General features: G+C 45.5%; 2 protein-coding genes, 4 long non-coding RNA genes, 1 other non-coding gene and 1 pseudogene across 7 annotated transcripts; 2 read left to right on the forward strand and 6 right to left on the reverse strand.

The window, feature by feature from the left end:
* Nucleotides 1-27,539: 27,539 nt before the first annotated feature.
* On the reverse strand, nt 27,540-28,882 carry LOC147961336 (uncharacterized; annotated as a pseudogene).
* Nucleotides 28,883-31,337: 2,455 nt separating this feature from the next.
* Nucleotides 31,338-31,409, forward strand: TRNAP-AGG (transfer RNA proline (anticodon AGG)). The gene has a single exon. It is a non-coding gene; the product is annotated as a tRNA-Pro (tRNA).
* Nucleotides 31,410-35,380: 3,971 nt separating this feature from the next.
* LOC147961337 (uncharacterized) lies at nt 35,381-37,478 on the reverse strand. The gene is made up of 2 exons (XM_087533771.1): nt 36,300-37,478; nt 35,381-35,539 (listed from the first exon to the last, which is right to left on the reverse strand). The coding sequence occupies exons 1-2, from the start codon at nt 37,476-37,478 to the stop codon at nt 35,381-35,383; spliced, it is 1,338 nt and encodes a 445-aa protein (XP_087389897.1).
* A 5,361-nt stretch (nt 37,479-42,839) lies between these two features.
* LOC125523793 (uncharacterized) lies at nt 42,840-43,990 on the reverse strand. The gene is made up of 3 exons (XR_007290421.2): nt 43,944-43,990; nt 43,289-43,842; nt 42,840-43,137 (listed from the first exon to the last, which is right to left on the reverse strand). It is a non-coding gene; the product is annotated as an uncharacterized LOC125523793 (long non-coding RNA).
* Nucleotides 43,991-49,793: 5,803 nt separating this feature from the next.
* On the reverse strand, nt 49,794-54,071 carry LOC147961338 (uncharacterized). Its single transcript, XR_015612096.1, has 3 exons — nt 53,864-54,071; nt 53,261-53,766; nt 49,794-50,181 (listed from the first exon to the last, which is right to left on the reverse strand). It is a non-coding gene; the product is annotated as an uncharacterized LOC147961338 (long non-coding RNA).
* Nucleotides 54,072-55,407: 1,336 nt separating this feature from the next.
* LOC147961339 (uncharacterized) lies at nt 55,408-56,529 on the reverse strand. The gene is made up of 3 exons (XR_015611708.1): nt 56,388-56,529; nt 56,237-56,290; nt 55,408-55,905 (listed from the first exon to the last, which is right to left on the reverse strand). It is a non-coding gene; the product is annotated as an uncharacterized LOC147961339 (long non-coding RNA).
* A 694-nt stretch (nt 56,530-57,223) lies between these two features.
* On the reverse strand, nt 57,224-58,323 carry LOC125524702 (uncharacterized). The gene is made up of 2 exons (XR_007290920.2): nt 57,650-58,323; nt 57,224-57,552 (listed from the first exon to the last, which is right to left on the reverse strand). It is a non-coding gene; the product is annotated as an uncharacterized LOC125524702 (long non-coding RNA).
* Nucleotides 58,324-68,306: 9,983 nt separating this feature from the next.
* On the forward strand, nt 68,307-92,634 carry LOC125523923 (E3 ubiquitin-protein ligase SINA-like 10). The gene is made up of 3 exons (XM_048688997.2): nt 68,307-68,390; nt 68,473-68,741; nt 92,205-92,634. Exons 1-3 carry the CDS (start codon nt 68,307-68,309, stop codon nt 92,632-92,634), a joined length of 783 nt encoding a protein of 260 aa, XP_048544954.2.
* The last annotated feature ends 37,589 nt before the right edge of the window (nt 92,635-130,223 follow it).

Raw genomic sequence — 130,223 nt, forward strand, 5'->3', positions numbered from 1 at the left:
TATCATCACGGTTACACTTGTTACAAAACTACTGCTGTCACTGTTATTGTTACCGTTGCTGCTGTTACTACTATTAAAACAATCATATTACTTTGCTACTGATTGCTTGCTACAGATAATTAATCTCCAGGTGTGGTTGAATTGACAACTCAGCTGCTAATACCTTCAAATATTCTTTGGATTCCCTTGTGTCGAATCTATAAATTTGGGTTGAATACTCTACCCTCGAAAACTGATGCGATCCCCTATACTTGTGGGTTAGCAGTACCTTACACCCACCATATACCTTCCTCAAAACAGCCACCATACCTACCTATTATGGCATTTCCATAGCCATTCCAAGATATATTGCCATGCAACTTCCACCGTTCCGTTCATTATGACATGCTTCATCATTGTCATATTGTTGTGCATGTTCATGTAGTTGACATCGTATTTGTGGCAAAGCCACCATTAATCATTTTTTATACATGTCGCTCTTGAGTCATTGCACTTCCCGGTACACCGCCGGAGGCATTCATATAGAGTCATATTTTGTTCTAAGTATCGAGTTGTAATTCTTGAGTTGTAAGTAAATAAAAGTGTGATGATCATCATTATTAGAGCATTGTCCCATGTGAGGAACAAATAAAAGAGGCCAAAGAAGCCCACCAAAATGAGAGAAAAGAGAGAAGGGGCAATGTTACTATCCTTTTTCCACACTTGTGCTTCAAAGTAGCACCATGATCTTCATGATAGAGAGTCTCCTATGTTGTCACTTTCATATACTAGAGGGAATTTTTCATTATAGAACTTGGCTTGTATATTCCAAGGATAGGCTTCCGCAAATTGCCCTAGGTCTTCATGAGCAAGCAAGTTGGATGCACACCCACTTAGTTTCTTTTTGAGCTTTCATAAACTTATAGCTCTAGTGTATCCATTGCATGGCAATCCCTACTCACTCACATTGATATCTATTGATGGGCATCTCCATAGCACGTTGATACACCTATTTGATGTGAGACTATCTCCTTTTTTGTCTCCAGAGCCATCATATTATATTCCACCTATAGTGCTATGTCCATGGCTCACGCTCATGTATTGCGTGAAAGTTGAAAAGGTTTGAGAACATCAAAAGTATGAAACAATTGCTTGCCTTCTCATCGGGGTTGTGCATCATTTGAGTATTTTGTGTGATGAAGATGGAGCATAGCCAGATTTTGTGATTTTGTTGGGATAGCTTTATTTGGCCATGTTATTTTGAGAAGACATGATTGCTTTATTAGTATGCTTAGTATTACCCTTTTTATGTCAATATTAAACTTTTGTTTTGAATCTTATGGATCGGAACATGCCACAATAAAGAAAAATTACATGGATAAATATGTTCGGTAGCATTCCGCATCAAAAATTCTGTTTTTATCATTTACCTACTCGAGGACGAGCAGGAATTAAGCTTGGGGATGCTTGATACGTCTCCAACGTATCTATAATTTTTTATTGTTCCATGCTATTATATTATCTGTTTTGGATGTTTTATATGCATTAATATGCTATTTTATATTATTTTTGAGACTAACCTACCAATCTAGAGCCCACCAGGGCCAGTTTCTGTTTTTCCTTGTTTTTTAGCTTCACAAAAAAGGAATATCAAACAGAGTCCAAACGGAATAAAACTTTCGTGATAATTTTTCTTGGGCCAAAAGACACCCAGGAGACTTGGAGTGCAAGTCAGAAGAGCCCCATCCTACCTCCTCTACCTTTTTGACAGCCCATCTTTTTGTCTCAGTAGAGTCTTTCAGTGGCATGTTTTAGTCCTCTTCCCCATTACTTAGAAAAAGTGAGCCACCGGTTCAGGTACAAGATAGTATCATTACCGCCTGGACATTTAGACACGAGGCGGCGGCAAGGGTGGAGGGCGCGCCCTGGGGGGCGCTCCCGTACCTTGTGGGGATCAAAACCCGCATCCACCTAGCTGGTCAACGGACTAGGAGAGTACATCCTAACTACCCCCCAAAAGGCATATAAAGATAGCATTGAAACATAAGTCTCCCAGGTTTTATTACAGGAAATCAAAAAAATAAAATCACACACCATGAGTTGTGCACCTCCTCTTCCAACTGTGGCGTCTAGGTCGGCCAACTTTTTCCGCTTGAAACACCTCAACAGCGACTTGCTCCAGAAGTTTTGCACCTTGATGGAGTGCCTGCTTTTCTCCTTTTCGTCATCCTTCACCTGCAAAGAGCTCCAATAATTAATCCAATGTACACTACTGAACATTACAGCAGAAGGATCAGAGGGCCACTTATTCTCAAAACATGCCCGATTTCTTGCTTTCCAAATCCCCCACAGTACCGCAGCTACCCCAACTGAGTACATTTTCCTCTTATGTGGTGGTAAGTTTCTAAGTAGGACATCGAAACATAGATGTGTATCTAAGTATGAAAATTCCACTCTGAAACTACATTTTACCAACACCAAATATATCGGGCCAAAGGACAATTAAAAAATAAATGATCAATTGTCTCTTTTTGGCCAGAACATAGGCATTCGATCAGTCTCACATCCCCCCCCCCCCCCCCGTTTCCTCACCACTAGCCAGATAAAAATTCTAATTTTAAGTATAATTTTAACCTTCCACAGAAACCTATATGGCACCTTTCCCCCTATCTACATGGTAGAATAGAATGATTTAAGACTATATACTCCAGATTTGTCCAAAATCCAAGACAGCTTGTCCTCATTTCTGGATAAAGTAATAGGAGTACAGAGTTCCAACAAACTAGACCAGAGATCTTTCTTTCCCCAACCAAGGCTATCCTAAAAGAAAGATTTGTGAGAACTTCAGTCAAGACCTTATAGACATTAACATTGTGATCAAGAGAAATGACATAAAGCCTAGGAAATTTGTGAGCTAGTCTTTCTTTGCCAATCCATCTATCTTCCCATAACCTTGTTTTCTCTCCATTCCCAACACTACATCTACAAAAAGACAAGAATAAATCCTTTATTTTTAGCAGGCCGTGCCAAAAGTGAGAATCTCCTTGCCTATGTTGTACCTGACCAAGAGTGGTATTAGAAATATATTTATCCCACAAAAAATCATGCCACAAACCATGTTCATTGAATAATTTCCAAAGCCATTTAGCTAAGAGAACAATATTCATTATCTCCAAATCTTAAATCACAGGCCCTCCAAGGTCTTTGTGTAGACAAAAATAGGGCCAGGCCACTAGATGATATTTACTTTTCTCTTTCTCCCCACTTCACAGAAACCTAGATCTAGGCCTATCATATTTCTTCTTGGCCCCTTTAGGGAGACCATAAAAGGACATCATGTACAAAGGCAAGCTAGAGAGAGAGAGAGGAATTAGCCAAAGTGGAACGGCCAGTAATGTTTAACAACATCCCCAACTAGCATCCCATTATCTTTTCCATCTTAACCACTGAAGGATCCCAATAACTGGTTTTCAGTCTTATCTCATCAACAGGCATACCTAAGTATTTCAATGGTAATTGTGCCTTTGCACAAGTAAAAAGTTCCTCAAATAGTTTGACTCTTTGTTTTTCTATCCCAATCACAATAGCCTCACTTTTATGGAAGTTAATTCTTAACCCAGACATCAATTCGAAAAGAAACAGAAAGAACTTCAAATTCCTAGCTTGTTCAAGATCATCTTGTAGTAAGAGTATCATGTCATCTGCATATTGCAGAATTGCAATATCTCCCTCTTTGTTATGTGTCGCCAAACCAGTGATCAGACCCTGATCAACAGCTGTCCCCACCAATATTGACAGGGCATCAACTGCCAGGTCAAAGAGAAGGGGGGAAAGTGGGTCTCCTTGCCTTAGAGCAACTCCAATGTGCCGACCCAAACGGACGATGCTTTTGTCCACTTTTTGTCCGTTTGGGTTGGCCGCCCACCCGGCATCCGCCCTATTTTTTATTTGTGTCGGCAGTGCGCCCAACGCGCCGACCCATATGTGCCAGTTTGGCCGGCTGGCCGCCCTTTTTCAACATATAGCTCATTTTTTGCATTGTTTTCACACACAACTTTTGCATTCAAACATATAGTGAAGAACCAAAAATAACATAGTTTCAACCGAATAAAATAGCATAGTTTTACAAGCCGAATAAAAGTAAAAATGTCTCACATAGTTTTGCAAGCCGAATAAAGATACATCTATTGGTTTCCAACATGAGCCCGCATATGCTCAACCAAATCATTTTGCATTTGCATGTGAGTTCCCCAATCACGCATGTCATGATGAATTTGGGTGAACTGTTCAAACGTTGCCGCTCCTCCATGCTCAGGCACAACATTCTCACCCTGAAACTGAAACCCTTGATCGGATGGCGGCAGTGCATTTTTTATAAGAGGAGAAAGCAATTTTTCCAACGGCATCCTCTTTGCACTCAGAACAGTCATCATAGCCGACCACTCCCTCTCTAATACGGTTCAAAAGATCCCTACTCATATGGAAACGACGGCGGAATTTTTGATGTTTGAACAATGGGTTTGTTGTGTCAAAGTACTCCTTTCAAAGAAGGAAATGCCCGCTCTCTCGGTTGCGATTCAACGCCGTAAGGTGCCCTGGAATGGAGCCACATAACGATGGGCGCTGGCTATTGAGGTGGTGATGGACCAACATGCAGCCAAGATCTCCTCATCATCATCGGACGAGGAATCCTCGGAGTCGCAAAGGAAATTATGAAAAAGGAACTCGTCGGCGGAGTCCATTTTGTACCTTGGCAAACTGTCGAACAGCTTGCGAGCGAGATGGCCGGCGAAGGGAGTCGCGCCGCCCTCGGACCAGCTAGCTGCCATGGCAGCGTCCGACGAGCGTGCTGTATTCACTATGTGTTAATGCTTTGTTCTGGTTCTCTACTAAAAGGAGGCCGTAATACCCCTTAGTTTCCAATATGGACCCTGCTGCCACGGGAGGTTAGGACAAAATATGCCATGCAAGTTCCTTTAATAAAGCACGTACGACTATTTAAGGAAACATGCCTACATTATATCGATGAACTGGAGCTAGTGTCGTGTCGCCCTAGGTTATAACTGTCATATGATGAATATCATCCAACAAGTCACTGATCCAATGCCTACGAATTTATCCTTATTTATCTTGCTACGTTACTACTACTATCATCACTGTTACACTTGTTACAAAACTACTGTTGTCATAGTTACTGTTACAGTTGCTAATGTTACTACTATCAAAACTATCATATTACTTTTCTACTGATTACTTGATGTAGATAATTAATCTCCAGGTGTGGTTGAATTGACAACTCAGCTGCTAATACCTTGAAATATTCTCTGGCTCCCCTTGTGTCGAATCTATAAATTTGGGTTGAATATGCTACAATCGAAAATTGTTGCGATCCCCTATACTTGTGGGTTACCAAGACCTTTTTCTGGTGCCGTTGCCGGGGAGCATAGCTATATTTGTTGAGTCACTTGGGATTATTATCATATTACCACTATGAAGAATCTGAAGGATCCTAAGCCTTAGATGCTATGAATTCCAATATGTCGCAAGTTATTGATGATGCTACTTCTACTATGAATGGTGCTTATGATGATGCTAGTACCTTGCTTGATAATGATGATGTGTCACTTGGTGATTTTCTTGATGAACAAATTGCTAGAGTCATACAACATGATGTTGTTGAATCTGATGATGAGCTTGAAACTGAAACTCCTGAAACACCTGCTAGAACTAGCCTTCCTAGATATGAATTGCCTAAGGTACCAGAAGGTTATGTTATGAGTGAAGAAGCAACTAGAGATATTCTTGCTTGCAATGATAGAGATGATCTAGAGAAATTATTACAAAAGTATAAAGAAAAATCTCTGAATGCTAGAATGAAATGTGATCCTCAGTTTGCTACTTCACCTATCTTTATTGATGATAAGGACTATGAATTCTCTATCGACCCAGAGTTAATTACTTTGGTTGAATCTGATCCTTTCCATGGTTATGAAACTGAAACTATTGTGGCACATCTTACTAAGTTGAATGACATAGCCACCCTTTTTACTCATGATGAAAAAGCTCGCTATTACTTTACTCTCAAATTATTTACTTTCTCTTTAAAGGGTGATGCTAAAGCTTGGTACAATACTCTTGCTCCTGGTTGTGTGCGTAGTCCCCAGGATATGATTTACTACTTCTTTGGAAAATATTTTCCTGCTCATAAGAAACAAGCTACCTTACAGGAAATATTTAAGTTTGTGCAAACTAAAGAAGAGAGTCTCCCACAAGCTAGGGGGAGGCTTTGCCAGTTACTTAATGCTTTGCCTGATCATCCTCTTAAGAAAAATGAAATACTTGATATCTTCTATAATGGACTAACCGATGCTTCTAGGGACTTCCTAGATAGTTGTGCTGGTTGTGTTTTCAGGGAACGAACTGTTGGACAAGCTGAAGAATTATTGAAAAACATATTGAAAAATTATGATGATTGGACTCTTCCTAAACCACCGACTAAACCCACTCCGAAGAAGAGGGGTATATTATATCTCAGTCCTGAAGATATGCAAGAGGCAAAGAAATCTATGAAGGAAAAAGGTATTAAAGGTGAGGATGTTAAAAATTTACCTCCTAGTGAAGAAATACATGGGCTTAATACACCACCAATGCCTAAGGTGGTAGAGGTAAATTCTCTTATGAAGTTCAATGAAAATGACAATCCTCACAATATGCATCCCAGTCAATGCCTTTATGAGTTTGAAAACTACATTAGAAAACAAGATCACTTCAATGCAAATGTTATGAAACAATTGAAATACAATTCTGATATGATTGCTCACTTGAGTGACTTGTTATTTAGAATCTCAAATGATGTTAGAGGTGTTGGAAAACATGCTTCTATGGTTCAAACTCAGTTAGAACAAGTTGCTAAATCACAAATAGAATTACTAGATAAGATGAATCATAATATGCATGACTTTGCTGTTAGAGTTGCAACTAGAGGAGGTAAAATGACTCAGGAACCACTTTATCCTGAGGGACACCCTAAAAGAATTGAACAATATTCACAAAGATCCAACACTAGTGCACCTAGTCCTTCTAGAAAGAAAAAGATAAAGATAAATTATAGGACTTTGCATAGTTCTAGTGAACCTGAAATAGAAAAACCTCCTGATAATGAAAATGGAACTTCTATCTCTGATGCTGAAACTCAATTTGGTGATGCTTAATGCTTGTCACTTTGGGCCCGGGTGCCATGAACTCAGATCTGAACCGTTTATGAATTCATCATTATATCCATGTTTTAGATCCGATCTTGCAAGTTATAGTCACCTACTACGGTTATGATCCGACAACCTCGGAGTGATAACAACCGGGCCCACTCTCGGTGATGACCGTAGTTTGAGGAGTTCATGTATTCACTATGTGTTAATGCTTTGTTCTGGTTCTCTACTAAAAGGAGGCCTTAATACCCCTTAGTTTCCAATATGGACCCCGCTGCCACGGGAAGTTAGGACAAAAGATGCCATGCAAGTTCCTTTAATAAAGCACGTACGACTATTTAAGGAAACATTCCTACATTATATCGATGAACTGGAGCTAGTGCCGTGTCGCCCTAGGTTATAACTGTCATATGATGAATATCATCCAACAAGTCACTGATCCAATGCCTACGAATTTATCCTTATTGATCTTGCTACGTTACTACTACTATCATCACTGTTACACTTGTTACAAAACTACTGTTGTCACAGTTACAGTTACAGTTGCTATTGTTACTACTATCAAAACTATCATATTACTTTGCTACTGATTACTTGATGTAGATAATTAATCTCCAGGTGTGGTTGAATTGACAACTTAGCTGCTAATACCTTCAAATATTCTCTGGCTCCCCTTGTGTCGAATCTATAAATTTGGGTTGAATATGCTACCATCGAAAATTGTTGCGATCCCCTATACTTGTGGGTTACCAAGACCTTTTTCTGGTGCCGTTGCCGGGGAGCATAGCTATATTTGTTGAGTCACTTGGGATTATTATCATATTACCACTATGAAGAATCTGAAGGATCCTAAGCCTTAGATGCTATGAATTCCAATATGTCGCAAGTTATTGATGATGCTACTTCTACTATGAATGATGCTTATGATGATGCTAGTACCTTGCTTGATAATGATGATGTGTCACTTGGTGATTTTCTTGATGAACAAATTGCTAGAGTCATACAACATGATGTTGTTGAATCTGATGATGAGCTTGAAACTGAAACTCCTGAAACACCTGCTAGAACTAGCCTTCCTAGATATGAATTGCCTAAGGTACCAGAAGGTTATGTTATGAGTGAAGAAGCAACTAGAGATATTCTTGCTTGCAATGATAGAGATGATCTAGAGAAATTATTACAAAAGTATAAAGAAAAATCTCTGAATGCTAGAATGAAATGTGATCCTCAGTTTGCTACTTCACCTATCTTTATTGATGATAAGGACTATGAATTCTCTATCGACCCAGAGTTAATTACTTTGGTTGAATCTGATCCTTTCCATGGTTATGAAACTGAAACTATTGTGGCACATCTTACTAAGTTGAATGACATAGCCACCCTTTTTACTCATGATGAAAAAGCTCGCTATTACTTTACTCTCAAATTATTTCCTTTGTCTTTAAAGGGTGATGCTAAATCTTGGTACAATACTCTTGCTCCTGGTTGTGTGCGTAGTCCCCAGGATATGATTTACTACTTCTTTGGAAAATATTTTCCTGCTCATAAGAAACAAGCTACCTTACAGGAAATATTTAAGTTTGTGCAAACTAAAGAAGAGAGTCTCCCACAAGCTAGGGGGAGGCTTTGCCAGTTACTTAATGCTTTGCCTGATCATCCTCTTAAGAAAAATGAAATACTTGATATCTTCTATAATGCACTAACCGATGCTTCTAGGGACTTCCTAGATAGTTGTGCTGGTTGTGTTTTTAGGGAACGAACTGTTGGACAAGCTGAAGAATTATTGAATAACATATTGAAAAATTATGATGATTGGACTCTTCCTAAACCACCGACTAAACCCACTCCAAAGAAGAGGTGTATATTATATCTCAGTCCTAAAGATATGCAAGAGGCAAAGAAATCTATGAAGGAAAATGTATTAAAGCTGAGGATGTTAAAAATTTACCTCCTAGTGAAGAAATACATGGGCTTAATACACCACCAATGCCTAAGGTGGTAGAGGTAAATTCTCTTATGAAGTTCAATGAAAATGACAATCCTCACAATATGCATCCCAGTCAATGCCTTTATGAGTTTGAAAACTACATTAGAAAACAAGATCACTTCAATGCAAATGTTATGAAACAATTGAAATACAATTCTGATATGATTGCTCACTTGAGTGACTTGTTATTTAGAATCTCAAATGATGTTAGAGGTGTTGGAAAACATGCTTCTATGGTTCAAACTCAGTCAGAACAAGTTTCTAAATCACAAATAGAATTACTAGATAAAATGAATCATAATATGCATGACTTTGCTGTTAGAGTTGCAACTAGAGGAGGTAAAATGACTCAGGAACCACTTTATCCTGAGGGACACCCTAAAAGAATTGAACAAGATTCACAAAGAGCCAACACTAGTGCACCTAGTCCTTCTAGAAAGAAAAAGAAAAAGATAAATTATAGGACTTTGCATACTTCTAGTGAACCTGAAATAGAAAAACCTCCTGATAATGAAAATGAAACTTCTATCTCTGATGCTGAAACTCAATCTGCTGATGAACACTCACCTAGTGATAATGAAAAAGATAATGATGAGTTTCATGACGACACTCAACGAAATAATAATAAAGAACCAGATAATGATGTTGAGATAGAACCACCTATTGATCTTGATAAACCACAACCTAAGAATAAAAGGTATGATAAAAGAGACTTCATTTCTAGAAAACACGGTAAAGAAAGAGAACCATGGGTTCAAAAACCTATGTCTTTTCCCCTCAAGTCAACTAAAAAGAAAGATGATGAAGAATTTGAACGCTTTGCTGAAATGCTGAGGCCAGTCTTTTTGCGTACTCGCTTGACTGATATCTTGAAAATGCCTGCTTATGCAAAGTATATGAAAGACATCTTCACTAATAAGAGAAAAATACCATAAGCTAAAATCTCCAATATGCTTGCTAATTATACTTTCAAAGATGGAGTACCTAAAAAACTTGGAGATCCGGGAATACCAACTATACCTTGTTCCATCAAAAAGAATTATGTGAAAACTGCTTTGTGTGATTTAGGAGCTAGTGTTAGTGTTATGTCTTTCTCTTCATATAAAATACTTGACTTGAATAAACTCACACCTACTGAAATATCTTTGCAAATTGCTGACTAATCAACTGCCATACCTATCGGTATCTGTGAGGATGTGCCCGTTGTTGTTGCTAATGTTACTATTTTGACTGACTTTGTTATACTTGAGATGCCCGAGGACGACAACATGTCGATTATCCTTGGTAGACCCTTCTTGAATACTGCACGGGCTGTTATTGATTGCGATAAAAGCAAGATCACTTTTCATATTAATGGTAATGAGCATACGGTGCACTTTCCGAAGAAACAATTCCAAGTGAATGGTATTAATGTTATTGAAAAATCTCCGACAATCACTATTGGAAGTTTTCAAATACCTCTACCTACTGTAAAAAAGAAATATGAAATGCTTATTGTTGGGGAAATGCATATCCCCATTGAGGTAACTTAGTGATTTACGAAAGTTCTTCAGTTCATGCTAATCGAAAGTGGTTGTTAATAAGGTCTGATCAACCTTATTAATGGATCATTTTTGAACGGTATGAAGTTGATGAATTTAGTAAGCACTGCCTTCTGTCCCTACCTTTTGTTTTCTGTTTTTATTAGTTAAATAAAATAAAATGCCATGTTTTGTCTGTTTTCTGAATTTCCCGTGCAATAAAAAAATGACCCAAAAATAAAAGTTCTCAGAATGCCCTGAAAATTTTATATGATTTTTTATGAATATTTAAGAATTCTTTGTGCAAATAATACTAGAGGGAGGTGCACCAGGTGGGCACAACCCACCTGGGCGTGCCAGGACCCTCAGGCGCGCCCTGGTGGGTTGTGGTCCCCATGTGGGCCCCCTCACTTATCTCTTTAGCCCACATCATCACTTACCTCCAGAAAAAAAATCACCATTGCTCTCTCTCCCATGTTCTTGAGCTCAAGCCCGCGGATTTCGATTTCTTTGCTCGAAGCTCCGTTTCCGAAACTGTTTCAGGGGATTGTTGCTTGGTTTCTGACTCCAGCATTTGTCCAATTAGTTTTTGTTTTGGTGGTTTATACTTTGAATAATTAGCTACTCTTGGTGCTGCTGTAGATGTCCTTGCATGTTGAATTCTTAGTGTTCTAAGTAGTTTGAATGCTTGTTATGGCCTCTATGTATCCCTATGAGTAGTTGCTATCAATTTTGTGTAGTTTTGTTAAGAAAATTTTGTGAACTAAAAATTCATATTTTTGTTCATAGAAAAAATTGTATGCGGGCATGAATATCTTTAGGAAATTTGGCTCAAAGAAGAACTCCAAGGGTGTTATTGGGGAGTCTTCTGAGAATGATCTCCACCCTCGGAGGTTGGCGGAGGTACGGCCGTGCGAATGGCCGCACACCCCGTTCTTGCAAGAGGCTGGAATTCATGAGGAGTTCATGCAATTCATTGCCAATGCTGGTCTCACCGACTTCATCGCACATGAGTGTGACGAGAACCAAATCCTCACGAACATCTTTGTTCAAAGCTTTACTTTCTTTCCTAGAAATAATCCTCCTGAAGTGAGCTTTAATTTATATGCTGAAAACCATCAGATACCACTTACTGAATTTTGTGACATATGCATTATCCCGTCTGATGGGAGCTTGGCTGAGCCTAGGCCGGCCGAGTTTGAGGATTTTTGTCGCACTTTGACAGTGGGTGATGAAAGAAGAGTGTCGGCCATCACTGCCGCTGTCTTACATTTTCTAGTTGTTCGTTACTTTGCACTTTTTATTACCAAACGCTTGCTTGCTAGGGAGAAGGTGGGTGCGCTTAGTTCACCGAACCTTGCTGTTTTACATTGTGCACTAGAGGGCGACAACACGTATAGCTTGGGAGCTATCGTGGCACGTCACCTGCACCTTAATAAATCCCAGGGTAAAATACATGGTGGGATTTTTGCTACTCGTTTGGCGGCTCACTTCGAGGTTGAGATACACCCTCATGATTACCCTCTGACTACGGTTTACCTAGACCGAGCAGCCATGGATCACCATCACTTTCTTGCACATAATCGTCCTGATATTGCCATTCCTTATAACTTGGTCTATAGCGTTAGAACTCGTGATGTTATCCCCCTGCACCTGCTTTGTTTGATTTTGTTGCCGAGGGCGGATATAGGATTATGCTTGTAGACATCATCGCCTACTGGAATGCTCACGCTAATGCAGAGGCTGCACAGGTACCTCGGCAGTGGGATGAGTGGATGCCCGCTCCTCAGGATCCCTACTACACTCCAGGCTACTGATCGATTACCAACTTAGGCCAAAAGCCTAAGCTTGGGGGAGTACGTGTTTCTCACCGACATTACATTCATGTCTACATATCATTCTATTTGTCGGTGTTCACACTTTTTCATTGTATCATCCATGCTTAGACTTATTTTCTTGCTTTCTTCTTGTGTGTTTGAAAAACTTTAGAAAAACCAAAAAAATTAGTTGTAGTAATTTACTTTCTATGCATGCTTAGTAGTAATATTAAAAAGAAAACCCAAAAAGATTTCCTTGCTCTTCTTTTGCTTGTTGGGAGCTTTCCTGTGTAAATAGTTTTTCTCGTTTTTGCTTTATATTTTCTTGTTGAAGAAAACCAAAAACTCCAAAAATATTTCAGTGTGTTTCTCTGAATTTCTTTTCTTTTTATTCGAGTTGGACCGAGGAGAAAACCATGACGAAAATGTTGAGTGGCTCTCATATGAATAACTGTTGAACTAATAAAGAGCCCATTTTACCTTGTCTTCTCCTGTTGAATAAAATGTTTGCAGATTCCAGCTTAGTTCATGGCACTCTTGCACTATTATTATTTTCATATTATTCGGCCGTGCAAGTGAAAGGCAATAATGACGATATTCGATGAGCTGGCCGTGGCAAATAGAAACTGGTATGAACTCGACTTGTTCTGTTTGCGTAAATATGTTTAACCTAGTATCCAGGCTTCAGCCCATTATGATTAAACATGTTTGCAATGAAAATTAGAGATTATAGTTTCTCATGCTATGCATAAGTAGCTGGGAGTTAATAATGATTTATATTGGATATCAACATAGCGTTAAAATGATTGTGATGTAGTATGACGATATGGTATCCTTCTCTGAATCTTCGATTGTCTTGACTTGGTACATGTTCATGCATGTAGTTCAATCAAAACCAACATAGCCTCTATAATATTTATGTTCATGGTGTTCATATCCTACTCATGCTAGTGTCCAATGTTACTTATGCATAATGCATGGTTATGATCGTTGTTGCTCTCTAGCTGGCCACTTCCCAATCTTAATTGCTAGCCTTCGCCTGTACTAAGTGGGAATTCTGCTTGTACATCAAAAACCTTGAACCCAAAGTTATTCCAGATGAGTCCACCATACCTACCTATATACGGCATTATCCTGCCATCCTAAGTAAATTCGCATGTCCCACCTCTAAAAACTTCTAAAAATATCCTTTTTGTGTGCCTGGATCGTTCATGGAACGACAGGATGTGGTCGATATCTTCCGTGCTAAGCGAGTTATCCTCAGGTCGAGTGTTTATTCACTCGCCATCGCACGAGGAAATGGGCGGTAACAGGGATGCCCAGTCCTAAACTGCAAACATGAAAATAGTTCATCTCTAAAATAACCAAACAAAAACTCCCAATGGAGTCAAAACCTTTACTTTTATCACTTGGGAACCACCACTAGCATGCTTAGCATGGAAGATTTTGATAACTAATGGTCATGAAGTGAATGAGAAGGGTACATGTCTTAAAGTATCATTTATCTCTGTTTTAAAAACTGAGCTCTGGCACCTCTACAAATCACTGCTTCCCTCTGCGAAGGGACTTTCTATTTACTTTTATGTTGCGTCATCACCTTCTAAAAACAAGCTCCAGAAACTGAGTAGAGCACAACTGTCATGATTTATGCATTGTGTGTAGCTAATGTTGGGTGCATCATGACTGGATCTTTTCTACCATGAATTACAATGTTTAGTCGCTGCTTGAACTTTGGAGGTGCTCTACATTTATGTTTTGCGGTCTCGGAAAGGGCTAGCGAGATACCACTATTGTCATATTATATCATCATTGTTTTGACAACATGTTGCTATTTGAGATATCTTATTATTGCTCGCTAGCTGATTATGTCATTGATATGAGTCATTGTAATCTTTAAGAGTTATTGTCGACATGGTTAGTGATACGTCTCCAACGTATCTCTAATTTTTGATTGTTCCATGCTATTATATTATCTGTTTTGGATGTTTAATGGGCTTTAATATACCTTTTTATATTACTTTTGGGACTAACCTATTAACCAAAGGCCCAGTGCAAATTGTTGTTTTTTTGCCTATTTCAGTGTTTCGCAGAAAAGGAATATCAAACGGAATCCAAACGGAATGAAACCTTCGGGAGAGTTATTTTTGGAACAAACGTGATCCAGGAGACTTGGAGTGGACGTCAAGAAAGAATCGAGGAGGCCACGAGGCAGGAGGGTGCGCCTAAGGGGGTAGGCGCGCCCCCCACCCTCGTGGGCCCCTCGCAGCTCCACCGACATACTTCTTTCTCCTATATATACCCATATACCCTGAAAACATCCAGGAGCAACACGAAACCCTATTTCCACCGCCGCAAGCTTCTGTACCCATGAGATCCCATCTTGGGGCCTTTTCCGGCGCTCTGTCGGAGGGGGAATCGATCACGGAGGGCTTCTACATCAATACCATAGCCTCTCCAATGATGTGTGAGTAGTTTACCACAAACCTTCGGGTCCATAGTTATTAGCTAGATGGCTTATTCTCTCTCTTTGGATCTCAATACAAAGTTCTCCTCGATTCTCTTGGAGATCTATTCGATGTAATTCTTTTTGTGATGTGTTTGTCGAGATCCGATGAATTGTGGGTTTATGATCAAGATTATCTATGAACAATATTTTATTCTTATCTGAAATCTTTTATGCATGATTTAAATATCTTTGCAAGTCTCTTCGAATTATCAGTTTGGTTTGGCCTACTACATTGATCTTTCTTGCAATGGGAGAAGTGCTTAGCTTTGGGTTCAATCTTGCGGTGTCCTTTCCCAGTGACAGCAGGGGCATCAAGGCACGTATTGTATTGTTGCCATCGAGGATAAAAAGATGGGCTTTATATCATATTGCTTGAGTTTATCCCTCTACATCATGTCATCTTGCCTAATGCGTTACTCTGTTCTTATGAACTTAATACTCTAGATGCATGATGGATAGCGGTCGATGTGTGGAGTAATAGTAGTAGATGCAAAATTGTTTCGGTCTACTTGTCGCGGACGTCATGCCTATATACATGATCATGCCTAGATATTCTCATAACTATGCGCTTTTCTATCAGTTGCACGACAGTAATTTGTTCACCCACCGTAGAATTTGCTATGTTGAGAGAAGCCACTAGTGAAACCTATGGCCCCCGAGTCTATCTTCCATCATATTATTTTCCTATCAACTTGCTATTTCTATTTTGCCATCTTTATTTTCCAATCTATACAACAAAAATACCAAAAATATTTATCTTATTATTTTTATCAGATCTCACTTTCGTAAGTGATCGTGAAGGGATTGACAACCCCTTTATCGCGTTGGTTGGGAGGTTCTTATTTGTTTGTGTAGGTACGAGGGACTTGCATGTAGTCTCCTACTGTGCTTCATCATCCTTTCCTCTTCAAGGGAAAACCAACGCAAGCTCAAGAGGTAGCAGTTAGTTATAATGTTGGCTGAAAACTTGGGTGTTGTTTAAGCTTGTTTATGCAAACAAGAGCATAAGAGTTCGTAAAAGTTTTTCTTTCTCCCTTTTAGTTTATCAGCTGAATTGCTTGAGGACAAGCAAAGGTTTAAGCTTGGGGGAGTTGATACGTCTCCAACGTATCTACTTTTTCTCACGCTTTTCCTCTTGTTTTGGACTCTAATTTGCATGATTTGGATGAAACTAACCCCAGACTGACGTTGTTTTGAGCAAAACTACCATGGTGTTGTTTTTGTGCAGAAATGAAAGTTCTTGGAATGGAACGAAATTTTGCGAGGATTTTTTATATCAATAATAAGAATTTTTGGAGCCAAGACCCACCAGAGAGGGGCCCCTGGGTGGGCACAACCCACCAGGGCGCGCCCCCTCTCCTGGCGCGCCCAGGTGCGTTGTACCCACCTGGTGGCCCCGCTGACGACCCCCTGATACTATAAAATCACATATATTCAGAAAAAAATAGGGAAAAATTATCGTGATCCATGAGAAGGAGCCGCCGCCAAGCCCTGTTCTTCCTTGGGAGGGCAGATCTGGAGTCTATTTGGGGCTCCGGAGAGGGGGTTCTTCGTCATCACCAACCCATCTCCATCGCCAATTCCATGATGCTCCCCACCGGGAGCGAGTAATTCCTTTGTAGGCTCGCTGGTCGGTGAGGAGTTGGATGAGTTCATCATGTAATCGAGTTAGTTTTGTTAGGGCCCGATCCCTAGTATCCACTATGTATGTTGCTATGACTTTGCTATGCTTAATGCTTGTCACTTTGGGCCCGGGTGCCATGAACTTAGATCTGAACCGTTTATGAATTCATCATTATATCCATGTTTTAGATCCGATCTTGCATGTTATAGTCACCTACTACGGTTATGACCAGACAACCCCGGAGTGACAACAACCAGGCCCACTCTCGGTGATGACCGTAGTTTGAGGAGTTTATGTATTCACTATGTGTTAATGCTTTGTTTTGGTTCTCTATTAAAAGGAGGCCTTAATATCCCTTAGTTTCCAATATGGACCCCGCTGCCACGGGAGGGTAGGACAAAAGATGTCATGCAGGTTCTTTTAATAAAGCACGTATGACTATTTACGAAATACATGCCTACATTATATCGATGAACTGGAGCTAGTGTCGTATCGCCCTAGGTTATAACTGTCATATGATGAATATCATCCAACAAGTCACTGATCCAATGCCTACGAATTTATCCTTATTGATCTTGCTGTGTTACTACTACTATCATCACGGTTACACTTGTTACAAAACTACTGCTGTCACTGTTATTGTTACCGTTGCTGCTGTTACTACTATTAAAACAATCATATTACTTTGCTACTGATTGCTTGCTACAGATAATTAATCTCCAGGTGTGGTTGAATTGACAACTCAGCTGCTAATACCTTCAAATATTCTTTGGATTCCCTTGTGTCGAATCTATAAATTTGGGTTGAATACTCTACCCTCGAAAACTGATGCGATCCCCTATACTTGTGGGTTAGCAGTACCTTACACCCACCATATACCTTCCTCAAAACAGCCACCATACCTACCTATTATGGCATTTCCATAGCCATTCCAAGATATATTGCCATGCAACTTCCACCGTTCCGTTCATTATGACATGCTTCATCATTGTCATATTGTTGTGCATGTTCATGTAGTTGACATCGTATTTGTGGCAAAGCCACCATTAATCATTTTTTATACATGTCGCTCTTGAGTCATTGCACTTCCCGGTACACCGCCGGAGGCATTCATATAGAGTCATATTTTGTTCTAAGTATCGAGTTGTAATTCTTGAGTTGTAAGTAAATAAAAGTGTGATGATCATCATTATTAGAGCATTGTCCCATGTGAGGAACAAATAAAAGAGGCCAAAGAAGCCCACCAAAATGAGAGAAAAGAGAGAAGGGGCAATGTTACTATCCTTTTTCCACACTTGTGCTTCAAAGTAGCACCATGATCTTCATGATAGAGAGTCTCCTATGTTGTCACTTTCATATACTAGAGGGAATTTTTCATTATAGAACTTGGCTTGTATATTCCAAGGATAGGCTTCCGCAAATTGCCCTAGGTCTTCATGAGCAAGCAAGTTGGATGCACACCCACTTAGTTTCTTTTTGAGCTTTCATAAACTTATAGCTCTAGTGTATCCATTGCATGGCAATCCCTACTCACTCACATTGATATCTATTGATGGGCATCTCCATAGCACGTTGATACACCTATTTGATGTGAGACTATCTCCTTTTTTGTCTCCAGAGCCATCATATTATATTCCACCTATAGTGCTATGTCCATGGCTCACGCTCATGTATTGCGTGAAAGTTGAAAAGGTTTGAGAACATCAAAAGTATGAAACAATTGCTTGCCTTCTCATCGGGGTTGTGCATCATTTGAGTATTTTGTGTGATGAAGATGGAGCATAGCCAGATTTTGTGATTTTGTTGGGATAGCTTTATTTGGCCATGTTATTTTGAGAAGACATGATTGCTTTATTAGTATGCTTAGTATTACCCTTTTTATGTCAATATTAAACTTTTGTTTTGAATCTTATGGATCGGAACATGCCACAATAAAGAAAAATTACATGGATAAATATGTTCGGTAGCATTCCGCATCAAAAATTCTGTTTTTATCATTTACCTACTCGAGGACGAGCAGGAATTAAGCTTGGGGATGCTTGATACGTCTCCAACGTATCTATAATTTTTTATTGTTCCATGCTATTATATTATCTGTTTTGGATGTTTTATATGCATTAATATGCTATTTTATATTATTTTTGAGACTAACCTACCAATCTAGAGCCCACCAGGGCCAGTTTCTGTTTTTCCTTGTTTTTTAGCTTCACAAAAAAGGAATATCAAACAGAGTCCAAACGGAATAAAACTTTCGTGATAATTTTTCTTGGGCCAAAAGACACCCAGGAGACTTGGAGTGCAAGTCAGAAGAGCCCCATCCTACCTCCTCTACCTTTTTGACAGCCCATCTTTTTGTCTCAGTAGAGTCTTTCAGTGGCATGTTTTAGTCCTCTTCCCCATTACTTAGAAAAAGTGAGCCACCGGTTCAGGTACAAGATAGTATCATTACCGCCTGGACATTTAGACACGAGGCGGCGGCAAGGGTGGAGGGCGCGCCCTGGGGGGCGCTCCCGTACCTTGTGGGGATCAAAACCCGCATCCACCTAGCTGGTCAACGGACTAGGAGAGTACATCCTAACTACCCCCCAAAAGGCATATAAAGATAGCATTGAAACATAAGTCTCCCAGGTTTTATTACAGGAAATCAAAAAAATAAAATCACACACCATGAGTTGTGCACCTCCTCTTCCAACTGTGGCGTCTAGGTCGGCCAACTTTTTCCGCTTGAAACACCTCAACAGCGACTTGCTCCAGAAGTTTTGCACCTTGATGGAGTGCCTGCTTTTCTCCTTTTCGTCATCCTTCACCTGCAAAGAGCTCCAATAATTAATCCAATGTACACTACTGAACATTACAGCAGAAGGATCAGAGGGCCACTTATTCTCAAAACATGCCCGATTTCTTGCTTTCCAAATCCCCCACAGTACCGCAGCTACCCCAACTGAGTACATTTTCCTCTTATGTGGTGGTAAGTTTCTAAGTAGGACATCGAAACATAGATGTGTATCTAAGTATGAAAATTCCACTCTGAAACTACATTTTACCAACACCAAATATATCGGGCCAAAGGACAATTAAAAAATAAATGATCAATTGTCTCTTTTTGGCCAGAACATAGGCATTCGATCAGTCTCACATCCCCCCCCCCCCCGTTTCCTCACCACTAGCCAGATAAAAATTCTAATTTTAAGTATAATTTTAACCTTCCACAGAAACCTATATGGCACCTTTCCCCCTATCTACATGGTAGAATAGAATGATTTAAGACTATATACTCCAGATTTGTCCAAAATCCAAGACAGCTTGTCCTCATTTCTGGATAAAGTAATAGGAGTACAGAGTTCCAACAAACTAGACCAGAGATCTTTCTTTCCCCAACCAAGGCTATCCTAAAAGAAAGATTTGTGAGAACTTCAGTCAAGACCTTATAGACATTAACATTGTGATCAAGAGAAATGACATAAAGCCTAGGAAATTTGTGAGCTAGTCTTTCTTTGCCAATCCATCTATCTTCCCATAACCTTGTTTTCTCTCCATTCCCAACACTACATCTACAAAAAGACAAGAATAAATCCTTTATTTTTAGCAGGCCGTGCCAAAAGTGAGAATCTCCTTGCCTATGTTGTACCTGACCAAGAGTGGTATTAGAAATATATTTATCCCACAAAAAATCATGCCACAAACCATGTTCATTGAATAATTTCCAAAGCCATTTAGCTAAGAGAACAATATTCATTATCTCCAAATCTTAAATCACAGGCCCTCCAAGGTCTTTGTGTAGACAAAAATAGGGCCAGGCCACTAGATGATATTTACTTTTCTCTTTCTCCCCACTTCACAGAAACCTAGATCTAGGCCTATCATATTTCTTCTTGGCCCCTTTAGGGAGACCATAAAAGGACATCATGTACAAAGGCAAGCTAGAGAGAGAGAGAGGAATTAGCCAAAGTGGAACGGCCAGTAATGTTTAACAACATCCCCAACTAGCATCCCATTATCTTTTCCATCTTAACCACTGAAGGATCCCAATAACTGGTTTTCAGTCTTATCTCATCAACAGGCATACCTAAGTATTTCAATGGTAATTGTGCCTTTGCACAAGTAAAAAGTTCCTCAAATAGTTTGACTCTTTGTTTTTCTATCCCAATCACAATAGCCTCACTTTTATGGAAGTTAATTCTTAACCCAGACATCAATTCGAAAAGAAACAGAAAGAACTTCAAATTCCTAGCTTGTTCAAGATCATCTTGTAGTAAGAGTATCATGTCATCTGCATATTGCAGAATTGCAATATCTCCCTCTTTGTTATGTGTCGCCAAACCAGTGATCAGACCCTGATCAACAGCTGTCCCCACCAATATTGACAGGGCATCAACTGCCAGGTCAAAGAGAAGGGGGGAAAGTGGGTCTCCTTGCCTTAGAGCAACTCCAATGTGCCGACCCAAACGGACGATGCTTTTGTCCACTTTTTGTCCGTTTGGGTTGGCCGCCCACCCGGCATCCGCCCTATTTTTTATTTGTGTCGGCAGTGCGCCCAACGCGCCGACCCATATGTGCCAGTTTGGCCGGCTGGCCGCCCTTTTTCAACATATAGCTCATTTTTTGCATTGTTTTCACACACAACTTTTGCATTCAAACATATAGTGAAGAACCAAAAATAACATAGTTTCAACCGAATAAAATAGCATAGTTTTACAAGCCGAATAAAAGTAAAAATGTCTCACATAGTTTTGCAAGCCGAATAAAGATACATCTATTGGTTTCCAACATGAGCCCGCATATGCTCAACCAAATCATTTTGCATTTGCATGTGAGTTCCCCAATCACGCATGTCATGATGAATTTGGGTGAACTGTTCAAACGTTGCCGCTCCTCCATGCTCAGGCACAACATTCTCACCCTGAAACTGAAACCCTTGATCGGATGGCGGCAGTGCATTTTTTATAAGAGGAGAAAGCAATTTTTCCAACGGCATCCTCTTTGCACTCGGAACAGTCATCATAGCCGACCACTCCCTCTCTAATACGGTTCAAAAGATCCCTACTCATATGGAAACGACGGCGGAATTTTTGATGTTTGAACAATGGGTTTGTTGTGTCAAAGTACTCCTTTCAAAGAAGGAAATGCCCGCTCTCTCGGTTGCGATTCAACGCCGTAAGGTGCCCTGGAATGGAGCCACATAACGATGGGCGCTGGCTATTGAGGTGGTGATGGACCAACATGCAGCCAAGATCTCCTCATCATCATCGGACGAGGAATCCTCGGAGTCGCAAAGGAAATTATGAAAAAGGAACTCGTCGGCGGAGTCCATTTTGTACCTTGGCAAACTGTCGAACAGCTTGCGAGCGAGATGGCCGGCGAAGGGAGTCGCGCCGCCCTCGGACCAGCTAGCTGCCATGGCAGCGTCCGACGAGCGTGCTGGTGAGGATCTGGACGGGGCAGCGAGGCCGAATTGGTCGCGGTCGCGGCTGTGTCGGGGGGAGCGGGGGTAGGAAGCTTTCGGTTCCACGGCGGCAATATGGCAGTGGCGGGTGGCGTGGGAGGTGGCGGCGTGGCAGAGGGGATGTTGTGGCACCGGTAGCTGGCAGAGCCACCGGAGAAATGGGCGGTGTGGGCGGCGGCGGCGACGACGAAGGAGGCTGACGAGGGCTTGTTGAAATGGGAGAGGATGGCCAACGTGCCACCGACCAGCGAACCAGAGGGAAGAGAAGGCGAGCGCGCATATGTCCGTCTCGTGTCCGCGCCGACGCAAATCCGGCTCAAAAATGGGTCGGGAATGGGTCGGCAGGCAGACAAAAAGTGGACGGCGTCCATTTGGGTCGGCGCGTTGACGGACGACCACGGTCGAAATGGGTCGCCCCATTGGAGTTGCTCTTAGTCCCTGGTGAGTCTTGAAGAAAGGCCCCACCTCCCCATTCACTTTTAACACCCACACTCCCACCAGATATTATTTTCATGATCCATTCATTCCATTTATCAAGAATTTTTTTTCATTTCCAAGATTTGAAGTAGGAAAGGACATTTTACTTTATCAAAGGTTTTCTCTAAATCAATCTTGAAAAGAACCCCTGGTTTTTTTTCTTTATGTAGGGTATTCAAGGTTTCATGTAAAACAAATACCCCTTCCAAAATGTATCTCCGTTTCAAAATGGCAGATTGAGTGTTTCGAATTACATCTTTGATCACACAGATTAACCTATTAACAATAATTTGTGTGATGATTTTGAAAAGAACATTCCAAATTTCACCATGGCGGCAAATTTTGTAATGGGACCTTCCCCTTATGCTAGTTGCAACTTTAGAACATATACTAACTCATATCTCTTTCTCAACGATTTCAATTGTGATTATGATTCATTTGATAACCTTATTAGTTCGTAAACTTGGGGGATTACGTGATTGGTCACAAAAGGAATGCTAGTTACTTTTTTCTCTATAACAGAATTTTTAGTTTCTCGTTGGGCTTCTTCGGGACATTTTCTTTTTTTGCGGGATAAACTTCCAATCTATTCATCTTCAATCGTGGTAGTACAATGAACATTAGAAATAATAAAAATTACATCCAGATCTGTAGACCACCTAGCAACGACTACAAGCACTGAAGCGAGCCGAAGGCGCGCCGCTGTCATCGCCCCTTCATCGCCGGAGCCGGGTAAACCTTGTTGTAGTAGACAGTCGGGAAGTCGTCGTGCTAAAGCCCCATAGAACCAACGCACCAGAACAGCAACCGCCACCGATGAAGATTGTAGATAAAAAGGATCCAACCTGAAAACACACGAACAGAGACAAACGACGAACCGATCCGAGCAAATCCACCAAAGACAGATCCACCGGAGACACACCTCCATGCGCACACCGACGATGCTAGACGCATTATCGGAACGGAGACTAGACGGGGAGACCTTTATTCCATCTTCAAGGAGCCACCGCCGTCTCGTCTTCCTAAATAGGACACAAATCCTAACAAATCTCTAAAAAAATCTAAAAACGGAGCCCTCCCACCGGCAAGGGCCGGGATCCATTTCGCCCCCATGGCACTAAAGCCACGGGAGACGGGACGGACCGGCAACAGCGCCGGCGGGAGACAGAGAAACCTAGCTTTTTGGTAGGCGGCGGCTGGCTAGGGTGATCTCATGTGCCCAGCCCTGCGGCGGCCGTCACGTGCGCGGGTGTGCGTGAGATTTGAGGGCGGCCTGGCAGCCAGCCCCTTGTGTGCGTGCGCCCTTCTTCGGGACATTTTCTATTAAGTAATTTATATGAGAATTTGATCTTCCTTTCATGGACTTTGTATATTCTTCATACAGCACACTGGATGATTGAATCGCCCTGGCAAAGATGAACTAAGATTTGATGGACTATCGCCGGATGGAAAACGACGCATGTAGAAGCAACACACACACAACGAATCAATGATATTTGCAGCCGGCCTTGCCGGTGACGCTTGCGCATATGTTGCAGGCTAGGCGAAGCACTGCGGTGGTGACTGCCTCGGCGTCCCAGGCCTTGGCGAGGACGAAGGAGATGTACGAGGTGTCTCACGGCTGTTGTGGCTACCCCACAGTGTGGAGCAGTCGCCGAATGACGCGTACGGATTCAAATGTCTCATATTATTATCAAAACTCCTTTGAGATTGTGTTCTCTATTTGTGTATTTTTGTTGTATTTAGCAGGTCTGATGAAGCAAGGTGATGCACCTGACCTGAGGACGGGAGTCAAGTGCTGAAGGCAACGCGTCGAAGATGATGCGCATTTGCGCTGCTGTTCGAGATGGAGAGGGGCCCGAGTGATCTATGTTCGTTCGCTGCTGATCATTCTCCCACTCCCAGCCCAGAGCGACTCGGGCGCACGCCCTTGCCCTAGCGCCGCCACCCCTTCTACTCCCTCCTCCCGCCGCGCCGTCGGAGGACGACGCCGTCGCGGCGAAGCCCGCGCAGCCGACGGCGGCGGCGGGGTTACGTGGAGTTGCGTTGACGCGACCCGTCGATTGGCGATGGGACTTGGCGTCCGGTGGCGGGGCTCGGGCGGCGAATCCTGGTGGTGGGGTGGCGCGGCTCTATGCCGGTGGCGCAGGGCTGGCTGCAGGAAGCAGATCGTTTCATGGTCCTCCGTCATGGCTGGCTGGCTGCCGGCTGGTAGCGCCCAACATAGATGCGATCGGCTGGTTTGGCTGTTGCTTGTCGGGTGTCTCCTACATCGAGTCGCCGGCGTGGTCCGGCTTGCGTGGATCTGGCCATGGGGGGCTGGCTGCGCGAGGCCCTAACGTCCTAGTTGGATTGGGATTCTCTGCTGCGCATCCAAAGACGGCAGCACAAGTTGGATTGGGGCATTCATTGATGTTGGCAAATTGTTCCAGCAAGCAGCTACTCTACGTGCTTGGTGATCAAGCCCCTCTACCTTACACAAGCAACACATCCGAAGACACTACGTCACACGTCGTTCCCTCGCTTGTATCATCACCTGCCTGGCTGCTGCTGCCTGATGGTCAAATTCCATCGAATCAAATGAACAAACAAACTGATGATAAACCAACTTTATGACCTTTGACTAGCTCCTCTCTTACACCCACTTAACTGATGATAATACACCACAGCAGTATCTATGATGTAAACTCCATACATACTATCCGTAACTGCGTAGTAGTAGTAGTAGTAGTAAATAATAGAATCGATCCACCAAATATGTAAGTAGAGTTGGAGTGGATGAAGCCGTTGGAAGGACAGTTCGTCAGGTGTTATTAGAATCAAAAATAGCAAAGCAAATACAGGTGGATCTAGCTCTGTATTTTTGCATACCAAACTATAAGTATATGCAAAAATACATTGTTCATTTTCAGACAACCAATGATGGCATATCTCTGTAATTACTCCCTCCGATTCTTTTTTCTTTGCGTCTAAGGGCATCTTCAACAGTTTGTATGTTGGCTTGTTGGTAAAATATGTCATGTCATCAACCAACACCTTAACATACAACAACTCCAATGGGTTGTATCTAGTTTGCCCAATAGGATGTGAGATAATAAATAAGGTACTCTCTCATTCTACATTGGAGCTTGTGCAAGGGGTGTTGGTTCATGTACATACAACCTTCCTCTCTTTCTTCATTTATTGTATGACACATCATCAAAAATCCTATGTGGCAAAGTCTACCAACAACTATCTTACAACCATTGGAGATACCCTAAGACCTCTCCCAATGCATTGGTGCTAAAGTGGGGTGCTAAATGCATTAAAATGCTTCGCAACTAATGTCCTAATGCATTGGTGCTTAGGTTTTGTAGCTAAGCCTCCTCTATTTAATTGTTTAGCAATAAAACTTCTTCATGTATTGGTTGGTAGTCTTTTGTCTAGGTCCACGTGCAGAGCATTGGTTTTTATTGGGGTCACCATAATGCTCTCTCTCCTCTTTAAATGCTTTGCCACATCATATTTTTGCCTATGTGGCACGCTTAGCACCTGTACACTGTGGAGCACTGGAAGGGCCTAAGGTCGAGCCCGCATACCAAGGAGAGAAACTTTCTGTTAAATCTGGACCAAATTGCCCCTGGTTTGCCATAAATAAAACGCTGGGTAATTATGATCTGCATGCAATTGATTGGCTTGACTCCTTAATTCTTGTGCGCACTACTCTCTTTCTCTGTGCATACGTTTCTCTCTCTCCTTTCCCTCTGCATGCACCCACGGAGAGGAATTAATTATTAGGCATGCATGTGAACAACGGGAAGGGGGGGGGGTCCGCGGGGCAGTTTCGGAAACTGCGGCATAGAATGGGCATCGCGCAGACTATATAGGAAAAAATCAAAAAAAGTTATGCGCAGACTATTGAGGATCGGAAGGAGTACAAAAATGTATGCATAATTTGGCAGATAATTCAAGAGGATCTAGAACTAGATTTTCTTCTACAGAAAGAAAGTAGAAATGAAAGGCATGCTCAAAATTATACAAACAATGTTCCTTGTATGAACTTGGATCTCCTTTAGAATCCTTGCAATACTACCAAATCTGATCAACTTGGCAAAACCCTGTATTTATAAACCTCAATATGGAAGATGCATAGCATATGAACTAACAAAAAAGAAGAAATAGTTTCATCGATCTCTGGAAATGAATTAACAATCCACAAGGAGATGGCCAAGCATCATTCATTTCACTGCCACCCCCACCACTACAACATAAAATTGGCATATACCATATCCAAAAATTACTGCCATAAGGGCATGTACAATGGTGCTATCTTAGGAGTGCCACGTAGGATAAATGATGAGGTGGAGGAGAGGGAACTCATAAAAGAAGGCTTGTCTTCTCTTATTTAAGATAAGACAAGAGATGATCTCTTAGTACAATATGTCTCACCACATTTTTAGGAATTGCTAGTTATTGAAGATAAGGCTAAGAGATGATCCATTGTAGACATTTTTCTTTGTCATCTTTAAATTACATGCAAAACTTAAAATAAAACTATCTTATCAACCATTGTACATGCTCTAATATAACCAGGAACCAAACCAAGATCAGAAACTGCCATGTACAATTTTATATATGAAAATAATGGATGTTGATCCGTGTTCCACCTACCTCAAACCTCCATATTTCTTTCCCCCCATTTCAACCCTAAGAGCAGCATATCCCGGAGAGAAAAAGAGAGAACACATTGTATACTTCTCAGCTTTTTTACATGTGTTGGTAGGAAAAATCTTAACAGGGAGTTTCTCTTTTACTTCGGTGGTAAATCAATGCAAACATTGCTGGAGGTAGCTCAGTTTTACTGTAGCACTTTGGCAAAATGATATTCCACGTGAATAGCTAAAAAACGGCGCACACGCATCTGCGATGTTTGTAAAATTGTACCCTGCCAGTGATCATACGCAAAAACTTCGCTAATTCAAAACAGATCGACCTTGCTATATCATGAAATAGAAGGCGTGATCCACACCGGTGGTGCGGACAACGTACGGTAGTGGTGCCCGAGCGCCTCCATCTTCTTTACTGTGCCATCCTTGAGACGGTACACCCCAACATCCCGAGCGTCGGACTCGTCAGCCCATAAGTCCATGGGCTTGCCAAGCGCGGCGGCGACCCTCGGTTCGTCGTCAGTGAAGTAAATGCAGCCAGCCTTAATATCTGAGCGCCCACTCGTTGGCACGCACAACGAGTTGTTCACCCCGACGAACAACGCGAGGTTGCCAATGTCCCTCGTCTCCTTCCACTGCCCGTCATCGCCGATGACATGCACCTTGAAGGAGCACGTCCACCTATACCGGCCGTACAGATGCTTGCCCTTGGTCACCTGGGCGTACTTGAGCACCACCATCAACCGCCCACCCGGCGCCATCGCCAGGTACTTGCGATGGCACGGCGAGCCGCCTTCCTCAATGGCCAGCCTTGGCGTGACAGCCGTGCTCGTGTAACCGCCAGACTCAGTGTCACGTTGCCACGCCTCCACCACGCCGGAATAGGAGACGGAGAGGAACCAGCCGTTGTGGTGGATAGCGTCCTCCACGCCGTCGAGCGACGGCGCCAGCATCCAGGCAGCGTCCTCCGCCGTGGAGGAGGCCGGGGCGCCGAAATCCAGGTCCAGGATCAGCATGGCCGTACCATAGCTGCCGGGCCACGCGGGGAGGCCGGCGAGAGGACAACCTTCCGGTAGAACGACGTACGCATTTCGTCGGCGGTCAACACGTGCGCCCCGTACACCAGACGCCTCGACGAATCACTAATGAACGACGGCCCTAAGCTGAATCGAATGGCCATGAAGCGCCATATGTCCACCATGAACCCTTCGTAGGGCGTGCGGAGGAAGACGCCCATGGTGGTGATGTCCGGGAGCGCGTGCTGCTCGCCGGTGGCGGGGTTGACGAGGTAGATCTGGCCTTGGTCGTCGGCCGTGGCGAGCCATCCGCGGCAGGAGCGGAGGACTAGGTGGTCGCGCGGGTACGGTGCACGCACCGTCGCTGCGCACCGATCGACGAAGGAGAAGACCGTAGCGGCCGCTGGGTTCTCCTCGTTCTTGCCGGGGAGGAGGAGCCACGGGGCCGACCGAAAATAGTCGTCGCCGTCGCAGGATGCGGCGAAGACCGCGGCGAAGGCAATGCGGTCGAGGAATCTCAGGCGGTCGTGGATGTCCGCCAGCAGCTCTGAAGGAAGGCTGGGCCAGTGTCTGGGAACGTCGGCATCAACCTTGGGGGCGATCGCTTTCCTAGCGGCGGCGGCCTTCTTTCGCCTGGCGGCGGCGCCCTTGCTTCTGCCCATTGGCACGTACTCCTACAGATCGATCGGAGAAGGGATTGATTTGTTTTTTAATGAAAAGAAATAAAATACACCTCCTACGAGAGCGACGGGCTTTTTTCTCACAGGATTTCATCTTGAGAGAGAATGGGCCGGGGCCACCTGGTGAGATTAGCCCAGCTCCAATGGCATTTCGTTGGTCCATGTCCTTTTGAGTCAGTGTCTCAAAAAAAATGTCCTTTTAAGTCCAAACAAACAGAAAATACGGCCCAACGCGCAAACGCAAACGAATGGCTGTCTTTTCTTGTCTTATTGGACCCATATTCGGCCCAAATTTAGGTCTGAGTTACGTCGGTGCGGACACGATGCTCGCGCTGTCCTCCCCTGGTCAGCCAGTCTATGACATAACAAGCGGACGCCTTTCCCTCCCCCAAACCCTATATGGCGCCTTAAGCACCGGTTACAGTTCTTTCAGCAAACCGGACCCCCCCCCCCCCCGGTCTCTCCTATCTGAGCCGACTCATTCACCATTTTCTGTTTTAAAGTCCAGAAAACAAGCACTCGACGTGATTTCAATTGGGTAACTCCTAGTTTGAGGACCCAACCTCTTGTGCCTAGGTTTTTTTTTCTTTTTCTTTTCATTCAAAAAATACACAACGGTTTCCTGTTTGGTTTTGTTTTAATTTTGGTTTTTGTTTGCCCAGTTTTTCTTCTACTTTTTACTTTTCTACTTCTATTTATTTTTTCTTTTCCTTTTTAAATTTTGTGAACTTTTCTTCAACTAGTAAACCTTTTTTTCAAATTTGTGAACATTTTTCAAAATTGATGAGTAATCCATGAACTATTTTCAAATTTGTGACTTCTTTCAAAATTTATGAACTTTTAAAAAAATCGAACTTTTTCAAATACATGTTTTTTTTCATATTTTGGTTATTTCTCCTTCTTTTTTCCTATCATTTATTTTCCTGGTTTTTTCATTTCCTTGTTTTAAATTTTTTTATTTTCTTTTTTCACATTTTGGACATGAAAATTTGAACATTTTCTAAAATTCATTAATATTTTAAAATTTTATGAAAAATTTGAAGTCTGTGTTAAATTGTGAACCTTTTTTCCCCAATTTCGTGAACAATGTTTGGGATCCACAAATATTTTTAAATTCATGAACATTTGTAAAAATCCATTAAGATCTTTTGATTTAACAAAATTTCAACAATAAGAAAAATTATAGCTCACTTTTTCCTAAGCTTGCACTGGAGCGAGTGAAAGAAAAAACTAAGAGAGCAATGGGGCAGGAAGCCGAGCTAAGCGAGCGAGAGCTTCGTGGGCCGCACGGTATATAAGCAATTTCAAGGTTTCAGTGTGGAATAGGAACTCTGAATGGGTTCTCACACAACCAACACGAGCGGTCGAAACGTGTAAAGGACACCATAATCATGCAACGAGCAACTCCACTCTACTCAGAATAAATATCGTCTCCAACACCCGGTCAGAAAAAAAAAACATAAAATTCAAAAATAATGTTATACTCCAGCTTTTTCGTACACGTTGCACTCCCATCTATTATAGCTTCACTAATTTCCGAGTACAATCAACCCCTATAAGAAGCTTTTTCGTGGAGATGCAACATAGGGAGAGGGAGTTCGAGCGAGTCGGCACCGGGGCCGCGACACCATCACGACGTGAAAGGGTTGCTCGGGAGCTGGGCGACATTGGTATATTTAGTTGTAGGTGTACACGTCATATTTACTCCAGCAATTCACATTTTTTTCCAACACATCAACTATAATGTTATATAGAATAGAATAGCTAAAATATAACTATAAAGAGAAAAACCGACAAACGTATAGCTATATGATATTGAAAATGGTGATATTTTGTATGAATGTAATCAAAGTTAATTACGTTCCACCTAAATAAACATAAATATTACACGTGTGGCAAGGAAAGAAACTCAAGTAGTGGCATACTGGCGTGAGGTGATTGCCTGTATATATTGAGAGAGAAGTGTATGTCGTCGATATTTACCCCCAAGCCCCAACAGTCACTAAGTTGCATGCTATGCTTATCCTTTTTGTATTACAGTGATGGTTCCATTTAAAATTTGTTATTCCATGGCAACTCGCCATTGTATGTGTATATATAAGGACAAACTTGCTGATCGAGGGATACTTGTACAGATCGTTCCAATCGCAAGTAACGGATATTACACATGCACTCGGCTAGGTTTGTTAGGCTACGAAGCAACGGATATTACATACTCCCTCCACGCCAAACTGTAAGGCGTACTTTTCTGAACTGTTTGTCATTCACGGTGAGTGAAGCTCGCGTGATGGCCAGATGAGAGTTGACTCCCATCTCAGATTCAGGTCGTCGTGTTTTCTAGAAAAAGAAAAGATTCAAATCATCGTGTGGGTAGTAATGTAGTATATCATAGTAATAGATGGAATAAATAGTTACTTTCGGAAAACGGAGCATCAAAGGGCATTTGGTCTAGTGGTATGATTCTCGCTTAGGGTGCGAGAGGTCCCGAGTTCAATTCTCGGAATGCCCCTTTTATTCCTTTTTTTTTGTTCTTTTTACCGAAAAAATGAATTCCTTACAGATGCCATGAAAATCAATTTGTGCGAGGTAATATTTGCATTCAGAGATGCATTACGACCTGGGCAAGTGTGCATGTGCGGAGTAGTAGCTGGAGCGTTCTTGCGCGCACTTGCCGAATTCCTCTTTTTTTTGTTCTTTTTACCGAAAAAATGAATACCTTACAGATGCCATGAAAATCAATTTATGCGAGGTAATATTTGCATTCTGAGATGCATTACGACTTGGGCAAGTGTGCATGTGCGGAGTAGTAGCTGGAGCGTTCTTGCGCGCACCTGCCGACGCACACAGAAGGCAGAAGCCAAGCGAGACGACGAGGCAGTACAAATTATGATTCTTGCCACGACGAGAAAGAAACCCACAATTCTAGGTAAAAGAAAAAGGAAAAAGAAAGAAAAGGCCATTCAGTTTAATTGTGATTCTTCAATCACAGTGCGTCCACTCTTTCTTGCTTGGCAGGAAGTGTACACCACACATACCGATCGACATACATATGTGACTGGCATCGATCTTCTTTTCAAGAATGTCATACACCCACACAAAAAAGGATCTTCTTTTCAAGAGCCTTTCTCCCCTCAGTTATACGTAATACTTCATCGTTGTCTCATCAATTCACACCGGCGCACGGTGCCGTGTCCGTCCATATTTTGCAGCGGAATAATTGAGGGGCAAACTTGCCAACCGAGGGACATATGCACAAGTTGTTACAATCACAACTATTAGTGCTTATCTACACATGCATTTGGTTTGGTTTTTTAATAAAAGATGAGCTCTTGCATGCCTGACAAAGTCTATAAAAAACATATTTACGGCGTTGGAAATCTATTAATAAAGAGAGGGCATTTGCTCTAGTGGTATGATTCTCGCTTTGGGTGTGGGAGGTCCCGAGTTCGATTCTCGGAATGCCCCATTTTTCTCTTTATATTTTGTACAGTACCATTTTTACATATAGTAGATTTACAGTATAGTCCTAGTACAATTTCTTCAATTTAGCTAGCGAATTAGATGTCATGAATTTCACTGTGTGAAGTAGCATCGCATTCACAGATATATCCTGTCCTGTCCAATGCAGGCCTACGTAATCGTTTTCTTCGTTAGAGCTCAATTGATTTGCTAGCTGCAATGCAAATCAGACTTTTCACTTCGAATTGAGTTAAACTTCAGCCTGATATGCCCGCAAGGAAAAACTTCAGTCTGATATACCCGCAAGAAAAAACTTCAGTATGATAAATAAATGACCACATGATCTTCAAAAGCAGAGCTAACGACAGCAAATCACACTGAAGTTCAACTAATCGGGGTTTGATCCTCTGACAGTAATTAATCCATCCGGACAGCAAACCCAAAATGGGCAGCAATATTATTAATTTTCTAGTGCCAAAGTGTATTTTCTGAATCTAGGTGCATACTATGAGGCAACCTGGAAAATCAGTGTGGACGCCTTATGAATGAGAACTAATATATGTGCTCCCATGAGAAGGAAAAACGTAGCAATCATCAAGGAAAACCACTGCATCCTGGCAACCTGAAATAGCGAACCAGCCTAGATAAATATCCACACAGAGCATCAAAATTCTCCAGGAGACAATCTTTTATGCCACTGGTCTTTTCGGTGACCAGGGCGTAGCAACTAGCAATGTAAATCCCACCCCCCAAAAAAAAACATCTTATATATATCATCCAGTGCTTCACCTTCACCGTGCCCTTCACCAATGCCATTGCCTAGGGACAAACAATATAACTAGTCAGTAACCAATGCGTATTCTAATGGAAAACGACCAATACAAAAAGGAAGGGATTACAATAGGAGCACAGTTTAGATGAGCCGCAGCCGGTGCGTAGTTGTTTATCGACTTGGAAAAGTTATCACTCCGATACAATATTTTGGAATAGTTAAACAAATAAATTTGGCATGTGCATACATATAGTGCCCCAGCACAATTTATGAAAGACAAAAGTATGATCTGGAAATTATCTCAAGCAGACAAATTCCGTGTATGTCACAAAGCAAACAAAACTGGAACATGCCAGACCTCAAAAACATAAGTAGCTATAGGTAATTAGGCATTCAGATTTAAATAAGGCTGACAAGAGGCAAACTAAAGTGAATTTCATTTTCACTGGTACAAATGGAGCACTTGCAGCAGGGCTGTTCGACTTGTGAAAAAAAAAGGAACTACCATCTAAAAAGTTAAGGGCTCAAAGCAAGTACTTATTATCAGCTTAAGAGCTATAGCAATATCAAATGAGATTAAAGTACTGACGAGAGATTGTAACTAGCACCAAAGTACCCAATGTAACTACCAACCGAGCTACTTGTTTGACATTTAAATTGGTCCAAGGATAATTAAATGCTCTTACATTTCTTTACAGAGGGAGTACTGCTCATCAGTTTCAAACTATTAGCAAACCTGATCCTGAAAGGGAACATGGTGCAGCTATCCACATAAGAATACTTCTGTAACACAAACTTATGCACATGGCTAAATAGACAAGAACAATACCCACCCTTGAGTACTGTTGTTATTAAAGAAATTCATCCGGCAGAAAAAGAAACAACTGAAACAATATGTACTAAAATGATAATTACAGAACTCAAGCATTATGACAGACATTTCATCAAGCAATTACTGAATATATCAAAAGGCTATTTTGTTATGCTGGAAAGTGATTATATAAAGTAATGCTATTACAAACGAGTGCTATTATGCAGAATCAAGCGAGCTAGGAGCCACCACATCACTAGTGCAAATGGACAGATGTCAAAAATGACGAGACACTACAAACTGTCAAAATGAAAAGCAATTCAATTTGGTGTACGCTAAATAAACGCCCTCACGATCTTCATAAGCACGTTCGATTATGTAGCAGTAATTAATCTGGCCCACAATAACCCAAAATGACCAGCAGTATTATTAATGACTAATGCCAAAGTGTAGTTTCTGAATCTAGCTGTTCGAACAGGTGTATACAGTTACTACTATCAATCCGGAAAATTTGTGTGGACGCCTTACCAATCACAGTAAGAGCTAGTAATACTTCCATGAGAAGAAGAAAAAATGAATCCTCAAGGAAAAACAACGCAGCTTGCCAACCTGAAATAGCAAATGAACCTAGATAAATATCTGGAGAGCATCAAGATTCTTCAGGAGAAAATAATCTTATGCCCCTGGCCTTTCCACTCACCAGGGCATACCTACCACCAATGTATATAACACCAGAAAAAAACATTATTATATATCGTCCACCGCTTCACCTTCACCATGACCATCACCAATACCATTGCCTAGTCACGAACTTAAGTAGTCAGTAACCAATGTGTATTTTGACAAAAAGTAACCAATACAAGAAGGAAGAGATTATAGGACAGTTTAGATTCAGAAACTACACTTGGGAAACGTTACTTGCTTTGGCACCAGATTAGGAGTAGAAAAACAAAAATTGCACGAAGTTGCAAATACAGGGCATTCATATGTGCTCAGAAATTGACCAACTCATTTTGGTACTCCACATCCACCTCACAACAATACCCATGGAAATGTTGTTCATAGACTAACAATAGATCGATACAAGCAGTAGTTGTTCATTTGGATAAGCTTATAAAGGTGACAATTGAGTCTATCATCATTTAACGTTCAAATTGGTTCAAGCTCAGCTTTCCACCTCAATTAGTACTCTTCAATTTTCAACTGTTATGTCTCACGCACCAAAAAGATCTCTAGCTGTATTACTAATTTATTATGTGCATGTACATACAGATTGTTATGAGCGGCATATATTACAGCCAAGGCAGTTAGGGGCCTGGCCCAGTTATCTTATCGTGTTAGGGGCTTAGCACAATTATATCATTAGGAGGATTATATAAACTAATGTAAGGACCCATTTTGAGATTAAGCAAGAAGCAATCATAATTGCTCGACTTCCTTAGGGAGCCAGGAGACCTAACCCTAGCCTCCTCCTCCCCTGCGCCATCTCCTTCCTGTCACAGCCGCCGCCACCTCCACCGCGCAAGGACGGCTCCCAGCCGCCGTCCGTCGCGCCCTCAGCCTCGTCCTCCTCCGTCCTTCCACTACAATCTCCGCCCTAGAACCGGCAGAACCCTAGCTCCTAACACAGATAGTACCCGAGCACAATTTATGCAAGACAAAAGTATGTTTTGGAAATTATCTCAAACATACTATGTCAAAGTGAACAAAATTAGAACGTGGTCATATACAAAAAAAGTATCCATAGGTAAGGTAATTCGGTATTCAGATTGCATAGCCTGATAAGAGACATTATTTCATTTTATTTTTTCACTGGTACAAATGGAGCACTTGAAGCAGGGCTCTTCGACTTGCAAAAGAACAAGAACTATCTGTAAACATTTAAGGGCTCAAAGCAAGTACCTATTAGAGTTATAGCAATATCAAATGAGATTAAAGTACCGATGAGAAAATGTAACAAGCACTGAGGTTCCAAATGTGCCTGCCAACCGAGTTACTCGTACGACATTTAAGTTGGTCCATGGATAATTTCCATGTACCAATCATCGATTTCCAACTGTTACCAAATCTGATGCTGAAAAGGATTATACTGCAGCTATCCACATAAGAATACTTCCGTAACACATACTTATGTAGTTATGTGTATGGCTAAATAGACTACAACAACGCCCTTGAGTACTGTTGTTCTTAAAGAAAATCATCTGGCAGCAAAAGAAACAACTGAAACGACATGTACTAAAATAATCATTACAGAAATCAAGGATTATTACAGGCATTTCAGCAAGCAATCATTGAACATATGAAAAACTATAATCTTGTCATGCTGGAAGGTGATTGAACATATGAAAAACTAGTACCTTGTCATGTGTATTACCTGCATCATAGAAACTTGAGAATGCATTGTAGATATAGATATCCCTGGCGCTGCCACTGTTGCAGAGTCTCTTAAACGTCATTGACTGGAGATGGACCAGGAAGATGCCACAAGATGTCCTTACAAGGGTCACATTGTTTTCCTCGTCGAATCCCACTAAGGCGAGAGGCTTCCTCTTGCCTGCTGCTCCTAGAGGAAGAAGCTTGTCTAGTTCAACGATCCTTCCCAGAACCCATGTCGCATCATCATGACGAACACCAGCTTTCCACTTCCATAGTTGGGCACGGAAGTCCAACACAACGATTAAGCCAAGGCCACCATCTTCAGCCGGCATAACCGCAAAAACGGTATCGTCGTGGGCATATGCATCTGGCGGCGGCTCTATCAATGCCAGCCTCTGCGCGTCCAAATCAAACTCAATTATGCAAGCTCCACCAAGAACATACGACCAATAGACTGAATTCCCAATCAAGATAGTGGGAGTGATGACAGGTTGAAAATATTTCATAGCTGTAGATGCCTTGATCCTGGAATGTATGAACGGCATTGAGATAATTTCGCCCCATTTGCTGGTCGCCGACGAGTAAATGGTTGCGAAAAGATGAGAATGGCTTCTTCTGACAGTGGCTATCAGAGCCACTTGGAAATGGCCGGAGCGACGACAATCGCCGTGCGCGTGTCCCTGGTCGCCGGCAGAGCAAAGCAGCGCCCCGGTCAAGATGACGGTCCCGTCTCCGTAGAGCTCGGGGGGGACGGCCAGGCGGGTCTGGTCCCCGGTGACGGGGTCCCACAGCAGGAGGAAGGGCCGCGGATACATGTTGACGGCGAGGGCGCGGCCATGGCGGCAGCCGAGGAACTGGAAGTGGTCGCCTTCCTCGAGCCGCAGGGAGAAGCGCGCGGAGGGGATCCGGTCCGGCGGGTCGAGTGCGGGGGTGAAGGTGGGGTTCCCTAAGGTGGAGAGGAAGCCGAGGACGGGAGGCCTCCGGTGGTGGGCGCGGAAGCGGCGGAGGAACGCGGGGTCGGCGACGAGGCGGCGCCAACGCTTACAAACGAGGGAGGCACGAGGGAGCGCCGACGGCTGCGGGGGCAGGCGGAGCAGGATCTCCCCGAGGAGGTCGTCGTCGTCCATCAGGGCCGCCGGCGAGCGGCGGAGGCGGCTCATCGTGATCGCGCCAGGGTGAATGATCGCGGTTGCCAGGCCCATCAGTGGCCCATGGATACCCATTTGAGCCCAGAAAAGAGGAGACAAAGAAAGATGGCGCGAACCCACCTCGTCGTTCCCGCCAAAACTAAACCATTTCCGTTGTTACACATTTTGGTTGCAGTCTCCTGTTTCATCTGCTCGATTTTGGTCCTTGTTCTGTTCTTACTACAGTACTAATAGAACGCCCGTGCATTGCTACGGGCAAAAGCCGAATACCCATGCATTGCCACAGAATAATAAAAATATGAACACATTGATTAAATTATTCTTGTAATTTAAAAATACAGGTTAAGCATGGTTACATTCGGTTTTCATCATGCGACGAAGAATATAGATTCTCTTCCACTTTTCTCGGCAATCTTCATATCTCCTTAACCATCCTAATCGCTCGCCATCCAAGAACTCATAACTGCATATAGATTGTCTATTTTTTAATAGTATTAGTACTTCCTCTAAAGAAATATAAGTGATGTAAACGCTCTTATATTTCTTAACGGAGGGAGTATCACTCAACTTCATGCATCCATGTGTCACTATTACAAGGTACATAAAGATTGACAGGCACTATTACAAGGTACACAAAGATTACCAAATTCATAAGCCTCTTATTTCAGCAATAATAGCGCAATCAACGCAACCTTCAACAATAAGCTCATTGTGTATGGGAAAGGTTCCATTTATCTTGAATCAAAAGTTTTCAATAATAAGTTGGATATGTATCTAATGTTTGCGAAGCTCATTGTATATAGGAAAGGTTCCATTTATCTTGAATCAATATTTTTCAATAATAAGTTGGATATTTATCTAATGTTTCCGAAGTTGAGGGATATGTAAACAATTAGTATCTTTATTACCAACACAATGGTCATGATCATGATCGTGGTCGCGGCAGCAGGCGTCGAGCTCTTCACGACGCCACCGCTCTTCTTCCACGTCCCCACCAAGTTCAAAGAAGGAGCGACGGCGGCGAACCTGTCACCAGCCTTTAGGCCTTTAGGTCTGTCACCTTTCACACCGGCAACGGTGGCCAACCTCGCCTGGGGCTTCGACTTCTTTAGCTACGCGATGGCGGATGCCTCGCTCTTCCTCGGAAACATCATGATGGCCACGGTCAATCCTGCCCTACCCGCTGGCATGGTCGCCGTCGCACACATCACCTTCCCATCCAGCCTGCGCTCGCCGACCGTCTTTCGCACGACCCGCTCCACAACTACCCGGCTCCTGCTTGCATGAAAACGCCATATATTTCATATTCACCAAGAAGTAACAGAAGTAAGATCACTAATTAAATCCTACCAAGTAAACTTGGCACCGGAGTAAACCCCACATTAAACAATGTGGTAGATACTTTTTACCTGAACGCTGACAGAGGTATACCAAGTAACAAAGCTAGTTAGAGCCAAAGCTCAATGCCTCCAAGCCAAAGTTTAAGTCCTAACATGAAATGTATCCAAATCAAGCTAGCTACGGTCAAACTTTGGAACCTAAAAAAATGGAGGAGATAGCGAAATCATGAAAGGCAAGAGAAAGAAAGTCATATAGGAAAAAAATTTATCTTACTGCTCCAAACATATACAGTACTACTAAGAAATCTCCTTATTAGTTGTTCTATAGGATTAACCCACTAATGAGATAAGATACTAAATATAGTTATTTATTACAATAATCTCTGGAAGATTAGTATTACAACAAATTTTGCCGAGAAACATACACATCGAGAGTTGAAGTGGTTTTGTTTCAGAGAACTAACTGAACAAAGAAACTACAATTGATAAAGTAGCACATAGTTCGTGATGTAATTTGTAGCAGTCAGGTCCATTGATGTGATTGCATCAAGAAAGTGGTGCAATTGATTCTTACCACACGAATACAAATTACCTGAAGCCTGCCAATCAAATCGAGTATGATACATATTAAGAGAATTAATGTGTGAGTCAAGGAAGCAGCATCAAGGACACGCAAGGAAGTCACTTGTCAGTACATTCTCCTAGTCTCACCAATTATACTGCATGCTCATACACTCTGTTTTTGCGTCCTATATTATGTTTGATACATCAATTGATCATGAATTACACCAGATAGAATATCAATTCTTTTGGAAAGGTAGACATCCATATAAAAGAAATGATGTTTAAATACTTCTGAAAGCCATTACTTAACTTTGCATAAGCAATTGAAAAAATGATCTATGGTTTCCATGTGCTCTAGATTGTAGGTTTATCTCAGGTGCAACTGAGAAATTTAATTGCTTTGAAGAATCTAAAGATAGCAAATGAAGAAAAAGTTGAACTATGCACCATTGAAAGAAAAATTAGGAAGTCATTCAACATCTATTCACAGAAGACAAAAAAAGGTCAGTCGATTTGCAAAGCACATATATGCATGGATATGTCACAAGTTATATGTTTGTATTAAGGTTACAGAATGGTGACCAATTCTCAGGATAAAACTACCTGTAACATGCCTCTCATTCTTATTCTTGTTGCGAAATTTGGACAACCATGTAAGATCTCAATATTGTTCTTGATTAAAAGGACAAAAGATAAAGAAATGGAAAATCTCACCATCAGTACTCAATAATGTTTGCGCGCAATATTGGCGGCATAGTAGTACCCGGCCTTCAAACCTAAGGTATCAAATGGGCGTAATCTCTATCAGGATAACAGCGGTACATCTTATAAAGAAAATTATGTACAATACTAACTCTCAATAAAATCGATTATCAATTTGTATCGCTCCATCAACAACCTGACATTACCATGTTCACCGTGATGCTTCGGCGCACCATCGTGCACTTGTCCTTGCTGTCCTAACAGGTCTGGGAGATTCAAAAGGAGTTACCACAATAGATCACTTCAGCGATAGTCACACAAGCTTAGAGTTCAGAAACTGCTTTCGTAGATAAGTTCAGAGGGCCGTTGAACTTGGCATGAATAAACTACAAAAAGAAGACAATGTAAATTAATTAGTTCATCTTTGGAGGAGTGATTCTGCTTCATGGTGAACAACGCATTCACCTCCGTCACTTTGAGCTGAAGAGCAGAGAACTTATCTGTCATCTTGTTTATGTTAGTACGTACATGTCCTCCTGCATGAGGCTCAAGCGGGTCCTGGCGATGGCCACCTTCCTGTTGATCTCCGTGTACCGGCGCTGCAACTCCAGCAGTAGTGACAGCCGGACAGACCCACATTCGGCGACACTCTCCACACCGTCCTCCACCAGCCTTTCAGATTTCAATTTCAGTATCAATGAGTACATGCCTGAATTCTAAACACCAATACACACCACGTGACTGAACCGGACAATATATTTCTTACTCTCGGAGACTACACATACATAATGCTAAGATGTAGGCTACATAGATAGAAATCTAAAGCATCAAAATTGTGTACTACCTCAGTAGCTTGGGAGCCCTGGGAATCACCCCAAATGAAAAAAGCTGCTTAGTGCATCTACGCTAGTCAAGCAGAGCACATGTCAACAAGGAGAGGAGAACTCTGCAGAAGGAGAAGCTGTATACCGATGTACCCGACGACACGGCGACCGCCGTGGAGCACTTTCCACTGCTGCATGTGCTCGTCTGCGCACATCTTCACCAGTGCCTCGTGCCCGGCATTGTTGCTGTAGAACATGTGCTGTAGTGTGTCAAGGAACCTGAACGTCAGCAGAAAATGGTGATTTTCCTCTACAACTTGATTCAATCACACAACTTCTTATACGGTAGATGATATCAATTGTTGTCCAGATGTTAGTTTCTGGATCGAAATTGACAAGAATACAAAAGAACTCATTGAAGAAAAGAACAAAACTAAAAGGACATGTATCAAGCGAATTAAAATCAATTAGTTTTAGGGGTTATGCACAAACCTCCAGTCTAGCCCGGCTGCCCGCTTCAGGCGCTTGTTCTAGCGTATACTGTCGCCCAAAAAAGATACAGTTCCATTTTTTAAGATGACATTCCATATTGAGATGATGTACTGAATGATTCTTCGACATCTGGAAGTAGTTTTCGCTATACCATAAAAGCACAGCATTTCATTAGGAGGCAAACAGTTAGTTTTTCTTGTAGCATAAAGCACAACATTTCATCATGATTCACTAATCCTCGGACTGTATGAATTAAAGCTAATTAGCATTACCTTAGCATACCAAGTGTACCCATAAAAAAGCAAATGAAGTGGAAAATAAAGAGTCACTGCTCCATGCATACACATTGTTGGATCTGATCTGTACAAAAAGTACACCACCAGGAAATCATCAGGGCTTTATAAAAAGACCAAAACACATAAGTACATATTTTCTCTAGAAAACATCACGAGTCAAATTGAATGTTGCACAAAAATTTCAGAACACGATCTCCCAACAGTATTGACAAAAAAATTACATGTATACTGTTACATCAACAGGAAAGGCGAATGCACGCATCTATAGATGTACATAGAAGCAGTTGTGGAGCTAGACAAGTTTTTTTGTATTACCTGTTTCGAGGTTTCCATGCCTATGTGGCAATCCTTCCATCAATGGCGACAGTAGACCCTACTCGAGGAAGCAACATGCTTCTTCAATTTAAGAAAAACAATACAAAGAGTCATACCATTTCGAAATGCAACAGTATTGTATAATACCTCAAGCAAGCAGTTCACCATGCCCTGCGTCCATCCTTTTTTGAGCACTCACTCGCATAGTTGTTTCACTTGAAAATACCGCCTATTCCTTTCCATTTTTCTCAATATCACCAAGAAATAAAAAAATGGATAGGTTGTGCACCATTAAATTCCTGGTCATTGTACAGGTAGTAGGCCAGATTAAGATGTTAGTTCTAGGTTGCAGACTTAGAGTAGATAGATTCAGTTGCATAATTTGAGAAGGTACTCAAACTTGCAACCAGTAAGCACGTCGATCACGAGCAGCTACTTGATAGGACGGACAGTACAATAACAAATAAGAGGACATTCCAAAATATAAATACTGGAAAGATGACTTTTCCGTACACCATTCCATAGTTAGAAGAAAATAAAATAACCTCTTCCTTTAACCTCTTCCTATGCATGTTTTCTTTCTAGTTAGTGTCTTTCCAACTGATGTAGTTTATTCAGTAGCCATTAATTGGTACTTCTCCATTCATTTACAGATTGAAACAGAACACTTGCAAGAGGGACGGCAATTCCATATGCTCCAGCGGGCGGCACTAATTATTTCCATCAAGAAGGAGAGCTGCAAATGCCGCTTTGATACAACTAATGGCTACAAGCATAGATAACTGAAATTAGAAATCAGCATTGCCTTGTTACATGCTAAACAGGATACAACCTGTGATCTTGGGGAAAATGGATATGATTTTGTAGTACCATTTGCAATATCAATTTGAGACCATATGCTTTCGGTAGAAATAATTGTTATGATCAAGACATAAAGTAATAACTGGACGACTTCTTAAGTGTGAGCTAAAGCTCATTTATGATAGGACGCTACTCATTTTGAACTTTGAAGAGCAAACACCTCCCTTACTATCACAAACCTTAGAGCAAGTCGTGGATTCCCTTTGGCCAAAGACTGTAATGTAGGGAGCAATAACCTAACGTCTTGTCACCCTAGGCCAATGTTGTGAGCAATCACCTATATCCACAACCATTTATGTGATGTTTAGTTAGCCCAGCTAATTCACAGAAGATTTGGCACTGGTTTGATTTCAGTTTTGAATTTAGAACAGTGGCAAATAAATAAAAAACAGAGAAGAAAAGAAAAAGAAAGAAAACCAAAAACATACCTGAAGCCAAGCCAGCCCACGGCCAGGTCTTCTTGAACATATGCCTGTAGGCAGAGGCGTGTTGCGCGGGCTCACCCTGCTGCCACCTCCTGCTTAGCGCTGTCCCCCACGTCCTCGTCCCCATCCGCTCGTCTGGGAGATGCCCTGCACCCCCTCTCACTTTCCCGTTGCTCTGGAGCTCTCTCCCTCTCCTCTAGCGCTCGATCTCAAGCTCGCCCGAGTGCACAGCCGTAGCCGCCGTTGATCGTCCGTGTGAGCACCGCCGAAGAATTGCCGCGCCTTCGTGTCCACAAGCATCACCAGGCCTCGCAGTGTCTCTCCGCGGAAGCATTTGAGAAGAAGAGCGCCGAGATGACGCCATCGACCACAACTTCGCCCCTCTGCCCGACGATCGCCTCTGACTGATTCGGCCGCTGCAGAGCCTCCCCTAGCCCGATGGGCGCCTCTACATATTCCCCATTAGGTCCTCTTCGATTCCAATATAGCATATGCTCAATTACGTCCTGTAGTCGCGTCGCCCGCAAGTCCGATCGCCATGGTCCCTATCACAAAATCTGAATAAAAACTGAATACACTAGGATGGAGGTGCACAGGAGCACATGCGGTGGGAGGTACATGGCAAAGAGGTGGTGATTAAGAAGAAGAGGAGACTTACCATTGAGGAAGGAGTGGATGATGGAGGGCAAACGTCGGACGGAGCGCGGCCACCACGAAAGCAAGTCTTCTCCATCCCTCCTTCCGGCGTGCACCGCGAGAAGGGTAGAATTCATGCTTCTAGTATGTGCCCTAGATGTGATATATTCATCTGCTATGCTAGTTTGCATGATTAGTTTAATCTCTGCTGCTGTGGTCATGATTTATCTTCTGTTTATTCGGATTAAATCTCGTAGTAATTTGCTCATACTTCCAACAATCCAAAAACCTGATTATAGGCAATTTACTCCGAGTGGTTTTGCTGCGCATCTGAAGCCGCCTGCTTTTAAGGGGGCGCAATATAAGAGGTGGCGCACGAGAGCAGTCTACTGGTTTCAGACCATGGGCTGCTACGATGCCACCAAGGGCAAGCCTGAGGGCGATCTTAATTCAGCATAGCTGGAAGCTTTTGAGAAAATCGATACCCTCTTTAAAGGCGCTCTTCTGAGTGTTCTTGATGACTCCATTGTGGATTCGTATATATCGTTTGACAACGACAAGGACATGTGGGCTACGCTCGAGGCCAAGTTTGGTGCCTCGGACGCCGGCAGCGAGTTGTACGTCATGGAGCAATTCTATGACTACAAGATGACTGATGAGCGCCCTGTTGTACAGCAGGCTCATGAGATACAGTCGCTCGCAAAAGAACTTGAGTACTTCAAGTGTGTGTTGCTGGACAAATTTGTTGCCGGAGGCATCATTGCCAAGCTTCCACCTTCGTGGAACAATTTTGCTACTTCCCTGAAACACAAGAGACATGAGTTTTCCGTTGCGGATCTCATTGGTACTCTTGATGTTGAAGAGAAGGCGAGAGCAAAGGACACACGTGCTCGAGTTGCTAAGGGAGGTTCTAGTGCCCACATGGTACAGAAGAAGAACTCCCAGCCCAACAAGTTCAAAAACAATAAGAACAAAACTCAGGGCAAAGGCAAGTTTGATACAAAGAACAAGCCATCACATTCTACCAACTTCAAGAAGAATTCTCATAAGAAGGGGAAGGGACTTTGCCATGTCTGCGGTGATCCTAATCACTGGGCTCCGAAGTGTCCTAACCGCTTTGAGGAGCGCGAACATGAGAAGAGCGGCAAGTCCGCTAATGTTGTCATCGGTGATACTGATATGAAGGAATCAGGGTACGGTATTTTTCCTATCATCATTTCAGTATTTCAATCCCCTAATTGGTTAATTGACACCGGTGCCAATGTACATGTTTGTGCCGACGCCTCCATGTTTTCTTCTTACCAGGCAACAGGGACTTCACCCGTGCTGATGGGGAACGGGTCACATGCCATCGTTCGAGGTGTTGGTACGGTCGATCTGAAGTTTACTTCGGGGAAGACTGTGCGTCTGAAGAACGTTCATCATGTGCCATCCATCAATAAAAATCTCGTTAGCGGTTCCCGTTTATGTCGAGATGGTTTTAAGTTGGTTTTTGAATCCAATAAAGTTGTAATTTCTAAGTGTGGACAATTTGTTGGAAAGGGCTATGAGTGCGGAGGCTTGTTCCGCCTATCTTTGTCAGATATTTGCACTAAAATTATTAATAATGTTTGCCACAATAATGAGTCTGATATTTGGCATTCACGACTCTGTCATATTAACTTTGGTTGCATGACGCGGTTAGCCAATATGAATTTAATTCTGAAAATCTCTACTGTCAAAGGCTCCAAGTGCCAAGTATGTGTGCAAGCTAAGCAACCTCGCAAGTCCCATAAGACTGCAGAGGCAAGAGACTTGGCGCCACTAGAGCTTATACATTCTGATCTTTGTGAGATGAATGCCGTGTTGACAAAAGGTGGAAAGAGATACTTCATGACGTTGATTGATGACTCCACTAGATATTGTTATGTGTATCTTCTAAAATCAAAAGATGAGGCTTTGACTTTCTTTAAAAACTATAAAGCTGAGGCAGAGAACCAACTTGATCGAAAAATTAAACGGCTTAGGTCCGATCGTGGTGGAGAGTATTTTTCCAATGAATTTGATCTATTTTGTGCGGAACATGGTATAATCCATGAGAGGACGCCTCCCTACTCACCCCAGTAAAATGGGGTAGCCGAAAGAAAGAACCGAACTCTAACTGATATGGTTAACACCATGTTAGACACTTCGAGTATATCCAAGGAATGGTGGGGGGAGGCGCTAATGACTGCGTGTCATGTCCTAAGCCGAGTTCCCACAAAGCATAATACCATGACTCCATTTGAGGAATGGGAAAGGAAAAGGTTGAAACTCCCTTACCTACGTACTTGGGGTTGTTTGGCGAAAGTCAATATACCAATTCCCAAGAAGCGCAAGCTTGGACCAAAAACCGTGGATTGTGTTCTTCTGGGCTATGATTTTCATAGCATCGGCTATAGATTTTTGATAATAAAATCTGAGGTATCCGACATGCATGTTGGTACGATTATGGAATCAAATGATGCAACTTTCTTTGAGGACATATTTCCTATGAAGGATATGTCGAGTTCATCAAATCAGGAGATACCTACTCCATCTAGTGAGGAATTCACTGTAATTCCTGAACCCACCATTGCGATGGAACACGTTGAGAATCCTGTTGAGGGTAACAATGGAACTCCTGTGAGGAGTAAGAGACAGAGGACTGCAAAGTCTTTTGGTGATGATTTCATTGTGTACCTCGTGGATGACACACCCAGGAGTATTTCAGAAGCCTATGCATCTCCTGATGCTGACTACTGGAAGGAAGCTGTACGTAGCGAGATGGATTCCATCTTAGCTAACGGTACCTGGGAGATCACTGACCGTCCTTATGGGTGCAAACCTCTAGGATGTAAGTGGGTGTTCAAGAAGAAGCTTAGACCTGATGGTACGATTGAAAAGTACAAGGCACGGCTTGTGGCCAAGGGTTATACCCAGAAAGAAGGTGAAGACTTCTTTGATACTTACTCACCCGTGGCTAGACTGACCATAATTTGGGTTCTACTATCACTGGCTGCCTCACATGGTCTTCTCGTTCATCAAATGGACGTTAAGACGGCTTTCCTCAATGGAGAGTTGAAGGAGGAAATTTACATGGATCAGCCAGATGGTTTTGTAGTACCTGGTCAGGAAGGAAAGGTGTGCAAGTTATTAAAGTCTTTATATGGCCTTAAACAAGCTCCTAAGGAGTGGCATGAGAAGTTCGAAAGAACATTAACTGCTGCCGGCTTTGTAGTAAACGATGGTGACAAGTGCGTGTACTATCGCTATGGTGGGGGCGAAGGAGTTATTCTTTGTCTGTATGTCGATGACGTATTGATCTTTGGAACCAAACTTGATTTAATCAAGGAGGTTAAGGATTTCTTATCTCGCTGTTTTGAGATGAAGGATCTAGGAGTAGCTGATGTTATCTTAAACATCAAGCTGTTGAGAGATGAGAATGGTGGGATCACACTGCTTCAGTCTCATTATGTGGAAAAGGTCTTGAGTCGTTTTGGGTATAGCGACTGCACGCCTTCTCCAACTCCATATGATGCTAGTGTGTTGCTTCGAAAGAATCGACGGATTGCTAGAGATCAACTGAGGTATTCTCAGATTATTGGCTCGCTTATGTATTTGGCGAGTGCCACGAGGCCTGACATCTCTTTTGTTGTGAGCAAGCTGAGTCGGTTTGTGTCAAAACTGGGAGATGATCATTGGCATGCGCTTGAGAGAGTTATGCGCTATTTGAAAGGCACCGCGAGCTATGAGATTCACTACACCGGGTATTCAAGGGTACTGGAGGGTTATAGTGACTCAAACTGGATATCTGATGCTGATGAGATTAAGGCCACAAGTGGTTATGTTTTTACACTTGGTGGTGGCGCTGTTTCCTGGAAGTCTTGCATGCAAGCAGACCATCTTAACGAGGTCAACTATGAAAGCAGAACTCACAGCATTAGACACTGCCACTGTTGAAGCAGAGTGGCTTCGTGAACTCTTGATGGACTTACCTATGGTTGAAAAACCAATACTCCCTATCCTGATGAACTGTGATAATCAAACTGTGATCGTCAAGATAAACAGTTCTAAGGACAATATGAAGTCCTCAAGGTATGTGAAGAGAAGACTAAAATCTGTCAGAAAATTGAGGAACTCCGGAGTTATTATGTTGGATTATATCCAAATGTCGAAAAACTTGGCAGATCCCTTCACAAAGGGTCTATCACGTAATGTGATAGATAATGCATCGATGGAGATGGGTTTGAGACCCATCGCATGAGTTGTCCATAGTGGTAACCCACTCTATGTGATCGGAGATCCCGCGAAGTAGATGTGGGAGACAAACTGTTGGTCATCTGGGAGGAGAGTATCCCTATATTAATTATCCCACTCCGTGAAGATGCAATACTCTCCTGATCTGCATGGCAGGTTGATACTTATCTTAATGTGTTCCAAGTGGCTTATTCGGGTAACAGAGATGTTGTCATGCAGAACATCTTCTGAGGAACACACCTATATGAATTTGACTGTTAACGTCGCAGTCTGTGAGAATTGGGTGTTCTCTAATAAATTCATGAAAGGCCCTGGAGTATGACGTATACGCTCCACCCGCGGGGAAGCCTTGCGGCAGCCCAGTATCGGTCAAGAATTTGTGTGAAACTAGTTTCACAGAAAACTTGTAGTTCAAGGCATAGTCCACTATTCAAGTTGTGATCTAGTGTAGCATAAATTTCTAAGTGAAAGTTCAACTTCACAGTCTTCACTAAGCACCGATATATAAAACAATGTTTTGGAACTAAATGATGAGATGTGCCAATGAGACTTTGTGGGGGATTGTTGGAATTTTGCTAGTAGGCCTTTGGCCCAAAGCCCAACTAAAATTCTGAAATTCTCTTGGCCCATTCATGCACACATGTGAGTGGAGTGAGTGAGGCTAAAGTTTAGTCCCACCCCGGAAGTTGAGAGAGAGTTGCACCTCTTTATAAGGTGAGCTCTTCTACCACTTGTATGAGCATGAGAAGAGGAGACCTACACGCGCGCTCCTCCTCGCTCGCCATGCCACGCCTCGTCACGACGCGCCGCGGGTTGCGGGATTGAGCCGAGCCGAGGACAGAGCTATGCACGTTGTCTATATTTTTGTTGCATGGAAAAATTAATGAGTCATTAATTAATAATTAACGGACGCGTTAATTACTGAACCGTTTCCGATTCTTTTGGATCGTGACGACTCGGACGCGGGGTTTACTCCCACGACCTACCCGGCCCGCACTATATAGTCAGGCAGACGTCTACCCTAGCCACCGCCGCTTCGTATGGTTTCTCACCACCGTTCCAGATCATTGCGCCGCCAAGCAAGTCTTCTCCATCCCTCCTTCCGGCGTGCACCGCGAGAAGGGACAGCAGGCCTCCGGAATCCCGCCTCTCGTGATCCTGTATGGGAGAGGGGCAGTCAAGTTTTTGGGGAGCGCACTCGCGCGACTGCTGGCAGCGACGACTTCGCGATCCCTAAGTTTCCAATAGGACCCCGCTGCCACGGGAGGGTAGGACAAAAGATGTCATGCAAGTTCTTTTCCATAAATACGTATGACTATATACGGAATACATGCCTACATTACATTGATGAATTGGAACTACTTCTGTATCACCCTATGTTATGACTGTTACATGATGAACCGCATCCGGCATAATTATCTATCATTGATCCGGTGCCTACGAATTTTCCATATACTGGTTCTCGCTTATTTACTTTCCCGCTGCTACTGTTACAATCAATACAAAATACCAAAAATATTACTTTTGCTGTCTTTACTTTTGTTGCCGCTACCACCACTATCATATTACTTTGCTACTAAACACTTTGCTGCAGATACTAAGTTTCCAGGTGTGGTTGAATTGACAACTCAGCTGCTAATACTTGAGAATATTCTTTGGCTCCCCTTGTGTCGAATCAATAAATTTGGGTTTAATACTTTACCCTCAAAAGCTGTTGCGATCCCCTATACTTGTGGGTTATCATATGTCTGAAGACAGGTGCTGCTTGCCGATGTTCTTCGCATAACTATAGGCTGACCGTCAAGTTAGCATTACAGAAAGCGAAAAGGAATGTGGGAAAGACATGGCAGCCTATAGTTATGCTGAGAACATAGACAAGCAGCACCCGTCTTCAGATATTGTTGGCTTGCAGCCGCAGGTATCCTTGCTTCAAGTCAGGTCTAGGAACTCTTTGTGTGCAGATCAAGGCAGAATAGCAGCCTCAGTCGTCCAGCCGCACTTCGCTGCAGGAAAACAAATAAATGGCTGAATCATCTTGGTAGGAACATAGTAAAAAAACTGCTAAATGGACACTAGCAACAAAATGAATATTTTACAATCCAGTTTAGTGGAGTCCTTAAACAAGCAATGACATTTTATCAATGTTGAACAAGCAACTCCAATATAAATTTGAACAAGCAACTCCAGTATATATTTGAACAAGCAATGGTATTTGTCAATGCTGGAGATACAGTCAAACTGTAATCACAAAGAATGATTGAGTGCATTGGAGATACAGTCAAACTGTAATCACAAAGAATGATTGAGTCCATGGCCAGTCTGCTTCTGGTAATATATTGCGCTGCACATTTCAGTTTACATCAGCATGCAATATTTAAGAAGTTCTGCTTTACTGATTTTTTATAAATCAACATATTTTTAGTCACCGAGCATATGTCACAGTACTAGTCATGATCTTTCAATAAGCATCGATTGTGGAAACAGTAGCACTGGCTACTATGGCTACAGCAACACCAAGCAATTCAACGAAGCAACGACCACCATAAAGAGCTAAGCACTGGCTACTATGGCTAGGAAGTGAGTCGGTCAAATAGCCTACGTACTTCTTGTTGATATGCAGCAGTACTCCTTGACAAATAGCCGATCAGATTCTGAGCCATTCCTGCTTTTAGATAAACACGTATGTATTATATATTACTCCTAAATATAAGTCTTTTTAGAGATTCCAATGCAGACTACATACGAAGAAAAATGAGTAAACCTACACTCTTAAATACATCTATAGATACATGTGCAACACATATTGAAATCTCTAAGAAGTCTTATAACAAGTACAGAGCTGACCAACAGCGTACAGCAATAAAAAACCTGCAAGCCCTAACAATGTTTTCCAGCATACAGCAACGCTAGGGAAGAAACAAATCTACAAATCCTAAAACACAACCGCCCACGTCCCAGTATCAGTATTCAGTACCAAACACGAAATTCAAAGCCCCTAGGCACATGCAGGACCTGGCGTGCGTTTCAGCCATCTCAGAAAATGTGCACATGCAGAATTTGCATATGTGAAAGCAGTCATATAACAAGAATCATCTACCTAAACTGTCTCAGATCTTGTCCACAGGGTTCTGTGATGTCGCTACAAAACTCGGATGCAAAAAGGGTATATACAAAAACTTGTGTTCATATAGGTTCCTATCATGATAGCATTGGCCGATATAACATGCCACAGCTGTGAGCACAAAAAGCTGGGATAAAAGTGGAGGTGGCAGCACGTAGACATCTACAAGTGGTGACATGTTTTGAGACTTCAGTGCATACACAAGCTTTCTTCTATATGTCCACTCAATATTATTTGAAAATTCTATATTAGAGAAAACTTCAGTGCATACAGAAGTTCTCTCAAGTCTCATTGCAAATATCAAGTGCATACACCACTACTAGGAAAAGGGCTATAGATGGAAATGACACTAATGGCGCACCAGACATGTGGTGCACCATTAGTATATACTAATGGCGCACCATGTGTTGGTACGCCATTAGTGTCCAAATACTAATAGCGCACCACATCCACGGTGCGCCATTAGTAACAATTTTTTTAATTTTTTTTTCAAAACTACTAATGGCGCACCGTGGGAGTGTAAAAACTAGTAATGGTGCACCACTCCCACGGTGCACCATTAGTAACTTGGCCAGCACTTCGACCGAATGCACCCCCCCCCCCCCCCCCCGTGGACTGCCTTTTCAGTTTAAAAAAATAAATAAATGATGGAAATGTCAAAAAAAAAATAAGTTTTCCATATGATATGTGGTCTAGTTGTTGTGAAAATTTACTAATATGAATTCTGACTTTATTTGCGAAATCTCTCGAGAATTTGTAAAATGGGCATCACTTTTGCGTACGAACTCGGATGAAAAAGTTTTTTATATGAAAAATCATCTACTCGAAAAGTTACATCCGAATTTAACCGGGGGAGCCCCGTTAAACATTTTCAAAATCCCCAAAAACCTAACAGAAAAAAAGTTACGGGGCTTCTAAGATCCGGAGGCAAAAAAATTCAAACTTACTAGTGGCGCACCCTATGCTAGGTGCGCCACTAGTAACAGAAAAAAATTGGTTTTGAAAAAAATTTGAATTATTTTTCAAAATATGATACGTAATATGATCGGGAAGTTTGAAATATTTTTTTCAAAATTTCATCATACTCATGAACATGAACAAAGTCCTAGACATCAGCAAGGTTTAATAGGATTGATATGATAGATATATCAACAAGTGCCTGTGAACTGAGGTGGTGCTGGGGTTGGATAGAACTATGAAGTTAAGCGTGCTTGGGCTGGAGTAGTGTGAGGATGGGTGACCTTTCGGAAAATTTGACCACAGAGTGCGATTTGACCTGAGATTAAGCATATTGACTCGAGATTAAGCCATAGTGACATGAGATTAAGAAAAAAAATTGAATTTTTTTTAAAAAATGATTTTTTTAAAAAATGAAAAAAAGTTTGAATTTTTTTATTACTAATGGCGCACTTCTATGTGGTGCGCCATTACTAAGTCAGATAGTAATGGCGCACCTCTAGGCATACTAATGGCGCACTACTGGTGCGCCATTAGTATCTGGTATACTAATGGCGCACCAGTGATGCGCCATTAGTAAAAAATACTAGTGACGTGATACTAATGGCGCAAAACTGGTGCGCCATTAGTAGGCCTTTTCCTAGTAGTGCACAAGCTTTGATTTGAGTGGGAATGGTATGAAAGGGGCATATAAGGACAATATACTCAAGAGTTGCATATCTACATAGAAATGATGCTGATCACTTAATTAATTAAGTGAGCAGGCAACAAAGGCAATTGGAAATCTAGGGGCAGGAGGTAGTGAGAGCAACACATGAGGGATCGTCAAGATGTAGGGGATGGAGGTGTCTCACTTGGTTTCAAAATAAGATGTACACAAAGACAACCACATAATTATAGCAGTGCATAGTACTGAGGAAAATAGGGACATCTCTTTGCAAACATGTATAATTCGGAGCAGCAAGAGAGAGCAGAGGAAGATGAGAGGGAGATGGAGATGCTACCTGTCGTGGTGGGTCGGCGTGGACGTGCTTGAGCTCGGGGCAGGACCTCTTGGTCGCCCTAGGAGAAGAGCAGCAAACCCCTCATGGCCCTCCTGCTCGCGATGCCGTATAAGCCCGCCACCTAAGAATAGCAAAATATAAGTCTGAACCAGGATATGGATTCAGCAACAATAACCATCGTCAACAAGCACACTTCCTTTCATGTAGGTTTAAAATATGAAACAAACTCACGATTCAGTTATATATGATAAAACAGAACATATGGTTCAGTTATAGTCATACCACCTATACAAAGATCAGGCAAAGATATGGATTTTGTAGTCTAAGTGAGATCACTATATACTAATTGCACACAGTTGCAGCAGCGCCATCCAACCAACGGACGAACGAACCGACCCAGTCAGACCAAGAAGGAAAACAAGCAGATCAGATGGGAGGGGGCTGGTTACAACCCAGGTGCGTTCGCCCTTCTCCTGGATGGCATCATCCTTGAGCACCCTCTCCATCTGCCCAACCACAGAGAGGAGAGAAAAAATGTCAGGAACGCGTCATGCTGAACCAGCCACGGAGAAGAGAACTGACTGGGGTCGTCGGGCGGGGTACCTCGGGGACGGACGATGGGGCCGATGCAGGGGAGAGGGAGGAGGGACATCGGGGCGTGGTAGGCGCGGCGTCCCAAGCACGGGATGGCGTCAGCAGGGAGCAAGCAGGCAATCATCTGGTGACGCTGCCGGGTAGACGAGACGCGTTGGCGTCCCGTGACGGAGGTCCATGGCGTGTGCACGCGGGAAGCCCACCTCACTCTGCGTGTGCGCCTCTAGTGATGCGCCATTAGTAAAAAATACTAGTGGCGTGATACTAATGGCGCAAAACTGGTGCGCCATTAGTAGGCCTTTTCCTAGTAGTGCACAAGCTTTGATTTGAGTGGGAATGGTATGAAAGGGGCATATAAGGACAATATACTCAAGAGTTGCATATCTACATAGAAATGATGCTGATCACTTAATTAATTAAGTGAGCAGGCAACAAAGGCAATTGGAAATCTAGGGGCAGGAGGTAGTGAGAGCAACACATGAGGGATCGTCAAGATGTAGGGGATGGAGGTGTCTCACTTGGTTTCAAAATAAGATGTACACAAAGACAACCACATAATTATAGCAGTGCATAGTACTGAGGAAAATAGGGACATCTCTTTGCAAACATGTATAATTCGGAGCAGCAAGAGAGAGCAGAGGAAGATGAGAGGGAGATGGAGATGCTACCTGTCGTGGTGGGTCGGCGTGGACGTGCTTGAGCTCGGGGCAGGACCTCTTGGTCGCCCTAGGAGAAGAGCAGCAAACCCCTCATGGCCCTCCTGCTCGCGATGCCGTATAAGCCCGCCACCTAAGAATAGCAAAATATAAGTCTGAACCAGGATATGGATTCAGCAACAATAACCATCGTCAGCAAGCACACTTCCTTTCATGTAGGTTTAAAATATGAAACAAACTCACGATTCAGTTATATATGATAAAACAGAACATATGGTTCAGTTATAGTCATACCACCTATACAAAGATCAGGCAAAGATATGGATTTTGCAGTCTAAGTGAGATCACTATATACTAATTGCACACAGTTGCAGCAGCGCCATCCAACCAACGGACGAACGAACCGACCCAGTCAGACCAAGAAGGAAAACAAGCAGATCAGATGGGAGGGGGCTGGTTACAACCCAGGTGCGTTCGCCCTTCTCCTGGATGGCATCATCCTTGAGCACCCTCTCCATCTGCCCAACCACAGAGAGGAGAGAAAAAATGTCAGGAACGCGTCATGCTGAACCAGCCACGGAGAAGAGAACTGACTGGGGTCGTCGGGCGGGGTACCTCGGGGACGGACGATGGGGCCGATGCAGGGGAGAGGGAGGAGGGACGTCGGGGCGTGGTAGGCGCGGCGTCCCAAGCACGGGATGGCGTCAGCAGGGAGCAAGCAGGCAATCATCTGGTGACGCGGCCGGGCAGACGAGACGCGTTGGCGTCCTGTGACGGAGGTCCATGGCGTGTGCACGCGGGAAGCCCACCTCACTCTGCGTGTGCGCCTCTAGTGATGCGCCATTAGTAAAAAATACTAGTGGCGTGATACTAATGGCGCAAAACTGGTGCGCCATTAGTAGGCCTTTTCCTAGTAGTGCACAAGCTTTGATTTGAGTGGGAATGGTATGAAAGGGGCATATAAGGACAATATACTCAAGAGTTGCATATCTACATAGAAATGATGCTGATCACTTAATTAATTAAGTGAGCAGGCAACAAAGGCAATTGGAAATCTAGGGGCAGGAGGTAGTGAGAGCAACACATGAGGGATCGTCAAGATGTAGGGGATGGAGGTGTCTCACTTGGTTTCAAAATAAGATGTACACAAAGACAACCACATAATTATAGCAGTGCATAGTACTGAGGAAAATAGGGACATCTCTTTGCAAACATGTATAATTCGGAGCAGCAAGAGAGAGCAGAGGAAGATGAGAGGGAGATGGAGATGCTACCTGTCGTGGTGGGTCGGCGTGGACGTGCTTGAGCTCGGGGCAGGACCTCTTGGTCGCCCTAGGAGAAGAGCAGCAAACCCCTCATGGCCCTCCTGCTCGCGATGCCGTATAAGCCCGCCACCTAAGAATAGCAAAATATAAGTCTGAACCAGGATATGGATTCAGCAACAATAACCATCGTCAACAAGCACACTTCCTTTCATGTAGGTTTAAAATATGAAACAAACTCACGATTCAGTTATATATGATAAAACAGAACATATGGTTCAGTTATAGTCATACCACCTATACAAAGATCAGGCAAAGATATGGATTTTGCAGTCTAAGTGAGATCACTATATACTAATTGCACACAGTTGCAGCAGCGCCATCCAACCAACGGACGAACGAACCGACCCAGTCAGACCAAGAAGGAAAACAAGCAGATCCGATGGGAGGGGGCTGGTTACAACCCAGGTGCGTTCGCCCTTCTCCTGGATGGCATCATCCTTGAGCACCCTCTCCATCTGCCCAACCACAGAGAGGAGAGAAAAAATGTCAGGAACGCGTCATGCTGAACCAACCACGGAGAAGAGAACTGACTGGGGTCGTCGGGCGGGGTACCTCGGGGACGGACGATGGGGCCGATGCAGGGGAGAGGGAGGAGGGACGTCGGGGCGTGGTAGGCGCGGCGTCCCAAGCACGGGATGGCGTCAGCAGGGAGCAAGCAGGCAATCATCTGGTGACGCGGCCGGGCAGACGAGACGCGTTGGTGTCCCATGACGGAGGTCCATGGCGTGTGCATGCGGGAAGCCCACCTCACTCTGCGTGTGCGCCTCTAGTGATGCGCCATTAGTAAAAAATACTAGTGGCGTGATACTAATGGCGCAAAACTGGTGCGCCATTAGTAGGCCTTTTCCTAGTAGTGCACAAGCTTTGATTTGAGTGGGAATGGTATGAAAGGGGCATATAAGGACAATATACTCAAGAGTTGCATATCTACATAGAAATGATGCTGATCACTTAATTAATTAAGTGAGCAGGCAACAAAGGCAATTGGAAATCTAGGGGCAGGAGGTAGTGAGAGCAACACATGAGGGATCGTCAAGATGTAGGGGATGGAGGTGTCTCACTTGGTTTCAAAATAAGATGTACACAAAGACAACCACATAATTATAGCAGTGCATAGTACTGAGGAAAATAGGGACATCTCTTTGCAAACATGTATAATTCGGAGCAGCAAGAGAGAGCAGAGGAAGATGAGAGGGAGATGGAGATGCTACCTGTCGTGGTGGGTCGGCGTGGACGTGCTTGAGCTCGGGGCAGGACCTCTTGGTCGCCCTAGGAGAAGAGCAGCAAACCCCTCATGGCCCTCCTGCTCGCGATGCCGTATAAGCCCGCCACCTAAGAATAGCAAAATATAAGTCTGAACCAGGATATGGATTCAGCAACAATAACCATCGTCAACAAGCACACTTCCTTTCATGTAGGTTTAAAATATGAAACAAACTCACGATTCAGTTATATATGATAAAACAGAACATATGGTTCAGTTATAGTCATACCACCTATACAAAGATCAGGCAAAGATATGGATTTTGCAGTCTAAGTGAGATCACTATATACTAATTGCACACAGTTGCAGCAGCGCCATCCAACCAACGGACGAACGAACCGACCCAGTCAGACCAAGAAGGAAAACAAGCAGATCAGATGGGAGGGGGCTGGTTACAACCCAGGTGCGTTCGCCCTTCTCCTGGATGGCATCATCCTTGAGCACCCTCTCCATCTGCCCAACCACAGAGAGGAGAGAAAAAATGTCAGGAACGCGTCATGCTGAACCAGCCACGGAGAAGAGAACTGACTGGGGTCGTCGGGCGGGGTACCTCGGGGACGGACGATGGGGCCGATGCAGGGGAGAGGGAGGAGGGACGTCGGGGCGTGGTAGGCGCGGCGTCCCAAGCACGGGATGGCGTCAGCAGGGAGCAAGCAGGCAATCATCTGGTGACGCGGCCGGGCAGACGAGACGCGTTGGCGTCCCGTGACGGAGGTCCATGGCGTGTGCACGCGGGAAGCCCACCTCACTCTGCGTGTGCGCCTCTAGTGAGGCACAGGCTGGCTTGCTGGATCTTGGATCTGGCCGCCACATGTGCTGTTGGGCCTGGGTGCTACTAGGGGTAGGGGGAGAAGGGGAGGTGGAGAGGTTGGGGCGGCAGGCGTGTGGGAGGGGAGTGAGCGGAGGCCGGCGGCGATGCGTAAGGTCATCGGCAAGTTGGATGGCGGTGCCGATGCGGGTGGGTGGGAGGGGAGGAATGAATGAACCAGGGAGGCGGTCTGGTTTGGGAAATCGGCAATGGCGCGCGGGAGGCGTGGAGGGAGGAGGAGCGGGCGGAGCAGGAGGGCATGGGGGAGGCCATGGACGGCGGCGAGCTCCGCTAGAGGGAGGTGGCGGCGGCGATCTCTTTCTCGATCTGGAGGGAGCCAGAGGAAGGAAAGAGACGAGCTTTCTCTCGATCTAGAATAGATGGATGGATTGGGAAAAAGGAGGTGGGGGTGGATGCAAAATGACCACAAGAACGGAGCTAGGGTTGGTGTGGAAGGGTTGATGACTACCGTCGGATCCTCGAGCATCGACAGTGTATAATCCATGATCCGCGTGATATGCCCATGGACCAATTAGAACGCAACAAACAATTCGAAGACCTTATGACCATCTAAATTGGTCGACATCAAAGATAAGTTTTTTTAGAAAAAACCACTTTTCACTTTTCAGTGCTTAAAATGAGTTTTTTTGCAAAAGACCTACCAAATATTTGTTCAAATGATATCATACTTTTCACAAGTTTACATCTTAGATTGGCAAACAATGTTGCCTAAGAAAATTTTCATTTTCTTTGGACAAAAAAATCATTTTCCATTTTTCGAGTGCCCCAAATGAGGTTTTTTGTGAAGAACCTACCAAATAATTGTTGCAAAATTGGACCAAATCATTTTTCTAAAATACTAGGCCATATTTAATTCACAATTGACCAAATGGTTGGGTGTAAAAAGATTTCATCCACCGGTGGTGAAAAAGACAAATTTCCGCCGATTCAGGAGGAAGCGGGTCAAATTTGAACTGTAGCTGCCTCATAGTTTTCTCTTTACTTTTTCCAAAAATCATTTCTAGGTACATAACTATCTATTTAATCAGAGAAACATCAAAAGGTTTCCAAGATTCAACAACTAGCTAGGAACGGTCAAGCTCGCCGTTTTGACCGCATTTTGGAACGGGCATAAAAAATTCAAAAAAATAAAAAAAATGGAAAACCTTCGCATTGTGTCATCATATGTGACCAAGTTTTCAGTAAAAATAATAAACTTGTAATAAGCCAATTATTTTAAAAAGTGTTCTCAGAAATGAGCTATCATGCATGAAGATTCATGGCTTTCAAGCCAAATGATCAATCTTATGGCCACATTCATGGCATAGTTTGTTCAAATGATCTCATATTGTGCATAATGGTGCATCTTGGAATTCCAAACAATATTGCCTAAGGGAGTTTTCATTGTCTTTGCATGGAAAATTCATTTTCTATTTTTCGAGTGCCCGAAATGAGGTTTTTTGTGAAGGACCTACCATATATTTGTTGCAAAATTGTACCAAATCAATTTTCTAAAATACTAGAACATATTTGATGCACAATTGACCAAATGGCTGGGTGTAAAAAGTTTTGATCCACCTCTCGTGAAAAAGACAAATTCCCGCTGATTCAGTAGGAAGCGGGTCAAATTTGAATTGTAGCTACCTCGTAGTTTGCTCTTTATTTTTTCCAAAAATCATTTCTAGGTTCATAAGTATCTATTTAATCAGAGAAACACCAAAAAATTTCCATGATTCAACCACTAGCTAGGAACGCTTATTCCCGCCATTTTGACCGCATTTTGAAACGGGCATAAAAAATTCAAAAAAAATCAAAAAATTGGGAAACCTTCACATTGTGTCATTATATTTGACCAAGTTCCCAGGAAAAATAACAAACTTGTAATATGACAATTATTTTAAAAAAGTGTTCTCAGAAACGAGCTATCACGTGTGGAGATCAATGGCTTTCAAGCCAAATGATCAATCTTATGGCCACATTCATGGCATAGTTTGTTCAAATGATCTCATATTGTGCACAGGGGTGCATATTGGAATGGCAAACAATGTTGCCTAAGGAAGTTTTCATTTTCTTTGGACGAAAAAACCATTTTACATTTTTCGAGTGCCCAAAAGGAGTTTTTTTGTGAAGGACCTCCCAAATAATTGTTGCAAAATTGGACCAAATAAATTTTATAAAATACTAGGACATATTTAATGCACAATTGACAAAATGGTTGGGTGTAAAAAGTTTTGATCCACCTCTCGTGAAAAAGACAAATTTCCGCCGATTCAGGTGGAAGCGGGTCAAATTTGAACTGTGGCTGCCTCATAGTTTGCTATTTATTTTTTTTCCAAAAATTGTTTCTAGTTACATAAGTACCTATTTAACCATAAATACATGGTTTGGAGGCGATACGTCGAGGTTTGGGCGGTGGCCGAGGGACCCAACTCTAGAGCGCGTAAACTCGCATGCCCGCCTCGTGGTCACCGCGTGACCGTGGCGTTTCCATGTGTTCTGGGCGGCCTAGGCATGTCTAGTGGGTTGGGCACTCCCCAGGTAGGTGCTAGGAAGAAAATTACAACATAAGATTCTCACGAGGAGACCGATCGATACTCAAACATGAATTAGCCGCCAAGTGTTTGATTAGCGGTACGGGAAATGTACATGGCTAATGGGCGTGAGTTTTGGCTGAGGATGATCAATTACTAAGAAGACCGTCTTCACAAATTTTCAGATCAAAAGGAGGAGCCTAGGTGGTACTTGCCTTGCAAAGTACCACACTTGACATAAATACGAATGTTGAAGCTGGGCTCAAAATAATGAATGGATTGAGCTAGCATTTGGTGGAGGATGGTTATTTGGGCATAGGAAAGCACTGTAGAAAATGGATACTATTTGGACATGCCAAAGTGGTACTTCCTTCACAAAGTGTTGTTCTGAACAAAATAGGAAAATGAATACTATTGAATTATTTTTCAACTAGGCAAGGAAGATTTTTTTACATATTTGACGAAGATATGCCCCAAAGAATTTATGATATTTTTTTGGGCATTTTAGGAATGACAAAAATATATGTTTCTTCACAACCTGGGGCAAAAAAAGCCACATGGACATGACACATAGGCAAAACTGATGAGGTGGCGCCTAGTCATAACAACGCACCACAATTTACAAGGTTATGACCATCTATATTGGTCGTGATCAGCTAGAAATAAGGCAGTGGACCAGTGCTATCTGCTTTATGACCATTTCGTGTAAGGAAATTATGACCTTTCTAACCAAAATGGTCGTTATAGTTTAGGGTTTGGAGCCCCCCGAACAGCTTTTGACCAATTGGTCTGAAATGGTCATAGATCTATGACCAATTCTTCCAGGGTCACTGACAGAAGGTCACTAGTTGACATATTTCTTGTAGTGGCTGCTTTAGCTCTCGCTTGCGCTGCTGCTCTGCTCTTGCTTATGGTCCCCTGCCTGGTCTGCTCTTGCTATTGCTCTTGCTCGCGCTGCTGCTCTCGCTCTTGCTCTTGCTTGCGATGCTGCTCCAATTTAGCTACACTTCAGTCGACTGAATCGACTTTTGGGTCAGTCGATTTTCAGGTGGTGGGGGGGCTCGCCGGGGTGAAGGAAGAACCAGCCGCAGCGGGGAGGGGGGCTCGCCGGAGAGATACCCCACTATCTATCTTAGGGTTCAGGATGGGGGCGGTGGTCGTCGGCGGTGGCGGGGCGTTGGCGGGGCGGTGGCGTGGGGATCGCCGGAGAAAAAGCTCGGCATGGGGTGGCCTAGAGGGATGGCCGGGGCGGCGGTGGACCGGCGGTGGGGAGTGTTTTTGGGGCGGGCGGGGCGGTGCACCACCGGCCACCGGCGGTGGGGGGCTACTGTTTGGCCGGCTCAGGGGGGTGGAGGTTGAAGATGAACCGCAGGCCCTTGATTTCGTATCCAACGGCTGCAAAATCGACTGACCAGAGATGAAAAAGTCAGTCGACCGACGTGTAGCCTCACCTTGCTAGTGCGTTCAGTTTCGACAGCAAAATTCAGTTTCGACAGCAAAATTCAGTTTCGACAGTTAAGTTCAGTTTTGACAGTTAAGTTCAGTTTCGACAGTTAAGTTCAGAGATGAGCAGCTGATGTATTTTACATCTAGCACTTTGTGGTTATGTATTTTACGTCATGTATTGGAGATGCTATTAGAATTCCACTTAGGTTAACGTTGTTCGTTGTCTCTCTTGTCCTGCTTCAGCCTCGGCGTCGTACAACTCACCGAAGCTGATCCAACAACGAAACCCTCCATCACAGCGGAGCAGTACCTCGGGCTCCATCTCCAGACGCCTAAGATCTTCTTCCCCTCCTCCGTCAGCCAAGTCAGCCGGAGCATCCTCACCGGCCAACCCAATCACGCTGAGATCGACATGGCTTCGCCAAAGAGGTTCTACACTTGTTGCATTTCTTTTTTACTCTACATGTTATATATATTGTCCACTGAGCACACGGATTTGTGCCTTTAGTATCTCCTTGAAAGAAAAAACGTAGGAATTTTAATTTTCACTTGTCCTCCTTTTCAAATTCCTATTCATGAAGCACAAGACTAAGAGATAGTAGCATAATAGCATTATAACCGTACATTTTCTCGTGGTTTGACTTAATGTCACCATGCTTCTTTGCATCCTGTGATCTTCCAATTGTTGTGAATCAAATACCCAGATTGGTAGAAATCCTGTGTTTTTAAATTCTCTATTTTGCACGTGCATTCCTATCATATTCCTGTCTATTTCCTGTCCCTGCATTGTTGGAATCCTCCAATTCAAACGAGCCCTTACAGAATTACTTCTCTTATAGATAGTTGTCAAAGAAAACCTTGCGTGGTTTGTCCCTCTCCTGCTGCGTCGTCGTCCACCCCAGCTCAGCTGCTCCAACGACAGAAGGGTCCAGCACAGCAAGGATCTGGCCTCCAGACTGTCTTTCGCCGCCTCAGATCTTCTTACCCGCCACTGGCAGCCATGAAAACTGCACTACCATCATCAACCGAGCAGATGACCTCAAGGACTACACAGGTCCGCAAGAGAGGTCTCACTCTTTCGTGTCTGCTTACATTACGCATTGCTTAATATTACATGCTACTTTATCGTCCTGTTCACCGATTAGACTCTGAGTGAGCTCCAAACTAATGGTCAAACTTGAGTTTTTAAATGGTTGTGGGGTACATATCGGGGCCACTATCAATAGTATCTATCTACTATCTGGTTAATCTCCGGTGTCTACTATGAGTTTCATGTTCGGTGGGAAACAAACAGTAAAGAAGCCATTATCTGGATTTTTTAACTGAAGTCATTATCTGCCTGCTATTATTGGTTTTGGGTCTATCCACAGGTTGCTACCATCACTCTGGATTTCTGCATGCACCCCTTGCATAATCTCACTATGTTTTATTCCTATGCATGACAGTTATTGTAAACAATGGAACTGAACATGTAGAGCAAAAGAGACGAGCCTTGCGTGGCAATAAAATTTCATGCAGACGTCGCTCCATGGTAGGCGCAAAGACAGCCCCCCTCCACGCATTTCGTATTGTAATCGGGAGGAAGATATCTGTTCTGAGGGGGATTCAGAAGGAGAAGACAACTCCTATTTACCCCCTGAGTTCTTCGCTCTAACTTGGCATGCTGATGTTGGTTATATCATGCATATGGTGTCTTGCATTGCTTACTTTATACATCAAATATGTCATCTGCTTAGTTTAGACATCCTTTGTGTGAATGCCATCTCTTTAGTTTATTAATCGTTTATGTGAATTATGCAACGCCATCTTGTTTAGCCAGGCATCATATATGTGAATTTTGCAATGCCATCCTGCTGAGCCAGTCATCTTATATGTAAATTATATCAGGCCATCCTTTTTTTTGGTTACATATTACATTTGTCAAAAATGTTATTACATTCAACTGCTCTTCGTGTGCATCAGCCATTTGACACGGTGATGGCAAATTCTGGAGTGAAAACAAGGTCTTCAGAGCAGACTATGCTATCTGACGAAGCGCATATCTCGCTGGTTACGGATAGCTCCTCAGAAGAGGATTCAGAGACAGATGACCAGTCCTATTCCCCCCCGAGGTGTATGCTCTAACTTGGCAGGGTTATGTTGCTCGTATCATGCGTATGGTGTCTCGCATTGCTATGTCATTTGATTAGTTTAGACATGCTTTGTGTGAATGCCACCTGTTCAGTGTGTAATTACCATATATGTGAATTATGCATTGCCATCTTGTTGCAAGACATTATATATGTGAATTATACAATGCTATCTTGCTGCAAAGGCATTATATATGTGAATTATGCAATGCCATGCTGTTTAGCCAATCATCATGTATGTGAATTATATCATGCTATCATTTTTTTGTATTACATGTTCCATTTGTCGACAATGTTTGTATATTCAACTACTCTTCCTGTGCATCAGCCATTTGAAGCGGTGATGGAAGTATCTGGAGTGAAAACAAGGTATTCAGAGCAGACAATGCTACCTGCTGAAGCAGACATCTTGCTGGTTACAGAGAGCTCCTCAGAGGAGGATTCAGAGACTGATGACCAATCCTATTTTCCAACTGAGGTCTATGCTCAAACTTGGCAGGGTTATATTACCCATGTCATGCATGTTGTCTTGCATTGCTTAGTTTTCACATCATATATGGATTGCCATCAGCTTACTTGCTTACTATATAAATCATATATTTGAATTATATCATGCCATCATGTTTACATAGTATATACACATCATCTATCTGAATTATGGCACGGCAACCCATTTAATAAAGACATCATATAGTTATATCATCTCATCCTGTTTAGTGTTTACAGTCATCATATTTTGAATTATGGCATTCTATCCGTGAATGTATGTGAATTATGGCATGCCAACCTATTTAATAAACACATTATATAGTTATGTCATGTCATCCTGTTTACATAGTCTCATAGTTTGAACTATGTCTTTCCATATTTTTTAGTTAGCCATCATAATGTGAAACTGTGTCATGCTATCCTGTTTAGTTAGCCATCATATATGTGAAATTGTGTCATGCTATCCTGTTTTGTTAAACAACATAAATATGAATTATTTCATGCCCTCTTTTATTCCCCACTATCCATTGCACCTGTCTATCATACAATGTCTATACTTTCAATTACTTTTCTTGTTTATCAACCATTTGAATTGGAGAGCGTGATGGCAGTATCTAAGGGAGTAACAACACGGTCTTCAGAAAAGATAGTGCTACCAGTTGATGCAGATAGAACCACGGTTGTACTTGCCCAAGGACCAGATCCACCGCACATAACCCAGACTCTCGTAGATTGTACCCCTACCCAGTTGGACAGAGAACCAGCTACACCCCTTCTAACCCCAACCCCGGCAGATAGTAATCTAGTTCCAGTTGACACAGCACCGTCTCCACCACAGAGCACCCAAACACGAGCAGTTAGTAAGGGAACTGCAGTGCCCAAAGCACGAGGACCACCACTCCGAATCCCAACTCACCGCTTAAAGGAGAAGAAGATTTGTTCTCAGGTCAGGTTTTGTAGCTATGGTTCATACTCCTTTGCTCTTTCATGACTGTATTTACTCATACCAACTATTTTCAAATTTGAAGGATGGAATTGACACTCCAATGGCACAACAGGTATGTTTTAAACTTGTTTCTTTAACTGGTTTGCTGTTGTAACTTGCTCTATGTTGATTTCAGTTTCAATCGAATAAACAGTTATGTTCTCATGTCATGCACATTACAAGTGTTGTTATTTCTCTATAGTTACCCACACTTATATTCTGTCTATTATGCTTTGTCTTGAACAAATATTATTTGAACTATGTCTCTATCTTGATTTGGCAACAAAAACTAGAATGATATAGACCATAAAGTGACCATGATACATAGATATATGTTTGTTTCATGCTGTTATCCTGTCCACTTTACTACTGAACTCATTTACCAAAATGAGTTTCATATACAACATGGTAAACATGTGATGTGTTTGCTTGTTTCTCTTTTAGAATGCGGAAAAAATATTGGAGAACAGTACCGCGTTATCCAATGGTAAATGAAGTAATGCAGATAAGGTTCAAGATAGTGAGACATCCCTGTTGGTCTCCAAGAAAGCTGATATAAACTATCTTGACGACAGTGAGGGAACCCAAAAGTCCTGTCTTGATGTACTGTTTGAGTTACTGGCCACTACTGTTGGCACAAGCTCTTCGAACTCACTGCCTGAATCAGTTCGTCTTCTTGAGTCTCAACTTCAAGTTGAAAGACATTGATCAGATGTGCTACGATAGGAAGCTGAAGGACTGAGGAAGTCCTTGCAGAATTCAGATGCATATTTTCTGGTGCAACAGCAAGCGCTGGAGGATTTAAGCGCCAAACAAGAGAAAGTTAATAAGCTTGCTAAGCATCTTGCCAGCATTATGGGTACCCAGGATATTGTTTCTTGAGATCTTCTGAAGTGGTTTCAGTTCTGGATTTGTTTTGCTGCGGTGTTTATTTGCGCTGGTCGCCAACTTTGACAACCAGTGTATATGATATGCTGCTTTGTTCCCTATATTTGCACTGGTGGCACACTTTGATGCCCAGTGGATGTAATATGTGTAATAGCCATGATAGCCTAGCGTTAGTTGCTTGCGTATTTATTTCCTTGTTGTCTTGTTTATTTGTTTGCTTGTAGTCATTGCAGTTCTTTTTCCGCGGTTAGCTAGTGGCTGCAATAACCTATTTTTTAAAACTAGGCCACAATAACCATGGGCTAATATTTACTGTAGTGACACTCGGCCTCCTACTGGCCATAGAAACAGTGGGCCTTCTACGGGCCGTAGAAACAATGGGCCTTCTGCGGGCCGTATTATCAATGGGCCTTATACGGGCCGTATAATCGATTGGCCAAACATGGGCCAAACAGACCGCATTATGGCCGTAAACAGGCTAGAGTTGGAATCGTCCGTTCATGGGCCGACCATAACGGGCCATCATTAATAGGCCGTATTTGATGACGCTATGAAATCGGCCCAACGTATTAACGGACCACAAATGGGCCGACTGTAACCACGGCTGAATTTGGCCCACAAGCAGAAAATGACAGTAACGGGCCGTAAGTAAACGATTGCTGGAAATGAGCTCAAGAATAAATGGGCTCTGAGAAGGCCGAAAGATAATATGGGCTGGAAACGGCCCAACGGAATAACGGGCCGTTAATGGGTATAAAGTGATACACTGTTCATTACGGGCCAGTTTCACCATGGGCCGTTAATGGATGTAAAGTGATACACTGTTCATTACGGGCCAGTTTCACCACGGGCCGTTAGTAGGCCAAGAGTTACATAGGGCCTCATATGGGCCGAAAGACGTCATGGGCCATACATGGGCCAGAAGTGAAAACGGGCTGGAATCATATTGGATGGCCCAGATGACGCTACTGGGCCTAATTCGGATAGGGCGTAACGGGTCTTGGGTTAGCGGGCTGTAAATGGGCTATATTTGAACAGGCCGTTAACAGGCTTTCCATGGGCCGGCCCGCCAGCTTTTGACCAAGTCAAACGGGTCGGCCTTTTCACAGGAATGGGCCTCTGTTGGGCCGTGCCATGTGTCGACGTATCATAGGCGCCTATCTGACCCATTGACGAGCTGACACTTGTTTCGTCCGGCCAATAAGATATTTACACGTGGAAATTTCCCATTGGTTGGGGCTGTTAACGGGTTATCGGATCCAAAACCCGACCCGATAGCTTAATGGCGCTCCGTTACGGTGGATGCCACGTGTCGGTCACCCTTGACGAAAGCAGTTCAGTGACGCCCGATTTATCGTCATGGAAGTGGACACTTCCGTGATGATAATTTTGGTAATGTCATGGAACACTTCTACGACAGCACAGGTATGACTATCTTGATTCTGTCATAAATTTGTCATGGATGTACATGCATGACAAAAAAGCGACCTACTGTGACAAACACATATCATCACGGAAGTGTTTTTTTGTAGTGGATGCAGCTTCATTGACTTACTGCTCCTGCCTTTGCGTGTATGACAGGTGGGCCCAACAGGAGGGTGACCCACCTGTCATGCAACAAAAGGCAGGTGCGGTTAAGGCGATAGGGCGTTATAGTAATCAAACTTCTCGGTCTTGTACAAGTTGACGCGACACATCAAAGCACTGCACTTGATATATTTCAATAATTTGCGTTTACCGATGCATTAATAAAAACGCATGCATGCATGCCGTGACGCTCCTTTTGATACTTGCATGTGTTGATTTAATGCACCTTGAAGTAGTATGAATATGTGACGGTAAAGCTTTGTAATAAAGCGAGAGATGGTTGTGCACGAGGAGGGCGGAATTCCGAGGAGGGTGAGATCGTGCAAACGGAACAGGACCCGACGATGGAGCTCTCTATGGTCTCGATGGACCTCACCTTGCTCCACTACCCCTTGTGCCTCTGCCCCTTGAAGCCTCCAGTGTATGAGGTTCGAATAAACCTCCTCCGTTCGGTTGATCGAGCAAGGTGCAGGTTTCTTGATTGATGTGATGTTCGATTGATTTGTGCAGTGCAAGGGAGGGCACTTGGCCTACGCTGACTGCCGTGTCGAGCGCCCCGGGAACCAGCGACAGTGCCAGAAGTGCGAGCGCGGTGGTGGCTTCAATGTGCGGAACACGGTGGTGCACGCCGTCCTCTCCTCGGCGAGGGTTGAGTGCCCACACGATGGTTGTGGGCTCTACGTCACTTACCACAAGCTCGCCGATCACCGGAGCGTGTGTCCGCTAGCGCCCTTCAAATGCCACGTGCCCGTCTACGGCTATGAAGGCCCGCCGCCAGCGCTCTGATACGTCTCCAACATATCTATAATTTTTGATTGTTCCATGCTATTATATTATCTGTTTTGGATGTTTAATGGGCTTTAATTTACCTTTTTATATTATTTTTGGGACTAACCTACTAACCAAAGGCCCAGTGCAATTTTTTTTGCCTATTTCAGTGTTTCGCAGAAAAGGACTATCAAACGGAATCCAAACGGAATGAAACCTTCAGGAGAGTTATTTTTGGAACAAACGTGATCCAGGAAACTTGGAGTGGGCGTCAAGAAAGAAGGAGGAGGCCACGAGGCAGGGAGGCGCAGCTAGGGGGGTTGGCGCGCCCCCCACCCTCATGGGCCCCTCGTAGCTCCACCGACGTACTTCTTCCTCCTATATATATATACCCATATACCCCGAAAACAACCAGTAGCACCACGAAACCCTATTTCCACTGCCGCAACCTTCTGTACCCATGAGATCCCATCTTGGGGCCTTTTCCGGTGCTCTACCAGAGGGGGAATCGATCACGGAGGGCTTCTACATCAACACCATAGCCTCTCCGATGATGTGTGAGTAGTTTACCACAGACCTTCGGGTCCATAGCTATTAGCTAGATGGCTTCTTCTTTGTCTCTTTGGATCTCAATACAAAGTTCTCCTCGATTCTCTTGGAGATCTATTCAATGTAATTCTTTTTGCGGTATATTTGTCGAGATCCAATGAATTGTGGGTTTATGATTGGTTATACTTGCAAGTCTCTTTGAATTACCAGTTTGATTTGGCCTACTAGATTGATCGTTCTTGCAATGGGAGAAGTGATTAGCTTTGGGTTCAATCTTGCGGTGTCCTTTTCCAGTGACAGCAGGGGCAGCAAGGCAAGTATAGTATTGTTGTCATCGAGGATAAAAAGATGGGGTTTATATCATAATGCTTGAGTTTATCCCTCTACATCATGTCATCTTGCCTAATGTGTTACTCTGTTCTTATGAACTTAATACTCTAGATGCATGCTGGATAGCGGTCGATGTGGGGAGTAATAGTAGTAGATGCAGAATCGTTTTGGTCTACTTGTCGTGGACGTGATGCCTATATACAATGATCATGCCTAGATATTCTCATAATTATTCGCTTTTCTATCAATTGCTCGATAGTAATTTGTTCACCCACCGTAGAATTTGCTATCTTGAGAGAAGCCACTAGTGAAACCTATGGCCCCCGGGTCTATCTTCCATCATATTATTTCCATATCACTTTGCTATTTCTATTAGCGTTTATTTTGCAATCTTTATTTTCCAATCTATATCATAGAAACTAGCGTGGTGACCCGCGCATTTGCGCAGCTAGATAGTTTACATCTTATTATATGTATTTGGTATGCCTATCATGATAGAGGCTATTGTAAATGCGTTTCACATAAATGTTGTATTATTCACCAGTAGTATTTTTCAATATGTTTTGCCAGGGAAAGACTATATATATGTATAATAATTTCCACGTTCCATTTTCCACTCCTTCTCGTCAAACAATGTCGACTTTTCCCCAAATATTTTTTTAACATTTTTTATACTTTTTATATGCCTATCTACCCATACTTTTGGACCTCTACTGGCAGCCCATGTTTACAGTGGCAATGGCAATGTAGACATGGTCATCATTTTCAATCCCGCCACTGACTAAATATATCATATCCTAACATCATGTGTCTCCAAAGAATTTCTCCCACTTTTCCTATGAAATTATTAGTACTAAAAAGAACTATGTGGCCGTGGGAATCTGAATCTTATTCGAACATGGGCATCCTGCATTGTTAAATGTCAGAACTACCGTTAGAAGATGTGTAGCAAAACTTCTTTCAAGCCCAATTCTTTTCTACTCATTTTGTGAGGACTCACTTCTTGAGTTTTTGGATTTCCTTTATAAATCAACTTCTCCTTTATTAACTACTAATTTGGATATTTGGATAAGAAGAGGTCTATTTTCTACACATGTAACAGAAGTGTGTTGTTTATATCTCCATGAAATTAGCCAGACCTATGAATTTCTAAAATGGAGTGGTACCCCTTGTCCACATAATAAGAGCTGTATTTATTATTGATTTCTAAAATCAACCAATATGATCCAAGATGGAGATATTTTAGCATCTGTGAAGTAACATGGTTGCTTCATTAGTGTCATTATAAGTCGTATCCTACCTCATGATTGCAACACTTTTCCTTGCCAGTGTTAAATTTATATATTATTATTACTGTGTATTTGAGGTATTTGGGATCTACAAAAGATGACCGCTATATTGACAAAAATAACATTATATATCCATAGATAGTCGTCGTACTTATAGGAAAAATTCCATGTCTATATATGACGGAAGGCATAGTTAGAAGCTAATTTTTGAATTAGTGGTTTGGACATTATTGATAGAAATATTATAATTTCACGTATGTATTGACTTCCCAATTGATGCTATTCAACCAAGCATGCAACGTTAAGGCAAGAGCATGTCCGTATCTGTTTTTTTTTGTTTGAACATATGTACGTATCTGTTGGTTCATCTGCATCATCATTGCCCACGACCCCCGTGGGATGCCACTTTTAATTAGTAGTCTTTAGAATCCAGGAATATGTTCGAGTGACACATTCAAATGAAATTGTAATATTCCGTACATGAGGAAGCTGGCAAGTGTGTACGCATGGTATCTGTTGGTTCTTGCCTTTGATTGTTGTTGCCTGCCGTGCCTTCCATTATCTGGTCATCCGAGCGCCATGGCCGTATTGAGTATGCTCTGTTTAGTTTAGCGCATGCTTTGATCGGGCGAACACCATGGTTGCTGTCGTACAGTATATGCTTTCACGATCCTACTCAGACTATTTTTTAGTGAAAAAATGCTCAATATATAATACCAATGATTTTAATTAGCAACTCAAAAAATCATTGTAATTAGATCAGACGTCCTAATTATCTCTAAAAAAACTTGCGAGAATATAAATATTTTTTTGGCACTTAGATGTTCACGTATTTTGAGTATCAGTTGTCCAGTGATGATGTTTTGCCTCTAACATGCTATTGTATGCATACTTCTTATTAAGCAAAATTTTATTGCTAATTTTTAGGTCCCAGAATTTATGATATGTATGTACACATGTACTTTTTCACGTCGGTAGAGAAAGTTTCCTTTTCTTGTGGATAAAATATGTTTTTTTGTGGAACTGTGGTTAAAAGAAGTTTGTTATCCCAACGTGAACTGCTAATGTCCTCTTATAGAGATTTTCGTTTAATGTAAAAAAGAGTCTGAATTGATTAGTTTGCTAAAATCAGATTCTATTTTTTTTCAAATCATAGATGGCAACATAGTAGTATTGCAATCGGACTCTGGGTGATCAGACTCTTTTATATGGCAGCCGCATTTTTTTCAGCTGTTTGGAAGCCGTGTTCATTAATGGAAGCGGGCAGCCTACTTTAAAAGGCAGCTGCACTTTTATATGGCAGCCGTACTTGACGTTCACGTCTCATCATTGTCTCGGACAAACTTTTTTTAATAGAAAAAACACGTGACTTGTATGACAGACCTGCCAAACAATCTTTACGTGCCATGCCAATTGTTTGTGTATAACTTTATTTGTATGTAACGTTATATCTTTTAAATCTTCACCGTTAATATATAAAATTGACGATCAAGATAATTTAATATATGTGGAAGAACGTGATGGCTTGTTTGCCTCTTGTTTTAATTAAATAATAGATAATAGATAATAGATAATAGATACCAAAAATATTTATCTTATTATCTCTATCCGATCTCACTTTCGTAAGTGGCCGTGAAGAGATTGACAACCCCTTTATCGTGTTGGTTGCGAGGTTCTTGTTTGTTTGTGTAGGTACTAGGTGACTTGTGTGTTACCTTCTACTGGATTGATACCTTGGTTCACAAAAACTGAGGAAAATACTTATGCTAATGTGTTACATCACCCTTTCCTCTTCAAGGGAAAACCAACGCATGCTCAAGAGGTAGCAAGAAGGATCTCTGGCACCGTTGCCGGGGAGGTTGCATCAAGTCAAGACATGCCAAGTACCCATCACAAACTCTTAACCCTCGCATTGCATTATTTGCCATTCGCCTCTCGTTTTCCTCTCCCCCACTTCTAAAATGATTTTCGAAAACCTTTGCCTTTTATTCGCCTTCTTTCTGTATGTCTTTTTGTTTGTGTTTCCATGTGCCTTCTATTTGCTTACATCTTTGCTTGCAAAAAGATCTATTGATATGTGTCGGTGTCAAAACTAGTGGATCTCGGGTAGGGGGTCCCGAACTGTGCGTCTAGGCCGGATGGTAATAGGAGGCAGGGGACACGATGTTTTACCCAGGTTCGGGCCCTCTTGATGGAGGTAAAACCCTACGTCCTGCTTGATTAATATTGATGATATGGGTAGTACAAGAGTAGATCTACCACGAGATCAGAGAGGCTAAACCGTATAAGCTAGCCTATGGTATGATTTTATGTTATGGTTGTTGTCCTATGGACTAAAACCCTTCGATTTATATAGACACCGGGGAGGGTTAGTGTCGGTGTCAAAACCGGTGGATCTCGGGTAGGGGGTCCCGAACTGTGCGTCTAGGCCGGATGGTAACAGGAGGCAGGGGACACGAAGTTTTACCAAGGTTCGGGCCCTCTTGATGGAGGTAAAACCCTACGTCCTGCTTGATTAATATTGATGATATGGGTAGTACAAGAGTAGATCTACCACGAGATCAGAGAGGCTAAACCCTAGAAGCTAGCCTATGGTATGATTGTATGTTATGGTTGTTGTCCTACGGACTAAAACCCTTCGGTTTATATAGACACCGGAGAGGGTTAGGGTTACACAAGGTCGGTTACAAAGGAGATATCCATATCCGTACTGCCTAGCTTGCCTTCCACGCTAAGTAGAGTCCCATCCGGACACGAGACGAAGTGTTCAATCTTGTATCTTCATAGTCTAACAGTCCGGCCAATGGAGATAGTCCGGCTGTCCGGATACCCCCTAATCCAGGACTCCCTCAGTAGCCCCTGAACCAGGCTTCAATGACGATGAGTCCGGCGTGCAGTATTGTCTTCGGCATTGCAAGGCGGGTTCCTTCTCCGAATACACCGTAGAAGAATTTGAATACGAGGATAGTATCCGACCCTGCAAAATAAGTTCCACATTCCACCATAGAGAGAATAATATTTTCGCAGATCTAATTTGCTGGTTTGTTTTGGCAGCATGACGTTACGTCATGGCCCGGTGATTATTCGAACCGTTTCTTTTAACCAGCCCCGCACATAACGCGAGGAAGTTTTTCGACACGTCTTGTCAAAGCAGAGATCGTGTCCCCTTATTACGGGATTCTCATCAATACGGGCGTGGGTAACCCAACCGCGCCATCAATTGCGGTGCTTGGGGGATAAGTGAGTTTTACCAGGCAAGTGGGGACGCTTAGTTTCGTCCGCCCATATAAAGGGATAAGGATTCACATTTCTATCCACGCCTTGTTCCTCCCTTACCCATCCGTTTTCGCACACTTGAGCTCCAGCGCCCAAGTCCACACTTCCCACCTCGACCTTCTCCAATCATGTCCGGAGCGGGAGGCAAGTGGATGGTCTCCTCCGTCACGAAGGGAGACATCAAGAAACTGAGGAGAGCCGGATACCTGCCGGACGACATCGCGCACCGGCTCCTAGATGAGGGGTAGCTCATCCCCACCCCCAGGCCCCATGAGAGGGTAGTATTCCTCACCCATTTCCTCCGCGGACTGGGATTCCCTCTCCATCCCTTCGTCTGGGGGCTCATGTTTTATTACGGCCTGGATTTCCACGATCTGGCCCTGAACTTCATCCTCAACATCTCGGTGTTTATCGTCGTGTGCGAGGCCTTCCTCTGCATCAAGCCCCACTTCGGCTTATGGCTGAAGACTTTCAATATCAAGCCGAAGGTGGTGGGCGGCCGCCAGGCGGAGTGCGGAGGCGCCATGGTGGGCAAGATGCCCAACATAACATGGCTCGAGGGATCCTTTGTGGAAACCATAAAGGGGTGGCAATCGGGGTGGTTCTATATTACCGAGCCGCGCGACCCTGCATGGGCAGCGGTCCCCAAGTACCGGTCTGGCATCCCCACGCGGCTCACCTCCTGGAAAGAGAAAGGGCCTGTCCTGGGGTAGTTCGAAAGTGCTGACCGGACTCCAAACATGTATTCACAACATGATGGACAAGAAGCTCAAGCTCATCAACATACTCCAAGTTATGCTCATCCGCCGGATACTCCCGTGCCAACAACGGGAGTTCAACTTGTGGGAGTTCAATCCGGCACAACACCGAACTCTAAATAGGCTCTTCGACACAACTCATGAAGACACCTGGAGGGTGCTGTTCAAAAGTGCCGAGGTCCCCCCTATTACTGAGGATCGCGGATTCAGCGCGAAGCGCCAAGCCAGTGCGGTAAGTTGTTTTACCTTTCACAGTATAATTATTTTTATATAGATTGACTCTATGCGGGATCTAAACTCCCGTACCTTTGACAGGACTGGCAGAAGATGGCCGGACAGAACGACTGTCCGGCTCCTTTGCCCGAAGACCCCGCAGACGCTCTTCTGGCGAAGATGCTGACTGCGGCCCCTAAGGTGCCGGAGAAGACCAAGAAGGCCAAGGGAACCCGAAAGAGTTCCCGGCGCCAGGCGTCATCGGACTCACCATCTGATGACTCTGCGGCGCTCTCTTCCCCCGAAGACGAGGAAGAAGAAGAAGAAGATGCTCCCCCACCGACTGGGGGAGACAAGAAAAGGAAGGCCGCCCCAACCGGGGAGGCCGGAGGGTCCAAGAAGGGAAGGACTCTCCTTCCGGACAGTTCCATCGCCACCGACGAAGGCGAAGGCGAGTGGTTGCCCAGGGTCAAGCCCCCGGGGAGATCGTAAGTATTTGGATACCAGAGTAACTCCTAGGATTCCTTTGTCGCACTGCTTTCCCTAACGCCGAACGCAATTATGCAGGCCGCCACGAGCTAGTATCGATGTATCATCGGACGGCTCCTTGGGCTTGTCGGACATGGATAGCGATCCAGTCCCGACCGCCACCTCCCCTCATCCTGCCGACGACGCCGAGGTGTTGTCTCAAGAGGCACCGAATCGAGGGGAGACAGTCCTAGAGGTGCCTCAAGGCGACCTTCCGGACTCCGGGAGCCGAGGGGACGGGGCCACCGAGAGCTCCGAGTTCGGCCCTTAGCCGAACACCATTCTGGACCCTCCAGCGGTTCCGGGCTCGGGCACGCGGCCTCCTTCTAAGAGGGGCAAGACGCCTGTGCCGGTGACCTCTGTCCATCCAGAGGCACCGGATAATCTGCTAGAAGCGCTTCGCAGCGCTTCCATCGGCGAGGAGCACCACACTATCATGAGTGCGGTGATCCAGAAGGTTCAGTCCGCCAAGAGCGGATTGACTGAAGCATGTGCCGGCCTTCTAACAGGCTTTGAGGTAAGTGTTTTAAAATGTAGTAGAAATATTACCGCATAGACAGTAGCCCCTGATGCTTTGTTCGGTGTTCACAAAGAAAAGCCGAACAGAGGACCAAATAATATCGCAGGAGTCTAATATAAGTATGTCAATATGCGTATGCAGGCTTCGCTGCTGGCGTCCGCCGCACTGACTGCGGAGGTCGCCGTGCTGAAGCAGGACCTCGGGGGGTCCAGGAAAGAGCTCGGCCTTGTCAAGAGGCAGCTCGAGGAGAACAAGGGTAAGTAATACCCTGTCTATAGAAATGTATATATAAAAAGGACGCGATTGCAAAATGACAGGATCATTGTATGTTTGCCAGGGGCCACGACCAAGGTGGCGACCCTGAAGCAAGCGCTAACCAAGGCCGAAGATACAGCGGCCATGGATCGCACCGAGCGAGAGAAGCATGGGGCTCGGGTGGGCGAGGTGCAGCAAGAGCTCCAGGCTCTCGTGACAAAGCATGAGGCGTTGGAGCTTGACTCAAAGACGCGAGAGTCTGAGCTTGCCGCGGCCCTTGAGAGCGCAAAGAGTGCCAAGGCCGAAGCCCAAAAGGCCCTCCAAGAGATCGACGCGATGAAGAAGATAGCGGCGGGTAAGTCTTTCTATATGCAAAGCAAGCATGTAAAAGTAAATTATCGATTACTTACCCGGATCCGGAGCTCTTCAGGAGCATTCGCAGATTTGCCCCGCAGTGTGTCCAATGCCGCACAATTTTACCAGGCCGAGGACGGAAGCTCGGCGGAGAAGCTGTTCTGGTCTCAGTATGCTGAGGCCGAACATCTAGTGCCAATGAGCGACCAGCTGAAGCAGATGGTCGAGCTACATAAGGCGGCCGATCAGGCCATGAAGAGCTTTATAGTCCGGCTGTGGCCTGGCGACGCTCTTCCGAATAGCTTCTTCGGCCTGGTGAGGTGGCTTGTGGATGCCTGCCCGTGGCTGGAGGTCGTCAAGCGATCTGTCTGCATTGAAGGTGCACGCCGGGCTTTCGCCCGTGTGAAATTGCAGTGGGTCAAGCTAGACGCCGTGAAGCTGATCCAGGAGGGGCCACCGGAGGGCAAGGAGCACCGCCACCCCGAGATGTATTACAAGGGTGTTTTGCCGAGTGCCCGTCTCATCGCGGATGAGTGTTCAAAAGATGTAATATTTGAGTAAACTTGCTTGTTTTATCCTGTATTTATGAAAACATGTTTCATATGCGCTATGCAACGCTTGTTTGAATTTAAAATATTACCTTCTGTTTGGCTGTTTATCCAATCTGAGAGATGGCTAGTCCTCGGCTTCTGCCCCCATGCCACGAGTGCTGGGGTGTTCGGGATAAACCTGAGCACTCTTGTTCCCATGTTTGGGTCCTTCGAGGGAGGTGCTCAGCACAACGAACAAGGCAACCGGACTAATAATGCTTTATCACTCTCACTTAGCCATAGAATTCTATAATTTTAAATTTCGGCGAAACCCTTGGTATTCGGAAGGCCGAATTCGGGGTGCGATACACGCCTGTAAGCCGGACAGGGCCGGCCCCTCGCCCTAAGCGGCATAAGTCTTTAGTGACTCGAAAAACCTCGCCGAACAGCGACCAGTCTCTCGCCTTATCATGACAGTCAGTTTTAGCTTTCTCTACTGAGGTGCTCAGCCCGGCAGAACCGGGGCACAATCGCAGTAGTTCTCCTAGCGCTACCTTAGCCGATAGAGCGGAACGTAAGGTACCAAAACATAGGAGCCGGGCAAACCCAACATTTGACCAAAGACATGATTCGGACCTGATGCATACAATGCTATAAGTTCGGGGTGCCGCACTTGTGAAAATGTTCGGACTTTTCACACCGCATTGTGGGGTACGTAAGCCCCTGGTGTATTGGCCGTACCAGAGTGTACGGTTGGAAGGCGTCATTAATGAACACACACACACACACACACACACACACATATATATATATAACAAGAATGCAATAATAGTCGTAATATCATGCATTGTTTAATGAAAAATTGCGTTAAAGCAGAGTGATACAGATAGTGCGATGAGCAAAGAGTAGGACTATGTCCCTTCCAAGGGCAAGCTGAGGAATGATATGAAATCGAATATTTCGCTCGTTGCTGTAATCAACCTGGGAATTACGTGGTATAACATAGCTGTCTGCCTCCTTGGTTGCTGCATCATGTGTTCGGCAATAGTTCTGCCAGACAGTGTTTGCAGAGATTAAGGTCCTGAAAGAAAAAGAAAAAGAACCAAACGGGAAGCCCCTAGTGCGGTTTAGGCCGCGTTTTTGGGGCGTGCCGTAGTTGTGCCCCCCTCCCCACCTGTGCCCATGGTATTTTTAATGTGTAATTATGTACGCGCGGCACGAATATCGCTGTTGGGATGGGATTGGGGTGGCCGCCATATTGCTACGCGAGCTTAGATCGCGCCAGGCGGTCTATTTGCCGATTGCCCCGAGCGCGCTTGAAGGTGTCCGAGCTTTGAAGCGCCGAACTGGTTGATTGCCTTGAGAGGCTACTTTGCGCTTTTGCTGCGAGGGCCGCGATGTGCTCCTCTGTTCGGAGAGAGCGCTCTGTGTTTCCATTGACTGTAATAACTCCGCGAGGTCCTGACATCTTGAGCTTGAGGTATGCATAATGCGGTACCACATTGAATCTAGCGAATGCGGTTTGCCCGAGCAGCGCATGATAACCACTGCGGAACGAGACTATATCGAAGATTAACTCTTCGCTTCAGAAATTATCCGGGGATCCGAAGACCACTTCTAGTGTAATTGAGCCTGTGCAATGGGCCTCTACACCTGGAATGACGCCCTTAAAGGTTGTTTTCGTGGGTTTGATCCTTGAGGGGTCTATACCCATTTTGCGCACTGTGTCCTGATAAAGCAGGTTCAGGCTACTGCCGCCGTCCATAAGGACTCGAGTGAGGTGAAATCCGTCGATGATTGGCACTAGGACCAGTGCGGCGAATCCGCCATGACGGATACTAGTGGGCTGGTCCCTGCGATCGAAGGTGATCGGACAGGAGGACCAAGGGTTGAACTTTGGGGCGACTGGCTCCAACGCATATACGTCCCTGAGCACACGCTTCCTCTCCCTCTTGGGGATGTGGGTTGCGTATATCATGTTCACCGTCCGCACTTGCGAGGGAAACCTCTTCTGTCCTCCAGTGTGCGGTTGCCGGGGCTCCTCCTCGTCATCGCTATGCGGCCCCTTGTCCTTGTTTTCGGCAATTAACTTGCCGGCCTGCTTGAACACCCAACAATCCCTATTGGTGTGATTGGCTAGCTTGTCTGGGGTGCCGTGTATTTGACACGAGCGATCGAGTATACGGTCCAAGATGGACGGACCTGGCGTACTTTGTTTGAATGGCTTTTTTCGCTGACCGGGTGTAGAGCCTTTAAATCCGGCATTGACTGTCGTATCCTTAGTATTTTCGCTGTTAATGCGGCGCTTATGCTTGTTGCGACGTGACCTGCTATTGCCATCCTTGGTATCTGAGGTACCATGGTTCTTTGATATGTTATTACTGCGAGCCAGCCAGCTGTCTTCTCCTGCACAAAAGCGGGTCATGAGCGTCGTGAGAGCTGCCATAGATTTCGGCTTTTCCTGACCAAGGTGCCGGGCTAGCCACTCGACTCGGATGTTGTGCTTGAAAGCCGCTAAGGCCTCCACATCCAGACAGTCGACGATTTGTTTTTTCTTTGTAAGGAACCGAGTCGAGAATTGCCTGGCCGACTCTTCTGGCTGCTGAATTATGTGGCTCAAGTCATCTGCGTCTGGTGGTCGCACATAAGTGCCCTGAAAGTTGTCGAGGAATGCGGCTTCCAGATCTTCCCAACAGCTAATGGAGTCCGCTGGCAAGCTATTAAGCCAATGCCGCGCTGGTCCTTTGAGCTTTAGTGGGAGGTATTTGATGGCGTGTAAGTCATCGCTGCGGGCCATGTGGATGTGGAGGAGGAAATCCACAATCCATACTGTGGGATCTGTTGTGCCGTCGTATGATTCAATATTTACAGGTTTGAAATCTTCTGGGAATTGATGTTCCGTTACATCGTATGTGAAGCATAAGGGGTGTGCGGCGCCTCTGTATTGGGCTATATCGTGACGCAGCTCGAATGGGTCTTGCCCGCTGTGTTCGGCCCGGCCGGATTTGCTTTTACTGTATCCGGCGTGACGTTTGTCGTCTCGCAGAGTGGTGCACCCTCGTGATCCGTAGATCAATCTTGAATGCTTTGCCTTGTCCTCCAATATGTCTCGTGGGTCTGGCGTATCTCCCCATGCCTTTTTATTTGAATGGCGTTGGGGTGGAGGCTGAGCTTTTGGCTGGAATGCCTCTCTATCGCGGCCACGAGGTGGCCGATCAGCCGTATCATACGCTTCTTCCTCCAGTCGGGGTAGTAACCTGCGCCTTGGGTAACTCTTGGAAGGACGCTCGAGTTTATATTCCTCGGCCGAGAGGACTTCAGTCCATTTGTCAGCTAGCAGATCTTGATCAGCTTGAAGCTGCTGCTGCTTTTTCTTCAGGCTATTTGCCGTGGCCATAAGCCAGCGCTAGAAGCGCTCTTGTTCGACGGGATCCTCTGGTACGGCGAATTCATCGTCGCCGAGGCTTGCCTCGTCGTCGGAGGGGGGCATGTGATCATCCTCCTCCTCTCCGTCTGCCGCTCTCTCAGGAGAGCTGGCTCCTTCATCCTCCTGCTCTAAATCTTGATGGAGGAGATTGTTGTTGTCTTTGGCACTATCTGGAGTGTTATTATCTCCTGTGCCGGTATCACCACTTTTGCTTTGGCGGGACTTAGAGCGGCGCCACTGACGTCGGTGCTTGGGTTGCTTCTTGGAGGGGTCATCCTCCGCTATCTCGTCGCCATTGCCTTCGTTGGGTGTATCGACCATGTATATGTCATATGACGTGGTGGCTTTCCAGTGCCCTATAGGTGTTGATTCATGTTCGTCTCCTACATCGTCGTCCATACCGTCGACGTCTTCGGAGTCTAAGTCGAGCATGTCGGTTAAATCATCGACAGTGGCTATGAAGTGGGTGGTGGGTGGGCATCGAATTTCTTCGTCGTCCGCATCCCAATCATGTTGGCCATAATCCGGCCAGGGCTCTCCTGACAAAGAGAGAGACCTTAGTGAATTCAGAATGTCGCCGAAGGGCGAGTGTTGAAAGATATACGCGGCGGTGAATTCCATGATCGGCGCCCAATTGGATTCAATTGGCAGGGGCGCGGATGGTTCGGAGTCCGGAAAAGAGTCCGGCACCTTGGAGTCATGGGCTGCGCAGAGGATTATGCTGGTGTTTGGCTCGATCGCCGTCGAGACTGCAGCCCCTGAGGCGGTGTCTAGCCACCCGTCCTCGATTGGCGCAGTTGGCTCTGAGCTAAGGGTCGGAGCTGATGCGGGCGCGGCCTCTGGGGTACTGTTCGGCGGCAGAGCTAGGTCATACCCATCGTGACAGTGCGGCGCGCCCGGCTGTGGCTTGAATCCGTCGAAGATCAAGTCTCCGCGGATGTTGGCCGTGTAGTTCGAACTTCCAAATCTGACCTGATGGCCAGGGGCGTAGCTTTCAATCTGCTCCAGATGGCCAAGCGAATTAGCCCGCGGTGCAAAGCCGCCGAATACGAAGATTTGTTCGGGGATAAAAGTCTCACCCTGGACCACATCACTATCGATGATAGTAGGAGCCATCAAGCCTAACAGCGACGACACAGAGGAACACTCAATGAAAGCACCAATGTCGGTGTCAAAACTGGCGGATCTCGGTTAGGGGGTCCCGAACTGTGCGTCTAGGCCGGATGGTAACAGGAGGTAGGGGACACGATGTTTTACCCAGGTTCGGGCCCTCTTGATGGGGGTAAAACCCTACGCCCTGCTTGATTAATATTGATGATATGGGTAGTACAAGAGTAGATCTACCACGAGATCAGAGAGGCTAAACCCTAGAAGCTAGCCTATGGTATGATTGTATGTTATGGTTATTGTCCTACGGACTAAAACCCTTCGGTTTATATAGACACCGGAGAGGGTTAGGGTTATACAAGGTCGGTTACAAAGGAGGAGACATCCATATCCGTACTGCCTAGCTTGCCTTCCACGCCAAGTAGTGTCCCATCCGGACACGAGAAGAAGTCTTCAATCTTATATCTTCATAGTCTAACAGTCCGGCCTGGCCAATGGAGATAGTCCGGAGACCCCCTAATCCATGACTCCCTCAATATGTATCCACTTAAAGTATTCTGCTTGGATCATCTTCGATCCTTATGCGCTCGTGCTGAAATCCCAACTAGCATAGTTGATGGGAAATCTTTAGATGAGCATGCTCATTTTGTGCGTCATCGTTTGTCTGAAAAGGGGAAGCTCTTATGGTATCAAATAAATAGTTTGCTATGCTATGCTTGGAATCTTCGTGAAATTTACAACTTTACTTGTTGCTTTAAGAACCCTAAAAAACACCTTCCCTACCTATGTGAGTTTAATAATGATGAAATCTTATCTTCTTATGGAAAGGGTGTTTATAGTTACTATGATATCGAACAAATTGAAGAATTTGTCATTTTTAAGGGTGCTCATGAAGTTGCTTCTTTGATTGAAAAGTATGATATTACTCTCTACAAATCTGAAAATTCCGACATACTTAAATATTGCTATGAAAACAATGCTCACAATGCCTATGTTAAGGAATTTATAGAGAGAATGACCGTTGCTTTGGAAGAAAATAATGATATGCATGAATCTATAGATAATTATGATCCCGATGGTTTGACTGAAATATCCCTTGATGAACATGATGCTTACTATTCTTATAGCCATGATGCCAATATTTATGGAGATGAATTTGCTATAGTTCCTTATGTTAAACACGAGATTATTGTTGTTGCACCCATACTTGATAGTTCCTTGAACCAAAAGCATGATTGCGATGATTTTACTATAAATTCTATTGATGTCAATTGTGCTAATAATATGCAAAACTCTAAGCTTCAGGATGCTAGTTTTTCTATGTCTACTACTTGTTGCAATGATCATGATTGGGGTGATTCTTCTTTTGATCTTGAAAATTTATTTAAGCCCCATGATGAATATGAGATTGATAATGGTGTTTTCAATAATACTGAAAGTGGGTATGGAGAGGTCATGACTTTAGTTAATGTTAATCCCACTATTTTGGAAGAGTGTCAACGTTGCATGCATGTGGATCATGTAGGAAATAGTTCATGTGATAGCTATTTTGTTGATTTTGCTTATGATCCCACATGTCATTATTATGAGATAGGAAAATATGATTAAAAAATTTCATGTTACTAAATTACCTCTTGTTATGTTGAGATTGCTATTGTTTCTTTCTGCTTCCTTGCATATGCTAGTTTTTGTTGCTATGATAATTTGTTTGCCTATAAGATGCCTATGCATAGGAAGTATGTTAGACTTATATGTGTTTTTCCTGTGTTTCAAGATGCTCTCTTTGTGCTTCAATTCTGGTCTTTCATGTGAGCATCATTGAAATTATCAATGCCTAGCTAGGGGCTTTAAACGGTAGCGCTTGTTGGGAGGCAACCCAATTTTATTTTTGTTTCTTGTTTTTCGTTCATGTTTAGTAATAAATAATTCATCTAGCTTCTATTTATATGTGGTTTTATGCTTTTAATTAGTGTTTGTGCCAAGTAGAACCTTTGGGAAGACTTGGGGGAAGTCTTTGCGATCTTGCTGTAAAAAAAGAAACTTTAGCGCTCACGAGATTTGCTGCCATTTTTACCGGAGAGTGGAATTAGGTTGATTATTTTGCAGAGGATTAATAGAAAAATTACTCACATCCACAAATTTATTTCAGAATTTTTGGGAGTACAGAAGTATTCGAAACCTACAGATTACTACAGATTGTTCTGTTTTTGACAGATTCTGTTTTTCGTGTGTTGTTTGTTTATTTTGATGAATCTATGGCTAGTATCGGGGGGTATGAACCATGGAGAAGTTTGAATACATTAGGTTTAATACCAATATAAATAAAGAATGAGTTCATTACAGTACCTTGAAGTGGTGGTTTGTTTTCTTATAGTAACGGAGCTCATGAGATTTTCTGCTGAAGTTTTGTGTTGTGAAGTTTTCAAGTTTTGGGTAAAGATTTGATGGATTTTGGAATAAGGAGTGGTAAGAGCCTAAGCTTGGGGATGCCCAAGGCACGCCAAGGTAAAATTCAAGGACAACCAAGAGCCTAAGCTCGGGGATGCCCCGGAAGGCATCCCCTCTTTCGTCTTCATCGATCATTAACTTTACTTGAGGCTATATTTTTATTCACCACATGATATGTGTTTTGCTTGGAGCGTCTTGTATGATTTGAATCTTTGCTTTTTATTTTACCATAGTCATCCTTGTTGTACACACCTTTTGGGAGAGACACATATGAATCAGAATTTATTAGAATACTCTATGTGCTTCACATATATCTTTTGAGCTAGAAAATTTTGCTCTAGTGCTTCACTTATATCTTTTTAGAGCATGATGGTGGTTCTATTTTATAGAAATTATTGATCTCCCATGCGTCACTTATATTATTTTGAGATTCTTATAAAACAGCATGGTAGTTTGCTTTGGCTATAAAATTAGTCCTAATATGATAGGCATCCAAGATGAGTATAATAAAAACTATCATAAAAAAGTGCATTGAATACTATGAGAAGTTTGATACTTGATGATTGTTTTGAGATATAAAGATGGTGATATTAGAGTCATGCTAGTTGAGTAGTTCTGATATTAGAGTCATGTTTTGAGATATAAATTTTGTGATTCCCGTAGCATGCACGTATGGTGAACCGTTATGTGATGAAGTCGGAACATGATTTATTTATTGATTGTCTTCCTTATGAGTGGCGGTCGGGGACGAGCGATGGTCTTTTCCTACCAATCTATCCCCCTAGGAGCATGCGCGTAGTACTTTGTTTCAATAACTAATAGATTTTTGCAATAAGTATGTGAGTTCTTTATGACTAATGTTGAGTCCATGGATTATACACACTATCACCCTTCCACCATTGCTACACTACTAGGGAAAAGGCTACTAGCAGCGCGGGTAAAATGGCTACTAGTAGCGCGGGTACTCGCGTTACTAGTATCGCGCTACAGCTAAAAGTTAGTAGTAGCGTGGGTCGAACCCACGCTACTACTAACTTTGTTAGTAGCAGCGAGGGTTCAATCCGCGCTACTGCTATTACGAACCGCGCTACTACTAATGAAATAGTAGTAGCGTGTCTATAGTCCCAACGCTACTAGTATCCTAAATACTAGTAGCGCGCCATTTTATCCCCACGCCACTACTAACTTATTAGGAATTAAAAATAATAAAATCAACCAAATTCATTCTATCACACGGTTGTCGTATCTTCTCCAGTTCCTCATTGTAGAAGCAACTCATGTATAATTCCATTCTATCGCACAGTTACGTAAGCAACTACCTAGGTAAGTTGTTATGGCCCGATCCGAAAATTGGACTACTCGTCAATGTGCGGCGCTTGCCCGGCCTGATCTCACGGCCAGCAGCTGCGACGAAACACATTGGATAGCCTCGAAGAGCCACACCTGACTAACGGCAGCCGCCGCCTTGAGTTGAGATGCAGTCACGCCCCTCGCTCTGGCCCTCAGCTCCAACTGGACCGGTCGATGTCATCCTTGTGCCTCGCTACCAGCAGACGGAGGAAGCCATCGTACACGTGCCCCGCTCCCCGCACTCTAAAACCCAAACATCATTAAGATTCAGATTCAGAATTGGCCACATATCGAATCAAGTATATCTGAATGTTGATCATCTCTCGGGCTCGGGGTGTCTGGTCGACTGCTTACCCATGTGCTGGGGTAATAGAGGTAGAGAACGAGCAGCAGCTTCGCTTCTCTGTACATCGGCAGCCACGACACCGTCCAGTCCATGAACCTCTCGACGACCGTCATCGTTGCTACCGGAACCCTGCAGCATTACAAACAAAGGTTTAGAAACTTTAGATTCTTCAGAAGAATGGAACGAAAAACAATGTGGTACATGTAAATGCCAATGTGCAACATTTTTTCCAGAGATTCTTATTTAAGCCATAATGCACAATTGAAGCTATAAGCTATTTCCTAGTAGTGAAAAGTGTAGAGAATAGTTATATAAGAACGCATATAGATTTGACAAGTGCCTAGAAAAACATAAAGCCCAAAAGAAATACAAAATCAGGAAAATCATGCAACCACATATTCAGGTTAACTTCTATTTACTCATAAAACAAATGACATCAAAATCAACATACTGGCATTGGTCCTCGACACAATGGGTGCGAAAGAGGCTGACTGAGATCATAAAAAATAATATAAGAAGGACCAAGAAACTCATATTTCAGTCCAGACATATACGAGGACATATCATAAGGCACATACAAAGTAGCAATGAATAGATAAGACATGCTGGATTGGTTTTCCTCAGTTAAATATAGTAACTGTTATGGAAGTAGTCATAGTGTACATTTTACAGTAAAGCAATCATTTCTTTCAACTTGAAACAGAGACACCAAAAAAGGAGGAAGTATCAGGCACACATTTACCTTGTCAGAAATTAGATACTCGGCTTGCAAGCAATCTGAACAATTCCCTTATCAATGCCAAGTTCCTGCCCACCAAACTGGTTCCATGGGAAAGCAAAGATCTCAAAACCTATAGTCCCATAAAATTGTTAGCATAACATATCATAACTCAAAATAAAGGACTAATCATATGCAGATAGATCATCCCATGGTCCTTGTACTTCTCATAAGTTCCATGTAACAAAATGCAATTGGTTAGAATCGAACCAAAACCATGTGTGCTGCACGATGGCGTCAAAAGCTCACTTAATGGATCACCAAATGTGAAATCCCTATAGACTTGGCTGTAAATCTAATCATTTCTAATTACCTATTTCTAAAGTGCAAGACACAGGACATCCATTATGAATTCAGAAACTATAACATCAGTTTTTTTCTTTGAAGTGCACATCTTTCACTTATTTGCATGTAGCAACTGCCATGTATCCATTGTGAATTCAGAAACTATAACATCAGTTTGGTTGTTTTTTGCCATGACGGAAATATTAAATAAGATACAATACACGGCGAAGTGATGAAGTGCCAATTTCTCTCTCCTTCCCCTTCTGCATTTTTATTCTTCTAGATGATGTGATGTACAAATTATCATCAGCCTATATGTACTTACATCTTTATAAATAAATCGTTCTGTTTATGAGTGCAGGCTTATTTGATTATTATTGAACTATTATTGCATCTATGCTTAATTGGAACCATACAACTGTTTAAGTTCTTGCATACTATTCTTAATTGTGGGGTCATATTGTTCTGAACTTTTATTATGTCCATCACATACAGGTTTGAAGGTGTTGTGAAGCTGTTGTGATTTTGGACAGAAGGAAGGAAGGAAGAATAGTCTGCTCAATACAAGTCAAGAAGGAGGTCCTAGACGCTACCAAAGTCAGAGATGGACATGTATTTGGAGGAAAATTTCGAAATCACTGAGGAAAGTTTTGATATTTTGATTTGGTGGATAACACATGCTAAAAAATATCCTTTTAGATGGGTTGATCCAATATCTTTTAGCAATGTTCCTGAATTTATTTCTTCTTAAAAATCCAATCTGTTTAGTGCTTGTCTAGATACCCTTTTGTACATTCCTTTCTAATAATTTGTCTGTTTGTATTCTAGATCTTAGTTCTGAATTTTGTATTCTATAGTACATGTACTGTGTAATCTGACAAGACATGTTGATCGAATCCAAGCTCGTATCAGCCGCTTAGTCCATCTAGGCTGTGTTGTCAAAGAAAATGGATCAACTGAACAATAGAGCTGATGTTGGGGCCTGGAGGAAACTATGTTGCCTTGCTTGTTATGTGAAGCTAGTGCTTGGTCCTCATTTGGTTGCTTTGTAATAAAATCAGTGTTTTTATTCATTCTCCAATTTTGAATGGTGAATCATGCTAGAACTATTCTGTTATGGCAGAGAACCATTGATGCCCTTTTTATGGCATAGAAAGTATTGTCAAATTATCATCACTAGCCAATTTCACATATACTGCAGATTTAGATCCAACAACAGAGGAATCATCACTAGCCAATTTCACATATACTGGAGATGCTAATTTTGGCTCACCAGGCTAGTTTCGGCGAGCTTGATCAGCCTAGAGGCGTCCTGCTAGCGCTGCTCCTCGATGGCGCTCTGCGAGGGTCGATCAAAACAATGGGTGAGGGGAACAGAGCAGGGGATGGGGAAAAACCCTAGGTATTAACAATCAGGGTTGCAATCGGTGAGGTGGCGGCGAGCGAGCGGACCTTGATTCGGCCATGACGTGGGAGACGGCGTCGGCAGCGGTGGCGTCGAGGAGGGCGTGCTTGAAGGCGGCGACCTCGACAAAGTCCTCGGCCTCCACGGCTTCCTCCAGCTGAAAGGACAGCATGGACGCGTAGCTCTCGGCCTGGTCCAACTCCGTGAAGTGCCGGCTCCAGAGGGTCCAGTCCCACGCCGACGTCGATGCCGCGGGGGAGGAGGCTGCGGTGCAGCGGCATGCCATAGCGGAGGAGGCGCTGGCGCCGCGGCGAGCGGGTACGTGCGCGGCGGAGGGGGCGGGGGCAGGCAGCGGCGCGAGACAGGGAGCGGCGGGCGCGCGGTCGCCGGCGTGGCGCACATGGCGGGGGGCATGGGGCGGACGGACGGAGGAGAGGAGGTGGAAGGGAGGCCGGCGGCGAGTGGGTTGGGAGAGTAGAGTAGGTTGGGGATCTGGATCGGGCTGCGTGGTTTTTTTTTGAGACAGACGAGGGGTGGGTGGTGTGGGACGGTTGGTGGGGTGGGAGGTGGTGGTGGGGTGGGAGTGTGGATCGGGCTGGGGTGGACACGCTTAGTAGTAGCGTGGGGGTCTTACCTGCCCTAATACTACTTACTTAGTAGTAGCGTCGGTTTTATACCCCTCGCTACTACTATGGACTATCCCGGGGGCATTGATGGAGACCATTTAGTAGCAGTGCGGGTTTATACCCCTCACTACTACTATCAAATTAGTAGTAGCGCGGTTTTTATACCCCTCTCTACTACTAACTAGCAGTAGCGCCCATTTTTAAACCGCGCTACTGATAATCTTCTGTGTATAAGGTTTTCCCTAGTAGTGCTAGCCTCAATAGTACCGCACAACTTTCACCGGTACCATAAACCCACCAATTACCTTCCTCAAAACAGCCACCATACCTACCTATTATGGCATTTCCATAGCCATTCCGAGATATATTGCCATGCAACTTACCACCGTTCCGTTTATTATGACACGCTTCATCATTGTCATATTGCTTTGCATGATCATCTAGTTGACATCGTATTTGGTAGCAAAGCCACCGTTCATAATTCTTTCATACATGTCACTCTTGATTCATTGCACATCCCGGTACACCGCCGGAGGCATTCATATAGTCATATTTTGTTCTAGTATCGAGTTGTAATTTTTGAGTTGTAAGTAAATAAAAGTGTGATGATCATCATTATTAGAGCATTGTCCCAAGTGAGGAAAGGATGATGGAGAGTATGATTCCCCCACAAGTAGGGATAAGACTCCGGGCGAAAATAAAAAAAAGGGGAAAAAGGGAAAGGCCAGAAAAAAGAGAAGGCCCAAAAAAATGAGAGAAAAAGAGAGAAGGGACAATGCTACTATCCTTTTCCCACACTTGTGCTTCAAAGTAGCACCATGATCTTCATGATAAAAAGTCTCCTATGTTGTCACTTTCATATACTAGTGGGAATTTTACATTATAGAACTTGGCTTGTATATTCCAATGATGGGCTTCCTCAAAATGCCCTAGGTCTTCGTGAGCAAGAGAGTTGGATGCACACCCACTTAGTTTATTTTTGAGCTTTCATACACTTATAGCTCTAGTGCATCCGTTGCATGGAAATCCCTACTCACTCACATTGATATCTATTGATGGGCATCTCCATAGCCCGTTGATACGCCTAGTTGATGTGAGACGATCTTCTTTTGTCTTCTCCACAACCACCATTCTATTCCACCTATAGTGTTATGCCCATGGCTCACGCTCATGTATAGCGTGAAGATTGAAAAAGTTTGAGAACATCAAAAGTATGAAACAATTGCTTGGCTTGTCATCGGGGTTGTGCATGATTTAAATACTTTGTGTGGTGAAGATGGAGCATAGCTAGACTATATGATTTTGTAGGGATAACTTCCTTTGGCAATGTTATTTTGAGAAGACATAATTGCTTTGTTAGTATGCTTGAAGTATTATTATTTTTATGTCAATATTAAACTTTTGTCTTGAATCTTTTGGATCTGAACATTCATGCCACAATAAAGAAAATTACATTGAGAATTATGCTAGGTAGCATTCCACATCAAAAATTCTGTTTTTATCATTTACCTACTCGAGGAGGAGAAGGAATTAAGCTTGGGGATGCTTGATACGTCTCCAACGTATCTATAACTTTTGATTGTTCCATGCTATTATATTATCTGTTTTGGATGTTTAATGGGATTTAATTTACCTTTTTATATTATTTTTGGGACTAACCTACTAACCAAAGGCCAGTGCAAATTGTTGTTTTTTTGCCTATTTCAGTGTTTCGCAGAAAAGGAATATCAAACGAAATGAAACCTTTGGGAGTTATTTTTGGAACAAACGTGATCCAGGATACTTGGAGTGGGCGTCAAGAAACAAGTGAGGAGGCCACGAGGCAGGGACGCGCCCCCACCCTCGTGGGCCCCTCACAGCTCCACCGACGTACTTCTTCCTCCTATACATACACATAAACCCCGAAAACATTCAGTAGCACCATGAAACCCTATTTTCACCGCCGCAACCTTCTGTACCCGTGAGATCCCTTGTTGGGGCCTTATCCGGCGCTCTGCTGGAGGGGGAATCGGTCACGGAGGGCTTCTACATCAACATCATAGCCTCTCCGATGATGTGTGAGCAGTTTACCATAGACCTTCGGGTCCATAGTTATTAGCTAGATGTCTTCTTCTCTCTCTCTTTGGATCTCAATACAAAGTTCTCCTCGATTCTCTTGGAGATATATTCAATATAATTCTTTTTGTGGTGTGTTTGTTGAGATCCGATGAATTGTGGGTTTATGATCAAGATTATCTATGAACAATATTTGATTCTTCTCTAAAATCTTTTATGCATGATTTAAATATCTTTGCAAGTCTCTTCGAATTATCAGTTTGGTTTGGCCTACTAGATTGATCGTTCTTGCAATGGGAGAAGTGCTTAGCTTTGGGTTCAATGCTGCGGTGTCCTTTTCCAGTGACAGCAGGGGCAGCAAGGCATGTATTGTATTGTTGCCATCGAGGATAAAAAGATGGGGTTTATATCATATTGCTTAAGTTTATCCCTCTACATCATGTCATCTTGCCTAATGCGTTACTCTGTTCTTATGAACTTAATACTCTAGATGCATGCTGGATAGCGGTCGATGTGTGGAGTAATAGTAGTAGATGCAGAATCGTTTCAGTCTACTTGTCGCGGACATGATGCCTATATACAATGATCATGCCTAGATATTCTCATAATTATTCGCTTTTCTATCAATTGCTCGACAGTAATTTGTTCACCCACCATAGAATTTGCTATCTCGAGAGAAGCCACTAGTGAAACCTCTGGCCCCGGGTCTATCTTCCATCATATTATTTCCAAATCAATTTTCTATTTCTATTACCATTTATTTTGCAATCTTGATTTTCCAATCTATATCATAAAAATACCAAAAATATTTATCTTATTATCTCTATCAGATCTCACTTTCGTAAGTGACCGTGAAGGGATTGACAACCCCTTTATCGCGTTGGTTGCGAGATTCTTGTTTGTTTTTGCTGGTACTGGGTGACTTCTGTGTTACCTCCTACTGTATTGATACCTTAGTTCTCAAAAACTAAGGGAAATACTTACGCTACTCTGCTGCATCACCCTTTCCTCTTCAAGAGAAAACCAACGCATGCTCAAGAGGTAGCACGCTCTCCCACCACATCAGCACCATGCATCCCATGCCCATGCACCGGATCCAGTACGGCAAGGTGCTCCAGCTGCAAGTGCCACTGTCAGAGCCACGGCTCTTGCTATTCGCGGAGGAGGATGGCTGCGCATTTTTCTTGGTCGGCAGCGTTCTCGACATCGGCATGCCTATCGCTGTGTCCGTCGTCTGCGTCAGAGCGGGGTCGTCCCCACTTCCACACTACGTAGCCAAGCTGTGGGCGAACGGCCTGCCGGGGGAGCCCAAAGGCAGGACCAACGCCGGCAAGGTGGAAATGGAGGTGACAAGCAGCAAGGATCCCGGTGACGTCGCCGTGCACGAGCTGACCTTCTTCACAGTTCCACCCAAGCTGGTGGCCGGGGCTAAGCTGGTGTCCCTCCACATTGAGATTGACAAGCTCATGTCCTAATTGATTCTACAGTGCCTTCTGTTTATATTAGTAATATGCTAATATAGGGGTTAGCTCAGTCTACTTTAGGTTAAGAGATGGTGGGCTTTGGTGGCGATGCAGCAATTACTTCGACATCAGATCAGTAGTTAAAGTAATTTCCAACAGTCGAACAGATATTTTGTGTCTGTTGGATATAAAGATGTTACAGTAACTAGCTATGTTACCACATGCCTCTCTTTCTTGATATGTGTGATGTCACAGTAACTAGCTATGTTACCACATTCCTCTCTTTCTTCATTAATTACATCCCACATCATCTATTTTTCCTAGATATAGATAAGTAGAAACATTACATGCATTGGTGTGTTCCTTTTTAATTCTTACATGCAAAGATTTAATGCGTCTCGGAAACTAAAAATGAGATGGAGATGAGCCCTATAAATTGAAAAAACAAAAAAGTTGAGATAAACCCTATAAACCGGAAAGGAGGGAGTATGTTACTCCCACTGTGGGTAGTCTAAGGCTGGTTATAGTGGAGAGTATATGACACTACCCACTATGAAGGTACTAGTCGAGGCGCGGATACCAACGAGGGCCTGGTTGTGTCTTATACTTGGACAACTCACCCGACTGCATGCGCACCAGGCAGACGAAGCTCGTGTCGTGTTGGTGCCGTGTGCGGCTCGCACATTAACCAAAACCTCGTGCCTCCATCTTAGCCTCCGCGTTTTAAACTTCTCAATCTCAAGGCCAAGGAGCAACGTAAAACCTATGATAGAGCCAATCGGATGGTTGAGAACAATACAATTGGTAGCTACAGATGCGTGTGTGAGAGAGGACGAGTGCATGCGTGCACCTCTTCTCTTCCTATATAACTAGCAGAGTGACCCGCGCATTTGCGCGGCTAGATTTGCTATGAAGATACGAATTTTGGTTCCATAATAAATATTTAAATATTATATTGCTAATAATCAGTATTGGCATTTGATTTGCTATTATAATCGGTCCTAAATGTTTGACAATCTCACTTGTGTTCACATCCGATTCTGGGCACATGTAGGTACTTATCTATTTGGTGTTTATCAAAAGAAGCATGAATCTTAAACATATTAGGAATGTTCCTTAAATTCAAGCAAAAAAGGTGAAAACTGATCCTCGCTAATATAAGATTTATTTCATTTCTATTATTTCCCCTGCGATTTATCAGTTTCCACAACATGTCCTTAGACATGACCAATTGTAATCATACATGCATCATCTTCACACGCGTATGCTTTCAGCGGCGAAGTGTGTCATGCTTCGTGCCTCCTCTCCTCTAGATGTGGTGTGAGTCTAAGTTCGGACGTGAATATATCTATGTGCGGAAATGGTGGTAAGAGTATTGTGTATTAAAAAAGAAATCCCTAGCACCAAAAATGAAAGAACAATGTCACACTATTTCTCTGCCTCAGCCAGTTGTGTCGTCATCTCATTTCCGCATCCGTCGATCTTTGGTTTCATTGCCGGCCAACAAAAATGGAAGGACTCAACACCTTTAAATTCCCATTATGTAAAACCCGATTAACCTTTCTCATGAGGCATCAAACTCTAGTCCGAACCTATTCATGTTGGATAGTAGGTGCTCCTTAGGTAACTCGGCGGGCGGTGCGACGCGGGTTCTTTCTCCAGTGAACATTGATTGAGGACTAAGCATGCACACATATGATTGTCTTAACCCCTTATCATAAGTCTCGTGCCATCCTTCTATCTTCACTATCTCGCAGAATCTAACCTATATGTCCTCTCCACCCACCATAACAAAAATTTATAACCGTGAAAAATTGACAATGCAGAATTTCCATGCATATCACAACGACACTTTAGATAAATGGTTGAAGAGATATAAATATACATGTTTTAGGGATGATAGAAGAGATGGAAGAAAGATGGGGAGAAGACATATGAGGTTTTGGGGAATTAGGTGTGGCAGATGTGAGAGTTGGAAGTGTGGCTTCTAGACCTGTTGTAAATGAGAGAGATATAGGAAACTGAATAAAATTCGAGTTACTCTATTAAATTATTTCATAAGTATAAAAATTCAGTAAATTATACTTTCTCTAGAAAGGTACTACTATATGGTAGTTCTGTGTAGCTTTGTAAATTCAAACACATCCGATGTCTTCATCTGTGTGACTTGTATTGTCGACAAAGTACATAAATTACTTGAAATACATTAGAGGAACCATATAATATCTTTCCTAAAATCCAAAAGGAGGACATATTATGGCTATATGGAAACCACATCCCTTTAAGTAAATCATGCAAGACAGCTTATTATCGAAATGATTTGATCTGTTTCAACTACCCAACATGTATATTGTTTGCATCGATATCCTTCATAAAATTAGTTAAAGGTTAGTTAGTCCACCATAGCTTTTATTCATGGAAAAATAATAGCATGGCTACACATGCTCTGTTTAATTATTTGTATCCCGATCGATCAAGCCATACAGAAGTAATTAAAAGGATGATTATTTTGACTAAGAGGAGCGAATTAGTTTGGTCTGTTGTAGACCTAAATTAAATCAGTCTAAGTGAATGACAATATCAAGAATTCGAATATATATTCATATACTATATTTTTCCTGCAGCTAGACTTTATACATAAATTTTTATTTGGAGTATAGGGTTTGTATTTCTTTATACTGTTTAGTTTCCTGACTTTCCATGTTATAGCCTGGATTTTTCAAGGATAATTTTCATTTAGATGTGGATTTACATTGTGTGGAACATGCATATAATGTAGCTGGAACACTCTGTAATTGTTTTTTTTAATCAGCGAGGATTACGATAAAGATATTCGGGTAGCCATTCTTTTAGGTTCATGTATTGTAGAATCTTTGTCATGCCCATCTACTTCCAGAGAAATTTACTCCACCTTCTCTTCTCTTAATACTCAGTCCAAATCATGATCTGATCCATCAGCTCAGCCTCCAACATTGTTGTGTATAGATGCATTGTTGCCATGCCTTGGATCTTCGGGACACGTGGCGACGTCCTTGTGTGTGCCGATGGACTTACGATTTTTTATGTTTTTGCACAGAGCCGTGTTGTATGGGTGTGCCCTTCTCAGTTTGGGCGTACGTATTCCTGCCGGGAATCAAGTCAATCGGAAATCAATCAGCCAAGCCGTGCTGTGTTTTTTTCTTTTTGCAGGGACCCGTATTGTACTCCGTTTTGGTCTTTTTTTTTGGATGGGTGCTTGGGTTAGGTCTGGTAGATGTACGTGTGTTACTGTTTCTTTCACGTCGATTCAAACATCTATCTATGTTTGTAGGTACTCCTATATGCAAAAGAAACTTCTATGCTGGTAAATCTCTGTTGTAGATTTATCTTAAATTTAGAATGATAAATCTTCATCATTCGTTTTCTATTGTTTTAATAATATAATATAACAGATGGGGCCATTTTGATTTGTTTTTTAATTATCTATCTTTTTATATTCAGGTTTATGCATAAGTTCTTGCATTTTTTGTGCACTAAACTTTCATGGTGGGTAATTTATTATTATTGTGTATTGAACACATCTGTATGTGTTCCCGGAAAGAAAAGAAAACACTTATGTCCGTGTTCTTTGTGATCTTATAAATTTTCAAATATCTACATCTAGTCTTTTCTTTAAAATATATCCATATCTTATTTTCGATTGCGTATCCAATTTTTTTCTTAGTTCTCCTTCCACTACCAAAATAGACCCCATGTACGTAGCTAATGAGAAAAGAAGTTGTTGTTTGTTGCCTTTTCGAATGTCAGCATGGCATCATCATGCGTAATTACCGTGCATGGATTGAATTTGCTGCTGTGTACAGATTAGGAAAGCCTAGATAAAAAGGGCAGCAATTATTTTGTTTGGACTCTGACTCATTTTTTTTCTTTCTTAAGAAAATCGGACTCGTCTCTTTGCATGTGTGCCTGTGTGGTCATGCATGGTCATGCATGACTTTTATCCTCGTCAATCACATCCGAATCAACATGTCTTTCCTATTTAATTTCTTTTACATCTTTCCTATTGTAATCCTTGTCTCCGTAGAGATCAATCCCTGCCTTTCCGTTCGCGTATATTATGCATATATGTGTCCAACGTGACAACATAAGTCCAATATGGCTGGTACATATATTTGCATGTTACGTAAGAAACTTTAAATCTCAGCCATTATTTTTCTAATCGAACGGCGTAAGTAAAATTAACATATGTGGATGAACGTGATGGTTTGTTTGACTCTTGTTTTAAGTATACTAGTCGTCCATCCGTGCATCCGCACGGGCTAGTATGAAATGGAGAGGACTATATAAATATGTCTTCGAAGTATGGAGTTATACCGATAGGTTTTCTATGGAATATTTGATTCAATAGTTAATGGATTGGACGATATATGTATGCATTGCAACTTGTTTTTGTATTCTCATCTATGAGTTGTCTTCTATTTATTTATTTTAAGCATTGCTCATTGGAGGTTATTGCTTCATCTATGCAACATGAGTTGTTAGAGTTTGTTTTTTGGGTTGCCACATGTACCATTGCAATGGATATTTCATCTGATTAATAATTGCAGACATGGCTATCTTTGGAATTGATACATATAACACCAAAAGCATATTTTACCTTGTGCCAGAGTACCTACTATTATGCTTTCTACATCTTTTATACCTGGCCTGGGTCATCATCCTTTCTTTCTCTCTCCCATCGAATTAAAAATAAGGTCATGGAGAATATAGACAACTTCCAAAAAAAGGTGCAAAAATAAGGTCACGGAAGGGCTTGAATCTTCTAAAAACAGATATACTTGGTGATTTTTCTTTGTTAGCACATAATTGATAATGATATAATCTGGAACATGTTGCCTTTTAGATTGAAATCAAACTGGTCCCAACGCACACACGGCTAGCACTCAATAAAGCTAAAGAAAAAAAACACCAAAGCATGAAAAACGTGTGTAGCTAGCAAACATAAGATTTGCACTTATTTTTCACATGTCATTTGTTACTTATTTCAAATATACGTAACTGAACTTTGCAAAACTAATCGAAAATCGAATCACCTTGCTGCCATGTTGTTTACTTCCATCAAGTCATTTTCCATAAGTACTTTTGAAAATCAATTAGCCTGGTATGTCCGGGGAGCATGCTGCACCAACTACGCATGTGGCTATAATGTTTATTATTGTTTCTTCTCTTTTCGTACATGAACCTTGAAAAATGCTCATGAATGGAAGGCCCACTCATCCATTTGTAGATTAATTATGGGAAAACGGAATTTTTCATACCTTGTTTCCAGGTAAGTCCATGTCTCATGTTACCGTAGGTGGTAGCTAGCAACCCTCTAACCCCTAGTGCCTCTTCCTCGGTTGACATCAAACAAATATTACTGGAATGATGGAAGCAAGGGTGTATCTTACTATGTTGTCCCTAATCTTAATTAGTGTACCAAGATTAAAACTAAGAAAGTTCTAAACCATATAGGGAAACTTTTGCCAGACATGGCATGTCTAACCTCATTACAGCTGCCGCTCTCCATGAAATCACTGCTACCTGTTTTGTTGAAGAAGACATGCTAACATCCTTGTAACCTTCTTGATCTTGAACTCCAGGCATTGGGCATTTTCCAGACTCCATGGGGTATGAAGAGCACCATGAGGATAATCACCATCAGCGTAATCAAGAACATGGACGCCACTTGAACGCCATCCCGTGATAATTTGTATCATGTGATTTCATGGCTTCATGCATCTCAGATGGAATGTGACAGCAATCAGTTCAGAATGGCATCGCTGTTCTTGGCTGCAGACCACTGTAGATGGTAAAATCAATGGCCTAAACAATACATAGTCTTGATGTTGCAGCCTTGCAAGATGATGTTTGAGATGTCTAGATGGACAGCACATCAACATTTATGTTCCATTGGCTACGGCCTAAAAAGGAGGCAACGCCTATAAAACGAAAGATCCCTCCAATGACACAGATGAAGCATTAGAAAACATAACGGTAGAATAGTCATGAGATGACCAGTTTCCAAGCCTAAGACATCAAGAAATACATGATTATCAATACGTGGGGAGTGGGGTATTACTAATTAACTAAATTTCCAACATGAATCCACTCTGAGCAAAAACAAAGCTTGTCACAACTCACATGTTCGTCATTGGTTGCACTTCAAATAACATGTTGCCAACCGACTCTCCTCCTTGTTGTATTTCTTAGCACGACAATGATGTGAGACTGATTAGGAGGAGTCCGAGCTAATTCTCAATGATGGCAGCCATGATGTGCGCCCCGCACAATTTAGAAGAAAATGAGGAGATCTTTGTAATGATATTTGAAAGAAAATTACAAATTAGAGTATAAACAAAATGTAGTGTTGTCTTTTTCATTGTGAGAAGCTTGAACTGTACGTACCTTCCAGCATCTTAATCACTCAGTATAGCAATCTTTAAATGGTGAAATGACATACGCATCTTTATCACTCAATTAGCATATTCACTGTACAAACCAACTGACAGGTACGATACCTGATGGCAACTTCAATCTGTTTAGTAAAACATCTTCACGTATCAACTAACCATATAATAAACTAATTATACAAACTGAAGAAAAATGGAAGAAATCATAACCTAAAGCAACCTGTAGTCTGTGCGCTCGTACTATTGGAAAAGCATTCAATTCTCCTGCTCAATGATGACCTCTGTGACCATGAACTCGGCTGCACAAACAACAGAAATTTAAAAAATCAGCACAACCCGATCTTCTCAGCTTCAAGACCCCAACCAACTTCAGTCAAACCTCAAGATCATCATCATTATGCATGAAGTCCACACAAATAAATCACACAAAATAGGGCGCCTTTGTCAGATCGAGAAGATTGAATTAATTATCTGATGGTTTACTTGGATGTGACGGACGCTGCAGAGAGATGAGTCCACAAGAAGATGGTTGGAAGGACTCGTAGTTGGACTGTGATCCCATGGAGAGTTTGACATCAGCGACGACCAGTTTCCCATCAAGCTTGCCTGGGGCTGCTCTTATGAATTGAGGGAGACCACGGATACCTGGCAAGGAGAAGAACACCTTGCTCTCCATAATGATGCGGCCGAGGAGCCGCACACGGGGCAAGCAGCAGAGCAGAGGACGGTGAGTTATCCTCGATGGATCCTCTTTTTCTTCGAGGAGAATCCATGGTTGGATGGCAAGTGGACGACCGAGAAGCAAGATTATGTCGTTGTTTTTCCAGAACAATCGCCGTGTTACATGAGAGATGCAATGATGGAAAAGCATTCAATACTCCTGCTCAATGATGACCTCTGTGACCATGAACTCGGCTGCACAAACAACAGAAATTTAAAAAATCAGCACAACCCGATCTTCTCAGCCTCAAGACGCCAACCAACTTCAGTCAAAGCTCAAGATCATCATCATGCATGAAGTCCACACAAATAAATCACACAAAATAGGGCGCCTTTGTCAGATCGAGAAGATTGAATTAATTATATGATGGTTTACTTGGCTGTGACAGACGCTACAGAGAGATGAGTCCACAATAAGATGGTTGGAAGGACTAGTAGTTAGACCGTGATCCCACAGAGAGTTCAACATCAGCGACGACCAGTTTCCCATCAAGCTCGCCTGGGGCTGCTCTTATGAATTGAGGGAGACCACGAATACCTGGCAAGGAGAAGAACACCTCGCTCGCCATAATGATGCGGCCGAGGCGCCGCACATGGGGCAAGAAGCAGAGGAGAGGACGGTGAGTTATCCTCGATGGATCCTCTTTTTCTTCAAGGAGAATCCATGGCTGGATGGCAAGTGGCCGACCGAGAAGCTAGATTATGTCGTTGTTTTTCCAGAACAATGGTCGTGTTACATGAGAGATGCACTGATGAACGTAAGAGTCTAGGATTGTTTTTTAACAGCTACGCTATATGTTGTTGTTTTCTTAGATTGCAAGCCTCAAGTTGTAGGAAGTACGATATATAGGTTATTCACGTACCCAATTTTTTTACGATATATTGTTGTTGTTTTCTAATTAACGTGGTAATTTTTAGAGAGTCTGTGATTAGTATAGGTATAGATAGATATAGATATTAGATGTGCTAAACTCAGAGTACAAGTGTATGTGGTGCCATCGACCTAGGGAGCAATGATGGTGCGTGCGAGAAGTACTGAGAGATAGGTGTAATGCGTCTGGAAAAAAGACTAGTATATAGCTCGCCATGAAGCTATTCCTGTCGAACGCCAAGCGTAAGATATGTATCTGACTGTGCCAGTTTTGCATGTACACAACAGTAGAAAAAGAACTAGTACAATGGCATATGCTACACCGCGGCCGAGAACATGTGCCCACATTACGCCATCCGAGAATAGTGCCGCACTTCGAAACTAGAACCGTCAATAAATTTTGAGCGCATCTCATCACATTCAAAATTACTACTACTGCCACGCTATATTTAATTGCAAACCTGTTCACACCGATCACAACCTAAACGGTTTCCCACTTAGGAGCGTATTAGTAGTACTCGGTTATAAATACTACTAAGCCAAGATGACTGCACATTCCTCAACTCCTCATCAAGTCAATCAAGCCATTGCCAGCGTGAGTTCTGGGTCGAGAGATTTCCACCAGGGAGAGCCGAGCATGGAAGAGGAAGCATGAGAGATGTCCCGCCTCGCCGCGAAAGCAGTCGACATGTCTAGCTGCGCAGCAGTAGCAGCACAGAGGTCCCGCCGCGCCATCGATGTAGCAGACTGGTCCGGTAATACATCTCCAACGTATCTATAATTTTTTATTGTTCCATGCTATTATATTATCTGTTTTGGATGTTTAATAGGCTTTAATTTACCTTTTTATATTATTTTTGGGACTAACCTACTAACGAAAGGCCCAGTGCAAATTTCTGTTTTTTTGCCTATTTTAGTGTTTCGTAGAAAAGAAATATCAAACGGAATCCAAACGGAATGAAACCTCCGGGAGAGTTACTTTTGGAACAAATGTGATCCAGGAGACTTGGAGTCGACGTCAAGAAAGAAGCGAGGAGCCCACGAGGCAGGAGGGCACGCCCAGGGGAGGTAGGCGCACCCCCACCCTCGTGGGCCCCTCGCAGCTCCACCGACGTACTTCTTCCTCCTATATATACCCATATACCCCGAAAACATCCAGGAGCACCAGGAAACCCTATTTCCACCGCCGCAATCTTCTGTACCCGTGAGATCCCATCTTGGGGCCTTTTCCGGCGCTCTGTCGGAGGGGGAATCGATCATGGAGGGCTTCTACATCAACACCATAGTCTCTCCGATGATGTGTGACTAGTTTACCACAGACCTTCGGGTCCATAGTTATTAGCTAGATGGCTTCTTCTCTCTCTTTGGATCTCAATACAAAGTTCTCCTCGATTCTCTTGGAGATATATTCGATGTAATTCTTCTTTGCACTGTGTTTGTCGAGATCCGATGAATTGTGGGTTTATGATCAAGATTATCTATGAACAATATTTGATTCTTCTCTGAAATATTTTATGCATGATTTAAATATCTTTGCAAGTCTCTTCGAATTATCAATTTTGTTTGGCCTACTAGATTGATCTTTCTTGCAATGGGAGAAGTGCTTAGCTTTGGGTTCAATCTTGCGGTGTCCTTTTGCAGTGACAGCAGGGGCAGCAAGGCACGTATTGTATTGTTGCCATCGAGGATATAAAGATGGGGCTTGTATCATATTGCTTGAGTTTAGCCCTCTACATCATGTCATCTTGCCTAATGCGTTACTCTGTTCTTATGAACTTAATACTCTAGATGCATGATGGATAGAGGTCGATGTGTGGAGTAATAGTAGTAGATGCAGAATTGTTTCGGTCTACTTGTCGCGGACATGATGCCTATATACATGATCATGCCTAGATATTCTCATGAGTATTCGCTTTTCTATCAATTGCTCGATAGTAATTTGTTCACCCACCGTAGAATTTGCTATCTTGAGAGAAGCCACTAGTGAAACCTATGGCCTTCGGGTCTATCTTCCATGATATTATTTTCATATCAACTTGCTATTTCTATTACCGTTTATCTTGCAATCTTTATTTTCCAATCTATACCATAAAAATACCAAAAATATTTATCTTATTATCTCTATCAGATCTCACTGTCGTAAATGACCGTGAAGGGATTGACAACCCCTTTATTGCGAGGTTCTTGTTTGTTTGTGCAGGTACTAGGTGACTTGGGTGTTTGTCGGAGTAAATAACCATGGGTAGCCTAGCCGGCTCCCCCTGGCCCTTCTGAAAAAATTACGAGCCGATCCGGCCCTCAAGAATCCAAGACACGGGGCCGCCTTCCCCTTGCCGGCTGTCTCCCAGGCCGGCTATCGGAAGGCGGCTCAACTTCAGCCCTCATGAAGAAAGCCACGGGAGGGCCGGCTCCGAGAAGCCGGCCGCGAGAAGGCCGACTCGAAGAAGCCGGCTCTCACAAAGCGGTTAAGATCGTACCCTCGAAGTCTGCATCCACATAACGGCGATGTGACGGGGCGTGGCTACAGTGAAGCCTGCCACCCCCGAATCCCGGAGCACGCCTGGCACGATGCGCCATACGGGTGGCCATGACCCGTCCGGCGCGGCACTGTTGCCACGTTGACCCTGATGTCATCCACGACGGGCTACCAGTACGGCCCACGGGCGGTGGGCCCCTTCGGGCAGAGAGACACCCGAAGGCGGCCAGGCCTCCCCCAGTCGGCCCAAGATAGAGCCGGCTCCCCACAGCCGGCTTGCCACCTCCCTCGAAGGAGACGCCCCATTAAGGAGACAAGACGCGGTGAGGCTACAGCGATCACCCGCCGAGCGGCGGCACTGTAGCCACGCCCACCTCGGCGAAGCCCTCGTCACCAAGATTGAGCAACAGTAACCAGCCCCCGACAAGGCCCTGGACAGTGGGGCCTGCCTGTCGAACAAGGAGCCGGCAGCCGGCGGGCCCCAGCAGTCGGCGCAGAAGCCGGCGAGTGTAGACACAGACGGCTGGGCCCCATGCCCAGCCGGATTACCATTGTACCCCCGGGGGGTAGGCCTATATAAACCCCCCCGGGCACCCATGCAAAGGGTTGATCCCTGCTAGTTTTAGACACCACATAGGGAGGAGAAGAGAGCGAGCCATGCCCTTCTTCCTCCTCTCGCCGAACAGCTCAAGGAGCATCGTGTAGCTACTTGTTCATCTAGTGATCATGCGGAGACCCCGCAGAGCAGCAGTAGGGGTGTTATCTCCACGGAGAGCCCCGAAGCTGGGTAAGATTCGCCGGCGTGCATGTCTTCGCCTCATCCCGTTTCCAGGCACCGGCGACGCCTTACTGGCTCCCACAATGATAAGCCACCCATTGGCATATGTCGCACCTACCACCCGACATTTGGCGCCCACCGTGGGGCCAGGTGCACCGTCGTCTGGAGATCTGTTCTGGACGGGAACCCTCTTCCTCCCCCGCGAGCGTAGCCAGCCCGGCACGCCCGATGGCACTTGCCACGACGCGCTGCAAGGCGTCACCAACGCCTGTGCGGCGAGCGGCCTTGCCGACATCCTTGACAAGACCCTCATCTCCGACGAGCTCGCCTCCGACGCAGGCACCGACCACCTCGTCAACCTCCTCGGCCAGCTCCACGTCTCCGGCGAGCCTGCTGTGGACTTGGAGTCGGTTGGCTCCACCGATCCGATGCCTGTCGACTCCGACACGGCCTCACTCGACACTTTCCCCACCGACGTCACGATCTACAACGACCCGCTTCCCCGGGCCGATGGCTGCGATGCTGTCACCACCAAGGTGATGGTCATTGGCCACGGCGGCGCTTCTGACGAGAGCGCCCACGACGCCCCGCACGCGGCGGTCCACGACTTGTCCATCCCCCTCCCGGCCGATGCCGATGCTGAAGCACTGGAGGCTCACCGCCTCGCCCTCCTCGCGGAGGGCCGGAAGTTGGTTTCCATGAGACGCCTCGCTGAGGCCCACTGACGCGAGGCCGACCGCGCCGCCTTTGGCACGCCGCCCCCAGGTGGGCCTAGCCGGGCCGGCGTTGTCAGACAGCGCGGCGCTGTCGTCGCCGATACGCTAGGAGTCGACCGCCCAGTCTACGCCACTCCGCTCGAGAACCTGCGCGCCGCCCAGGCGGCCGTAGACGAGCTAGATGGACTGGGGGCCGAAGAACTCCCCCACATGACCCGACGCATCCAACAGCTAATCGATGCAGCCACGCAGCGGCACGAAGCCGACGCCCGCACGGAAAGCCCTCCCCCACGCTGAGATCACGGCGCGACGTCCCGGACGCCGACTACGGGCAAAACCCGCGCGCGGCGCGAGAAAGAGCCGGCTGCCAGCCGAAGCCGAACCCGAATCTCCATCGAGCGAGACGCAGAAGGCCACCCCCGGGCCGTGGAGTGGCGGGCCAACCCGCCTCCGCCTCGGCCCCGTGGAGAGAGATATCCCAGCCCACCGCCTGTTGCGCATCCGACTCTCAGCGGCCGGCTAGGTCGCCGCGAAGGAGTCGGCGAGAACGACGCCCGCCATCGGATCGACCGCCTGGCGCGATCCCTAGCGCTGGAAGAAGAAGACGATGTCGGCCCGCCTTGCTTTGGCCCCCGCATACGCGACGAGCCTTTCCCCAAAGGGTTCTCGCTCCCAAGAGACACGCCCAAGTACAATGGCTCCGTGAAGCCAGAAGATTGGTTGATCGACTACTCCATGACGGTTAGCATAGCCAACGGCAACAGGCGCGTTGCCGTGAAGTACGTGCCCCTCATGCTGCAGGGCACGGCGCGGACCTGGCTCAACAGCCTCAAGCCATACAGCATCAACAGCTGGCTAGACTTCACAGAAGCTTTCGTCCGCAACTTCACCAGCACCTAAAAGCGGGCTCCCAAGCCCAGACGGCTCTCCTTGTACGTACAAGGCCCCGCCGAGTCCACTCGCGACTACCTCACGCGTTGGGCCGAGCTCCACAACTCTTGCGAAGGGGTGCATGAGGTGCAAGCCATAGAATACTTCACTATCGGGTGCCGAGAAGGCACCCTCCTCAAGCACAAGCTCCTCTGCGACGAGCCGACTACCCTCGACGAGCTTCTGGTCATAGCGGACAAGTACGCCACCACCGAATCTTCGATGAAGACCGAACTCCGGGTAGACGCGTCCGGGAAGGTACTCAACCCGGCGCCCAAGACGCCGGCTGGGGACTCCAGCCGACGCCCACACCAGAACGACCACAAGCGCAAGGGCCCCGTGCCGCCCTCCACCAGTCGGCAGGTGGCCACAGTCGAAGACGAGCAGCCCGAAGGGCGGCCTGCACCCAAGAAGCAGAGGGGTGGCAAGCCGGCTTGGCAGCCGGCCTTCTCCTACGAGCAAACTCTCGACGCCCCGTGCAAGTTCCACAGCGGCGCGAAGCCGTCCAACCACACGACTCGGAAGTGCCACTGGCTCACCCGAATCTCCAAAGGCGAAGGGCTCGCGCCGCCTCCACCTGCCGGTCCGCCGCCTCCGGCTCCGCAGCCGCCGGCCGCTCGGCCCGCAGTCGGTGCCGTGCACGATGAGTTCCCTGACGAGCATGCCGCCTATGTCATCTTTACAAGCCAGCCCGAAGACCGGCGCAGCAAACGCCAAGAGCACCAAGAAGTCAGCATGGTCGCTGCCAACCCCGCCGAGCACATGCACTGGTCAGAAAAACCTATCAGCTGGAGCCGGGCCAACCACCCAGAGGTGATGCCGTCTCCCGGCTCTTATGCGTTGGTTTTGGATGCCACCCTTGCAACGGATAGACGCGCCGCCCATTTCTCCCGTGTGCTGATAGACGGCGGGAGCAGCATCAACATCCTGTACCATGACACCCTGGAGAAGCTGAATGTCAAGACGAAGCAACTCATGCCTACTCGGACTGTGTTCCATGGCATCGTACCCGGCCTGTCCTGCGCCCCCATTGGCAAGATCAACATTGATGTACTTTTTGGGGACAAGGAGCATTTCCGCCGGGAAACGATCTGGTTTGAAGTGGTGGACTTGGAGAGCCCCTACCATGCGTTGCTTGGCCGACCTGCCTTGGCCAGGTTCATGGCAGTTCCCCACTATGCATACCTCAAGATGAAGATGCGGAGCGCCAAGGGCATCATCACCATAGTCGGCGATTACAAGAAGTCCTCCGAGTGCGCAGCAGCCAGCAGCCGGCTGGCCGAGTCCCTTGTGATTGCCGAAGAAAAGAAGATGTTGGACCGAGTCGTGGCCATGGCCGGCAAACAGTCGGCCTTGTCCCCCGATCCCAAGGAGCATGATGCTCAAGGTTCTTTCCAGCCGGCCAAGGAGAAGAAGAAGATACCTCTTGACCACGAGCACCTAGAGAGGTTTGCCTTCATCGGGGCAAACCTAAACAGCAAATAGGAAGGCGAGCTCGCCGATTTCCTCCGTGAGAATCGGGACATCTTTGCATGGTCCCCCAAGGACATGCCGGGTGTTCCGAAGGAATTCGCCGAGCACAAACTACACGACCGAGAAGACGCAAAACCAGTCAAACAACCCCTCCACCGACTGTCGGAGGAGAAGAGAAGGATTGTGGGAGAGGAGATAGCCCGGCTTCTGGCAGCCGACTTCATTATGGAAGTTTTCTTTCCAGAGTGGCTCGCCAACCCGGTCCTCGTGCTAAAGAAGAACAACAAGTGGCGCATGTGCATAGACTACACGAGCCTCAACAAGGCCTGCCCCAAAGATCCCTTTGCCCTACCAAGGATTGATCAAGTGATAGACTCCACAGCCGGATGCGAACTGTTGAGTTTCTTGGATGCTTACTCAGGATACCACCAGATAAAGTTAGATCCGGCAGACCGCCTGAAAACCGCCTTCATCACGCCATTCGGAGCCTTCTGCTACCTGACTATGACATTCGGCTTGAGAAATGCCGGTGCCACTTTTCAGCGTTGCATGCAGAAGTGCCTCCTCAAGCAGCTCGGCAGAAATGCCCACGTCTACGTAGACGACATTGTGGTGAAGACGGAGAAGCGCGGCACCTTGCTGGAAGACCTCAAGGAAACATTTGAGAACCTACGCCGGTTCCAAATCAAGCTCAACCCCGAGAAATGCGTGTTCGGAGTGCCAGCCGGCCAGCTCCTAGGCTTCCTGGTCTCCGAACGCGGCATCGAATGCAACCCAGTAAAGATCAAGGCCATTGAGAGAATGGCGATTCCCACCAAGCTTCAAGACGTCCAGAAGTTTACTGGATGCTTGGCCTCCCTGAACCGCTTCATCAGCCGGCTCGAAGAAAAAGCTCTTCCCCTCTACTGCCTCATGAAGAAGACCAACCACTTCGAGTGGAATGATCAAGCCGACCAAGCTTTTCACGAGCTGAAGAAGATGCTGGCCACGCCGCCTGTCCTGGCGGCGCCGACTGAGAAAGAGCCCATGCTCCTCTACATTTCCGCAACCAGCCGGGTGGTCAGCACCGTCATCGTAGTCCAACGCCCAAAAGAGGGCCGAGCCCAGCCGGTCCAGAGGCCGGTGTACTATTTGAGCGAGGTGCTGTCTACCTCGAAGCAGAACTACCCGCACTACCAGAAGATGTGCTACGGCGTGTACTTCGCCGCCAAGAAGCTGAAGCCGTACTTCCAAGAGCAGCCCATCACGGTTGTATGCACCGCCCCGCTGGCCGAGATCATAGGCAGCCGGGATGCATCCGGCCGGGTGGCGAAATGGGCCATCAAGCTGGCCCCCTACACGATCTTCTACCAGCCTCGCACCACCATCAAGTCCCAAGCATTGGCCGACTTCCTCGTCGACTGGGTCGAGACCCAGTACCTATCGCCAGCTCCCGACTCCACTCATTGGCGCATGCACTTCGATGGGTCCAAGATGCGCACTGGCTTGGGAGCCGGCGTCATCCTCACCTCTCCCAAAGGAGACAAGCTCAGATACACGCTGCAAATTCACTTTGCCGCCTCCAACAACGTGGCCGAGTACGAGGCGCTCATACATGGGCTCCGGCTTGCCAAAGAACTCGGCATTTGCTGGATTCTATGTTATGGCGACTCGGACTTGGTGGTCCAGCAATCATCCGGCGACTGGGATGCCAAGGACGCGAATATGGCAAGCTACCGCTTCCTCGTTCAGCAGAACAGTGGGTATTTTGAAGGATGCGAGTTCCTCCATGTACCGCGAGCCGACAACGAGCCAGCGGATGCCCTGGCTCGAATAGGCTCCACTCGGCAAGCAATACCAACCGGTGTCTCTCTACAACGCCTCCTCAAGCCGTCTATCAAGCCGTCTCCAGAGTCCGATTCCATCTTCGTGCCGCCTGACCCCGACGCGGCCGGCTCGAAGAACCAAGCAGGTGACCCGGGGACGTCGATAGTCGGCCAGGGGACATCAGCAGGCGGCTCGGGGACTTCCGTAGTTATGCCCGACCCGGGGACTGCCACACCCGGCTCGGGGACTGCGGTAGTCAGCCCGAAGACTACACCAACACAACAGGCGGCGGCCGACTCCAGCATTTCACCACCCAGCCCGCCCGCCCTGGTCGCACTAGCCGTGTTGGCAATAGAAGAGGTCGCAGCTCCATCATGGGCTCAATCCATCCTCAACTTCCTAATAAACCAAGATCTGCCGGCTGACGAAACAGAGGCAAGACAAGTCCAACGCCGAGCCGGAGCATACACAATCGTCAACAGAGAACTCGTCAAGCGCAGTGTCACTGGAGTCCTCCAGCGATGCGTCGAGCAAGAGAAGGGCATTGCAATCCTCAGAGACATCCACCAAGGAGAATGCGGCCACCATGCGGCCTCAAGATCACTCGTCGCCAAAGCCTTCCGCCATGGTTTCTTTTGGCCGACTGCTTTGGATGATGCCAAGGGGTTAGTTAAACATTGCAAAAGATGCCAACTCTTCAGCTCCAGGCAACACATGCCGGCTTCAGCACTCAAGACCATTCCCCTCACTTGGCCCTTCGCCGTTTGGGGACTAGACATGGTGGGCCCATTCAAGACGGCGCGCGGTGGCATGAAACATCTGCTTGTCGCCGTGGACAAATTCACCAAATGGATCGAGGCAAAGCCGATCAAGAAGCTGAATGGGCCGACTGCCGTGACATTTATCGCAGATATAACAACTCGGTACGGCGTGCCACACAGCATCATCACCGACAATGGCACGAATTTCGCCAAGGGAGCCTTGGCACGTTTCTGCGCAACGCAAGGCATCCGGTTGGACTTAGTGTCCATTGCCCACCCGCAGTCAAACGGCCAGGTTGAGCGAGCCAACGGCCTCATCCTTTCTGGCATCAAGCCCCGACTGGTCGTACCACTGGAGCGTTCAGCCGGCTGTTGGCTCGATGAGCTGCCGTCCGTCCTCTGGAGTCTGCGCACTACACCAAACAAGTCAACTGGCTTCACTCCTTTCTTCCTCATGTATGGTGCCGAGGCGGTCATCCCAACTGACATCGAGTTCGACTCGCCTCGGGTAACCATGTACACGGAAGCGGAAGCCAAGGAAGCATGAGAAGACGGCGTCGACCTGCTAGAAGAAGGCTGGCTGTTAGCCCTCAGCCGGTCTGCCATCTATCAGCAGAGCCTGCGCCGCTACCACAGCCGGAAGGTCAAGCCAAGATCCTTCCAAGAGGGCGATCTTGTGCTCCGGCTGATCCAGCGAACAGCCGGCCAGCACAAGCTCTCGGCCCCTTGGGAGGGCCCCTTCATCATCAGCAGAGCCTTAGGCAACGACTCCTACTACCTGATCGACGCGCAGAAGCCGAAGGCACGAAAGAGAGACGACTCCAGCAAGGAGTCGGAACGACCATGGAACGCCAACCTCCTCCGAAGGTTTTACAGTTGAAATGCAGTATGTATCACGCCAACTTTTGTACTAAGTATGAGACAATAGGCCGCCCGAGGAGAGCTCGGGGACTGCCATCTTTTAGCTATGAATGAAAAGTATCATGCTTATGACCTTGTCATTACATTCACTTTTTCCGTCCGGCACCGGGTTCGACTAGTCGGCCCGGGGACTGGCCGCCTGGAGTTATATTAGAAGTCCTACCCGCAGTCAGACAAGTAGTGTGCCGGCTCCCAAGCCTTCTCTTGCCAAAAGTCGCAGATCGAAGAACCGGCTGTCCGGCTGGCAAGAGTTAAAGGCAGGAAAGGGCGCCCACACGAAAAACGGCTAGGGACTAACGGACTAATATAACAAAAGCCGGTTTTTCTCCCACCGCCGACCGACTACCAGAGTAGCCGGTCGGCCGGCTTCCATTCACCTCGCTTCGATCTAAGAAAGCTCGAGTACTTGCCTTCCCAAAAGGGGAAGGCGGCAAAGGAAACAGCCTAAGGATAAAAAGCATACATGAATGGAAACCAAACACGCACACAATAATATTTACATAAAAGACCTTCAAAAGGCCAGCATTCAACATAGTTCGAATACACCCCCAGTGGGTGGAACTGCGCAAGTTTAATAAAATTGTTCAAAAGGCAACAAGCAGGAAAAAACAAGGACGGCAGATTAAGCCAAGGGAGCGACTGGCGAGTCGGGCAGGTCGGTGGAGACGGCAGTGCCGGCTGGAGGAGTGGCCGGCTGGCGAACCTCGGCATGATCACCGCCTCCCGCAAAGGGCGCGCTAGCACGCGCCTCGTTGCTGGAGGCACGATCAGGCTAAGTCCGGCTGGCCGCTTCACCGGTCGGCTCAACGTCTTCGCCTTCCTCTCCTTCGTCGTCTTCGCCTTCATCGCTGGAGGCGATCTCCTCTGCCGAGTCTTCACCCGCTGCCGGGTCCAGCCCGAACCACTCCTTCGGCTGGGCAACGCCATCGTCATTAATTTCAGGAGCGAAGACGCTGATGTCAGTACACTCGGCGATCGTCGAAGCGCGCTGAGCGATAGCCGGCCGCACCTCCTCCATCTCTTCATCGGCCTCCAGCCGCCAGGTGCGCAGCTGGTCCAGGTTCAGCCCCGGATACCAGGCTCGGACGAACTCCAGCACTCGCCCAGCTCCAAGCCGGGTTGCCGATGCCTTCCAGGCCTCGAAGCGGCCAACCGCAACCTCCAGCCAGTCGGCAGTCCGACTCAGGGTGCGGGGAATCGTCTCGCTTGGCCAGAGGGCGGCCAACACCTACGCCCCGGCGCGCTGGAGGCGGCGGAGCATACGGTGAGCCGGCTGCAGCCGGGCTTGGACCGCCAAGAGCTGCTCCTCAAGCATCCGGCTCGCGTCCAGTGCGATTTCAGCCCCCGCCTGCCGGCGCGCCTCGCGATGGGCCTCGATAGATTAGGTGGCGAAGACGGAGTTGCCGGGAAAGTAGTCTGCACAGAGAACAAAAAGCAGCACAAGTCAGAACACAAATCAGGGATCAAGGGGCAAGTAGGGAGTGAAGAAGGCGGCTTACCGTCGATCAGATCCTCGATACGACTGAAGCCCTCGCTCAGCGCCTGCTTCACTTCAGCCCAGCCCGCCGCTTCGGTCTCGAACTCGGCCTTCAGGGCGTCCTTGTTGTCCTGCGCCTTCTTCAGGGCCACGTTGTGGCTCTCCTCCTGGTCGGCCAACTTCTTGGCCAGGCGGTCACGCTCTAGGACCAAGGTGTTGTACTCGGCTTCCTTGGCGCGAAGGGCGGCCTGGGCCCCGCTGAGCTGCCCCCTCAAGTCGGCATTGGCTCCTGCAAGCATGAAGACAAAGGAAAAATTAATAAGGTGAAGTCGTCAAGGAAGATCCGACCCGGCTGCTCAGTAGTCGGCCTGAATCTCGGGGACTACACCCAGTGGGTGTGCTGACGCTCCCCCACAGGAGATGAACGATACAAAGCATGCACTCCGGCTGCTGGTCAGGTCCTCGGTTCTCCGGCCCAGCTGCTGAGCCTGGGAGTTGAAGGCGGCTGCGCGGAGGTTATGATACTCCTGGAAGATTATACAGGAGGCAAGGATAAGTTAAGTTGTCAAGGAAGATCCGACCCGGCTGCTCAGTAGTCGGCCCAAATCTCGGGGACTACACCCAGTGGGTGCGCTGACGCGCCCCCACGAAAGAAATCAAAAGAGCAAAATAACCAAGGCCAGAAGACTCACCCGAATGATGGCCCGCGTCGCGAGGAACTCTTGGGTGTATCGCTGCAGTGAGGCGGCCTGAGCCTGAAGCCGGTTCCGGACCTCCTGGGCCGCCACGTTCAGCTCGCCCGTCCCCCCGCTGGGAGTCTACTCGGATGTGCTGGCGCTGGCCGCCTCCAAGGCCTCCGCCGTCTGGCTGGCGCCCGCTGCTTGGTGCGGTTCCGGCGCGGAGGCGCCACCCCCTGCGCATCGGTGCAATGCCGGCTGCACCTTGAGGCCGGCCCTTGCCCCCGGCTTGCCCCCGGACGACTGCTCTGGCGCCGCAGCTGATTGGCCGCTTTGGCCCGCTCCAGTCGGCGCCGTCTGCGGCGCCCCCTCCACGAAGATTGCGTGGTCCTCCCTCCTCTCCATCATCGGCGAGCCTTGGTCGACCTCCTCCGATGGGGGCACGGGAATGTCGGGGGCCACGGCGCGGAGGGGAACGACGAGCAGCGGAGGCTGGTTGTGCGAGGCCTCCGCCTCCGTCTCCGCGGCTGCCGCCTCCGCCCGGGCCTTGGCCGCCGTGTCGGCCTGTTTCTTCGTCGCCTGGGCGGTCCTTTGTTCCGCCGCCTCCCGCTCCTCCCGCACCTCCCGTGCGTTCCGCTCCGTGGCCTCCCTAAGGTCGGCGCGGGGATCCACGCGGCGGGAGCCTGAGGACCCTCCAGTCGGCCCGACTACGGAGCCGCCAGGACCTCGCTCAAGGGAAAGCGGCGCCCTGTCCGGCAAGCAAAGAAAGGTTTAGAAGAGCTTCGGTCAAAAAAGACAACAAAAAGAAATATATGCAAGATATTCGACGACTTACGGCGAGATCGCCTGCGGCTGCTTCACTGCCTTGCGGAAGAGGGCCGCCTCATCCCGCTTGGTCACCGCCGTGGAAGCCTTGGATTTCTTCGGCCGGCTGCCGAAGAAGGTCGACACGGCCCGGCGCTTCTGCGCGCCGCCACGGGCAGCCGGCGCGGCAGACGAGCCCACGCCTTGTTGATCGAGCGTCGGCTGGCGGTGCAGGGCGGTTTCGACCTCGTCGTCATCCAGCCAGTCCTCGAAGCCGGCTCCGTCCCCGCGCCTCCTGCCTCGTCGCCTTCCCCCATGATGGCGTCCTCCATGGCGGCCGCTCCCAGGTCCGGATCATCGGCGTCGTCCACTGTGCGGTCGGGGAGGAGTTGGCGCTCTACCCCTGCGGCCCCGGCTGTCGGCGGAAGAAGAGGGTTCTGCTAGAAGCAAACCAATTGATCAAGGGTCGGCTATCATGAGGCTGGCTACAAAAAGGAAGAAAAGAAGAAAAAACTTACAGCAGGCGGAGGGTTGGCACAGGAATACGGCTCCTTGCCGTATCGCCAATCCTCAGCGAGCTTGCAGTTGGAGATGTAGTTCACCATGTAAGACACCTCTACATGAGGCATCTCCCTGGTGCTCAGCCGGCACGGGTCGAAGCGGCCGCTCATCTGGCAGATCATGTGAGGCCGGCCTTGGAGCAGAAGAACCCGGCGCTCCACGAAGGCGGCCACCAAGTCGGCTCCGGTCAGGCCCTCCGACTGGATCATCACCCGAAGCCGGGAGACGGCTGCGTTCCCGGCCTGGGACAACGACCTGGCCCGGTAGCTCCACGAAGGTTGCCTCCCAGCCGGCGGGCCGGCTACGTAAGCCGGCAGGTTGATGTAGTCGCCTTGCTGCGCGACGTTCTTCACGTAAAAGTAGGACTTCTGCCAAAGCTTCACTGACTGGATCAGCGAAATGGACAGGAACAGCTTGTTCTCACTCGCCCGCCTCATGGCAATGAAGGCTCCGCAGGGGGCGGGCACGCCCACGACGACGGTGCCGAGCTTGCTTTGGAAGAATTCCCCCCAGAGCTCAAGCGTGGGGAGAACCCCAAGAAAGCCCTCGCACAGGGTGATGAAGGCCGACATCAGCATCACCGCGTTGGGCGTGAGGTGATGCGGCTGGAGGTGGTAGAATTCAAGGAAGGCTCGAAGGAATCCGCTTGCCGGGAGGCCGAAGCCGCGCAGGCAGTGCGAGCGGAAGATCACCCGCTCGCCCTCCTCCGGTGCCGGCGAAATCTCCCTCGCCGGCGCTTGACGAACCCGCACGAAGTTCTCGCCTGGCAGGCGCCGCGTCCGGCGGAGGAACTCGACGTGGTCCTCGTGGACGTTCGAGCCGTCCCACGAGCTCGACAGCGCCATGGGAGCGACGCGGCGAGGAGCGAGATGATGCGATGGTGAAGGCGCGCACGACCCCGCTACGGCGGGACCAAATGACCCGAGAGGTCCGACGGCGGAACGGCGCGGCAAAGGGTTGCTGCGGCGGCGGAAAGAAGAAGAAGGAAGGCGAGAAGTGGCGGAGTGAGGGAGAGCGTGCGAGCCTCTGCCGCTCCCCCTCCTCCCCCTACTTATAGACCCGCGCGGCGGAGCCGAGGAGGCGTGGCGTGGGGGAACGTGGGGATCAACTGCGCCCACTCCCCCACGTCCCGCGATTATTGCGCCCTGATGGCGTAATAAAACCGCCGCGGGAAGGCAAGCGGTCCGCGTGGGCCGCAGAAGATCCGCGCTCGGGCCGAGGCCTAGGAGTGGCGGGCCCGGGCCTGTGGCGGCGTCCCGTCGCGCGCGTGCACTGTCAGGATCTCCTTGCTACGTGGCCCTTCTGAAAAAATTACGAGCCGATCCGGCCCTCAAGAATCCAAGACACGGGGCCGCCTTCCCCTTGCCGGCTGTCTCCCAGGCCGGCTATCGGAAGGCGGCCCGACTTCAGCCCTCATGAAGAAAGCCGCGGGAGGGCCGGCTCCGAGAAGCCGGCCGCGAGAAGGCTGACTCCAAGAAGCCGGCTCCCACAAAGCGGTCAAGATCGTACCCTCGAAGTCTGCATCCACATAACGGCGATGTGACGGGGCGTGGCTACAGTGAAGCCTGCCACCCCCGAATCCCGGAGCACGCCTAGCACGATGCGTCATACGGGTGGCCATGACCCGTCCGGCGCGGCACTGTTGCCACGTTGACCCTGATGTCATCCATGACGGGCTACCAGTACGGCCCACGGGCGGTGGGCCCCTTCGGGCAGAGAGACACCCAAAGGCGACTAGGCCTCCCCCAGTTGGCCCAAGATAGAGCCGGCTCCCCACAGCCGGCTTGCCACCTCCCTCAAAGGAGACGCCCCATTAAGGAGACAAGACGCGGTGAGGCTACAGCGATCACCCGCGGAGCGGCGGCACTGTAGCCACGCCCACCTCGGCGAAGCCCTCGTCACCAAGATTGAACAACAGTAACCAGCCCCTGACAAGGCCCTGGACAGTGGGGCCTGCCTGTCGACCAAGGAGCCGGCAGCCGGCGGGACCCACCAGCCGGCAGCCCCAGCAGTCGGCGTAGAAGCCGGCAAGTGTAGACACAGACGGCTGGGCCACACGCCCAGCCGGATTACCATTGTATCCCCGGGGGTAGGCCTATATAAACCCCCCGGGGCACCCATGCAAAGGGTTGATCCCTGCTAGTTTTAGACACCACATAGGGAGGAGAAGAGAGCGAGCCGTGCCCTTCTTCCTCCTCTCGCCGAACAGCTCAAGGAGCATCGTGTAGCTACTTGTTCATCTAGTGATCATGCGGAGTCCCCGCAGAGCAGCAGTAGGGGTGTTATCTCCATGGAGAATCCCGAAGCTGGGTAAGATTCGCCGGCGTGCATGTCTTCGCCTCATCCCGTTTCCAGGCACCGGCGACGTCTTACTGGCTTCCACAATGATAAGCCACCCGTTGGCATATGTCGCACCTACCACCGACAGTGTTGCCTCCTACTGGATTGATACCTTGGTTCTCAAAAACTAAGGGAAATACTTACGCTACTGTGCTGCATCACCCTTTCCTCTTCAAGGTAAAACCAACGCATGCTCAAGAGGTAGCAAGAAGGATTTCTGCCGCCGTTGCCGGGGAGGTTGCATCAAGTCAAGACATACCAAGTACCCATCACAAACTCTTATCCCTCGCATTACATTATTTTCCATTTGCCTCTCGTTTTCCTGTCCCCCACTTCACCCTTGCCATTTTATTCGCCCTCTTTTCCGCTCGCCTCTTTTTCGTTCGCCTCTCTTTGCTTGCCTCTTGCTCGCTTGTGTGTTGGATTGTTTGTCATGATGGCTCAAGATAATACTAAATTGTGTGACTTTTCCAATACCAACAATAATGATTTAATTAGCACTCCGACTGCTCCTCTTACCGATGCTGAATCTTGTGAAATTAATACTGCTTTGCTGAATCTTGTCATGAAAGATCCGTTTTGTGGCCTTCCTAGTGAAGGTGTCGCTACCCATCTAAACAGCTTTGTTGATTTGTGTGATATGCAAAAGAAGAAAGATGTGGATAATGATATTATTAAATTGAAGCTATTTCCGTTCTCGCTTAGAGATCGTGCTAAAAATTAGTTTTCCTCTTTGCCTAAAAATAGTACTGATTCATGGAATAAGTGCATAGATGCTTTTATCTCTAAGTATTTTCCTCCTGCTAAGATCATCTCTCTTAGATACGATATTATGAATTTTAAGCAACTTGATCATGAACATGTTGCACAAGCTTGGGAGATGATGAAATTAATGACACGTAATTGCCCTACACATGATTTGAATTTGTGGATGATCATACAAATTTTTTATGTTGGATTGAATTTGCTTCTAGGAATCTTTTAGATTCTGCCGCGGGAGGAACTTTTATGGAAATCACCTTAGGAGAAGCTACTAAACTCCTAGATAATATTATGGTTAATTATTCTCAATGGCACACCGAAAGATCCACTAGTAAAAAGGTTCATGCTATAGAAGAAATTAATGTTTTGAGTAGAAAGATGGATGAACTTATGAAATTGTTTGCTAGTAAGAGTGTTTCTTGTGATCCTACATATTTGAGAGAGCCAAAATTATATCATGACCTGTTAGAATTGCTCTTTGTGCTTCACTTAAATTCTCATGAGGAATGGACTTGCTGCAGTGCTTCACTTATATATTTTTGAGCAAGGTGTTCTTAGTATTTTTGAAGAAATTCTCTCTTGCTTCACTTAGATTTATTTTAGAGTTAGTAAAATTTTGAAGAAATTCTCTCTTTCTTCACTTAAATTATTTTGAGAGAAAGTAAATTTGTCATGCTCATGATCTTCACTTATATTTGTTTGAGCTTATGAAAAGCACCACGTGAAAATTAGTCCCAAAGTGATAGATATCCAAGAAGGATAAATAAAAATGTCATGAAGATCATTGGACAAAATAAACTTGATTCTTAGTATTAGTTTTGCGATATGATGATGTGATATGTGAGTCATCTTGATGAGTGAGGGAGTCCTGGATTAGGGGGTCTCCGGACAGCGGACTATATCCTTTGGCCGGACTATTGGACTATGAAGATACAAGATTGAAGACTTCGTCCCGTGTCCGGATGGGACTCTACTTGGCGTGGAAGGCAAGCTAGGCAATACAGATATGGATATCTCCTACTTTGTAACCGAGCTTGTGTAACCCTAGCCTCCTCCGGTGTCTATATAAACTGGAGGATTTTGGTCCGTAGGACAACATACAATCATACCATAGGCTAGCTTCTAGGGTTTAGCCTCTCCGATCTCGTGGTAGATCTACTCTTGTAATACTCATATCATCAAGAACAATCAAGCAGGACGTAGGGTTTTACCTCTATCAAGAGGGCCCGAACCTGGGTAAAATATCGTGTCCCTGCCTCCTGTTACCATCCACCTTAGACGCATAGTTCGGGACCCCCTACCCGAGATCCACCGGTTTTGACACTGACATTGGTGCTTTCATTGAGAGTTCCTCTGTGTCGTCACCATAAGGCTCGATGGCTCCTTCGATCATCGCTAGCGATGCGGTCCAGGGTGAGGCTTTCCTTCCCGGACAGATCTTCATATTCGGCGACTTTGCACTGCGGGCCAACTCGCTTGGCCATCTGGAGCAGATTGAGAGCTATGCCCCTGGCCATCAGGTCAAATTTGTAAACTTGAACTACACGGCCGACATCCGCGGAGACTTGATCTTCGACGGATTCGAGCCCATGTCGGACGCGCCGAACAGTCTTGACGAGCATGATGTAACTCTACCATCGGACAGTATTCGGGAGATCGCATCCGCAGCTACTCCGTCCATCAATCCGGAGCAAGTCGCGCCATCTGAGAGCGGAGGGATGGACCCCGCCATGGAGGCCGCACTCTCAGTGGTGATAGAGCTGGATACTGACTTCACCCCTTACGAGAGCCGTGTTGCCGAATCACTGGATTCATCTTCGGTCACGGACTCCGAGCCACCCGTATCCGCGCCCGTCGAGTCTGACTGGGCGCCGATCATGGAGTTCACCTCCGCGGATATCTTTCAGCACTCACCTTTTGGAGATGTGCTAAATTCATTAAGGTCTCTCTCCCTGTCAGGAGAACCTTGGCCGAACTATGTCTGGCTAGAATGGGATGCGGACGACGAAGAAATTCGCCGCCCACCCACCACCCACTTAGTAGCCACCGTCGATGACTTAACCGACATGCTCGACTTCGGCTCCGAGGACTTCGACGGTATGGACGACGAAGCCAGAGACGAACCGGAGCCGCCGCCCACAGGGCGCTGGACCGCTACTTCATCACATGATGTGTACATGGTGGACACCCCCAACGAAGCCAATGGCGACGAGAAAGCGGAGGATGACCCCTCCAAGAAGCAACCCAAGTGCCAACGTCAGCGGCGCCGCCCTAAGTCCTGCCATAGTAAAAACAGCGATAACAATAGTCCACGCGACTCCGGAAAAAACAACAACTGCACCACCCCGGTGGCAGAAAATGATCAAGATGCAAACAGCAAACATAGTACAGATCCGACGTCCGAACACGATGACGCCAAAGATAAGCATCATCAATCCCCATCTAGGGAAGAAAACAGTCTGGACGATGATGCACCCATCATCCCGAAAACACACTTGGAGCAAGAGAACCTCCGCAGGAGGCTTACTACCACAGCGAGAAGCCTGAAGAAACATAAGAAAAGGCTCAAGGTCGCACAAGATATGCTCAACAGCAAGTGGAACAAAGTAACAAAGCATGGTAGAAGCTACCACCCCAACTAGCTATCCAAAGCGCAAGCTATTACCGGAATTTGACGACGAGGCCTTAGAGCCCATACAGCCGATAAGTGATACGGCCAACCGACCGGATCCACCGCCATGTGAACGCGATAGAGCGGCTAACAAAGACACACATAAGTCAACACACGTTCTATGTGAGAACTTGCGTCAAAAATCCAGCGCGACCAGATCTATCCATGGATCTAGGAAGTGCGCTACGGTACACAACCAGTACCGAATACAACAACCGTCCGAACACTATGGCGCATCCCAATACAGGGGTGCCGCACACCCACTATGTTTCACTGATGACGTGTTGGATCACGAATTCCCAGAAGGATTCAAACCAGTAAACATAGAGGCGTACGACGGAACCACAGACCCTGGAGTCTGGATAGAGGAATTCGTCCTCCATATTCACATGGCTCGTGGAGACGATCTCCATGCCATTAAATACTTGCCCCTCAAGCTTAAAGGGCCAGCTAGGCACTGGCTGAAAAGCCTCCCCGAAAACTCAATTGGAAGTTGGGAGGAGCTCGAGGACGCTTTCTGGGCCAATTTTCGAGGGACTTATGTCCGACCTCCGGATGCTGACGATTTAAGTTATATAATCCAACAATCCGGAGAGTCCGCCCGAAAGCTTTGGAACAGGTTCCTCACCAAGAAGAACCAAATAGTTGACTGTCCGGAGGCCGAAGCCTTAGCAGCTTTTAAACACAGTGTCCGAGACGAATGGCTTGCCAGACACCTCGGTCAAGAAAACTCGAGAACAATGGTAGCCCTAACAAGCCTCATGACCCGCTTTTGTGCGGGCGAGGACAGCTGGTTGGTCCGTAGCAGCACCAGCGACCCAAGCACATCCGAAGTAAGGAATGGCAATGGTAAATCACAACGCAACAAAAACAAGCGTCGAAATAAAGAAGGTAGCCCAGATAATACGGCGGTAAACGCCGGATTCAGGGGCAACCGACCAGGTCAGCACAAAAAGCCTTTCAAAGGCAGCAAAGAAGGACAATCTGGCGTAAACAAAATTCTTGACAAACTCTGTCAGATTCACGGCACCCCAGACAAACCTGCAAATCATACCCACAGAGAATGTTGGGTCTTCAAGAAGGCCGGTAAGCTAAACACTAAACACAAAGAGGAAGAGACACCAAGCGAAGACGAGGATGAACCTCGCCAGCTAAGCGCCGGAGGATAGAAAAAGTTCCCACCGGAGGTTAAAGCGGTAAACGTGATCCATGTGACAAGGAGGAGAAGCAATCACGCACTCCGGTACACGCGCGCCATAGAGCCCGTCACCCCTAGGTCCAACCCCTGGCTGGCCTGCCCGATCACTTTTGATCATAGGGATCACGATACACATATCCGGCGCGAAGAACTGACGGCCTTGGTGTTAGACCCAATAATAAATGGGTACCATTTCACAGGGGTCCTCTTGGACGGCAGGAGTGATCTCAATCTGATATATCAAGACACAGTCCGCAAAATGGGGATAGATCCGACACAAATAAGCCACAGTAATACTACCTTCAAGGGAGTAATACCAGGCCAAGAGGCCCACTGTATGGGCCCTCTACTACTAGAGGTGGTATTCGGTTCTCCCGTTAACTTCTGAAGTGAAACGTTAACTTTTCACATTGCTCCATTCCGAAGTGATTTTCAAGAACTACTCGGAAGGGCGGCTTTCGCTCGTTTTAACGCAATACCACATTATGCTTTTCTCAAGCTCAAGATGCCCGGTCCACGAGGCGTCATTACAGTAAGCAGAAATACCAACCGTCCTTCACGTACAGAAGAGGACGCGGTGGCTCTAACAGCCGCACACTAGGCGGCCTCACCAACCAGAAAAATGGCAGGTCATCAAGACCACGGACACGGTTAGACGAGTCCGGCGTTCCATCATACATGCATGAGATTGGTTTTCGAACCCTCATAAAATGATAGCAGGGGCTTCCCGCGTATAATCAGGGCCAGCCCGGTTCAACTAGGCTTCTCTGGAATTCTGATAACTTATTCTTCTTTTCGGCACCTAAATTCTTTCCTTTTGCAGGTTGCAATCGTGCTACACCTGTCCAGGACACGGCACAACGGAGACATAGGCGTAGACGTGCAGCAGCGACCCGCCCGAAGGTTTCTTTTTAGATTAAGCCCCTGCGTAAACCTTTTTTTACTGTCTCTTGTTTCTCACATCCTCCGGATACTCCATACAACCAAGAAGGATGCCGACGTTATTGGCATGTGGCCACGCCAGGATTTTGCACGTACCTGGACACATGGGGTTTCTTATAAAGGGCATTGTTTAGCCTGGTATCTGTTATAAAGACCAAACACCTTAGGGAGTGTTCGGCGTCGCGAGTTTGGCCCTATATGCATCAGCTCCGAATCATGTCTTTGGGCAAATGTTGGGTTTGCCCGGCTCCCACGTTTTGGTACCTTACGTTCCGTTATATCGGCTAAGGTAGCACTGGGAGAACTACTGCGATTGTGCCCTGGTTCATCCGGATGAGCACCTCAGTAGAGAAAGCCGAAAACTAACTGTCATGATATAGCGAGAGACTGGTCAACCACTCGATGACTAATCGGAATCTTCGGGATTCCTACGCATTAACGAAGGGCCATTTCCCGGTCATGTACGTACGCGCACCGTATTCGGACGAGTGCAAAAGTACCAGGGGCTATATAGTAGCCCCACTGTCAAACTCCTATGGCTATGTGAAAGTGTTAAAGCAATATATTCCGATTGCCTTGTTCGCTACGCTATCACCTCCTTAACGGACCAAGACGTTGGATCAAGTGTGGATATGCATATTTTGTGAACACCGCCGCATTTTATATGCATGGGGGCGGAAGCCGACGACTGCAAACTTTCAGGTTATATACATATATACACAAACGGCCGCATAGGAGGCATCATAGTACTTTCGGGCAAAATTATAAATACAGCCTTGATTAATTCAGAAAAACATTGTTTGTACAATAGGACTACATGTCACTAGAAAATAATATTCTTCGAGCACTGAGCCTCTATCGAGCGAGCGCCTTCAAGGACTTCTTCAAAGTAGTGCTCGGCAGCCACTCGGCCTATGGCCGAACCCTGTGCAGCAACAGTAGTGGCCTCCATATCTGCCTAGTATGTTTTGACACGGGCTAGGGCCATCCGCGCACCTTCTATGCACGCTGATCTCTTTACAGCATCGATGCATGGCACAGCTTCAAGGAATTGTTGCACTAAGCTAAAGTAGCTACTCGGCCTTGGCCCTCCCGGCCACAGGTGATCCACAACGGACCTCATGGCAAGTCCGGACAACCTATGGAGCTCGGCCCAACTGGTCAATCGCTCATTCAGCAGCAACGGACCGACTGGAGCGTGAAACTATGACCAGAACAGCTTCTCCACTTCAGGACCTTTCTGAACCTTGAAGTACTCGGCTGCATCAGCAGCACTTGCAGCCAAATCCATGTACTCGTCCGCAGAACTCCATAGCCGGTCCAGAGGAGCATACTTCAGATCTCCGAACTTAGTCCGCAACAACAAGGGCTTCCCAAACACGATATCTGCAGCTGGAATCAGCTCCTCCTTCGTCCCTCTAATTTTGGAGCAGGCTTCCTTGGCAGCCACCCGGGCCTTCTCCAGGTCCGTCGCTTTCGCCCGGTCTTCTTCTTCAAGAAGCCGGTAACGGTCAGCAACATCTTTTAATTCTACAGCCATCTTGGCTATTTTGTCTTTGCTCTCGCAATGCGCGGCCTGTTCGGCCCTTAACTCTTCGACTACCTTTAAAGCGGCCGCATTGCTACTCCTCGCTTGCTCCTTGGCTCGGGCAAGCTCCGCCCGAAGGATCTCCATGGTGGCAGCTCCATCTGCAGTCACAACATATTAAAGATGCTGGCATCATGCTACTCTTACTATGCGACGATCACCAGAAAAATCACTCACCCTGCGCCTCGTCAAGCCGCTTGTTGACAAGCACGATGTCAGCATCTACCGCACCCAGCTGCTGCTTTAGTTCGGCAAACCCATCAGTCCGGCTAGCCATTGGAGCTTCAACCACCTGCACATAAAGGCGGTCTGCTTATTTCCTGGGACTATGATCCTCTGTTTGCCGCCGTTCTCGACGACAACCAGAGTCTCAGGGGCTACTATCTGCATGGGCATACCTAACGTATGCGGTACCGTAAAAGGCATACATTATTTCACATACCTCGAAGCCTTTCAGCAGACTCATATAAGCTTCATGCAAACCGCTTTCGGCGGATGAAATCCTTTCAATTACCATACCCATTAGCGTACGATGTGCTTCCGAGACGACAGCTTGCCCGAGAAGATCCTTCAGCACGTCTGACCACACACTATACGGACCCTTGTTGTTGCTCTCCTCAGGAGCCGGATACTGGGGACGCCGGGCAGCCAAAGGGTTATCTTCCGACAATAGTGGATCCGGAGATACCCTTCGCGACGACACTTCAAGGTCGCCCGCTTCTTGAGTTGGGGAGTCCGGGGGAGGCGTTTCGCTCTCCATCATATCCGGAAGAAGATCCCCCGAAGATGAACTCTGTCGAGAAGGGCTGCAATCCGGACTACAATTTATAAGCATCGATCATTGTCTTCGAAAGTAAGATAGGATATCTTCACTATTAAGTACTTTTTGACTACTTACAGCTCGGTAGAGGGCTGGTCCCCGAGCGGACATTGTGCGGCAAGAATACCCTCCGAGGCAGGACCCTCTGGCGGAGATTTCTTCTCCCGTTTGGAAATCTTAGTTTTCGGATCTTCAGAGGTAGTCCTCTTCCTTCCTCGGGAAGGGAGAATGTAAGATTCTTCCCCTTGGTTAACCTCCCCCATGAAGGCGCTCATTCCTTCGATTGGAATAGGTAGCGACGGAGGCCTGCTTTCGCCCTCTTTATTCCCCCCTTCATCTTCCTTTAAGGGCACTAGACTAGGTGCTGGCTCGAGCATCTTTTCCAGCACCGGATTGTCCAAACCTTCAGGAAGGGGGGCCGAACACCGGGTCATCTTCGCCTTTTCTATCCAGTCCTGGTCAAAGAGCGATTCGTCAGAATGATGTCATGATAAACAAAAGGATAGTGTGTTCGGCCAGGGGATTACTTACTTGGGCAGCGGGGCAGTTGCAGCTCAGCCCCACGTCCTAGGTGGTGTCCGGACACTCTATTTGGGGTCCGAAGAACGATTTGTACATCTCCTCATGCGTCATGCCGAGGAAATGCTAAATAGTGCGTGGTCCTTCCGGGTTGAATTCCCACATGCGGAGGGGCCGGCGTTTGCAAGGCTGGACTTGACGAACCAGCATAACTTGCATTACCATAATCAAACTGAAATCTCCCTCGAAGAAATATCGGATACGGCTCTACAGTATTGGCACGTCCTTGGCTGGACCCCAGCTCAACCCCCTGCTGATCCATGACATCAGTTGTGGTGGGGGGGCCCGAGCGAAAGGTGGTGGCAGCTACCCATTTGGCACTTCAGGGAGCCGTGACGTAAAACCACTCCCGTTGCCACAATCCGGACACCTCTGGAAAGGAACCCTTTGGCCATGGAGCGTCAGCAATTTTGCTTATTAGAGCACCTCCGCACATTGCGTACTGCCCCTCGACCATCTTCGGCTTCACATCGAAGGTCTTGAGCCACAGGCCGAAGTGAGGGGTAATGCGGAAGAAGGCCTCACACAAGATAATAAATGAGAAGATGTGAATAAGGGAATCCGGGGCCAGATCATGAAAATCCAGCCCATAATAGAACATAAGACCCCTAACAAAGGGATCCAGAGCGAGGCCTGGTCCTCGGAGGAAGTGGGATACAAACACAATGCTCTCGTTAGGTTCGGGAGTAGGGACAGCCTGCCCTCGGGCGGGCAGCCTATGCAAAATTTTGGCGGTCAGATATCTGGCCTCCCTCAACTTCTTGATGTCCTCCTCCGTGACGGAGGAAGGCACCCACCGGCCTTGAAGGCTGGGTTCGGACATGATTGAAGGTCCAAGGCACCTGACCTGAGCTTTGGGTGTTAGAACTCGAGGCGGGGGAAGGATTCGATTGAGCACAGGAGGGAAAAAGAAAAAGCCTTGTCCCTTTATAAAGGGGATGAATATCAGGCGTCCTCCTCATGGCCGTTCGAGACTTACCTAAGATCTAGGAGTCATACCAATAGGCACGGTTGGGTTACCCACGTTCGTATTGATGAGAATCCCGTGATAAGGGGAACACGATCTCTGCTTTGACAAGATGTGTCAAGAAACTGCCTCGCGTTATGTGCGGGGCTGGTTAAAGAAAAATGGTTCTAATGATTACTGGCCCGTGACGTGATGTCATGCTACCAAAATGCGTCAGCAGATTAGATTTGTGGAAATATTATTCTCTCTACGGTGGTATGTGGAACTTATTTTGCAGGTTCGGACAGTATCCTTGTATTCATACTCTTCCGTGGTGTATTTGGAGGAGGAATTCAAACTGCGCGCCGGACTCATCGTCATTGAAGCCTGGTTCAGGGGCTACTGAGGGAGTCCTGGATTAGGGGGTATCCAGACAGCCGGACTATATCCTTTGGCCGGACTGTTGGACTATGAAGATACAAGATTCAAGACTTCGTCCCGTGTCCGGATGGGACTCTACTTGGCGTGGAAGGCAAGCTAGGCAATACGGATATGGATATCTCCTCCTTTGTAACTGACCTTGTGTAACCCTAGCCTCCTCCAGTGTCTATATAAACCGGAAGATTTTGGTCCGTAGGACAACATACAATCATACCATAGGCTAGCTTCTAGGGTTTAGCCTCTCCCATCTCGTGGTAGATCTACTCTTGTAATACTCATATCATCAAGAACAATCATGCAGGACGTAGGGTTTTACCTCTATCAAGAGGGCCCGAACCTGGGTAAAATATCGTGTCCATGCCTCCTATTACCATCCGCCTTAGGCGCACAGTTCGGGACCCCCTACCCGAGATCCGCCGGTTTTGACACCGACAATGAGTAATTATGCTTTAGTAATAATATTGGTGTTAAGGTTTGTGATTCCCTATGCAAGTACGAAAGTCAATAGTCATGCAATGAAATTATATCCTACTTATGCTGCATTATTCGATGTTATTTATGCTTAATGCTTGCTTAAGAGATTACTCGTTTCTTAGTTGGTCGCTTCTCAATCTTTTGCTAGCCTTCATTTTGCACTAAGTGTGACCTCTACTTGTGCATCCAAAACCCTTTAAACCAGTTTTGCCACATGAGTCAACTATATCTACCTATGTGCGGTATTCTTTTGCCGTTCTAAGCAAATATGTATGTGCCATCTCTAATTTTCAAAATAAACTTCTCTTTTGTGTGTTTGTTTCGCTCGCGGAACAGTAACGGATCGCTAATATTTTCCATGCTAGATGTGTTATTCTCTATATGAGTGTTTATTCACTTGTCATTGCATGAGAGTAAGGCAAAGGTATTAGGGATGCCCAGTCCCGAAATGCAAAAAAAATCGAATTTACTTTATGTTGTCAAATAATAAATTACTTGGAAAGTGTTAGTATGGAGGGCACCCGTGGATACGGTTAGCCATGGAACGTATGGTGGAAAAAGGGATAAACTTTATTTTCTCTTTGGGAACCGCCTATGGCATATCTAGCATGGAAAATGTTGGGTACTATAAGTCGTTTTCGTTGGTGGGATGGATACACCTCCCAAAATGTTTTTATCTCTAAGTTTTTCGCTTTGAGCTCTGGCACCTCTACAAATCCCTATTTCCCTCTGCGAAGGGCCTTTCTTTTACTCTATGAAAATTTTTATTTTTGAATTTGAGTATCCATCTTCTCCAATAAAATCACCAACTAGGAGGCAATATGATCGTACTTAAGTATTGGGTGTAGCTAATATTCGAGTGTGCTTCATGAATGGATCAATGTTTGAGCATGATAGGCTAGGGATAACTTATTTTAGCGTTGATATTTTGAAAGACATGGTTGCTTGTTGACATGCTTGAGTATGTAAATTATTATGTCAAAACTAGACTATTGCTTTGAACAACTAAAAGTCCAAATGTGCATGCTATAAAGAAAGAAATATGATATAACATGATAGGTAGCACTCCACACCAAATTCTGTTTTTATCACTTACCTACTCGAGGACGAGCAGGAGTTAAGCTTGGGGTTGCTGATACGTCTCCAACGTATCTATAATTTTTGATTGTTCCATGTTGTTATATTATCAATCTTGGATGTTTTTATAATCATTTTATAGTCATTTTATATCATTTTTAGGTACTAACCTATTGACATAATGCCAAGTGTTAGTTCCTATTTTTTCCATGTCTTTTACATCGCAGAAAATAAATATCAGACGGAGTCCAAATGCCATGAAACTTTACAAAGATTTTTTATGGACCAGAAGGAAAATGTTGGGCCCTGGTTGCACCTGGGGGGAGTCCCGAGGAGGGGACAACCCAACAGGGCGCGCCAGGAGACCCAGGCACTCCCTGGTGGGTTGTGCCCACCTCGGGTGCCCCCCGGACTGCCTCTTTGCTCTATAAATACCCCAATATTCCAGAAACCCTAGGGGAGTCGACGAAATATTCATCCAGCCGCCGCAGAGTCCAGAACCACCAAATCCAATCTAGACACCATCTCGGATGGGGTTCACCACCTCCATTGGTGCCTCTTCGATGATTTGTGAGTAGTTCTTTGTAGACCTTCGGGTCCGTAGTTTGTAGCTAGATGGATTTCTCTCTCTCTCTCGCTGAATTCTCAATACAATGGTCTCTTGGAGATCCATATGATGTAACTCTTTTGCGGTGTGTTTGTTGGGATCTGATGAACTTTGAGTTTATGATCAGTCATATCTTTTTATATCCATGAAAGTTATTTGAGTTTCTTTGATCTCTTATATGCATGATCTCTTATAGACTCGTATTTCTTCTTCGATATTTGGGTTTTGTTTGGCCAACTTGATCTATTTGTCTTGCAATGGGAAGAGGTGCCCGGTAGTGGGTTCGGTCTTACGGTGCTTGATCCCAGTGACAGAAAGGGAAACAACACATATGTATCTTGCAATGGGAAGAGGTGCCCGGTAGTGGGTTCGATCTAAGGATAAAATGATGGGATCTATATCTACGTAATAGATAAATGGATCTTGTCTACATCATGTCATCGTTCTTATTGCATTACTCTATTTTCCATGAACTTAATACACTAGATGCATGCTGGATAGCGGTCGATGTGTGGAGTAATAGTAGTAGATGCAGGTAGTAGTGGGTCTACTAATCTTGGACATGATGCCTATGTAATAATCATTGCCTGGATAATGTCATATTATTTGAGGTTCTACCAATTGCCCAACAGTAATTTGTTTACCCACTGTTTGCTATCTTTCTCGAGAGAAGCCATTTGTGAAACCTACCGTCCCCGAGTCTTCTTTCTCATATATTTGCTTGCGATCTACTTTTCCTTTGCATTTTTATTCAGATCTATTAAACCAAAAATACAAAAAATACTTTGCTGCACTTTATTTTATTTACGATCTATTATTTTAATCTATTTACAAATTTCTGGCATCGTTACCCGAAAGGGATTGACAACCCCTTCAACAAGTCGGGTTGCGAGGTGTTGTTATTTGTGTGCAGGTGATGTTTATGTTGTGTTGCTTGGTTCTCCTACTAGCTCGATAACCTTGGTTTCATCACTGAGGGAAATACCTACCTTCGTTGTGCTACATCATCCCTTCCTCTTTGGGGAAACACCGATGTAGTCCTAGCAGACAAGAGCTTTATGGCGCTATACTCAGGGAGCAATAAAATGCTTTCACCACTTCATCACCGCCGACATCTACACCATCAGGTACATCTTCGTGGGTTCTGGACTCTGGAGCTTCCTTTCATATGTCCTCCGATTCTTCAGTATTGTCTTCTATTCGCCCTCTTGATTCTCCTATTAATGTTTTACTGCCGATGACACATCCCTTCCTGTTGCTAGTCGTGGTCTTCTTTCCACTCCATCCTTTTTTGTTCCTAGTGTTTCTCATGTTCCTCGTCTTACCATGAATCTTTTTTCCGCTGCCCAACTTACTGATTCTGGCTGTCGTGTCATTCTTGATACCGACTCTTGCTCCAGTCAGGATCGTCGCACCAAGGCTTTGGTTGGTGCTAGCCCCCAATGTCGTGAGTCAAAGGGCCTTTGGGAGGTTGACTGGCTTTGTGTTCCTTCCACTGCCACCACTTCTGCCAGCTCTCATGATCTTGTTGCCTCTTTGTCTGCGTCCTTCCAGAAGTGGCATCATCTCCTTGGTCAGATATGTGGCTCTCGCTTGTCATCTTTAGTGCATCAGGGCCTCTTAGGGTCTATATCTAGAGATGTTTCTTTACATTGTAATGGTTGTAGACTTGGCAAACAGGCCCAGTTACCTTATCCTACCAGTGAGTCGGTTTCTCAGCGTCCTTTTGACTTAGTTCATTCTGATGTCTGGGG

This window comes from Triticum urartu, chromosome 7A (assembly GCF_056163025.1).
Source record: "Triticum urartu cultivar PI428250 chromosome 7A, HENAU_Tu73, whole genome shotgun sequence".
NCBI classification, from domain to species: domain Eukaryota; kingdom Viridiplantae; phylum Streptophyta; class Magnoliopsida; order Poales; family Poaceae; genus Triticum; species Triticum urartu.

Coding starts and splice junctions, on each gene's coding strand:
- LOC147961337 (XM_087533771.1), bottom strand. CDS start 37,478: ATGAGCCGCCTCCGCCGCTCGCCGGCGGCCCTGATGGACGACGACGAC. Junction 35,540..36,299: donor CAGGTAATACACATGACAAG/GTACTAGTTTTT, acceptor TGCCGGTTCTAG/GGCGGAGATTGTAGTGGAAG.
- LOC125523923 (XM_048688997.2), top strand. CDS start 68,307: ATGGAGCTCTCTATGGTCTCGATGGACCTCACCTTGCTCCACTACCCC. Junction 68,391..68,472: donor TGAAGCCTCCAGTGTATGAG/GTTCGAATAAAC, acceptor TGATTTGTGCAG/TGCAAGGGAGGGCACTTGGC. Junction 68,742..92,204: donor TATGAAGGCCCGCCGCCAGC/GCTCTGATACGT, acceptor CTCAAGAGGTAG/CACGCTCTCCCACCACATCA.